The 121,896-nt window shown below is 46.5% G+C and overlaps 2 protein-coding genes and 1 non-coding gene across 4 annotated transcripts; 2 read left to right on the top strand and 1 right to left on the bottom strand.

The window, feature by feature from the left end:
* The first annotated feature begins 10,294 nt into the window (after window positions 1–10,294).
* On the top strand, window positions 10,295–99,766 carry ITGA2 (integrin subunit alpha 2). Of its 2 annotated transcripts, XM_066377848.1 has the most exons (30): window positions 10,295–10,468; window positions 30,686–30,806; window positions 45,550–45,659; window positions 48,380–48,471; window positions 52,282–52,396; window positions 52,568–52,695; window positions 54,937–55,085; window positions 58,302–58,452; window positions 58,708–58,873; window positions 60,728–60,804; window positions 62,565–62,703; window positions 63,573–63,718; window positions 65,346–65,489; window positions 67,150–67,353; window positions 68,067–68,203; window positions 71,418–71,557; window positions 75,121–75,272; window positions 77,955–78,065; window positions 78,616–78,698; window positions 79,130–79,271; window positions 80,710–80,802; window positions 81,322–81,398; window positions 81,479–81,562; window positions 85,058–85,160; window positions 86,597–86,707; window positions 87,586–87,690; window positions 89,085–89,198; window positions 92,547–92,636; window positions 94,948–95,064; window positions 96,049–99,766. In XM_066377848.1, exons 1-30 carry the CDS (start codon window positions 10,411–10,413, stop codon window positions 96,127–96,129), a joined length of 3,540 nt encoding a protein of 1,179 aa, XP_066233945.1. In that variant the 5' UTR covers window positions 10,295–10,410; the 3' UTR covers window positions 96,130–99,766. The 2 variants fall into 2 exon arrangements, with proteins under 2 accessions (XP_066233945.1, XP_066233953.1); XM_066377856.1 differs by lacking the exons at window positions 92,547–92,636; window positions 94,948–95,064; window positions 96,049–99,766 and adding an exon at window positions 89,521–89,646.
* LOC136389806 (small nucleolar RNA SNORA31) lies at window positions 38,357–38,488 on the top strand. Its single transcript, XR_010748376.1, has one exon. It is a non-coding gene; the product is annotated as a small nucleolar RNA SNORA31 (small nucleolar RNA).
* A 4,512-nt stretch (window positions 99,767–104,278) lies between the features above and the next one.
* On the bottom strand, window positions 104,279–114,230 carry MOCS2 (molybdenum cofactor synthesis 2). Its single transcript, XM_066377836.1, has 6 exons — window positions 114,109–114,230; window positions 111,930–112,074; window positions 108,836–108,963; window positions 108,100–108,250; window positions 106,838–106,961; window positions 104,279–104,785 (listed from the first exon to the last, which is right to left on the bottom strand). Exons 2-6 carry the CDS (start codon window positions 112,025–112,027, stop codon window positions 104,717–104,719), a joined length of 570 nt encoding a protein of 189 aa, XP_066233933.1. The 5' UTR covers window positions 112,028–112,074; window positions 114,109–114,230; the 3' UTR covers window positions 104,279–104,716.
* Between the last annotated feature and the right edge of the window lie 7,666 nt (window positions 114,231–121,896).

Below are 121,896 nucleotides of genomic sequence, written 5' to 3'. Positions count from 1 at the left end.
TTTCTGTCCCTTCTGTTTTGCTTTTTCAGAATGTCATGTCAACGGATTCATATAAAGTATGTAGCCTTCTGCCTGACCAGGCGGTGGCACAGTGGATAGAGCGTCAGACTGAGACACGGAAGACCCAGGTTCGAAACCCGGAGGTCGCCAACTTGAGCGTGGGCTCATCTGGTTTGAGCAAGGGATCACTGGCTCTGTTGTAGCCCCCTGGTCAAGGCACATATGAGAAAGCAATCAATGAACACTAAGGTGCTACAATGAAGAGCTGGTGCTTCTTATCTCTCTCTCTTCCTGTCTATCTGTCCCTATCTGTCCCTCTCTCTGTCCCTGTCTCCCCCACCAAAAAAAGTATGTAGACTTCTGTATCTGCTTTTTATCATTTAGCATAACATGCTTGTGATTCATTCATGTTGCTGTGCCCATCAATTGTTTATTCCTTTTCATGGTTGAGTACTGTTCCTTCATGTGGGTGGGATTTGACCATGATATCATTATTTTGTGTCTGTTTGTTTCTCCTGTCTTTGTAATGTGTGCTTGTGGCAAGTGGAATTGTGTTTCTATTAAAGTTGGTCGTGTATAGGGCAGGAAAAAACTTGTTCTCTCTACCTTCCTAGGTTCTCTGGAGGTGAATTCGTCTGACAAGGGAGAGAATAACAAGATAAAAACAAGCCGAAACTTATTAACATGTGCATCAAGCATATGCACAGGAAACTCACCGGCGAGTAACTCGAACGTGTTGATTTACAAACTGGCCTTCACACACAGAGGGCAAGAGGAGACCAAGGAAAGAGGCAGCGACTCCAGAGAGGCAGGTGGCAGGTTTGATAAGCAGGGGAACTTGTAGAAGGCTTGTCTTGGGCACCACAAGGCAGGTAGACCTTCATACCCACCTGCCGGCATCTGAGAAGCTTACACCGAGGCCTGGTGGCATTCAGTCACATGTCGTATCCGGGCGGCGTCAACAATACCTTACCCTCTCGAGGATGAGTCCTTACAAACAGCTTGGGCTGTGGGGACAGTGGGCAGGTCATGCATTCCAAGGGCCGGGGAGGGATGAGGAGCCTCCAAATGCCCAGGTCCACCTCAAGCGTCAGCTGGCAGCCACGTCCCCCGGATGACCTCTTCCAACAGGAGGAGTGGTTAAAATGTGGTGCTTATCAACACCAAGTCCTAACCAAGAACAACACTTTTGTAGAGAAATGACAAGACCAAGGGAAAGAGATTTAGATGTTTAAGGGTGGCCAGCTATGGAAAGGTAACTAAATATGGGGAAACTAACAAAAAGATAAGGGCTTAGTTAATGAGGTTGGTCAGAGATTTCTCAGGTGTCCTCCCTCTCGGCTGGTAACAGGAGTTGTCTCTTGTATTAAGAATTGTCCGGCCATCCTGGCAGCGAGGGGGAAGGGCAGAGAGGTTTTCTTCTGTGTGCTATTCTCCAATTGCCTGAAGTTTAAAATAATCCTAACATCAAAGAGCCGTATTTTGGGGTGGCGTACTGTGAACCCCTCCAGGGACTTCTAGCTTGCCCTCAGTCCTCTTCCGGTTCATGTTCCGGTAACATCTGCTGAAATAAGGAAATTGTCCACCACTTCACCTGTGTTATAATTTCACCAACCAACATGTTGCACCAACTTGTACACTACCCCTGGGATGACACTCCATTTTACCATTTTGCTCTGTAATTATTTTAATATACTGCTTTCTTCTTGGGATTTAGAGTTGAAGCCTTGCCTTCCTAAAATCAATCTTGCCCCTTGGAAACCTCTTGTTCCTTGGATTAAAATTTCACACCTGGATGGTCTGCTAGGAGTAATTCCGTCCCTACTAAAATTAATTTTGTCCCTGCGTGTTTCACAGCCAAGCTGGAGGTGTAGGTCAGCCAGACCAGCCCTGTAGCCTTTGTCTCCATCCTCAGATTACCTTGCCTCCTGTGAGTGCCTCTTCCCTGCCCTCCACCCCCATGCACACAGATTATGCATACGCAAACACACACATACACATACACACACACACACTCCTGGACAACACTATGTGCGTACTGTACCTTAAAAAATAAATTCATATTAAACACTTCTTCAAAGTATAGATATGAAATGTCAAGACATCAAACTGAATGACTTAAATATGTACAGGATATTATATGCCAATTATACATCCATGCTGCTGTTGAAGACAAAACCAACACAACCACTCTGAAAGTCCTTACTTAAACATCGTAGCTGTGCAGCGGGGCTGGAGCTGAGATTTAGTCATGTATGTCACGGGGAAGTAGGCATTTAGGGAAGCGGAAGGCGCAGCATGGAAAAGAACAGAAACCGAACTGCAAGGAAAAGGGTGGGAAAAATTCTGAGCCAAAGTTTGAAACAGAGCCAAAGGTCAGGAGGAAACAGTGTGTGGACACAGTGCTGTGACTTATTTGAATGCTCTGTGACCTCCAGCTTCTCTGGAGGCAGGAATTCCCCCTGAGGGCAGGGTGGGGAGGGAGGGACGGTGGCAGGTAAATCTCACTGGGTCAGAGAACACACTGGATGTAAGCAGGCCTTCTGGGGGGTCCCTCTAAGGCAGGGGTCCCTAAACTTTTTACACAGGGGACCAGTTCACTGTCCCTCAGACCATTGGAGGGCCGGACTATAAAAAAAAACTATGAACAAATCCCTATGCACACTGCACATATCCATTTTAAAGAAAAAAAACAAAACGGGAACAAATACAATATTTAAAATAAAGAACAAGTAAATTTAAATCAACAAATTGACCAGTATTTCAATGGGAACTATGGGCCTGCTTTTGGCTAATGAGGTAGTCAATGTTCGGTTCCATATTTGTCACTGCTAGCTGTAACAAGTGATATGACGCGCTTCCGGAACCGTGAGGTGTGCATCCCGCGTCACCGTAAGTAGTACTGTACGTGAGCAACGCTGCACTTTGCATCTGCATCCTGTACTCCTCTCACCGACCACCAATGAAAGAGGTGCCCCTTCCGGAAGTGCGACGGAGGGGCCGGATAAATGGCCTCAGGGAGCCGCATGTGGCCATGCTGTAGTTTGGGGACCCCTGCTCTAAGGGAATGCCACTCCAAGGGGAGGGGCGGTCAGCCCCCTGGCCATCAGGTGGACTCACAGGTGAACCCAGCAGCATGGTTGTCAGGAGCTGTGGAGATGGAAGGGACCTGCGCCCACTTGGTGAGGAGCAGGACCCCCAGCAGCGGAGGCCAGCAGCAGCCAGGACTGACCTTTGAGCTCAGGTGTGTAAGCTGCCCAGGGATACAAGAAGTCATTCTGGGCAGAGAGCCTTGCACATACAAGTGGGAACAATGCGGAGATTTGCACAAAACACGGGGGCATTTGCACAAATGGGGTCCTCATCTGTGCTCAGAGCCTGGCGAGGCTGACTAGTTTCTGTTCACACACGTGTGAAAGGCACTATGTCGATGGGCCACAGCTCTAACAAGGAAGTAGGCTGAACTACCAGGGCATCTCATGAGGAAATGTACAGTTTGAAGGGCTTAAAAAAAAATGTTAGTTTCCCTCTGATGTAATCCTTGAAGCATCTTGATTAACCTTTAGGGTTTTGATGGTATAAATTGCCTTCCATGTACTTTTCTCAAAGTTTGGACCACATCTCAAGAAATTGTGCCTAAATGATCTTTCATTCCCTTGAACGGCATAAATTAGACCAACTTCCGTATTCTCTGCCCTAATGCCTCATGATTTCAGCTAGACCAAGACGCCTAAGACAGCATTCGGTAACGATGCCAAGCTGAGTACAGCCAGTTAACACACTGGTTCTCACCGCAGAGCTTAACCGGTTTCTCTGCACATGGTAGATGCTAAATAGACATGTGTTCAGTGGATGGATGGATGAATGAATGACAAAAATGAAGTGATTGCAAGATTCTCAACTTAATTCAAGTGAAAGGGCATGTGAGAAATGATAAGAATCTGTGTGTGTGAGAGAGACAGGTAGGAAGTCTAAAGAGCATGATGCAGGAGACTTAGAGACAGATGGATGCTAGAAAGACCCTGAAATAGACTAATGTCTGTGAACCAGGAGGGGAAGCTCTGCCTCCTAGTGCACGACAATGGGAGCAGAAGAGATTCAGGTCACGATGAAGGCTGAGATTCCTGGCCAAGCTTAAGTTCAAAATCTTTGGAGGCCCTGCTATCTTCACCGACTGCATGCTTCTGATGGGTAAACAAAGCACAGCCCCTGCCAGTCAAATAAATCCTAATGGCAAAATTGGCTCAGGTGGACTTTTTGATGTTAAACACTTGAAATGCATTTCCATCTTATAGGACAGATCCAATTTAAATGGTGCAATGGAAATTACCTCAAATAAAGTAGGGGCTAGCGTCATTCATAGGAAGCACTGGAAGTTAAATTGCACAGCTGCTGAGAGAGGAGTGGAGGAGGGGATCCTGGATTCAGGGAAGAATAGGAGCGACCTAAAGAATCAAATAGCCGTGGCTGGCTGGCTCAGTGGTAGAGTGTCAGCCCACCGTGTGGAAGTCCCAGGTTCGATTCCTGGCCAGGACACACAGGAGGAGTGCCCATCTGCTTCTCCACCTTTCCCCCTCTCTTTTCTCACTCTCTCTCTCTTCTCCTCCAGCAGTCAAGGCTCCACTGGAGCAAAGTTGGCCCAGATGCTGAGAATGGCTCCATGACCTCCGCTTCAGGCACTAGAATGACTCTAGCCCCAACAGAGCGACGCCCCAGATGGGCAGAACATTGCCCCCTGGTGGGCATGCCAAGTGGATTCCGGTCAGGCGCATGCAGGAGTCTATCTCTCTGCCTCCCTTCTTCTCACCTCAGAAAAATACCAAAATATTAATAATAATAATAAAAGGAATCAAACAAAGACTGTTCTTGGCAGTGAACTTTCAGAAATAAACTCTCGTCCTGAGTGGTCTTACGAGTGTGTCAGACTGAAGAAGATGCTGCACTGAGTTAAAATGAGGTCTTGGAGAATCAGGACTAGAGGCAGGCCATGGAAAACCCAAGGTGCTTGGCAGGTTGAAATTCTGGGGCAGTGGAAATGGTGAGTGATCAGAGAGGAAGCCGGTCTGCGGAGAGGAGAACGAAGCAGGTGCATGCATGCAGGTGCACACAGGAAGGCAAAGCCAAGAACTGATGCCATCTCCACGATCCGATTTGTACATGGGAAACCGCGTTCTTGTCCTTCCTGCATCCCCTTCAGGTCCCTGACCTCAGGTTGTGTTTATGGGTTGGGGTTCTCTGAAATTTCCTCAGAGCCTTTCAATACACTATTCTTTGAGTTTGGCCAGTTGAAGTAACATTGATCTCCGCCTCTCCTCTTTGAGAAATAACTGATCTTCAGCAGAACCATAAAAGTTCTCCAGGGAAGGGAAGTAGCAGAGAACCACACAGCTGGCTTGTTCTGTCATACGGCATATTTTTTAAAACAAGAAAACGTCAAGTGCTTATGAACAATGCTTCCCCCTTCACTGAGCCTTTCGGTGTTGTAAGAGAGAAACTTCTTAACTTCTTCTGGTTCACCTTACTGAATTAAGGTGCTAGCCATTAGTCGCACAAAGGTGTTCATTTCTGCAACAAACACGGGTTGAGCATCTACTCTGTTGGACACTGCTTTAGGGACAGCGAGGGTACAGTTAATGAGACTTGTTCACTGTGCTCAAGGATCTCCCTTAGGAGAGACATATGTCTTAAAGATATCTAGTGTCAGGAATAAAAACCTACTTAAACTAGGTTAAAAGAGAAAGAGACAATATTAGGAGGGCACAGGGGCATTTCATGGACATAAATGTGGGCAGGGCAGCCTGAGTTCATGAATGGCCAGAACAAAACGTGGAGAAAGGTAAAAATGAAAGCAATCTCTCTCTCCCCACCCTCTCTCTCTGTCTCTCTCTCTACCACCCGTCCTTCTAGCTCTCCTTTCTACATGCATGACTCAGTTTCTTGGTCTCTTATCTCAGCGTCTTTGTTTTATATGAATAGTTGCAAATGCAAATTGGCATTTTTTATGCTCATTTAAGAGAATGGCCCCAGTGACGCGGACCCCTAGTCCAGGTGGCCAGCAAAGACTCTCTATTTCCTCTAGACCCTGAATGCCAATCCCTGGGAGAAAGCCTCATGGATCCAGCCTGGGTCAGAAGACCTCAGTCCCATTACTAGGAGGCAGGGCTCTAGGAGTTAGTGACTTCTGGAGGGGAACCCTGGCAAATGTGGCCTGACCTACAGGCAGAGCTGACACATTGTTGACATGTCTGCCACATGCTCACATCATGAGGACGATGGAAACCAGTAAGGACAGCACCCCGGCAGTGCTGGCTTACAAGAGAGAATAAAATGTGTAGGTGCATGGATGAGTCCTGGGAAGCTGGGGGACACACACTTTACTGTTGTTTATTTGTTTTTAGGTTGAGAGTTGCTTTTCTATTGTTGGATGTTATGCAACTCCACAGTGCCTGGAGACCTGTGGGTGAGTCAGGAACAAATGGAGTCTGAGAGGAACTTGGTCTTGTCATTGATTTACTGGGTAATATTTGAGGAGTCACTGATTACTTCATTTCAAAAATTCCAGGACTTATATGGAATTTCACATTCACTACCCTTTTCAGGTCTATGGAGAAGATGGTGGAACTGTTACAAGATGTATTTCCACTTAGAATCTATTTTTAAGAACTCATTTGCCAGGTATAGGATTAAACTCTTGTGATGGAAACATATACAATTTCAGAGATACGGCATTTAAGTGAGAGGCGGAGTGTCTACATATAATTCAGTTCAAGTCACACCATACTACATACAAAAAAAAAAAGTTTTTTTTTTAAACTGGGGTCGTCAGGAACCAAGAAAGAAGAAAACTTGGTTCTGAATAAAGGGGATAGGAAAGGCTGGTGGCTGATAGAAAATTCAATTGGAGTCTGAATGTGAACTTTTAAGAGATGAAGAAACAGGAGAAAGCCATTCTAGGCATAAAAACAGCTAAGAAATTAGCAAAGAAGGGTGAGGGAGATGTCATCAGTATATAGATGAATTTGGCCTGAGTGTAGTATACAGGAGGGATGAATGGAGAGAGAGAGATAGCCGAGTCAGGTTAGGGTTCAACTGGGAGTTTAAATGCTCAGATACTTAAACTTGATCCTGTTGACCCGGAATGATTTTCAGCAGATCAATTCTGCATTTTAGAAAGAAAACTGTGATGTATTTGACAGGCATGTGTCAAAAAAAGAGCAAAGTGGGCTTTTTATTTAAAACAAAACAACTGATAGCATGTGTTGCCAACGATAAAATTCAAGATTTCTTATGAAAATTAGAATTTGGGGAACTGTGTATCCACTTGACAGTTTCCCTGGATGGAAAGGCTGTTCTGATGAGATAGGTAGTGGTGTGGTTATAGATTTATAATGTTATGAAGTGTGTCAACAATTGGAGATCTGCGTAACTCAGTAAACCAGTATTTTCCAAATGACCACTATATGAAGGAACATATCTTGTATGGGTAAAGATCTATTCAAAGTGCTCAACAGGACAATGAATTTTAATGCACGAAATGTTGAAGGTAAATAAGAAGACGAAAAGACTGGTTGACCCAGGCAGTCAGAGGCTCTCTACCATCTCCCGTCTTTGGAATGTAACTTCTGCCTACTGTTCCCATACTAGGGGCTCATTCAAAGATTCAGCCTTGAGAGAGTGATACATTACTGAGACCACCTGATGGTATACGTGAATGACTGCACCCCATTAAGGATGCCATACAAATTCTTCAGATCCTGGCTCGTGGGTGCAGAGATCCACAATTAATCCTGTTTTTCCCAACTACATACCTGTGTGATACCAGATTCATTCCTATAATTTCACTGAAATTATATATCACAACAGACTGAATGCAGGAACAGCTATGAAAATCCAAGTATTTATTTTTAAGTAGACATAAAAAATATTGGCAAAAGTGTAAAACAATGCAATTCTCATGAATTTATTTTTATTTTGGGAAATAAAGTTATTTTACATAAAAAGTGTTTTAATGTTAGCACGCAATAAATAGCCTTCTTGTTATTTTAGAGAACACATAAATATTGGAAGATTTATCTGTTTCAATTTCTTGGTTGGTAAGCATTGGTAGAAATATTCCACATAAACAAAAGCTATTTGAGATCCTCAATATTTATTTCCAGCTGTATTGAGGTATAATTGATCAATAAATTTATATATCTAAAATGTACAGAGTTATAGACTGTATCCACATGAAATGGTTACCACAGTCAAGCTAATTAACTCACCCGCCATCTCACACAATTTATTCTGTGTATGTGTGTATGTGCATGTGTGTGATGAGAGCACTTAAGATTCACTCTCTTAACACGTTTTAAGTATATAATACCATATTATTAACTACAGTCACCGTGCTGTACATTAGATTCCCAGAACTTACTCATAACTGAAAGTTTGTACCCTTAGACCGACATCTCCCATTCTCCCCACCCTGTCTCTGGTAGCCACCATTTTATTGTCCTTACTAAGATAGACATTTCTAGACTCCGCATGAAAGTGAGATCATACATTATTTGTCTCTCTCTATTTGGCTTATCACAGATGGCAGGATTTCCTTCTAAATGGCTGAATAATATTTCATTACATATATATTAGAGTATAAAGAGCTCCTTTGACCAGAGAGGTGGAGAAACCCTTTCTTAATCTTTTTCCTGCTCAGAACGTGGGGTCCAGCACTGTTAGACCCAGGCAGCAGTGTTCCTAGGAATTTTCAAGCAGGCCTTCTAGAACTGTTTTGTCTCGGGAACCCTTCACACCCTTAAACTGAACGTGGAGCAGCAGTTGGAGCTTTGTTTCCTGAAATTTGAAATTTTTGTCTGATCTGGAAAAATATAACTCCGGATTTCTTTTGTACCTCATGCCAGCCTACTATTAATTTGTCCAGCTCTGAGCACAAATGCAAAAAAAGGGAGAAGGGGAGATTTTCCTCTTTGGCACCCAGAAACAAAGCACAAATTCCTGTCCCACAAGAAGGAATTACCCCACCTCCCTAGCAAGGTCTGTTCCAAATACTTACTCACTTTTCAGTGAGTCAAAAGGAAACAGACAAGTATCTCTCTAAAACCTGGCTGACTTCCTGCAAGAAGTCTGTGAAGAGAGTCTGGGTTGGTTGTTCGGTTACCCAGGGGCCACCTAAGAGCACCCCAGGTGATATCTAGAGTCTTAGTAAGCAGGTGAGTATCATAGACAGGTCAGAAAAAGAAGGCCTTCAGGTGTTTGTCAGAATTAGTAAGTAGTGTTAGTCACACAGATAAGAAAACAGGAACGCAACAGGGGCTACCCATTTTGGGTTCCAAGGTATTGAGTTTATGGCCATGAGATAAGCTGTAACATTTGACGAAGACCAGTTTAATACTTTAAAATTTAAGGAGGCATTTAAGGACTCCAGCCTCAGCAAGGGTAAAAGGGAGCATTTAATTTTCACCAACTAATTAAATTCTTTCCACCTTGAATCACTGTGCTTTCCAGTGACAAAGCCTAACGCATCCATCCCATCCTGTTCACAGTACCCACTCCACCATGGTGACAATAATTTCCCCGATATGCTGGGCATTTGTGGATGAACCTTTGGAGAAAAAAAAAAAAAAAAGTCAGGTTTAAAGAGAAGTGAATATCCTATTTCTTTGGTTGGTGAGTAAAAATGTCACACACGGTTATAGAATGTTCTCTTTCCAGATAGGAGGCTGACATGATGGAAGAAAGTGGTCACAGTGATGAACACACACACACACACACACACCACCCCCAGGTCTTGCAGCAAGCAGGTTTTTGCTTAAATGTCACCTCGGATAATCATAGCTTGGGAGCAGATTTAGTTTCCAACCTGGTCGTTCTGCTCTTATTTTTGTCAGCGTCCCCGCCCACTGGGAACGGCGGGGCTAGCCCCGCACCTCGCAGCCCCCGAGAGAGGGGCTCCGGGATCCCACCCGCGCCGAGGGCTGCAGGACAAGAACTGCAGAAGGGCCAGGGGGTCCTGGGGACCCAGGTCTCCGACGGTCGGTGGTGGGGCGAGGGGACAGGCTGGCTGTCGCCATCGGAGGCGCCCAGGCCGTGGCGTCCAGAGCAGGGAGGGTGCCATCCGCGCCGGCCGCGTCCCCACGGTTTCCGGGCGGCGCGGGGCTGGGCCCGGGTGGCCGAGCGCAGGTGCGGTTTCCGGGGGCGTGGGGCCCAGGTGCGGCCCCGGCGCGGGCGGGCGGGGTGGGGCGGGCACATCCGCGTTCACGGGGCGGAGGGGCGGGCGGGGGCGGGCCTTGGCGCCCCAGGAGCTGCTGGAGCTACTTCTCCCTGCTCCCTCCGCGCAGGGAGACCAGCCTCCGCACTGCTTGGCGCGTGTTGGGGTCTCGGGTCGCTCTGCAGTCCCCGAGCAGGCGCAGGATGCGGCGGGCACGCGCGAGGACCGCGCGGCTGAGGCTGGCGCTGCTGCTCCTGCAAGGTAAGCGGGGACGGTGCTCCGCAGGGGCAGCGGAGGGGCCCGCGGTCCCGGGTCAGGGGGTAGGGGGACGAGCCGTGGGGACTCGGGCGCAGTCAGCGCGCGCCCCCGCTCCGACACCACGTCGACCCAGGCGCCCCGCCATTCGGGCGAGATGGAGCGACTCCCCGCGCTGCCCCGCCTGGTGTCCGCACGATGGGGGCAGGACTCGCAGTCTGTTAAGCACCTTTCAAAGTCAGGTCAGTGCAAGCTCCGATTTCAGGCGCACGCGCACGTGCAGACTTGTGCACATTTGTGCACCGACAGTGGACATGAGTGGCAGTCCATCCCGGAGGGCGAGTCCAGCAGCCCGGCTCGGACAGGTGCGGCGCCAGACCCGGGCCAAGGGGAGATGTGGGTCCCGGGCGGGAGCCTGCCCCTCCTCAGTGCCATGCCTGGTGGCTTTTGCAGGAACCTGGGAACACCTAAATGCTGATTTTTCGGCCCAAGGGTGTGCTCTGCCCCCGTTTCTTCGGGACGCAGCACTGATGTTTCTTGCGATAGGGGACGTAGGAAAACCGAGCGCCTCGTAACTACTTGGCGGAGGGGAATTCTTCCTTCCCTTCTTTCTGCCTTCCTCTTATTGTTCCAACGTCGTCTGTTCAACGAATGTAAACTCCGGGCCAGGAAAAGTTCTTTCCACTGTCTTGATCTTGGCGCCACAACAGGAGAATTGATGGAGCAGCAGCTCCGACTGCAGGGCAGCTAGAGGGGGGCCCACCAGGCGCCTGACTTCTTTTACCCCCAGTGTGGAAATGAGGCTGGGGTGCCGGGCTGCTGCGCGACCACCGTGCAGCAGCTCTTCTGAGTTTAGTATGTGCTTACTTTAACTTGGGGAAAGGGGAGGGAGGGAGTCCCAGTCGTATTTTGTAGTTTGATCCCCCATCAAGACGAAAACATCTCTGATTTTCGAAGTTTTTTTTTTTTTTTTTACAAAGAAGATAACTATTTCTTAAACTCCTGCCTTGAGGCACCTAGCTAGTCACTGTTCTTTATCATGGAAGAAACCTAATCCATGTGACCCTGCAAAGCATTTCCCCCAGGTCAGAGAGAACTAAGAGCCTCACCACCTGCAAGACAATGTGGTTGGATTTCAGCCTCACCTGTGTCTGCTGCTCAAGATACTCTCTCTTGCCCTGCCTCCTCCCCAGAATGTTCCCAAGGGGAGGGGCCTGCAACCCTAATTTAGGGGTTTTACATAAAGTTGGATTCACGTGGAAGATCAGGCCCGGGCAAACCACAGGCTTCCCACGAGCTAATCGACATTTAACACTGAATTCTTCATCTCTCTTTTATTACCCATTATTAACGGAAGCTATGGAAACATAACATCATCTTCTAATGGTGGAAGTGTTGAGGCTTGTCTTTGAAAGAGCAGTGAGAGATGCTGGAGTGGAATGTGTGGCTTCAAGGCACGAAGTCAGGCACCAAGATTTTAACCCGGAGGTCATTTGAAAGGCCGGCTTCGTGCAAGCAATGATTTAAAATGATGTGCGAGTAAAGCATTTTGTATAATTACTTCTTCCTTCTGCTCCAGTGATTTGCATATTCAATGAACCAATTTTCCTCCCAATTCAGGGCAATCATAAGAAAGCTTTGCCCTTTTCCACATCAGTGGGGGTTCTTAGGGGAGCAAGGGCATTTTGGGGGGTTTACCATGAATATCCAAGACCAACATGAGGAATTGAAATCCCTAGGTGAGTGATGTCTGAAGTTTTATAGGGCGTGACCCTATCGGCCCAGGATTCATTGTTACTATAAGCACACAATTGTACACATGGACAAGTTATGTGATATACAGACATACCAAAAATGTAAACGTTAGTGTGTGCATATATGTGTTTAGACGTCTCACATTCTCTCCACCGTACCTGCCAACTACAGTAGAAACAAATCTCATGTTAACAGATTCAAATTCACTTTCCATAACGCTTCCTACAGGTACTTAAGGAAAAGCACTGCTCAAAATTAGTTCCTGTGATGGTAACAGGGAGTGGGGTGGAGGGGTGGGGAAGGGGCGAGGGAGGAGAGGGAGGGAGAGGGGGGAGGGGAGGGGCACAAAGAAAACCAGATAGAAGTTGAGGGAGGATGATTTGACTTTGAGTGAGGGGTATGCAGCATAATCAAAGGTCAAAATAATCTGGAGATGTTTTCTCGGAACATATGTACCCTGATTTATCAATGTCACTGCATTAAAATTAATAAAAATAAGATAAAAAAATTAGTTCCATATTAATCACGTTTCATTCATGTCTTTGTTGAAGTGCTTGCCCTTGTATGGGTAGTCGGCAGGTTGAGGTTGGAAACGAAAGACCATAAGAGGCCTGGAGAATGCGCCGTAACTGATAGGTCCAGAGAGGCAAGGGAAATGCAATTTGTGTGTGTGTATTTTTTGGAAGTTAGAAGCAGGGAGGCAGGCAGACTCCCACATGCGCCAGACTGGGATCCACCCGGCATGCCCACTAGGGGGCGGTGCTCTGCCCATTTGGGGTGTTGCTCCCTTGGGGCCAGAGCCAATCTCAGGCCCCAGCTGACTTTGCTCCAATGGAGCCTTGGCTGGGAGAGGGCGTGAGACAGAGAGGGGGAAGGGTGGAGAAGCAGATGGGCGCTTCTATGTGCCCTGGCTAGAAATCGAACCCAGGACTTCCACACGCTAGGCCGACGCTCTACCACTGAGCCAACTGGCCAGGGCTGGGAAATGCAATTTTTAAGTGCACGATTTTTAAGTCACTTATATTCTCTAGTGTGTCACCAGGCCAAGCAAGGGTAGTTATTCACGCCTCTTGGTTCTAGATTTCTTCTCTTTCTGGTACCCAGAATCTTTCACTTCTTAATGACTATTTTCAAATCCTCTCCCTCATTTCCCCTCAGGCTGTAAATAGTCTGGTATCTTTCTAGTTAGCAAGCCCTTTTACTCTGTGGGTTGGCAGGTCTTTCCTCCTGAAGCACCCGCGGCCCTGGCTTCTCCTCTCCCTGGTTCTCTTACCTTCCTGGCCGTTTGCGTTCAGTGCCCTCCGCAGGCGCTTGCGCTGGCCGGGTCCTGGCCAGTGTCCGCCCAGCTCCACCCCAGCTCCTCCTCTACACGCTGCTGGTCTCCTCTGGCAGCCACAGCCTGGGTCAGTGCCCCAGCCAGGCTGCCCCTGACCATGAGCAGTGTTCCCATCCAGGTGTTGTATGAGCAGGAGCTCAACTGGGGTCAGCAGCTGCCCTCTGAAACCTGCCCTTCTATTGTCAGCTGCTGTTTGATGGCGCATTCCGGGCGAACATGACCCCAGGAACCCTCTCCTTGTTCTCAGCCTCATGGCCAACGTCCTTCCAACCTCCGAGTTCTGTCCCTTCCCCCTAGCCCGTGCAGCCTGTGCTGTATCATCCACGTCACGCCTTGGGTGTTTTGTGTCCGGACTACTGGAGTGTATACACTGGTTTTCCTGTTTTTGACTCTGATCCCTCCCGTCCAGTGTGCTCATTGTCACCAGTGTTATCTGTCTGAAACCTTCTCTGTCTCTGATCTCTCCCTCGCTTCAAACGTTTGGTGGCTCCCCTTCTCACGTAGGGTCAAGTCCAAATTCCTTGGCAGATCGGAAAACGCCCTTTGCTGTCTGTCCGCTGGCTACCTGTTCAGCCTTTCCTCTAATACACCTGTCCTCGCTCAGGGGCACACACAGGCACTCACACTGCGCGAAATGCATGTGCGATACACGCACACACACAGCTCCATGCACCTCTGTGTCCCGACCGCCCCTGATCATACTGTCTTCAGTGTTGGCGTATTTTCCAGGCTGTTCTCTTTGTCTTCCCTGCCTGGATGCTTCCTACTTTTTGTCTCATCCCTTTGTAACTCACTATTGTCTTATGTTAGAACAGACGACCTCCAAAGTAGGCCAGGTTTTTCTTTTATAATGAAAAGAAACTTTTGAGGGGATCTCCCATTTCTGGGACCCACCCCCAGCCCCAGGCCACCCTCTGATCCAGGAATTCCCCTCCCCCTCGGGCTACCGCTGCCCAACCTCCTCGAAGCTTTGCTCTTTGAAATACTGGTTCACACCTCTCTTTGATTTAAATTAATGGATTGGAGCTCGGGATTTAGTATTCAAAACCAGTTACTCATATGCGTCTGATGTGCAGCCAGGTTAGGAAGTAACTGCTGAAATATTAGTGCCGCACCTCTTCCTAATGAATTAAAATTCCAGCGTGGCCTGTACCACCTTGCTGCGAGGTGACCACCAAGACAGGCTGATTTCAACACCAAGGGGTGGTGCATGTGCCAGGTTGAGCGAATTCCCTCTAAAGGGGGTGACGAAGGCTCCTGTCTTCATGTGCGGACAGTCTCGGGCAGAAAAGGGAGCAGTATGTGACTGCAAAGCAGTGAGCTTCTCATGATGGAATTTCAGACATCCCTCCAAATAAAGACACCTCCAGCCAGTGTGTCAGAAAAAAAGCATTGCAGGAGAAATGGGGAAGATGGATGGGACCCAGCGTATCCTCCTGACGCCATGGAAATGTTACCACTAAAGTCACAAGCCATAGTCTGGACTGTCGGCCATGCCTGAGACGTTGCTGAAAGGGTCAGCGTAAAACGGGAAGAAGCAGTCTAATCATCTCTGCAATGATGTGGAGGATTTTGTGGTTGATTGGTTGGTTTCATTTGTCATGGTAACTAATGACTTACCTGGAAAAAAATTAAAAAAGAAATGCACAGAAGAACAGCCCTATAAAGAGAAGACTCTTGAGACCATACCAGGTGCTCTGTGAGAAAGGGGTCCCCCCAGGTGACCCCCAGGGGTCTTGGTGATCTGGCCATACTGAAGTCCATAGCTAGGATCCGATCACATCTTTGTGTGATAACTGCTGCACGTCAGGCATCGTGCCAGGCCCGGTGCGGAAACATGGGACACTTGGTGTGTGGTCAAGGCGGCTTCCGTCCACTGGGAAACAAGTCTGAACAAGGGGAGGACATTGTCTCCGTCCCCGAAGGGTTCCTAACCAGTGTTGGGTCCCGCCATTGTATGCCCACTGGGTTAAACCCCTGCTCCATCTTGCTTGGAGGTCAGGGGACGCTCAAGGCATTGTGCTGAATAAGCACCGTGCTGTTTTCTGGGAGCAGAGTCTAGAACAGGGGTTCCCAAATTACAGCCCGCGGGCCTCATGCGGCCCCCTGAGGCCATTTATCCGGCCCCCGCCGCACTTCCGGAAGGGGCTCCTCGTTCATTGGTGGTCAGTGAGAGGAGCATAGTTCCCATTGAAATACTGGTCAGTTTGTTGATTTAAATTTACTTGTTCTTTATTTTAAATATTGTATTTGTTCCCGTTTTGTTTTTTTTCTTTAAAATAGATATGTGCAGTGTGCATAGGGATTTGTTCATAGTTTTTTTTTATAGTCCGGCCCTCCAATGGTCTGAGGGACAGTGAACTGGCCCCGTGTAAAAAGTTTGGGGACCCCTGGTCTAGAAGGCTGGTCCAGTCCTGGTGGGACAACAATATCAGTGCTTGGATCAGATTTTCAGGAAGCGCAGAGTTCTCTTGGAGCCATAGACTTATGTTTCTCTCGTTATGCTTTTCATTCTCAATTTCCATCCAGTATAATCAAGAGCCTCAAAATAATCTTTTTAGAAATCATAGTCCCCATTAAATTTAATTTCCTAAATAAAATTATATATTATATATATATATTATAATATATATATTATATATATATATTATAATATATATATATAATGGTCCCAGAGAGCACAGAGAATCAGTGTGGGCACCGAAGTTTCCGTTAGTGAACGAGGGAAGCCTGTGATTCTGTGTGACTCTGGGGTGTTTTGAAACATTTTCTGACACTTTTATTAATCATATAAATTAGCAAAGAAGTTAATGTCCATTCTTAATTTTGTTAAAGTTTAATTAGTTCAGAGTGCCTGTATTCAAGTGCTTTATCCGGCCACGGCCTGCCTACTCTTGCACGTTGTGAGTGACACTTACTCATCGGTACAAACGCAAACTGAAGGAGGGTCCACCGGTATTTTCTGGACATGGAATATTGGGGCTGTCAGTGATTTTCAGGTATGCTTCTTCCTTTGAGGGAGCTGCCTGTCCCGTTGCCCAGTGGTTTGTAGAAACTGCAGTTCTGCTGGCGATGAGTCCTGGACCCCTAGTGACTGGAGATGATTCTCTACGGAAGCCGCACGTAACCCCTGATCTCTGGATGACTTTCTATATAAAAATGAGGTTAATGTTCAGATGGAGCCATGAAGAGAAGAGAGGGATGGACGCTGTGCTGTGCATGTGAGAGAGCATTGCATTGTGTTTTGAAAAAAGCCCGAGCAAAGGTATTGCACCCGTGGGTGCCTTGGACGTTGGCAGTTGTCACTCCCCCACCCCTGATTTGTTGGAGGGTGGCCTTTGTCTGTTTCAGGGAGGCCTGATCTCATTTCCATGGGGACCATGCAAAAATGCAGACTGAAGAAGCCTTCTTCGGGGCAGGTCAGTCGGATAAGTCTCTCCGAAACTGTTTGCCAGCTCCCTCAGGTCCTCCATCCAAATTGCTTCTCAGATGCTTGTTAGAGTGTGGATGCTGCCTCTAGGCTGTGCAGCCTTTGAAAACCATATTTTCAGTGCTGGTGGGTAGAGTGACTATTTCAGAATAATTGACATGGTGTTCTGTACACTTTCTGACATCGTTCCCTGGGAGGAAAAGAAGGAAGAAGCTAGCCCTGGAAATTGGGATACTTGCTTGAGAGCTTCATGGATTTCCTCTCCGTGCAAAAATGCAGTAAACAACCTGAACAGTGTTCATGTAAAATCGAGATGTGACTACTAAGTCCTTTATGTAAATATGACAGTGCTCCTGCCCTCCGGGGCCACTATAACACAACATGAGACTGAGTGGCTCACAGACACCAGAACGTTGCTTCTCACAGCTCTGGGCACTGGAAAGTCCAAGATTAGGGCACCAGCATGGTGCCTCCTGGTGAGAGCCCTTTTCCTGGTTCCCAGCTGGGGGCGCCTTCATCCCCATGCAGTGGGAGGGGCTCTCTGGACCCTCTCTTGTAAGACACTAGTCCCTCCCATGGGGGCAAAGCCTGAGCGGCTCCCAGAGGCCCCATGTCCTCATCTCAGTATCTTTGGGAGTGAGCATTTCAGCAAAGGGGGGATTGCAAACTTTCAGACTATGGCACACAGTCATTAAGGAGTTCCTCTGTTATTGCAGTATTTGATTTCTGCCCCTGAGTAATCCAACCTGAATATTGCAGTGTTGTTTTATCATGATTGTGTTGTTGTGGTTCAAGGGAGATCTGACCTTAGCCTCTTAGAGAGTACAGCACTGTGCACAGGCTCATCTGGCTTGAGTGTGGGGTCGCCGGCTTAAGCATGGGATCATTGACATGACCCCATGGTCACTGGCTTGATCCCAAGGTCGCTGGCTTGAGCAAGGGGTCACTGGCTCTGCTGGGGCCCCCTGGTCAAGGCACATATGAGAAAACAATCAATGAACAACTAAGGAGGGGCAACGAAGAATTGATGCTTCTCATCTCTCTCCCTTCCTGTCTGTCTGTCTGCCTGCCTGCCTGTCTTTCTCTTTCATGCATGCAAAAAAGTAAAATAGAGTACAGCACTGTGGTTCTTTCTGAACTACAACTCAACCCCCAAGTCTGTACATCACACGTGTCTCAGTGTCACTGAGGCTCATGCACCCAGGAAGCCTTCTCAACCCACGGGACCTGCTCATAGGGACACTTTCATGGCAGTTGTCCCCTTCTCTTTTGATCACGTGGCTCCTCAGCTGTGAGTCCTACAGACTGCAACTCTGAGAAGACAGGGCCCATGTCTTCTGCGCTTGTGCCGGCTTGCGTTTTGCTGAACAAACAATGAAGGCATGAGGCATCATGGTGAACGTATGACAGCTCCTGGGACACGGATCAAAGGCACGCTTTCTGAGCTGATGCCAAGCTGACAACTTCCTGCTTTCTAATTAGTGCATGCAAAAAAAAACCCCTCTCTTGGCAAGTTCATCTACATCTGTGAACATGTTCTTTAGTTGATCATTTTCTTTCATTTGACAGAGTTTGTTTGCTTTTGAGAAACATTCTTCTTTGTCTAGGTATGAGAATTCTGTGGGCAGGTACCAAGATGAATGGATGTATTGGGACAGTATAGACATATTTTCCTCTGTCCTTGTAACTTTTTTGTTCCCATCAAGTAGCATCATAATTTATCTTCAGTGTGACTCTCCCACTGAATACTCTTTTTTTTTTTCTGTAGTGATAAGCGGGGAGGCAGAGACAGACTCCTTCATGCACTCAACCGGGATCCACCCAGCATGCCCACTAGGGGGCGATACTTGGCCCATCTGGGGTGTTGCTCCATTGCAACCGGAGCTATTCTAGGGCCAGAGGCAGAGGCTATGGAGCTGTCCTCAGTGCCCGGACCAACTTTGCTCCAGCGGAGCCTTGGCTGAAGGAGGGAAAGAGAAAGAGAAAGGAGAGGGGGAAGGGTGGAGAAGCAGATGGGCGCTTCTCCTGTGTGCCCTGGCTGGGAATCGATCCCGGGACTTCCACACACCGGCCAGCGCTCTACCACTGAGCCAAGTGGCTAAAGTTCTTTTTTTTTTTTTTGAGAGAGAGAGAGGAAGAAAAGCACCAACTCATGCCTCCACTTAGTTGTGCCCTTGTTCTCGCTTGCTGTCCTTTGTATACGTGTGTCCGTCTGGGCTTCCTAAAGTGTAGCTTTACATGACTGCATCCTGTCATGCTGTGGTTGGCTGTTGTCCCATTGTTAGATATTTAGATATTTAGGCTGTTTCCTGTGGGCTTTGACCTCCTCCTGTGGCTATAAATAGTCATTGTACAAAAAGCTTTTTTTCTTTTCCTCTCTTGGATCATTTCCAGATGGGGCATTACTGGGTCACAGGTGATGTGTGTACTTTCTAGCTCCCATTGTGTGCTGAACAGTGCAATCACCACTAATGTGTGCATTTGCCTATCTCACTGTTGGAATTTAGTTTACTCTCTGTAGTTTGTCTTAAGTTTTTTTGTAGTTTAAGGGCTGTAACATGGTGTATCTTATGTAATTTAATTCTTGTTCTTTCTATTCACTGGGCTACATATTTAATGTAACCATCTAAAAAAGCCTATCTTTTGAAAAAAAAATATAGATGGATTAGGCTGTTTTAGAATTTAGGCCCAGACAAAACCTTAAGGAATCATCTAGTAAATGCCTCATGTTTATAATAGCCAGCTTTTGAGAAGACTAAAGCCCAGGACTCCCACCTGCAGGGTGTCCTTCAGGATTTCTCCTTACAGTCTCTTGGACAGACTTCCCCTTGTCCTCTGTGGCCCCCAGACTGACTACACAATTCATTTTCCTTGAATGGCAGGCCTCTAGTTAAAATGTCCATCTTCCTGTGGACTAGAAGCCTTCAGGGAAGAGAGAAGATAGAAATTCTGTTTACCAGAAGATGGACTTCCAGTAACCGAATTTGGAGATTGTTCTGGCTAGCCACTGGCCATGCCACACATCACCCTAAAACTTAGTGGCCTCAAATGACAGCCGTTATTTGTTACATGTCATGGTTTCATAAGCAGGACTGTAAGACTGGCTTGACCGGGCGGTTCTCACACAAGGTCTCCCGTGTGGCTCCTCAGAGGGCAAGGCTGCCCTTTCTTTCCATGTGGTGCCATTGGGCGGCGTCTCCTGCATGGCCTCGCCTAACCCAGACTCAGAAATCATCCCGCCAGCTTCCGGGGAGGAGACATACTCTGCCTCTTGACCGGAAGACTGTCAGGTAATTCCCAGACATGGTTTAACTAACATCAACTTAATGGTACTTACAAGACGGCTCATCGCTTAGATCAGAGTTGTTCAACATCGGGATTGTTGACATTTGGGGCCAGATCATTCTTTCTGGAGATGGGGTGACAGGTGGGGCTGTTCTGTGCACTGCAGGACATTGAGGGACATCATTGTCTCCACACAGTAGATGCCAGTAGCCCCCTCCCCAACACACAGTGCGACAAACAAAAATGTGTCCAGATGATACCAAATGCCCCCTGAGGGACAAATTTGTCCCCAGCAGAGAACCACTACACTAAACAAACAAGTATTAAGCACATTTACTGCCGAGTCTGAAGACTAAGTTAAAGGCTATTTTTCTGGGTGACTTTAGATAAGTCATAGGAAAACTATTCCCTTTGGGAGGATCAAATGGAATTGTGAATGAAAAAGTATTTTGTGTATTGTGGAAGCATACGTCATGTTATTTTTTAATCCGTAACTTGGTACTCATTCGCTGTTATCATCATTCATTTTTCTGAGGGACCTCGTGGTGGGTGCCTGTCATTGGGCGGGGGAGTGTCAGACGCGGCAGGGGGACTTGCAGGAGTCCGGCAGCCCTGCCGGAGGTCTGCTTTCTATTCCTAAATGCACCTGTGGAGGAGCAGGGTAGCACTTAGGTCCTTACTGAATGTACAATTTGACACAGATTTTTAAAGAAAACGTGTTTTTCTTTCTTAATGAAAGAGGAGGAATGTTACACCACTGGGTTCCAGGGCAGTTGTGGGGGTCATCCTGTGCTCTTTTTTTTTTTTCATGCCAGGAAGCCAGATGTTTTAGAGCTGAGATCTGTACATATTGTGTGGTCATTCCCAGAGAGCCCATAATTTCTAAGTTTAGCTGCATATTATTCTTTTGAGAGGAGAGGGGAGGGCTTTCTCCATGGAGACAATGCTGCTGCCTCTGGGTTCCTGTGGTTGTGTATGTGTCCCAGCGATCTGCCCATGACCTGTGACTGTTTTCTGTGGTCATGCATATTCTGGATAATGATTAGTACACTTGTGAGTCTGAAGGCTATTTTCTTCATCTTGAAGTCAGGGTCTGAGTAACCCCCGCTTCCGGCTGCTGTGGCTTCCTAGGGGGTCTGCGGACTGATAATGTTTCCTTGGCTTTTGTGGTGTGCTTTGAGTGTGCCTCAGCAAAAAGTAGTACCAGCCATCCGCTCATCCATCACACAGGGCTCAGAAACTTCCGTGGGCATTGATTCAGGGTATATATTTGCGTGCACACACACACACACACACACACACACACACTTTATGTTAGAGGTAAAGTGCTATAAGCCCTACAATTTCTCAAGAATTATGCTCTCCTTGGTGACATAATGATATGAGTAGTAAAAGAAAAGAAAACCACAAAAAAGGGTTTTTATTAAGTCTTCACCGTTTGCTTGGCACTGGGCTGAGCCTGTTCTGTGCATTGTCTGCTCACAGGGAGGTAGGCAGATAGAGCTGTTTCACACACGACAGAGCAATGGCTCACATAGAATGAGGGGCTTGCCCGAGGTCTCAGCCCTGTTCTCTGGCACTGTGATGTACTTCTGTCTTGCCCACTGTGTGGAGTTTTTCGGTTTGAAAAAATGCTTATGCTTCAAGGGCTAGCTTGCTTCCACCACCCCACCACTCCAACACCCCAAAATATAGTCAGTCTGCTCTTCTAGTGTTCTTCTGTACTAGATAAAAAGCAAACTTACTGGTAAATGTTCTCTAAAATTCTAAATAGAAACTAACATGTCTGCATATTTGTAGATAGATGTATGTACGTATAACATACATATTTTCTAATCTGTCATTTAATCCATCCACCAGTGTGTCTTCTTGGTAGTCCACATTTAAGCATCTTCCTTTGAACCAGGCTAGAACTCTGAGAATTATACACTAAGTAAACCAGTGTTATTCACTTCTCTCTCTCTCTCTCTCTCTCTCTCGTGTGTGTGTGTGTGTGTGTGTGTGTGTGTGTGTGTGTGTTTCTGAAGTTAGAAGCGGGAGGCAGAGAGACAGACTGCTGCATGTGCCTGACCAGGATCCACCTGGCATGCCCACCAGGGGGTGATGCTCTGCCCATCTGGGGCGTTGCTGCATTGCAACCAGAGCCATTCTAGCGTCTGAAGCAGAAGCCATGGAGCCATCCTCAGCGCCAGGCCAACTTTGCTCTAATGGAGCCTTGGCTGCCGGAAAGGAAAGAGAGAGACAGAGAGGAAGGAGAGGGGGAAGGGTAGAGAAGCAGATGGGTGCTTCTCCTGTGTGCTCTGACTGGGAATTGAACCTGGGACTTCCACACACCGGGCTGACGCTCTACCACTGAGCAAACTGGCTAGGGCCATATGTACTTTTTAATCTGTCTTTTAACTCATCCACTGGTGTGTCTTCTTGGTAGCCTGCATTGAAGCATCTTCCTTTGAACCAGGCAAGAACTTAAGAATTATACACTAACTAAACAGGTGTTCACTGCTCTCTCATCGTGTGTGTGTGTGTGTGTGTGTGTGTGTGTGTGTGTGTGTTGCAAGCCATTGGCTGCTGTGATTCTTAGCAGCTCTACGAGTGAGGGACATCCACTGGCTTCTGTCCTCACAGTCCTGCTCAGCCCTACAGATGCGTACCTATGGCTTCTCTTATGGACTCACTCTGGCTCCGAGGGGCCTTCCTCTTTTCCTGCTGCCTTCTGTCTTTCCCCGGCATCCTTGTCTTTCCCAGGGAACCCCACCTTCTCCTGACCTGCCCAAAGGGGGCCAACTTCAGGTTTGTCATTATTGCCTCTGGCACTCTCCCATTCCTGGCACGACACCCCGTCAAGTGGAGGGGAAGCGGTCGGCAGTCTCTGCGAATTCTGATGATGATCGATCCACTGCCATGTGTTGGAGGCGGTTCTGAGGACTGGGGATGGGGTTGGGGTACAGCCATGACCACAATAGAGCCTCGCGCTCCAAGATGCAGGCAGATTTACCTCAGAACACGCGAGGCTTACGCTTCGGGGACCCTCACTATGCAGGTCCCTCCCATGCGTGTATCTGGCCCGATATCTTTATTAAATGTGCACATGTTAAGGTCACTGTCTCTTTTGTCCCTAACATGATATGTTTCAGCAAAGACCTCAACATAAACTGGTTAATCAATATCAACTTCCAAGAGTTTCTGAATTAGTCCCTGTAAAAGAAAACTTGAGTGGCCTTAAAATATATTGTAGCTCCTGCCTGATGATGGAAAACAGTCCTAAACACTTACATGGCATCAGAAATAAGTTATAAAAATGACAGAAACTTTCCTATCTATAAATAATAAAAATGAAAAAAAAACCTCAATGTACCACGCCAGAAGAAAAATTGAATATTTTTAGAGAATAACTCATAAAACAGTCAAGTGAAGATGTGATCAAAGCTACAGAGCCAAAGACCATAGGAAAAATGTGTAACAGAAGTGTGTCACTGTGTTTACTTTTTTTTTTTTCAGCTTTGAAAAATCTTGCTAGGACCGCTCTTCTCATCTTAAGTGACTATTATATTTTATACCTGAATTTGTTTCACAATTCTTGTAATATTTTCCTTTTAAAGAGCCTCTCTCCCTACAAAACTTAGATCTCCCAGGCTGATGCTCGTTGGGGAGGCCGATGAAACTATGCATTTGTTATCTGGTGATTTCTGTGGGTGGACGTGGGCCTCGCTGGGGTCCTCTGCTTTGGGGTCTCTCATGAAGTTGTAGTCAAGGTGTGGGCCAGGGCTGCAGGGTCATCCGCATGCTTGGCTGAGGAAGGACCCACTCCCGTTCACTTTGGTGGCAGAATTCATTTTCTCCCGGGCTGTTGGACTGAGGGCCTCGGCTCAGCACTGGCTCTCAGTTGGGGCTGCCCTCAGTCCCCGCGCCGTGTGGACCCTGTGGCTTCTTCAAAGCCAACCAAGAAGAACTCTGCCAGTGAGATGGACCTTATGGTACTGTGTGATGTAATTGCAAGGGGGACATCTTATGGCCCTGGATTCGGTGTGTTGAGTCTTCAGCTCTGCTGGTCCACAGTCACAGGTGCTCCCAGTCTGGGAGAAGAGGTTCAGGCAAAGGCACGAGTGACCGGAGATGGGGACCACGGGCAGCCTGGCCACCACCAGCCACTATGGGAACCATGGGCAGCCTGGCCACGACCGGCAGTGAGGGAAACAGCTCTGACGGACATGTTTCTGAGGCAGAGTGAGAGAGAGAAGGCAGTGAGGATGCGCGTGATGTTCTTCGGACAAAGCACTCCATGCAGAGGGAGCAGGGAACAAATGTAAAACACCTGAGGTCAGCATGTTGACGGAAGAGCCAGGAATCCAGCTGAATGAGTTAAAGGGACAGGGAAGGGGAGAGGGGTGACCATGCAGCTCTGGAGGCAGAACTTGCCCATGAGAGCAGCCGAGTCCCCTTTGGAGGGAGTGTTCCCTAATCAGACGTGCAGATGGTGAGTACAGAAGGAGGGACAAGAAGGTGGGTGCAGGCGAGGATGTCGGGGCAGTCCCCAACCGCAAGTCCGTGCCGAAGTGTCCCCGGAACCGAGAGGTGTAAAGTGGGAGAAATACTGGCTTCAGTTAGGCCCGTGAGGCAGGTCCTGTTACTCAGCAAGTCATCGAACAGGCGCTGCCTTGCTAAATGAACAAAAGTGCTATTGAGTTTCTGCCCTCACATGGAAGGAGACGAAGAATGTTGTCAGTAGAAGGTGCATTAAGGAGCTGGGGTTCCTAGTGGACCTCCCAGGCCCCTCTACCGTTGGGACATAATAGGTCTGCCCAATGGTGAAACACTTCAACATCCTTATTAAAAAAAAGAGAGAGAAATCTATTGAGTTTTATGAAGCACTTAACAAATGGACTCCAGAAGCCATCACAGTGGACTTTTGTAAAAGTTCATCACCTGCAAAATCAAAAATGGGAAAGGGCCGCAGGTCACCTGACTCTGTGCCATCATTCTCTAGGCTTGATGCACTTCCTTTGTCACACAAAAAATTAAAACCTACTCCACACAAAATATGCACTATAAATGGTATAACTGGCATGAGTATCTCTCCTGTGTTCATACATGTGCATTTATGCCTTGATAGAATGATCTTTCAAAACTCAGAGGTGTAAATTGAAGTTTTCTGGTATCATCTCATCGCTCCCTGTCTCATTGGCTGGGGCTGCCTTCACTAAACCCCACAGGCCAGGTGGCTGCGTTAACAACAGCAATTTATTTTCTCGCAGTTCTGGAAACTATCGTCCTGAATGAGGGGCCCTCAGGTTGGTTTCCGGTGGGACCTCCCTTCCCGGAGTGCAGACTGCTGACCTATTGCCCTGCTCACCTGTGTGGCTTTGGGATGCCCCTCGCCTTATATGGACACCGGTGCTATCAGATTCAGGTCCTGCCTTTTGACCTCTTTTAACCTTAATGACCTCCTTTCTGTCCCTGTCTTCAAGTAGAGTTGCATCGGGAGTCAGAATGTCAGCGTATGAATTTGGGAGGGATGCTGTTCCTCCGTTACACCCCCGCACACTTAACAACATATGAATGGGTTTCTTTCTGGCAGCGGAAGTGAAGTGCGTGTTTCTCTGATATGAACAAAGAGTCATTGTCAGATGAATGACACATGCCTCGCCTGTAAAAAAAAATGGTGGCAACAAATCAACGAAGCAGCAAATTATTCATTAGATGTCAATTGGTGTGTCTCTGCTTCTGAAAATGTAAATAAGATTTGTTCAAATCCCTATTCCAACCTTGTAGGAAAATTTTTCTTGTAGGAAATCTAAAAATTTCTCTAAACCCTCAGAAAGTGTCCATTTTCGTTGTCGTTCAGTCCTGAGCTTCCCGACATCAGAATTTTTTTGTTCTCTGCTCTGCCAGGCCTGGTGTTTGGTGTCAGGCTCGGACGTTAGCCCAGCATCATTTCATGGATGCTGACAGACGGCATGGGCTTCCTGAGTCAGAGACGGGGACTTTGTCACTCAGAGCATTACAGTCTGCGTGAGCACGAGCGTGTGGACATCAGTTCCCTCTGTGCCTCCCGTGAGGTCCCCCAGGGGCTGCGCGAACGGGTCCCAATGCATGCGGGCACACGCAGTAGGTGCTGTGCAGGGTGGGGGCCCAAGGCGGGGCACACCTGCTATTTTACCAACAGGAAGTTGGCCAGCCTGCCCTTTGTCCCCCAGGGAGCCAGGCCATCAACTGTAAACACACCCTGAGAGGCGGCCCAGGTGGACAGGTGTCAGGACTGTACCTTCTCCACATTCCCATTGTATAGAATTTAGTGGTGCCCCTCACAAAACATATGTCTGTGTCCTGTCTCCCCAAAATCTGTGCATCTGACCTTATTTGGATGAAGGGTCTTTGGAGGCTGCCTCGTGGAGACGGTCGCTGGGAATGTGGATGTTGAAGCCACTTCTGGTCAGAGCACAGAAGGAAGTAAGGAAAGCGTTGTCAGAAACTGGAGGGAAGGTGACACAGTGGCAAGGACCTTGGCCCAATGGTGACCCGCCGATGTGTAGAAAGTGGGACTTTGAAGCGTGAACGTAGACACTTAGCTGAGGAGACTTCCAAAGCAGAGCATGGAAGGTGCAGCTGGCTGTTTCCCTGTGGAGTAGGGTGAGTGTCAGAGTGGAGAGAGAGAAGAACAGACGCTGATGATTTGAGAACGTCTCAGTTGAGCCTGTCCAGATGACAAAAAAATATTTTTTTAAAGCTAATAGAAAAGCTAAAAAAAAAAAAAATAGAAGAGAGAGAGAAACTCACTGTTAGGAAAGTGCGCTGCGAAGAGCCGAGTGCCACTTGGGCATGCGCTCCCTAGATCTGAGCCCCCTGAGCAGAGGCCAGCGGGAGGTGCAGGGACCAGAACAACCGTCCGGGCAGTGCTCTCCTGTCTGGTGGCCAGGAGCCCAGCGCCTGCACGGAGACCGGCAGCGACTGCAGGGATGTTGTTTCAGCAGAAGTGCTGCCCTCTGGGACCAAAGAGGACAGAGACACAGAGGCCAGCAGGCCTGGCACAGGCTCCGGGGACAGAGCCCCGAGCCGCAGAGGACTGCTGTCAGGTCTGACGCCTAAAGGAATCTCACCTGCTGGATTAAACGTTCATGGTCCCGGGACCCCTTAATTCCTTTGCATTTCTCCCTTGAGACATAGCAAGGTTTGTGACATGCCCGTTGAACCACTGTGTCTGAGAAAGAGCTTGTTTGCTGGGTTCACAGACCCTCAGCTGGAGAGAGCATCTTGTCTCAGGACAGATCATTCCTAGTCACTCCATTACTGATTTAGGTGAGATGGTTTCTCTTGGACTCAGGGCACCTTTCTCCTGGGAGTCTCTGCTGCTCCCTACGAGTGTTCCCTGCCCTGCTGTCTTGGTGACTGCTGCCCTGGGATGTCCAGCTCACTGTCCTGCGTCCCTGCTCCTGCCAGTGCCCTGCAACTTCTGAGGCCCGGTTTCTATGAGACACGGGAGAAATGCATTTCACCTTTAGACAGTGACACCCTGTGCCTGCTCTGTCATTGAGATTCAGGCCTTCAAGTGTGTATGTGTGTGTATGTGTGTACACGGGTGTGCAAAAGAAAGTTTACAGTTGTGAGTACACAATACACAGAGTTTATCTTTGTATTATCGTAATCATAACTTGTATGTCATTTTCCTTATGGATAACTGCAAATCTACTTATATAATAAAATTTATATATAAACCTACACATATATATATTTAATAAAATTTAACTGCTAGATGAGAAAATGAACTCCATCGTGATTTCATGTCGTTATATGATCTGCCAGGGTCTAATTAACGGGGGAAAATGAGGTCATTATATACACAGTCACATGTGGCCTTCCCAGCATTAGATAGCTTGAAAGTCGGAGCAGCTTGACATCACCTCCCCAAGCATTTACCGGTGTCTTAGATAATTGGTAATGTCTCAGTAGCACCTCTGAGTTCTGCACAGTGGGGTGATGTTAAACTGGGATGAGAGACGCCATCTTTCTCAATGTTTATTCTAACTCTCTGCTTCATTTGCTCCTTTATTTTCTTCTGCATTTCATTTCCTCAAAAGTAAAGATGTGCAGCAGTACATCTGCAGTATGGGTGTTCAGGAGAACAGTGGCAGGTGTAGACCAATGTGGGTTGGTGCATCTGCACTGTGGGTGTTCAGGAGAAGAGTCGCAGGTGTAGACCTGTGTGGATTGATGCATCTGCACCGTGGGTGTTCAGGAGAAGAGTTGCAGGTGTAGACCTGTGTGGATTGGTGCATCTGCACCGTGGGTGTTCAGGAGAACAGTCGCAGGTGTAGACCTGTGTGGATTGGTGCATCTGCACCGTGGGTGTTCAGGAGAAGAGTCGCAGGTGTAGACCTGTGTGGATTGGTGCATCTGCACTGTGGGTGTTCAGGAGAACAGTCGCAGGTGTAGACCTGTGTGGATTGGTGCATCTGCACCGTGGGTGTTCAGGAGAAGAGTCGCAGGTGTAGACCTGTGTGGATTGGTGCATCTGCACCGTGGGTGTTCAGGAGAAGAGTTGCAGGTGTAGACCTGTGTGGATTGGTGCATCTGCACCGTGGGTGTTCAGGAGAAGAGTTGCAGGTGTAGACCTGTGTGGTTTGGTGTATCTGCACTGTGGGTGTTCAGGAGAACAGTGGCAGGTGTAGACTGGTGTGGATTGGTGCATCTGCACTGTGGGTGTTCAGGAGAACAGTGGCAGGTGTAGACTGGTGTGGATTGGTGCATCTGCACCGTGGGTGTTCAGGAGAAGAGTTGTAGGTGTAGACCGGTGTGGATTGGTGCATCTGCACCGTGAGTGTTCAGGAGAACAGTCGCAGGTGTAGACCTGTGTGGATTGGTGCATCTGCACCGTGGGTGTTCAGGAGAACAGTTGCAGGTATAGACCGGTGTGGATTGATTCATCTGCACTGTGGGTGTTCAGAACAGTCGCAGGTGTAGACCAATGTGGGTTTTGCTCCAGAGTATTCAAAAGGATTATTTTTTCTCTTCCTGGTAGCATGCATTTCTGGAAAATAATGCGCTGCGCTCTCTAGAGGGAACAGGTCCATGGGAGAGTGATTTTGGCACACAGAGAGGAAACTACTTTTTTGTCAAAGCGTCACCAGTGAGGCTTTGGTTCCTTTGGAGCCCTTGGAGGCATTTGTGCCCAGAAGGACGCGGGCACCAGTTGGGGGAGCAGGCCTTTCCTCCATCCTTTCTGTGTCTGAAATGACAGACCTACAGAACACTTGCCCAGAAAGCGGGATATTCCTTCCTGAAAGCACACATTAATGGAACTTCGATGGTGGTGTTAAGGAGTGCACCCTGCCTTCGTGTCTGCACACGTGAGTGCTGACCTCAGACAGCAGGAAGCAAACCACGAGTGGCAGGATCCGGGCACCCTTCTCTCTCCCAATGTGGTACGGGTTAGAGGACAGACAGCCGGAGTTAATGCTCTGTTTTTTCTGAACATGATTATCATTCAGAAAGCAGCATACAGGAGCAAAATAGCTTTGACAGCTCCCGCAAGAATCAGAGACAAATGACCCCTTTCCCTACATGTTCATCCTTGGACAGGATCACTTCCGAAGGGACACAACCCAGTTTTCCAGGAGCCGTGGTTTCCCTGCCGCCTTTGAAGACACCAGCTGCGCCCTTTCAGTCGACATTTCCTGGGGAGCCCACTACAGGTCTTCAATCTTCGACCTTCTAGGCAGTGGCCGGCAAACTCATTAGTCAACAGAGCCAAATATCAACAGTACAACGACTGAAATTTTTTTGAGAGCCAAATTTTTTAAACTTAAACTATATATACATTCCTTATCGAGGTAACACCCGCACGTGGTATTTTGTAGAAGAGCTACACCTGGGGCCGAAGAGCCGCATGTAGCTCGTGAGCCACAGTTTGCCGACCAGGACTCTAGGGGGCTCAGCAGCAGAGGATGCCACTTTCAGACCCTGCCTTGGAGACACAGAGTCCTCTGCTATCAGAAAGGACACATGGAGCTGAAGTGGCTTTAGTATCCCCAGAGGTGACATGTGGTTTGACAGGTCATGCTCGTGAGTCACACTGCCCTGTGCTCAAGTCCTGCCCTTGCCCTTGTCACCGTCCACCTGTGAGACACACTCACCTGGGGAATCTTGGGAGTCTCTGGAGGACAGTTACAATGCGAGCAGCCCCATCTCAGGGCTGCGCAGGAGGATGAACAAGACAGTGCACCATGCATCTGAAGGACCAAGCGTGGTGGTCCCCTGGCCCTGGAGAAGCACCTAAAAAAGCAGTAGCTACTGTCCCTTGGTAAACCGAGAAGGAAAAGAATTTCGTCCGATGAGTTATTTGCAAAGGGGCCCTAGATAATTCTGTGACAGATCTATAGCCTCAAATTGTAAATGTGGGCTCTGTTTTTATCTTTCTCAATAGGCGTTTTGAATTGCTGCATGGCGTATAATGTTGGGCTCCTGGAGGCGAAGATATTTCCCGGTCCTTCAAGTGAGCAGTTTGGTTACGCGGTGCAGCAGTTTATAAATCCAAAAGGCAACTGGTAAGGTGGTCTCTTCTTTGTGATCTCTGTAGAAACAACTATGTGTGTTTAATATGTGACACCAGGTGCTTTGTGCTCGTTCAGGTTGGTGCATGACTGTATTATTGACGAGTAGGTGTCAACTATTTTTAAATGAACCTCTCTTTGAGCAGTGGTAACTCTAAGACTGGTAATTAATGGGATGATATAATGCTACTTTATAAAACCACGGATAGAAAATTCTCTTTATGTAGTCTTTAGCAAATTCCTAATACTGGTTTTGACCATAGAAGACAGACAGACAGACAGACAGATATAGAGATATTTATAGTTTGATTTATTTATCTTCATTTCTTTTTCTGTACTAATCTGGTTTCTGTCGAGCTTTGTAAATCTTCATGTAGCTGATGCTGTTGCCCCTGAGCCATTTCTAGACTGTAGAATTGCTTCCTAAATTTTCTCCTTCATCGAGGCTCTGCCTACATTCCCTCAGCCTTCCTACCTCGGGTGGGAAGGGTCCTCACGAGCGTCCAGGCGAAAGTTACAAAGGTGCCTTTCTCTAGTGCATTTAGCATCTTTTATTTTTTTCCCAAAAGTGCCCCGAGTTTTTTAATGCTGTGTAATGGTTGCATTTATCAACAATCAATACATTTATATACAACCACTTTCATGGTTATGGAGCTGTACCCCCCATTGCTGCTCTAAGTTCCCCATGGTAATTGTAAAGATAAGCTCAGGTGATTCTGAACGTTGTTTAGGCAGAAGAGCTGTAGGTCTCCTTCTGCCAGAGCTGATGTGCGCTGGTGGACCAGAGTCCTGCCGTGGACCACCCCCATCTCCCTAACAGTGGCAGCAGAAGACTGCAGACAGTCCCCCAAGCTACAGAGCCTGGGTCCTCCAGAGCCCTTTGCAGTGATTAAACAGGCTGTTGTGGGCTTGCCAGATAAGAGCGGTCACTTATAACCTTTTTTTTTTCTTTCCGTGTGAACTTGGGTTTGATGCTCTAAAAAATGGATTCCAAGAAACATTTAAAATCCAAATTATTCACATCTTGGACCTTGGCCGTCTGTGATGGGGAGTGAAATGAAATAATCACTGGAGAGGGTACTGTGTCTCCCAGGGCGGCTTGGAAGAGGTGGATCAGGGGTTGGTCTTAGGGGACGGAGAGGAATAGGCTGCAGAGGAGGGTTAACCAGCACAGGAGACCTGGGAGGCAGTGTGTGCATTGCAGAAGGTTTGTCAGTCAGCCCGAAGGATGAGCACAGTCGTCGGAAACCCAGAGAGTAGCAGTTACTGTCATCCTTTGGGGTACAAGAGAGAGAGAGAAAAGAGAAAGAGAGAGAGACAGAGAGAGAGAATCTCTAACAAGTATCTAATTACGCTTTGAGAACCATAAAGCATAAGAAGATTACGAAGATGTTATGGCTGGTGTAGTCCGGCCTTGGAATCCAGCAGATAAACTTTCTAATGACCCCCAATTTTACATATCCATCCCCGATTCCTTCCTGAAGTGCAGACACTCGTATCACACATCTCCACTTTAATGCCCGATACACAGACATGTCAAACTCAGCTGAGAAGTAACGCATATCAGATGGTCCGTACCAGCGGAGGAGGCCAGAGCTCCTTGACTCCTCTCTCTCTCGCCTCCTCCACATAGCCGGTCCCTGTTGACATACCACCACAATACACACGATAACAGCCCACCTCTCACCACCAGCACTTCCCAGCCACCCCCTGCTGCCCTTCTAACCCCTCTTTACTCTCCTCACTGGCGCCAGAGTGAACTTTTTAAAATATGATCCAAATAATGTCACTCCCTAGCCTGGCCTGTGGTGGCTCAGTGGATAGAGCATCGACCTGGAATGCTAAGGTCGCTGGTTTGAAACCCCGGGCTTGCCCAGTCAAGGCACAAACGAGAAGCAAGCAATAAACAACTAAAGTAAAGCAACTCTGATTTGATAGTTCTCATTCCTTCCCTCCTCTCTCCTCTTTCTGTGAAAGTCAGTAAATAATGTGTGTGTTTTTTCAAAATGAAAATGTCACCCCCTATTAAAACCTCTGTGGCCGTCCACTGCAATTAAAATTCTCTAAAAGTTGCTTCATGGTCTGGCCTCCGGCGGCCGCGCCCACGTCCTATTTTATTCCTTCACCTTTGTCCGCTGTGCTCCAGAATTTGGGCTTCCGTCTGCCCCTCAGGTGCACCCAAGCCGTTCCTGCCTCGAAGGTTCCGCACCTGCCTTTGTCCTGGAAGGAGCAGTCTTCCCAGGGCCTTCCCTTGGCTGGCTGGTTCTCCCAAGTCTCGGACCCCCTGTGTCCCCTCGTCTGTCTAAACTAGCACTCACAGCACCTGCTGTCCCTCTCCAGCCCGGTGTGCTGACTGATGTTCTGTATGGCATTTATCACTATCTGAAGTGGTCTTTATGTGTTCTATGGTCATTATCTGTCTCCTTCCTTGCCTCTGGGTGTAGGGATGTTGTTCTGATCACTTGGATGTCCTCAGAACCCAGAGTGCTATCTAGCACAGACCAGAGGATCCATTATCATTTGTGGAAGGACTGAACGAAAGTCCTATTTCCGAATGATTCACCCAAGGAACTCTACCAAGGGAACTAGAGTAGACTGACTTAAGTATGAACTGAACGAGACCTGAGACTCTCTCTGATGTCCTGCTTCATGAGCATGGCCTTGCCAAGGCCAACTGGCCATTATGCTTGAGGCTATTCTTTGAAGTGACAGTTTTTCTGGGACAGGGCCTGCCTCTAAGAGAAAGGGTCACCAACAGTAAAGATGTATTAGAGGTGATGGGCCTGGCCAGGATTGTAAGGAGACTCAGTCGCTGGCCACATTGCAGGTTGGAAGTTGGGTAAGACCCAAAGGGACAAAAAGTTGACAGGAGCCCAGTGGGCCGAGGCCTGGGGCAAGTGAGAGGCAGCCATGTTCCTTTTCTCTCTTCAGCATTCCCTGTGAGCACACACATGCTGGAAACAGTCAAGTGTGCTAGCGTTCATGGTGACGTTCTGGTGCGGAAAGGTTATGTGAGGACCAGGGACACCATGCTTCTAAATCCGGCCTTGGCCTTCACGTGTCTTTCCTGGAAGATGTCTAAACACAAAAACAATGACTGTTAGGACACAGGGTACCCCTCTATCATTGTCTGGGCTGGTGCTTTTAACCCTGGTGCAGAGCCTTCCGGTGGGTGTTGTGCTGGGTGGGTTTTCCCAGGCCTAACCTCCCCCCCCCCAGCCCGTATGTGACCACCAGCAGGTGTGAGTGCCCATCTGACCTGAGGGCGAGCCCACGGAGCCGTGCCAGGCAGGGACGGATGAAGGCCGGCCTGGCATGCTGGTCCTCCCCCGGTGTGGCTTGTGCAGCACAGGGCAGCGTATCCGAGCCGGGGCCTGACCGTGTGATGTGTCGCAGGCCGGGCACGTGGGAGGCGCAGAGTGCGAGGCGCAGACCTTGCAGGTTAGGTGCTGCCTGGGTGGCTATGGACACCACAGTTGTCAGCCACTTCCTTGCGTGTGCATTTTTGTGTCACTCACATACTCATTGTTACGAGCCATTCTCTCTTTTTAAGGCTTGGGAGGGACCCCAGAGGGGCAGGTCCCCTCCTTACATCTCTCTCTCTGGCCTGGCCCCACCTGGGTGACTGCTGCAGAGGGTAGGGCTGTGACAGGACCAGGCGGCCGGGTGTCCCCACGACAGGGCTGAAGCAGCCAGGGGTGAGGGTAGCTGCCCTCACAGTCCGCGGGCTCCGGGATGTCACGTGACACCTGCAATCCAGAGCTGCCTGTTCGTGTGACCATTGGCACCGTGCCTTCTCCTCTGCTGATTTACGACAGCTCTATGGACGTTGCAGGGGCCGGCAGGTGTGGGGAGGACTGTTTAAATGTTAACCTGCCTTCTGATACCAATCACGTTCATCTTAGGCACAGGAAGGGCTATTGCTATGAAGTCTTTTAATAACTGAGTTTTTCCCCTTTAGCTCTAAAATCTATAATACACACACACACACACACACACACACACACACCTTTGATTTTGCTCCTCCCTACTGCTTGTCCGTCTGGAAGCTGCTGTTGAGGGGCTATCTCTGCTCACGTGGATATTCTTTGCCACCTGTCTTGTGATCCCCAACTGCATCCGCAGCCCGCTCATTCTTCCCGACAGCTTGGTTTAGTCTGAGTTTTCTTACCTCGCTCTCCACTCTCTTGAAAGTAACAATTTTGCTGTTCCCTATGGCCCCTGTGTCTAAGAATTTACAGGCATGGTTTACATGGGGATCGATGAGATTTTAACACAATCTTTTACTGGTTTTATGTATTATGCTATTGTTGCACCGAGGAATTTACTCTAAAAATAGTGGTGGCATGGCTTTGAGAAGTCTAGAGGCTTTGTCATGGTCTTAAATGAGCTGGGTGATTTTCAGAGCTGGTTACTCCCCCCCCCCCAAGCGTAGCCCAGAGCACCCCTCAGTCCGGAAGCAAAGTTCCCAGGCTGAGTGAGGGTTGTCTGCTTGGGCGTGTCCTCATTTTACACACAGATTGTTCGGCTGCAGATGATGCAATCCTTATCACACAGTTGCAAAAAGGATGGGACGTGTTTAAAATCATTTCCTGGAGGCTTGTGGTTTGCACACTGGCCAGTCTGTTTGTCTTACCGAAGGCCCAGCCCAAGAATAATCTGAGCTCATTTTATGACTCAAACACCTTAGAGCTTGTGTGACGAGGACTGTCTGTGAATTGGGGGTACTGCTAGGTGCAGAAATGTGTTGTTTTGCTCCAGCAATGGCGGGTGCCTGCTTACGACTCCCTCAGGAAAGAGGGGACTGGGATGAGCACGTGTCATGGCCAACAAAGTAATGTCATCAGTACGTGAGCTTAAATTAATTTTAACGTTTTAGTAAAGAAATTATTTAACAAAGCTCTATGTCTGTTGTAAATACAACAGATTGTAAGAGAATTTTAGATAACAGAGAAAATGTTCAATTCTATAACAGACATCAAAGATAGTCCTATGGAATGTTGGTGTTAACAATACCTGGTATTTATTGAGTAGGCCTTCTTTGCTGAACACACGCTACTCCTAATGCTTCTAAGAGCATTGTGAAATCATCACCCCTTTTACCAATGAGGGGACTGAGGCTTAGGTGAAATAGTTTGCCTCAGATTACAGAACTAATAAGTAATAAACCTAGGGTAGATTAATGCAAAACAGAGATGAAATGCCCTACAGGCACATTTTTATAAATATCCAAGGAAGAGAGTGACATAATGTAGTTGACATATATAAAATAATATTTCAGTATAACTTTTGTATAAACCTTATAACACATCAACTCCAGTATTTTGAATGGGAAGTTCTGTCACACAAAAAGTGTTGCCTGGGCAGGGATGACAGTGTCTGTCTTCTCGTTCCTTCGTGCAGAGGGCTTTGTCAAGAGCCCGAGCCTGAGGGGTCTCACTGTCAGCTCCAACACCAGGAGCAGAATGACCTTGGGGAAGTCGCACCACCTCTCTGGAACCCAAAGAGAGTGTCATTTCTGCCAGATGGGAGGGCATTGAGCACCTTGAGAGAGAACAGAAGTAAAGCCCTTCAAAACCTAAGCCACTGCGCGGTCTCTCATGAGCTCCATGTGTAGGTCACCAGGAAAGAAGTCAGGGGTTTTGGTCATTGGCTCTGCCTGCCTTCCTTCCCTCCCTCCGCCCAGCTCCTCAGTCCCCCTCTCATCCATCGTGGGTTCGCTTCCAAGCCTACTGGTGCACTGTGGTCCATTTCTTCTCCGTCTTGGCCATGTGTGCTATTCCAATCCCCTTCCCAGAATCACCATGCCTTTGTTTTTCATTATGGCCTTGCAGTATAAGCCAGTATCATCCTTTATGTTTCTTTCTGAATCGGAAATTGTCTTGCCATTGGGTTGTCCAGGCAGTGCCATGTCACACGCTCACTCTGTTTATTCCCAGGGTTTGTGTTTAAATCCAGGACATAGACATTCCCTTTTGTTCTTCCATTTCACTTTCATTATTGTCACTCTAATTTGTTGTTCTGTAAGGGCATTAGACATTTGCCTATAATAGATTCTTGCCCTTTTATCCTGAGTCTGAAAAACTCAATGTACTTTTTTCTTCTTTTTTCAAGTGAGAGGAAGGGAGATGGGGAGACAGACTCCCTGATGAGCCCTGACTGGGATCCACCCAGCAACCCCCATCTGGGGCTGATGCTCTGTTCATCTGGGGCTGCTTGCAACAGAGCTACTTTTAGCACCTGAGGAGGAGGAAGTTAACATCCTCAGTGCCTGGGGCCGATGCACTCAGATCAATTGAGCCCTGGCTGTGGAAGGAGAAGGAAGAGAAGAGGGAGGGGGAGGGGTAGAGAAGCAGATGGTCGCTTCTCCTGTGTGTCTTGACCAGGAATTGAACCTGGGACATCCATATGCTGGGCAGATGCTCTACCACTGAGACAAACAGCCAGGGCCAAAAACTCCATACAAGTATTTTTATAAATAATCACTATGCTATTGGCATGGAATTCACTATTAATATAGGCACACAATGTGGCGTGTCTCCTGTCAACAATGACTTTCTCCAGGCCAGCAGTAAGGACTGGCTAAATTGGGTCCCAAGTGTCTTCTAGAACTCTATGGACCACCTTGGTGTTGATTCAGTTACATTTGTACCCCATAGTTGTTCACTTTTTCCCACTAAGTAAAAATCATCTTTATGGCTACCCTGTTTGCATGGTTGGTGTTATTATCACAAATAAAAGTCTGTCATAGAAAAAGCACTCTTAGTATCCCCTGCTCTGACTTGCTTCGCCCTTCCGCACTCTGAGCGCAAATTTGTGTGGACACCTGCAAGCACACACGCACCTGTCTTTTGTGACTAGCGTGTGGAGGAGGCCTGCTGCCACAGAGTGTCTGAAGGCGGATTTTCAATGACCTTCAGAACCCTGCAGGCCTCACTATTTGTCTGATCACACTGAGCACCCCTCTTTGTGAACACATGGATGTCCACTTCTGGGACAACGCTCTGTACAGCAGCGAACACACACACACACACACACACACACACACACACACACACACACACACACTGGGACAATGCTCTGTACAGCAGCGAACACACACACACACACACACACACACACACACACACACCTACCTTCCTGGTGGCTCGTTGTCTGAAACATGTCCATCCATCTAACTCCATCGGAGAAGGGATCTAGAGAACACTGCAAGGCACAGGTGGAACCTCTTGGCCATTTTGTTTATGGCCCATGTGGCGGGAAAACAATGGGTACCTCTCCTCTCGCAGAGTTCTGTGTGAACTCAATGTGAGGGGAAGGCTCAAGGGTTTGGAACCAAAGATCTAGGCTTCATCGCCAGGCGGGTACTTCCAAACAGCTCCTTAATAAGATAACGGGAATAGCTACAACACTTGACCTCATGGGGAATTTATGAGTGTCAAAGGGGTTAATAATGCCTGTAGAGAAGCGTTTATGAACTGAAAGCAGTTTATACACGTTGTTGCTCCTCCAATCCTTATTCTTGTTAAAACCACCACCTGCCAATGCATCTAGTTGACAGACCTGGAGCAGTTACTGTCTGCTGCTGGGGCTCCAGTGCAGATGCAAGAAAAAGGGTCCTTGCGCTTTCTGTCTGTCTGACTGTGGCAGCCAAGATTGAATGGGGGAATACAATAAAAGAAACAAACAAACAAAAAATCACCTGCCAAAAAACCTAGTTGAAAGGTACCACTCATGGGCTTTGATTTATTTATACAAGTGGGTGTCTTGAAATCACTTCTTCTCTCCCCACTAGGGCCCAAGAATGCAGAATTTATACCATCATAGAGTTTTAAAACTGAGTATCCTGGCTTTTGAGTTTAACTCCAGGTCAACGGTTGCATGTTGGATGAGTCAGCGTAACAGAATCTGTTTTTATTGATTCCCTTGCTTCCAGTGCAGAAGTGAATTCCCAGGGTTTTCAGGAGACAGAGCAGTAAACTTAAGGTGTTTCAGGCAGTAATGAGGTTGGTGGACTCTGCACCCAGGGTTTCCCCGTCCTGTTGTTGGAGGAAACAATCTGGTAGCCAGAGAAGTCTGAGGCAGTATAATGAGGCTTATATACTCAAACTGCCTTTCAACAGACACCAAAGAGTTTAAGTATTAAATTCATAATAGCCATATTTGCCAACCGAGAGCAAAAAAATGACCTCTATCTACCTGTCTTCCTCCTTCCAGAGACACACGGTCTTCTCAGGAGAGTTCTTTCTGTCCTAAGTTCCTTGAAGGTTACAGTCAGGAAACACGTGGCCCTGTGGAACGGGCCGACACCTTGTGTTGTCAGTGGCTCGGGACTAAGTGATATAAGGAACGATATTTCTATACCATAGGCTCTGAAATGTCTCGTGTTGATGTGGTTATTATGTACAATAGGCTTCTAATTCCAAGTAAGATATCCTGTTGGGTTTCTGAGATACACCCCTGATGTCCTTTTACCTCAATAGCTTGCTGCACTGATAGTACTCCCTTATCTGATGTGGAGCACTTACTGCCCTTCAGGTTCTTAGCCAAAACCCTGCAGTCATGCATGACTCCTTTCTTTCTTTCTTTCTTTCTTTCTTTCTTTCTTTCTTTCTTTCTTTCTTTCTTTCTTTCTTTCTTTCTTCTCTTTTCTTTTCTTTTCTTTTCTTTTCTTTTCTTTAAATTCTCAAGAAATACTGGTGGGGTGGCCCTTTCTTCAAAATGTACCTAACATAGGACATCCTCGCCATCTGCCCTCCCACCGTCCCTGTGGGAGTCCCCTACTCCCCCCTCTCCCCAAATGATGGCGATTGTCTCCTAACTGCCTCACCTTTGCTCCAACACCGTCATTCTCAAGAGGGCAGCCTTTGAAAGCCTCCTAAAATATGTCAGATCACATCACGACTCCACTCGAAGCCCTCCAGTGGCCTCTCGTTTCACTCAGGGAAGCTGAATCTGTACACTTCCATCCACGTGGGTCTGGGACCCGGCCCCATCCCCAGCCTGACCTCACCGCCTTTCTCTTCCCTGTTCCCATGGTCTGGTCCAGCCACAGGGCTTTTGTACTTGCTGTTCCCACAGACTGGACTCCTCTTCCACCAGAGTCTTATGGTTTACTCCTTTAGTTTCCTTCAAGGCCTTGCTGAAATGTCACCTCCTCAGGGAGGCCTTCCCTGACCATCCTAATAAGCACCTCAGTCCCCTCCACACCTAGCTCTGTCCTGTTCATTTTTCCACAGAGCACTGATCACCATCATCATGTGTCTCACTAACTTATTAAATGTATTGTCTTCCCCCCATCCCAGAATGTAAGCTCCATCAGGCCAGAAAGATTTGACTGACTTATTCATTAATGTATCGTCACTGCCTTGAATCAAGTCTGGCCCGTAGTACATTTGGCCGCCTTCACAGCTACAGCGTCCCAGGTCGGCCACTGCACACGGCCAGGGCTCACTATCCATATGAGAATGGCTCCCCCTGGAGTTGTGCAAAATGTCAGCTCCTAGGATCTCCATACGTGTTAGATAAATTAAAGAAAACATGTTTTGCCTGACTATTTTCAGTATGTCTGTCAGTAATCCTGAGAAAAGTCACTGGTACTGAAAGAATACTTGGGAGAGGTTAGAGACTCAAGACCAAAGGAAGGTATTTATCACAGCCCCAGGTTGTGGGTTTAAAACGACCCACACCACCATAAATACTGTTTACCAGCTTGGCAAAGAACTTGACATTCCCGTGGAGGTGGGCAGATTGACTCTGTTTGGGAACTCTACATAATCACTATTTTCCCACAAGGTTGTTGAGCAGGAAGGGTTATTTTAAGCAGTCTGGAAAACGCCCAGATGTCACCGTGGGGAAGAGGGGACATGTGTATCTCGGATTCCGTTTGGTTGGAGACAGGGCACACACACTGTCCGTGTGGCCTGTCCATGTGCTGGCGCCGAGGTGGCGTCCACGACCTTGCAGGGGCTCTGCCCCATTTTGCAGGGTTCCCTGCTCGCTCTTCCTGTCCCCCGCCTTCATGACATTCTCTCTCCACGTGAGTCCTTCTGCTACTGCTGGCTACATAAAATTTTATGCCTAAATATACCAGCCTCCCCTCTTCTTCCTGTCTGATCATTGAAGGATGTTCCAGTTCCTTCGGAACAGTCACTGTGATGTCATGGCCTTTCCCTACAAGGATGCGTTATCAGGAACCAGGGTGTCACCCAGACCCTTGGGTGGGAGGGACAAGGGCATCTGCTGGGAGCAGCCCCAGCAAAGGACACATCCTCCATAGTCACTGGCATGACCAGGCGGCTGCTTACCAGTGTGGCTCATGATATTTGGAGGATGTGTCACATAGGGCAAGCACTCCCTTGCTGTTCTTCCCCAGTTACCAGAACAGTCTGGTTTTCCACTGTTCACTGTTTTCTAGTGTTCAGAGCTTAAATGGGACAAAACTGTTAGATCCATGTGGCTACTCTGAGAGACTGTTGAGAACTGTCCCATCTTTCTTGTGAAGTGGCGCACACAGTGCAGAGCCTTGCCTTTCCTCCTTCCGGCCGGATGGATGGGGGCCGTGCTCCCCCAGGGCTGGTGGGAATGCCGGAACCCCTCCTGAGCTGCTGCTTGTCAATCCTGACTTCCTCCTTGCGGTGGAGGAGGTGTCCCGGAGACGATGAGTCAGCAGGAAACGGCCAGTAGCCCTGTGAGCTTTGTCATCGAGGAGGCCGGCAGCTAGTGGTATGGCTTTGCTGCTGAAACCTTCGGGGGAGAACTGGTTCCATTTAGCTGAGATGCAGTTTCTGCCCTACAGTGCCTTTTTCTGGGTGGGTGGGGGCTGGGACAGGATACTGTCTGAACACATCCTGTGCTCACCTGCATGTAGACAGGAGAGCCTGGCCCCGCAGCAGCGTGGGTGCAGGTCTGCATCCCCTCCTACACCCCACGGTCACAGCCCCCATCGCAGTGAGCAGGGCCTGGCTCTCCGTTTCCAGGTTCTGCTCCTTGGTGGTTCTGCAGCTGAGCCCCGATGCTCAGATAGGCTGCCCAGCCTGGGCCCATGCCAGGCCTTGTTGCCACTCAGAGGAGGGAGGAAGGACTGAGGGTGAAGAGTTTGGGCCTCAGGGCCCGCTGCCCTTGGCTCTCAGTAGGGCTGTGGACACGAGTCCGTTGCTCGTCTGTCTCAGTGGTTCCGTCTGGAAAACGGACACAAACTCCTCCCAGGCTTCTTTTTCTCATGAAATTCGATCATGTTTGGAAAACCTCACATGTGGGCCCAGCTATCTTAAGATTTGCTGGATTAATGTCTCTCCCCAGCATGCTGGAGAGGAGATCCATCCGTCCTATCATCGTTTCCTGCTAGAAGGTGCCCTCTTGGTCCCTTCAGGCCCCACATCAGCTTCTGCTGGGACCACACAGGTCGCTGAGCTGCCGGCATGGGGGGCTGGCTCAGGAGCAGTGGCCACATGGCCAGTACGTGGACGCTTCCTCTCGACTCCGCGAAGTTCTCTTTTATTCTTTTTTTTTTTTTAACTTTAACTGGGATAATAAGAAGAGAATTAACCATTTTCATTTCTCTGCTTAACTTCTTTTCAACCAGGAGAATTCTTTTAAATAATAACGTAGAATCATCTATTCATTGGCTTGTTCGTTTGTCTTTCCATCCATTAGGTCAACTAGCTGTTTCTCGGAGCTCCAGCACCGGGCCCAGTCCTCACGGACCTTTCTTCTCTCACTGGGGACTTAGTCAGTGGGCGAGCAGTTACAGGGTCATGTGATAAAAAACTGGTCCAGAGAAAAGTCAGAGGCTAGGGTAGCACTCAGCAAAGCCACCTCGCTCAGATTCAGAAGTGCCTGAGGACTTCCTGGAGGAGGTGGTTTCTAATGGGAGACTTATGTAAGTATTAGAACTACGCCAGACAGGACACAGACTGCATGAAGGTTTAGAAGCAAGAGAGACTCTGGTTCAGTGGAGGAGCTGAGTTTACCAGGGCGGAAATGGGGAATTTGGGGAAGGTGCACCGAGAGAAACAGAACTGGAGGGGTGCGTGAGAGCCCTGTATCTCTTTATGTCTTTCTCGTACTTTATGACGCGTCCTACCCACAAACGGCAGAGGTGGTGCATGCCGCCCCACATGGGGGATGAGGACAAGGACTTGCACAGACGAGGCAGAAAGGCAATTCTCACAGTACAGAGTCTTCGAGACTTTCCTCATGTCCTCTGAGTTGTCGTGGATCTGACCAGTCTGAGATGTACTCAGATCCACGTTTCCCATCCTGGGACCGATTCTCTCCCTCTGTTAAAAAGAATGTGGATACCTTACTAATATTCATCACTCAGATTTCTTTTTCCAACACCTTAATTCCACATGCCAGATATTATTGTAATCCTGTCTGCATTTAATATGTTAATAGGCAAACTAAACTAAATTATACACTTATAAGAGGAAAACTCTTTCAACTCTAACTTTAATCAAAGTTAATTGAATTGAAGTACTCAAGAAGGCTTTATAAAATATTAGCTTGAGTCTGACCCGTGGTGGTGCTGTGGATAGAGTGCCGACCTGGAACTCTGAGGTCGCTGGTTCAAATCCCCAGGCTTGCCTGGTCAAAGCAGATAGAAGCAACTACTACGACTTGATACTTCTCTCTTCTCTATCCATCTCTCTCCCTTTCTCCCCTGTCTCTCAAAGTCAATAAATAAAATCTAAAAAGAAGTGTGTGTGTGTGTATATATATATATATATATATATATATATATATATATATATATATATATATATTAGTTTGAGACTAATTATGTGAGATGAATAAGGGGAGAAACTTAGTACTGAACCATTAACCATCTCTCAGAGTCATCCTTGTTCTCCTGTTCTGGAATATTCTCGTTGGTCCCTCTGCTGAGAAGGGTGACTGCTACCTCTGTCCTTTGACCATTTTAATATTGGTTCCAGAGGGGAACTTACTCATACCTTTTCATTCATTTGTATCATTATGGTATTAGTTGTCACGTGTTTTCAATAGTTTCACTAGATTTACTCAACAGACGTGGGCCTTAGACTTTTAAAAGTCTTCCTGTAGCGCTTAGCATGTAGCACATGCTGTTTAATTGACAACGATAAACTTTTGATACAAATGGCTTGTGAAGAAATTTAAGTTTCATTAAAGAGATAAACTAATCCTTCCTAGCAGTGACAAAGGAAAATTGCTAAGACAAGTATCCTTTCTTCATAACTGGCTGTCACTGAGCAATTGACCTGTGACAGTTTCTACCAGACTGCCACGTAGACTTTCTCTGTCCGCTCTTCCGTGGTCAGAGATGTTGGCTGAGTGATTCTGCGGGGAAGCCCACGGTCTCTGGTTGCAGAAGCGCAAACGGAAGTGACTCTCCCCGAAGGGGCAGTGTGAGCAGCAGCCTCTGACCTCCACATCCTGTGTTCTGGCCGTAAACATAGCACTCTGTACTGTTTGCGAAGGTCTGACCCCATTATAGAAATGATAAACGTAAAGCCAGTGAGCTGTCTCATCTGCTCCCTAGGCCTAGACAACCTGGAAGTTCTTAACGCGTAGAAAGCACTCGACTAACATGAGTTTTTGCTTTTTGCTCCTGTTCCCTTCTTTATGGGGAGGCTGACCACTGCGATAGCCACTGGCCATCCGTGGCTACTAGTGCTTGAAATGTTACTTGTCCACAGTGGTTTGTGCTCTAAGTAGGAAGTACACACTGAGTTTCTTTTTTTATTTACTTATTCATTTTTTAGAGAGGAGAGGGAGAGACAGAGAGAGAGAGAGGAGAGACAGAGAGAGAAGGGGGGAGGAGCTGGAAGCATCAACTCCCATATGTGCCTTGACCAGGCAAGCCCAGGGTTTTGAACCGGCGACCTCAGCATTTCCAGGTTGATGCTTTATCCACTGCGCCACCACAGGTCAGGCCACACTGAGTTTCAAAGACTTAATTTGGAAAAAAAAAATAAAGAATGTCAAATAGCTCATTAAAATACACTGCATGGTAGTTTCTATATACTGAGTTAAATAAAGTATGTTATTTAAATTAATTTCAACATGTGGCTTTACTATTATTATTATTAATATTAGGGAGAGAGAGAGACAAACAAACAGGAAGGGAGAAAGATGAGAAGCATCAACTTGTAGTTGTGGCACCTTAGTTGTTCATTGTTTCTCATATGTACCTTGACCTAGGGGCTCCAGCTGAGCCAGTGACCTCTTGCTCAAGCCACCGACCTTGGGCTTCAAGCCAGTGACCTTTGGTCTCAAGCCAGCGACTACGGGGTCATGTCTATAATCCCATACTGAAGCTGGTGAGCCCGCGCTCAAGCCAGCAACCTCGGGGTTTCCAACCTAGGTCCTCAGCGTCCTAGGTTGGCGCTCTATTCACTGTGCCACCACCTGGCTGACAACATAAGGTTTTCATATTATTAATGTAACTACTAGAAGATTGTAAATGACATAGGTATCTGATGCTGGTGGTTTGCATTAGGTTTCCATTGGTCAGCTGTGCTTTCAAGAGACCTCCCATGTGCTGGAACAGGACCGCTGTATGTCAGACATCCAGCCAGACATCGATCAGCAAAGAGGAAAGGAAAAATGATCAAATTGTAGCCATACAAACGTGAGCTATTCACTAGTTAAAAATCGAAACTAGATGTGTGTCTCCACTGCTCTGTGATCTGGTCTATCTTTAAGACACATTAGCTAACATTTCACATTGAATAAAATAAACCCCTATTTCTAGGTTACTGGTTGGCTCACCATGGAGCGGCTTTCCGGAGAACCGAATGGGAGACGTGTACAAATGTCCTGTTGACCTACCCACTACCACATGTGAAAAACTCAATTTGCAAAGTAAGTTGTAATTAGCAATGTGATAATTTTTTTTTTTTACAAATAACAAAACCTGGTTTGTTGTATACACGATTGAAAAGTAACAAAACCAATCACAGTTCTGTTTTAAAAAAATACCAGCTTTTATTGCCCCTGCCCAGTTAATGGGACCCAATTGTATCTAAATTTCCAACACAGTTTGAAGGCCTGATGTAATAAGATGTGTCAACAATGTACTGTCTCCTGGGCCATCTACCTCCAGATAGGAACCAGTTTGCACCAACATTTAGGATGATTTTGGATTATTTACAGAAATCTGAGTTTACCCACATCTCTCTCTCTCTCTCTCTCCCCCTCCCCCTTTTTCTCTCTCTCTCTCTCACCCTTCAAAACAAGCCATGAAGTCTAGACATGTCAGTCTTTGGACAGATCTCAGAGGTACTATATCTAAATGATGTCCTTTTAGTAAAAACAGTCACGATTTGGAGTTATCTGTAGTTGTTTGGAATTGCTGTTGTAATTGCCCACATCTCAAAGACTCTCTATGAATGTAAAAAATTACAAAATGCCACTGGAAACCTAAGTGAGTCATATTTCCACACAGCGCTTCCTGATGCAGGCAAAAAAATAAAAAATTACTCAATTCGATCATCATCCTCATTCAAAAGAGCCAGCACTGAGGAGTCCCAGAGTCCTGAGGAATTGAGGGGTGTATTAGGAAAGTATAGTGATGTGGAAGTCGAAGGAAAGAAGAGATTCAAAAACAGTGACTAAGACTTAGAAACAAGGGCGAGAGTGTTGCTGACACGCCTGTGTCTCCCTGACCTCCAGAGTCATTGCTGACGTACAGCAGGGACTCAGTAACCTGTCTTCAGTGAAATGGGCCAGCTGTCAATCATGTTAAAGGCTGGAGGTGGAGGGTACTGTGACTGAGGGCAGAGGCTCGTCTTGTTTAAGGAGGGTGCATGTGATTGAGATTCGTATTCTTGAAACATTGTCAATACTCATCATACACATAGAATACATATAAATTCTAAACATAATAAAAATATATACAGGCCCTAGCTGGCTACCCCCAGGTTTGAATTCTGGTCAGGGCATGCAAGAGAAGTGACCATCTGTTTCTCTAGCCCTCCCTCTTCTCTCTCTCTTTCTCTCTCTCTCTCTCTCTCTCTCTCTCTCTCTCTCTCTCTCTCCTCCTCCCGCAGCCTTGGCTCTATTGGTTTGAATGCATCGGCCCCAGGTGCTGAGGATGGCTCCATGGAACCTCTGCCTCAGGTGCTAAAAATAGCTTGATTATGAGTATGGCCCAAGATGGGCAGAACATCAGACCCAGATGGGGGTTGCCAGGTGGATCCCAGTTGGGGTGCATGCAGGAGTCTGTCTCTCTATCTTCCCTCTTTTCACTTGGAAAAGGAAAAAAAATACACACACACACACACACACACACACACACACCCCTAATGTTTCATATTACCTCTCGCTTTTGAACACCCATCCCTAATGTATTCATTTTATTTTTTTAAAATGACATACATGTACTGACATATTATCTTCCTAACCAAAAATAATACATTTAGCAGAATAAAAACACACCTAGATGTTCTATTGTTTTCCTCTCTGCACCCCATATCATCGCATCCAGAGGATAGACCCGACATTGTGGATGGGAGAACGTAGACAAGGAATTTAGGGGCCGTGAGTAGAGAGCAGGTGCATGGAGGAAGGCCGGCCTCTATTTCAGGAGGCGGAGTAGTGAGGAGAATCAGGAAAACGGCTCGGTGGGGTCGCGGGGCCCAGGGAAGATTTTTCTCATAAAAGGGAGGTGATCCTGTTGGCTGGGAGAGAGGACGGAGGAGGTAAACGGGAGTTGACAGCTTGTCAAGAGCTGCACTGTCCGAATGGGATCCCCAGCACCTGAGGCATCTGAGAAAGGGTGTTCTCTTCTCTAAGAAGCGAAGGAAGGATTCCTACGGCGATCCTCGGGCAGATGTGCGGAGAGGCTGAGCTCACACTTCCAGGGTGACACGCTGTTCACAGACAGCGAGGGGACCTGGGTTGCACTTGGAGGCCTGGAAAGAAGGATAAGGTTTTAGAACGGTCGTCCTGGGATGTGACCAGATAAATGAACATGGCAGAGATTGGGGAGCGTGAGGTCATGGTGTCACTGAGGAGAACGGCAGTGTTCAGCAGCTCAGGGACAGGCACAGCGGATGGTGCTGGGTCAGAGGCAGAGACGGGGTTGGAGAGATTTATTTATTGCTGGATGGGCCTAGCCTCAGGATTTCCTTATAAAATCTTCTCACTGTTGCTTTGAGCTGGATTCCACCATGTGGCATCCTACAATTACACCGTAAGGATACTTTTTTCTGATACATAATGAAGCATTAGATAGTTGTCATGACCTTGGAAAGGACAAGGATGTCAAACTGGAGACCAAATGGTGTCCTCAGGTGTGTTTTGTGGCCCGGCACTTTGAACATTTAACATGTAAATGCCTGTAAGTTATGCCCTCTCTGGACCCCACCCCCAGTAACTTACACCTTCAGCGTCACACAGATGAGGGAACCATTGGGTCACGGAAGTCCTCTCGCAGCCTTATGCTTGGTCAACTGAGCTTCCGGGTGTTTGGCACTAAATTCAGGGCTTCAAATAAATGTGTGTGTGCAAGGGAAGTTTTTAAACAGCTTTAAATAAGTGGAGAACATTTTAAAACTTTTTTTTTTATTTCCCTTTGAAAGCTTCCGTCAGCATTCCCAACGTTACCGAGATGAAAACCAACATGAGCCTGGGCTTGACTCTGACAAGGAACGTGGGAACCGGAGGATTTCTTGTGAGTATTTGCTTTTCAGATCTCAGTCCTCCTCAAGGATGTATGAAGTCAGTCTTTTTCGGCCTCCCTCCTATGACAACAGATCGTGAGGTTTAAATGTTAGAGTTTGCTTTATGACCAGCCGTGGGCTATCCACTGTGAACTAACAACCTGGAGATGGGCAGGCTTCTTAAGACACTCAGCAAAGCCATTGCCCCGGAATGTTTGGAGAAGGACGAGCAAAAGGAACACCATATTTTTTTTTTATTTTTGCATTTGAAAAGTAATGCGTGGTCTTTTCTGATAACAGTGGAACTCTGGGTCTCATTTCTCCTTTTTTTTTTTTTGTATTTTTCTGAAGTTGGAAACCGGGAGGCAGTCAGACAGACTCCCACATGCGCCCGACTGGGATCCACCCGGCATGGCCACCAGGGGGCGATGCTCTGCCGCAATCAGAGCCATTCTAGCGCCAGAGGCAGAGGCCACAGAGCCATCCTCAGCACCCGGGCAAACTTTGCTCCATGGAGCCTTGGCTGCGGGAGGGGAAGCGAGAGACAGAGAGGAAGGAGAGGGGGAGGGGTGGAGAAGCAGATGGGCGCTTCTCCTGTGTGCCCTGGCCGGGAATTGAACCCAGGACTCCTGCACGCCAGGCCGACGCTCTACCACTGAGCCAACTGGCCAGGGCTCATTTCTCCTTTCTATAGCAACACTCAAGAGAGGTCCTGCTGATTCCAAAAGCAGGTCTCAAGGCTGAAACGTACTTTTGTTTTTAATCATTTCCCCTAACCTTTGGCTAACCTGATACTAGTGAAGGCATGGCTCAGTCTCTCATCTACTTTCTCGAATGCTGTGAAGAGATATCACAGATCAATGAGATAGAATACCTTCCTGACCAAGTGGTCTGGCCACTCCATGGGTTAATAACTTGCATATCCAAGTGCGCTTTCAAGGGAATTAGAGAGTTGATGTATGCAAGTAGAAGAAAGTGGAAATTTTCCAAAAGAGGGGAGCATTTCTGAGCTTAGCACTAACCAAAGAGATAATATAGGAAATCGTTGAAAAGATTTGATGATATGAAAAGATTAAAATCATTGCACACACACAAAAGAAGTTGAAAGGCAAACAGAATTCCAGTTTGAAATCACCCATCTCCAGCAGCTTTTACAGCTGTACCCTACTTGTACTATTGTCGTATTAAAATAGTCCGAGAAAGCTTAACTTGACATTGATTACACCTAGGACATGCTAACCTAAAAGCCTATGTGTATAACAGGAGTCTTCTAAAAATGAATCAATTTTGAGCTACGTCATTCTACTTGCAAGAATAGATACTTAGTATTCAGACAGACTTTGTACTGCTAAGTAAATCAAGTGTTGCTTTTATGTATTGCATCAGTGCATAGATGAATGTTGTCATGAATCTTCCTTCATGCTTTAGGATATCTCTAAATCCTTATAATAGGATTGCTTTCATCTTTTTTTTTTTTTGACTTATTTGTTTTTAAAATTGAGTAAATTCAGAAAGAGAAATATATTGAGACTTATGGATGACAGAATGTGCTTCAAAGTTTTTCACCTGTAATTTCAGATAAAGTAAAATAAAATCCCAAGAGAATTTGAGAGATTAACCATGTAGCGAGCAGAGAGGGAGGGAAGAAAAGAGAGAGAGATGTATGGGAGAGAGAGAAAACAGAGGAAGGAGGAGGAGGAGGAAGGGGAAGGAGAAAAAGAGGAGGAAGAGGACGAGGAGGAAGAGGAGGAAGAAAAAGAAGGGGAAGAAGAGGAAGAGGAAGAAGAAGAAGGAGAAGAAAGCCAGTTTTTTTTTTTACATGCCTAAGAGACCAACATCTTAAGATACTCAAGAATTATGTGGAAAAGACGAACAATCATCACATTTTTTTTGAAACTCCTTAAATTCTGGGCTTAAAGCGGGAATGTATTTCTGGCAGTAACAATTGGCATATTCTAATTTCAACTTCTTAATGCTGTTTTCCATCGCTTTAAAAAATTTTTTTTGAATACTTCATGAGTTATTATTTTGCAAGGTGATTAGGAAAAATACCGACTTGGGATTGAGGATATAGAAATTAATCATTGGTATCTGTTCTTTGGAAAAACTACCAAAGGCATCAGTAATGATTTCGCCCTAACTGGCAGAGTGAACCAGTTTTTTAGGGGGAAGCCCAGCCTGTTCACCAAGCGTGAAAATGGAACGCAGCCGCTGCCTTCTCTTCCGAGACGCCAGCAATTAAACTGGGTCAGATAAATTTCCTTTTATGCTTCCAACTGATTTTTGCAAGTCCACACTTTCTGTTCGGTTTTAATCTTTGGTCTGCAGCTTAAAGGTAAACTTGTAGCTGCTTTTTTAAGATCTTGACTAGATTTCTTCTTTCCCATTGTTTTCTTTTATATATTTAATATTATTTAATCTAGTCATTCCTGTGGGGTTGAGTCCGTTCTTGGCATTGCGGGCGTGCCGAGAAGGGGAGTTTGGGATTGGGCGCAGAAGGGGAGCACACACGATGTGGGCGAGAAGACAGGTGTCAGCCTTTATGACCGAAGGCTTCAGAGAGTGGAAATGAGGGGCTCTGAAATCCTCTAAGACATTTCTCTCTAGCAAAGCTAAAAACTAGCAGTTCATGAAACTCATCTGTTTGTAAAGCACAGAACACTTTTTTTAACTGCATTTTAACACAAAATTTGTCCTTTCTGACTGTCCTTGAGAATGTGGGCAATCTGGCTGTCCTGCATATAGGGTGTGAATTCCTCACTCACCTGGGTGTCTACAACTGGCCCTGAGCTCTCTTCTGGGTTTCCAGCCTGGCCCTGGGGGGACATGTGGGTTCATGATTTCTGCAGAATAGTACAAATGGAAGGGGCAGGAAGAGCCCTGTGTTCAAGAATTACAACGAGAATGATGCTGGCTAACAATTCCATACCACATGCCTTTTACCCAGCACTGTTCTAAGTGTTTTATACCTAGAGACCCATTTAATCTTTGCAACAACATTAAAAGCATAGGAGGCATGCCGTGGCCGGTTGGCTCAGTGGTAGAGTGTCAACCTGGCATGTGGAAGTTCTGGGTTCAATTCCCAGTCAGGGCACACAGGAGAAGCAACCACCTGCTTCCCCCTCACCTTCCCTTTTCTCTCTCTCTCTCTCTCTCTCTCTCTCTCCACACACACACACAGACACACACACATACACACACAAAGCCATGGTTCAGTTGATTTGAGTGTGTTGGCCCTGGGAGCTGAGGATGGCTCCCTGAAGCCTCTGACTCAGGCACTAAAAATAGCTCAGTTGCAAACATCATCCCTGTATAGACAGAGCATCAACCCCAGATGGTGTTGCCAGGTGGATCCCAGTTGGGGCACATGTGGGAATCTGTCTATCTCCCCTTCTTTTACTTAAAAAAAAAGACACAGGAGGCATGATTATCTTCATTTTGCACATGAAGCACCCGACACCCAGGTAATGGAAAGACAGGATATGAACTTTGTACTCCTTCCTGGGTGTTCCCGGAATGAAAGCACCCCTCTTCTCTACTTTGGTGAGTGACATGAAGGGCTGGCCCCTACACTGACACCGCCCCTGACAGTCCAAGGACCCCTATCCCAGAAGCCTGCCATGGGCACAACACATGGCCACCTCTCCCTCGCTCCTCTTTGCCTGTCTCACGCTCGCTCAAAGGCACTGTTGACTTGTTCATGCTGAGGGTTGATGACTCCTATGTCTGGTGGAAAAATGGAAATGAGTTTTAGGTGACCTAGGTGGGGAGGCAGAGGTCTGACATTCTCGTGTCTTGTCACTGTGCTCATGGCCTGGAAGACGTGTGGTCCCCTGTGGGCGCAGCAGTGTGGAAGCCAGTATTACGCGACCGGGGTCTGCTCGGACGTCAGTCCCGACTTTCAGCTCTCAGCCAGCTTCTCACCTGCAGTGCAGGGTAAGTGCGGGGTGCGCGGAGGGTCTGGGCAGCACCTGGCGGTAAAGGGAGGGCAGACCACGGCCACGTGCCGCCCTGTCCCATAGCTCTGTCTGCCCACTCCCCATTTTGCTGGTGTGTGCAGCCTGACTCACCTATGGCCATCTCTCTCTTTCGTCCTCCCCTGTGTAGCCTGTCCTTCCTTCATAGATGTTGTGGTGGTGTGTGACGAATCCAACAGTATCTACCCCTGGGAGGCAGTAAAGAACTTTCTGGAAAAATTTGTACAAGGCCTGGATATTGGCCCCATGAAGACACAGGTATGAACGTCAGCAATACAGACGTCCAACCCACAGCTTGTTTTCTGGGAAAACAGTGTTAGATAGGCGCTTGTAATTTTTGCATTCGTCAGAATCCGATATCAATTGTGTTTGACCGTGATCTTGAGAGGTAAATGAAACTTGTAGTCTCTTGAATTACTCTATCTATGCTGGTCTTTGAGCTTGGATTTCTGTTTCTGACATAGGCATCAGGTACACAAGATAGCATTTTAATCTTCTTTTGTTGCTTATTTCTTCCTCCTCTGATGAATTTATTAATATATTTTAAAATCCAATATAGTGTATTTTCTTTGTACCCACTTGGACTAATAGGGAATTTCTCTCATTTATTCTGAGCTGGTAAACAATTACCCTTGAATTCTGGATTTTTATAAATCAGTCTGTAGACAATGTAATTCCACTGTTTATTATTTTATAGTCTTTTGTCATATTCTAGTCTGCCCTCCCTTTTTCAGTAGTTTTGTTTAGTTCTCTGCATTTGAAGGAGTCTTTCATTTGTTTTTCTATCTTCTTGAGATAGGCAACCAGCACTCAGGAGCAGAAGCGTCATGCTTCTTTAAAACTGAATAGCACTATGTTTAGTCCTGGGTTTCTTTTTCTTTATTTTTTATTGGATTGCCATTCCTTCAGTCATTCTGGTTGTAGCAGCACATAGACACTGGGGACCGGTTCCCAGAGTGACAGTGTGTGTTCTTGGGCTGTGTCAGATGCTCCAGTGCCTGCCATCAGCTAACATGTGTCAGAACGTCTCCCCCTATATGCTGGTCGGTTATCTATACTGAAATTTGCTTTTCATCTTTGCTACGCAGTAGTATTAAAAAATTGTTATACTTTTTCCCATTGACCTTAGTTCCTAATACCCAGAGCAGGTTAAATTGCCAAAACTGTGAAGGTTTCACTGTGGACTCTTACCAGAACGTTCTGTTAAGTAAGACTGGGTATAGCCTGGGCTTCTGTAGAAACCACTGTCAAAGCCCCTCGTAAGAGGAGTTTCATATGGACCTGCTGTTTTCTCCATCTCTAAATGGATTACCCCACCAACAACAACATGACTTAATCAATAGTTTCCTGTATAGAATGCGTGGCCTTTCTCTTCTTGTCTTCTTAACCCATGCACCTTCTTTCCTCTGGAGGTGGTTTTACTCAGCCTCATTGCCTGTGATGTAGATGTGACTTTTCTGGGAGTCCTGGTGGACCACCTTTCCTTAAGCGTCTGTCCGGCCTGTCCCTGTCCCATACAGAGGTTCCAGGGTTGCATCCTGGGAGATGCTACCGTCTTCCTCTCATATGAGACTCTGAAAGCCTCAGAATTATTTTTGGCCCTGTCCTCTCTCTCTCAAGTCTTACAATCTCTCCTAAAAATGGGAGGGGGAGGGTGCAGTAATACATTTCTGCCATCTAGTGAAAGTCACAACTGAAACTCAGAAATCCAGGCCCCCTGGGGTCCCCGACTCCCAGGCAGACAGGCTGATTTCTGTGCAGAGAGGAAGGTCAGTAAAGGAACTATCTGACCCTCTGGATCTAAGAAGAGTTAGGTTACATGCCCAGACATCCTGTCCAGGAGGGGTTCTGTCTCTCAGCTCCCTCAGACCAGACTCTCTTGGGTGCATTTTCTCTGATGCCTGGAATCTCTTGCACCGTGGGCACAGGCAGTGTCTTTGCCCTGAGGTATGTGATGAGTGGAACCAGGGCACAATAAATTTATCCAGACTGACTGCCTTGAAGAGCAGCAGTAATCAATTGTTTTGAGCTCTCCTCCTCTTCTTATTATGGAATTATCCCCAATGGATGAGATGTTACCTTCCATTGATGGCTGCTCATAAATATTTACATGTTGATATCTACTGTTCATTAGAAAATTTATATCATTTTTCTTTATCTTTCTGTTATGAATGTTTTTCTGATCATGATCCACATTAGAATACTATAGGGCAGTGCTTAAACATTTACAACTATTACTCTAGGGAACCAAGTTGTACACAATGACACCTTGTCTTGCTTATCAGTAAGTGCTGAGCCCTGTTGCTCTACCCTCACAACCCCTAACAAAGAAGTCATTTCATTGGAAGAAAAGGAACTGCTCTTAAGAACAAATTTGAAAGTGATTCCCTGAAGCTACCTGCCATGTCTAAAGGCATGTTTGATGTTGATTCTGTTGGTCAAATGAGAATGATTTATAACTTAGTGACAATCTCCTAATCAACTTCTGTTCTCCTGCAGGTGGGGTTAATTCAGTATGCCAATAATCCGAGGGTTGTGTTCAACTTGAACACTTTTAAGACCAAGGCTGAAATGATCACCGCAACCTCTCAGACATTCCAACATGGGGGCGACCTCACCAATACGTTCAAAGCGATCAAGTACGCAAGGTAAGTCGTGAGGCAGATAGCCCTGGGGTCTGACCAAGTCCAAGTGCTTACAAGTGAGAAAAAGAAAAGAGAGAGGAACATAACATCCCTGCTATCCACACCTAAGTCAGAAATAATAATGAAGAAAAAGTTGAATTGTTCTGTAACTTAACAACACTTGGAGAAGACAGTGGGAAATGAAGTGTAAATGATCCTAGGACTTGTGTGAGATAGTCACCGACTCTCTGAAAGATTTTATTTGATGTAATGAAACGAGGAGAGCTTAGGCTGAAACAGGAGGACACGGAGCCATCTGAAATTATTCATTGATGTGTGTCAAGGCCCCCGACAACTTAAACTAAGGGAGCGCTTTATGAAGATGCAGAAGGGCTATGGCCTCTCACCCCTAGACCACTCTGCAGTGGCCTAGGGTCTGCAGCACGTGGAGCGGGCTGCTGACGCTGGTGACAACCTGGGCGGGTGGTCTGACAGTGTGCTGTCACCCTCCTCACTCTGAGCCCCGCCCCTCTCGTTTCCCCCGCCCCGCCCCTCTCGTTCCCCCCGCCTCTCTTGTCCCCCCCCTGTCCCCCCCCCCCCGTCCCCTTCAATCTGTTTTAATCAAACACCTTGACAAAAATGCTAATCACTTGCTCTCCTGTTGTGAAAAAATAAATGAGACTGATAAGGTCCCCTTCTCTTAAACCCACTCCCTGCCTTTTGCATCTTATATATTCCTTCCTTCTATCATGATTGATCCCTCAAGCGTCTATACCCGCCTCCCCCACACGTCCTTGAAACACTTGGCTCTGCCACCAGGCCAGTGGACGTGGTCCCCTCCATCCCCCACCGCATGGAGACCTCATCCTTGAGCTTCCTGAGCCTTGGGTAGTGATGAGAACACACTGTTCTCCCACCTCTGCTGCCAGGACTCCAGAGACTTCTAGAACCCCTGCCAAGGTTTTGCCAACAATTTTGCCTCTTCGCTGCCTTCTTTTCCTGTTTTCTTTTCGCTCTACAGAGCTGTCTTTCTTTGTAGCCCTCTTCCCGTGGGCATCCCGTGGGCACCGTGTCCATGCTCACTGCCTCGGCACCAGCCCTGTAGGCTTCCCACAGCTGCATCATCAGTTCTGAATGCTCCCGAAATGCACACAGGACCCAGCAGACACTGAATCTCTCCATGCAGAGCATCGGGTCTCTTTTCAAAATCGGTGCATCCTAAACTACTGCCCTGCTACTACCCCAGCTCACAATTTTGTCGTTTTTACTCATGCTACCACCGCCTCCTCCAGGAAGGAGACCAAGAATGTGACGGTTTTCTTCACTCTCCTGCACCTCCTTAGGTCCCACATCTGAGAGATCTCCACATCCTGTCATTGCTATTTCTGATGTCCTCAGCTCTGCTCCTTCCTTTCGCTGCACACATACTCTATTTTAGCTGCTGCTTCTATCAGCTGGTGACTCTCCCTGGATGTCTCAGGACTGCGAGAGACGTGGGGGATGTAAAAGGGCTGATAGATAAGAGGTCTTTTTAAAATACTGTGTCAAATATAAAAGACCCACAAAAAAAATTAGTAGGTTTGATTATATCAAACTATAAAATTTCTGAACAGAAGTAATATCATTAAAACTCAAAAGGTGATAAATGAGTTTAAGACATATGTTAGATATATATAAACAAGGATAAATTTCTTGATTGACAAAAGATCTGACTAATCAGTAAGAAAATGATGAACATGCCAAACAGGCTAGGTGGGAAAGATGAATGGATTAAGCAAAGAAAAAATAGCTCATGGACACAGCAGCGTGGGGTTATGAGAGGAAGAAGGGAAGGGTCAGGGAGGCAGAAGAGGGTAAAGGGGGGATAAATGGGAATGAAAAGAGATGTGACTTGAGGTGGTGAGCACACAATACAATACATAGATGATATGTTATGGAATAGTACGTCTGAAACCTTATGTAATTTTATTAACCAACTTAATCCCAATAAATTCAATTCCAAAATTTATAGAGAAATACAAATGGCTCGTGAACATATGAAATGCTCATCATCCCTTTGTAATGAAAAATGCATGTTAAAACTCCAATTATGTATTATTTGTCACTTCTCAGAAAGCCCTGAATTAAAGGGTTTAACAACCCTCATTAGGGAAAAGACAGAAATGTATTCTTGTACCCTGTTGGGAATAGAAATGGAAAGTTCTGAAGGTTGGTTTGGCATCAGCAATCAAAATTTGAAATGTATCTATTCTTTGTTCCAGTTATTGTATGGTACATATACCAAGGTAGAAGGACATTTATTATAGCATTCATTGCAAAACTCAAAATTGCCTTAATGCCCAATAGGGGGGAATTGGTTAAATAACCATGGTGCCTCCACACACTGTTAAAAAAGGAACAAGAGCACCCTGTGTGCCGACATGGAAAGTCCCCTATCAAAATGAAAAGCAGCTCTATAGACTGTGCCCCATTTTGTAAAGTTGTATGGAGTAAGACTATGTTTATACATCTAGGAAGACATTTTCTAGGAAGACACATAAAATGATCACCGTGAGTACCTTTGGAACAGGGGCTTGGTGTCACATTTCTGTTTCATAACTTCCAAATGCTTTTTTATTGAATATATCTATTTTTTTAAAACTTATTTATTTATTTATTGTGTTTACATAGATTCTAGTGTCTCCCCAAAAGCATCCCCCTCCCCTGTATTCCCCTCAACATCTCTCTTACCCCCTTCCCAACAGCTCCCTCTCCCCTTCCCTTCAGGTTTAATTCCATTCCTCAGTTCACATTGTTTCTTGTATTCCTCAAATGAGTGAGGCCATATTACTTTTTTAACAAAACAATTTGTATCAAAAAAAGTGAGTGCAGATTCAGTGGCTATAATTTATGATGGAAGTCTTTTTGACCTGTTGATTAGTAGTAATGAATTTGATTTTCTTGTCAGAAGGTAATTCTAAGGGCTCCTGATCCTGAGATGCTTATACACACGCACACACAGCACCCACTGTGGAACTCATGGACATTATTGTCAAATGCCCAGCAAGAGTGATATGTGTATGTTTCTCTACAAGCTACAAGAGGAGCATACTTAAAATACGTCTCCAGACTGACATGAAGAGAAATTTCAAGTCATGATTGGTCATGCCCAAGGTGGTTCCAGTGCCTCTTTCTAAGAAGAGGTCCACATTGTAAGTTTGTTGTTGTTTAGTCATAAGTCTTTAATTTTATCTGCCACAGAGATTTCGCCTATGCAACAGCTGCTGGTGGCCGGCCAGGCGCTACCAAAGTCATGGTGGTTGTCACCGATGGTGAATCTCACGATGGTTCGATGCTGAAAGCCGTGATTGATCAGTGTAACGATGACAATATTCTGAGGTTTGGCATAGCAGTAAGTGCATTTTCTTTTAATTACCTTTCATTGGATGGGTCAGCGTTCCTCTATAACATCACTTCCCAAGACTGCCCTTCTCATCGGCCGTCAAGCCTTGATATAAAAGTTTTCCTCTGCAGTCCTGTCGATGAGGGGGATGTGGTTGTACTTCTGTGGAGGAACTATTATGTCCAGAAATTGCCTAGAGTGTACTAACAGGGAGACTGATTTACAACAGTAATGACTGTTTTCCTTCCTCTTCCTGTTTCCAAGGTTCTTGGGTACTTAAACAGAAATGCCCTTGATACTAAAAATTTAATCAAAGAAATTAAAGCAATTGCCAGCATTCCAACCGAAAGATACTTTTTCAACGTGTCTGATGAAGCCGCCCTGCTGGAAAAGGCTGGCACCATCGGAGAGCACATTTTCAGCATCGAAGGTAAAGGAACTTCCCACAGTTTTCTTTTCAAAAACCTTTGTCAAGATTTCTTGATTTTATTACTGCAAATTTGCTCCATGGATGTTAAATTAAGTTGTACACCTAGTAGGAAAAGAACTCTTATAAATCAGTAAGAAAAATAGGCAAAGAACATGAACAAGTATTTTATAAAAGATGAAATACAAGTCACCAATAAACATAAGAAAATATTCCCACTTTCAGTAATTATTTAAAAGTATAAATTAAAGCAATGTTACTTTGTGCTGAAAAGATAACAAGGACTGGTAATGTTTAATTTTGGAGAGATTATGGAGACAGGAAGCTCATAGACTGTCAATAAGATTATAAATTGTGTAGCATTTTGGGGGCCATGTAGTAATATCTGTTAAAATTGTAACTAGTTTTACCTTTCAGTACTATAGTTTTTAGAATTGTAAAAACGTTTACTTTTTTAGTGTTATATTTTCAATTTCTGAAATTCTTGAATTGGTTTACAAAAACCATGTATACTTTTAAAGTTAGAAAAACATAGTGAAGAGTTTGTGTAGTTCAGATCAGATCTACAGTAATTACTTATATGGCCTTGGTTAATCTAGCCAGTGTAAAAATGTTCCCTGTTCAGGAGCTCACTTGTAAGGAGGACTGGAACTCATCTCCAGTTGGTAAAAAGTCCCACGTGAACCCAAACCTGGTTCCTGATGGTTAACCCACACAACTAGTATCAGTTAAGAGCATATTCTATTGAGCACCTACTATGTATCAGGTATTGCTTCTGAAACTAGGTCCAAGGGGATTGCATAAATTAAGCATTCATTCCTAAGTCATAACTTAATCTTCTGATTATCCACTGGAAAGTTCTATACACAAAGATCGTATTGCTTCTTCAACATCCCACGGTGCTGTTAAGTTATTTAAATCATTTTCAAAATCTAATGTGCCCTGAACTAATACTAAATTATTCGGCTACCTGTCGCAGTGATTTTTTATTTCACAGTGGCATGAATTTGAACAATCGTGATGTGGTCTAAATGCTAACTAAAATTGATTTTATGTATTATCTGGTACTACGGATTTTGGGGGAACACTGAGCTACTTTAAAAGTTATCTCTACTCATCCTGTGTAAGGGATTACATCTTTTAAACAAGGGACTGCGTCATGGGGAACAGTTTGTCTTCTCTAGAATCAAGTGACACTCCAGTGAATCGGGCTTCGTTCGTGCAAAGATGGTGAAGCCACCATTTCGGCCTCTGTGAATGGAAAGGAGCATGGATTGGGTCTCATGGTGCCAACTGAGTCAGAGGCACTCCGTATGTTGAACTAGGGACAGCCTTCCCAGTTGGTTAGGTTCCTACTCAGTCCTGAATCCTGCTCCCTGACGCCTGACCCCAGTCCCTGTCAGCGTTGTCCTCCCCACAGGTCAGCTGCCGAGTTGCTCCCACTGCGTCTGAGATGTGCGGGCATCTGTTAGCACCAATACTGAAAAGCTAAAAGTTCGGATAGTTTCTTAGCTAGCAATCATCATTTGTTTTTGTTGTTTTTGTTTTTTAAAAAGACTATTACCTCAGTTTTCATCTTACCTCATCCTCTATATTGAGTGTTCTTTGATATCAGAAACTTCACATCAATCAATATATTAAAAAGTAATCAAGATTAATGACAACTTGAATCTCTACCTTGGAAACACTGTGGGTTTCCCCAGCTGTTGGGATACTTAGTGAAACCTTCAGTCTGCCAGCTCCATATTTTTGAGTGACCATCAGCACATTGTGTGTGTGCATGCACACGCGTGAGACGAAAAGAATTGATTTAAAATTGATGACAGGGATATAATTCTTGTAACTGCCGTTTCCCAGGCACCGTTCAAGGAGGAGATAAGTTCCAGATGGAAATGTCACAAGTGGGATTCAGCGCTGATTACTCTCCTGAAAACGTGTGTATATCAGATAACTTCTAGCCATACTGTCACCGGGCTTAACACATGTGGGTGTGGTGGCTGCCTGGACCACCAGATGGGAAAAACAGCCATCTAGTGATCAGCAGTTTGGATTCCTAGTCCTAGCCGTTGAGTCTCTTCACACTGCTGACTTGCCGTCCAAAGCAACGCAGGTCATTGCCTTCCCTTCCCTGTTCCATGGGGATTTTGTATGGAAAAAAAGGATAATGGACAAGAAAGCCTTTGAGCGCTACAGGGGACAGGCACTATGTTAATGCAAGGTATTATCATGGCAGGAATTTCCCTTGAGCCTATTGACTAATGGAAAAGTTTGTTAGACACACAGACGCCTGTCATCACTGTCCTTGTAGAACTCCAAATTGCTGGGGTATCTCTTTTCTAAAAGCAGAGACAGAAAAGAGTTGGAAAAGTAAGAAGTTAGGAAAAATGCGAGAGGGGGAGTCTCCTTAGCTCAGGGAGGTCCACTCTTCTACAAAGCATCCGTCACTCAAGCGTCTGATTCTAACTCTGCTCGGGATGTGAGTGGGACAGTTCAAGGACAAAGAGGGGACCCTGAGGAATCCTCGGGGAACAGCCTGAGCTCAGGGGATTGGATCAGCAGACACAGCTCGTTTTCTCTCTAGAATTAAAGGTGCTCGCTTTTTCCGGGTCACCAGTCATCAGAGATGTTCAGAAAAGTTATAGGTCTTCCCCTCAGAAAAAAATGTAAATGAACCCTGACAGAGAGAATTTGGGACACAAAGTCCTGAGGCATTTTTCTCCTCTGAAGCTCCTCGCTGTACCTCATTTTCAGAACCCAGATATATGAGTTATTCGCATAAATCTCAACAGTCTTTTATTCCCAAATACATCATTTCCCTATTTGCTACTTATTAATTAATGGCTTGTATTTTCCAACCCAAAATCATATGTTTGATGTTTCCTAATATCTGAGGTCAAAAGTTCAAAAATGATAAATCCCATCCTGACCCGCCTTGCGTTCTGTGAGGATTCCTGGGTTTGAGCATTCGGATGGGGTGTGGCGTCTGTCCATCCACAGTAGCTGTCTCCTGTGTCGCCCCTGCCCCGCCCCTGACCAGGGCTGACCTATGACAGTTTCCTTACATTAGACTATGGGCGCCCTTCATAGCTGTGCTATTTTCAACTCGACGGGACCGGCTAGAGGTGATGAAGGAACATTTGAGGAGGAGTCAAGGAGAAAGTTGACAACAGAAGTGTGTGCACAGGGCCTCCCACAACCCCGACCAGGGGCTTAGCCACACCCTACAGCCCCCAACCTCCGTTCCTCTGTCAGCCATGCTCTCCTGTCTCTCAGGCGGCCTCGTCCCCAACCTGAGCTCCTCTCATGAATCATGAGACCAGAGGCTCCCTTCTCACCCCTCCCCAAAGGTTCACTACTATTCAGCATTTGCAAATGTGCACCTTTGAGTGGGTATGGCTATGGGATCCCCCTGATTATAGCTTATTATAAAGATTTCTCTATGTAATGTGTCATACCACCTAAAGCCCGAGGTAGCATAGCCCATGGGAAGGCTTGTTTTTCGGCACAAATACATACGTTACAATGATTCTGAGATAGATCGACATACATTTGTATACTCTTCATCATGCTTGGTTGTTGATTTATTTCCCCTAAACCAAGACAATTTATTTCAGCATTTTGCCTACCCTGAATTCTTATGCTTTACAGGTGATTTTTTTTTTCTTTATTAATCTTCATTTCTTGATTATTTTAGGATATTCTGATGCTGGGGGCAGTGGGAGCTTATGACTGGAGTGGGACGATTGTCCAGAAGACATCTCATGGACATTTGATCTTTCCTCAACAAGCCTTTGACCAAATTCTGCAAGACAGAAACCACAGTTCATATTTGGGTAAGGCGAGCCCCTTGCGGGATCTCAGGATCAGTTCAGTGCAGCCCAACAACTATCATCTCCATACTGCATTCATTGCACAGTATTTACAGTCCCTCTTGGCTTATCCGGCCGTCATCCATAACTACTTAATGAAACCTGTATTATACTCACAAATGTCTTCTGGCTGTTCAAGTGGTTGTTATTTATCTGACATGATTGTGTTTCTGCAAAATGGAAATGGTACCTGAAAGCCAGTTCAGCAAGCGCTGGCCTGATAGAAATTCAGAGTTCTTAGTCTTTTTTTCTCTCTAAGAAGCAGCCACCAATTTTTTTGATCATTTACCATGGCTTAGTTCCTGAGTTGCCTACTTGGTGGAGGTGAACATTTACGTCCTCCCAACAGCCCTTTGAGGGAAGTGTTGTTATCCCACTGTACCTTTGAGAGCCAGTGACGTAAATAATTTGCCTAAAGGTCAATGATGCAGTAACTGGCTGATCTAGAATTCAATGCAGGGACCATCTGAGTCCAAGGACCATCTGTGTTCTCTCCATTAGGCAGGATTACCTTGTAAAATCCATTTAGGACCCGATTAGAGAAGTAGTTGTTGAGGGCCAGGTTCGTGAGTGGCTGATGGGGACAACCCGGAATCTAGGGTCAGCCTTGCAGGTAGATGTCCCACCTACGCAGGACAGTGCTGCAGGTCAGAGGGCAGCAGGAGCAGTCCGTCCTAGCAACGGGAGGATGTGCCCTCAGCAGCACGCTCAGGACTGGAAGAGCTTTGTATCGCACCTAACAGGAAAGAGCCTCTAACCACCTGGGCCAGCTCTGCACGCCTGCCTGGCTGCGACTCTCCACTGTACCTACTCTGTAACCCTTTCTCTCCTAGGTTATTCTGTGGCAGCGATTTCTACCGGAAAGTGGGTCCATTTTGTTGCGGGTGCTCCTCGGGCCAATTATACTGGCCAGATCGTGCTGTACCGGGTTGATGAGAATGGCAACGTCACAGTTATTCAGGCCCACAGAGGCGACCAGGTAAAGTCCATTGTTGAGCAGGTGACATTAATTTTAGGGACAGCTGGGGCAGGTGGGGGAGTTGGTGGAAGTGGACACGACCATTGATCGCGTGCGCATCCTGTGGCTGGCTCTGTCATCTGCGTTTACTTCGGTAGTCCTTAAACCTTCACCACACTACTGAGACCCGCCATCCCCTTTTGATGGGTCCCTGAGAAACGGACCAGCTTTCTAGGTCACTTAGGTTTCATGGGGTTGAGCTGTCATTCAGACCCAATCCTGGGCAGCCTCCCAGCCTATGCTGTTTGCCTACTTCCTGTGCCGTATTTTTGACTCCCAGATTAATAATACCTAGGCCTTCTTTAGCCATGATGATGGGCACCAAACCACTGCTTCATAGGCAAGCCCCTACTCGGAGCCTAGGGTTTGGAGGAGAAATAATGGGAAGAGGGGAGTGATGTTCTGTCGCGTTGACCTTGCTGAAAGCAAAGCAATTTTCTTCTCTGCCACTTTCTTCCAAGGTGTGACAGTTTCATAGGCAGTAACGGCCATGATGCCAAGCCATGGCCCATTAGAGCAGAGGTCAGCTGATAGACTCCTGTTTTCTTACTAAGCAGTTTGGACCCATGGGCTGGGTGCGTATCGGAAACGAGTATCAGCTCTCTGACAGCCAATGGAAATATTTCTCCCTGGAGTCAGAGAAGCTGCCTCTCCACAGCTTTCTCTTCTCTGGGATTTGACCTGACCCACTGTCTCTATGGATTTCCAGGAGGAAGAAGACCCACGGCTTTGACTTCCTTGACCACCAACCAGCTCTGGTCACATACTTTTCTCTTTAATATATTTTTTTAAAGGGTGCTTTTAGTTTGAGGAGGAAAAAGAAGGAAACAATGGAAGTGTAACAGAAGGAATTATTTCTTACTCATTCCCAAATCCTTAGGACGTCTTCACAGAGGCACACCTGGAGCATCAATTGAATGGGACGGACAGTCCAGTTCCCAGCCGCTCTCATTTCACGTTATCTGCCCCTGTCCCTCCCCGCCCAGCAGCTACTCTTGTCCCAGCTCAGGCCATGGACACTGACACCACCCATGGGTCCCCACTCCTCTTCCCTGAGCAATCTCCTTGGTGCTTTTATGATGCAGTTCCCGTAACACTCAGTCTGTTTGAGGTTCCTTCCTCCCTGCGCTCTGACCACACGCTGTTGGGTGCTCTCCTCTATTATCACATAGTTCCCCATGGAAGCACAACATCTGTTCCACCTCTCCCTCCTTCTTCTCCCCCCTTTCTCAATTACCCATTCCTTAGACCTTATCTGCACCAGCCTCAGAAACACCTGTAGTGTTTATAAAAGTACCCTGGATCACATTCTAGGCACTGCACCGAAATCTCTGGAAATGGGTCTCAGGAACCTGTATTTGTAAAACTATTTTATCAGTGATTTTTTGGGCACCCTGCAATTTAAGAGCCAAATATTAGAAGGTGATACAACCTGAGAGAAAGGGACTCTGTTATCCATCTTTATGTTCCTAGCACTTTACAGGTAGAAACCACTCCCTTTTTCCTTGTTGAGTACACAGAGGTTCAGTGTAATACTAAGGGTATGTGAACGCCAGGACTCAGAGTTAAATATGCCTTGTCACTGCAGATTGGCTCCTATTTCGGAAGCGTGCTGTGTTCAGTTGACGTGGACAGAGACACCGTTACAGATGTGCTCTTGGTCGGTGCGCCAATGTACATGAATGACCTAAAGAAAGAGGAAGGGAGAGTCTACCTGTTTACTATCACAAAGGTAAAAACAAACTGTGACTCTGACTTCGTTTAATCTGTATTAGCATTTGGTAAATAAAAGTTAATCTGCACTTTTGCATTTGATTAAAGAAAATCTAGTATTATTGAATGCTGATGACCCAAAATTAGTATGGTATATATTTCATCATTTTGGGGATGTCACCATACAGTTACAATTTTAAAAATCACATGAACTAGAGCTTACTGTATCATGCTCTGACATTTTCCTTGAGAGGTCTTTGAAGTTATATTCCCTTAATACAAATGAAGTCATTAAAAATGCATGTCATTTTTTTTTAAATACACCCATGTGCAGACTCACAAACATCTGTATGTTTCCCAAGTATTTTATCTAATTAGTCTTTGCTGTAGAGACAGAACAAGAACAGCTCAAAACTATCTTGTTAACTCTCTACAGTGAAATGGGCAGATCGGACCAGGCACTTGGGAAACGTCCATGTAATCCTGGATGCTTTCTACCTTAGTTTGCCAGGAAATTCCGTTGCTTAGTGTAACATTTAGGTGTCTAACCAACTCCTGAACTTTCCAGTTCTTGCATATAAAACTCAGCACACTCTAACATGGAAACACAGTTTTTTCCAACTAGTAGCCTGAACTCTGACTCTGTATCGTAAGTACGGTGACGTAGAACATTTGATGACCACAGAGGGGAAAAAGGTGGAAAAGTGAAGCTGATATTATATAATAAATACTATGTTTAGCTGTTGTAAACTTTGTCCTACCTTATCTATTTAAGTTAATGTAGAAATCAGCCCTTGAAAGAAAGCAATGCAACAATTCTAAAGCATATAAATGATGTATAACTGAGCATCCAGTAAGGATGGGGCATATCTACTTGGCTGAAAATGGCCCAAATCCCAGTTTCTTGAATGTCTCTTGCTTGTCAACTCTTCTAGATTACCATTATTAGTTCCTGAAGGGGAGAAGACCTACTATTTTATCAAACTTAGGGACAGGGTGGTTTGTTTCTGGAAGATGGTTGTCAAGGAGGCAGAATCAACACTGACCGGGTTACATGGTTGAGAAGCAGCACTTTCCTGAGAAGTCACGCAGTGTTTCCATTCTGGATTTCAGATGTTGAAAAAACAGCTGCGTCTTTTACGAGGAAATGTCTTTTCTTTGGGTGGAATTATTGAGTGTTTCTTACAATGGGCTAGTAACAGTCTCATTTTTCACTTAATATATATATACCATTATAAACATGCCCCACTGTTCAGTAAGTTTTATGTAAAGGTCTAAGTTAAGATGTTACATTTTATTTTGTCTCTACCTTAATTTTATTCAACATGTTTGTAGCTTTTCACCAGAATTTATTTTTTTTTTAATCAAAAGGTTTAGGAATAGGTGAAGATCTTGATATTGAGGAAAAGGGGAGCCATAGGAATAGATACTTTCATTTAGGTTGTGTCACTAAAGTAAAGACAGTATCTCTTTTCACCTTGTTCTGTGAGCATATATCCTGTGGCCTTCCTTATGAAAATTCTTATTTATAATGATCATAACTGAAGAAATTTGGATTCTAGGTGTACAACCCTATCCACTTTAACCAGTTGGCAAATTGATAATGGCCATCATTTGCTGTGAATTTTAATTATAAAATCTATAAGGTTTGCTTTACTATCCTCTCCCCACTTTTTAAGGGCATTTTGAATTGGCACCAATTTCTTGAAGGCCCCGGGGGTGTTGAAAACGCTCGGTTTGGCTCAGCGATTGCAGCTCTCTCGGACGTCAACATGGACGGCTTTAATGATGTCATAGTGGGGTCACCTTTGGAAAACCAGAACTCCGGTGCTGTGTACATCTACAACGGTCATGAGGGCACCATCCGCACAAAGTACTCCCAGGTAACCCATGAGGTTCACGGAGATGTGTTCACACACGGTGACATCGTGTCTGAGTGAGAATACCACACAGGCTGTCCACTCCACCCTTCTCACCTTATAACTTTTTTCACTTATGCAATCAAGAGTTAGTGAGCTGCTACTACAGTTTGTCAAGGACTGTCCTAGCCTTTGAGGAGGCTGCAAAAAGCAGAACAGACAGAACCCTGCTCTTCACGGGTCTTACGTCCTGGTGAAGGAGACGGAGGAAAAAATAAGATGAATAATCTAGTGTGTTGCAGATAGGAATAAACAATAAGGAACTTCTATAATGAAATAGGGAATAAGTTATCAGGGACAGGAGGTATCCATTGTTTGAAAGGGCGACAAGAAGTCCTTCCCGGGAAGGTGAGTTTGAGGAGAGGCTTGAAGGAAGTGAGGTAGGATTAGAATCGGGACCTGAACTTGGACCAGCTCCTTCCCAGGCCACCCATCCTTCACTGCTTTCTGCTGGTTTGGGACTTTATGGTAGAAGATTAATGCTGTTTCTTTGATGGGAATGTGGCTGCAAGAAAAACACATAGATAAGATGAGGTTGAAGGTCCATGGTGTGCCATGGAGAACAGGCGTGTGGGAAGTGGCTCTGGAGAGGACGGGACAGTGCTGGGTAGCAGCTGCTTCTCTCTGTTTCCATGGTCACACTACCCTCTAATTTCACATCAAATGTGTCCTTTCAGAAAATCTTGGGGTCTGATGGAGCCTTTCAGAGCCGCCTCCAGTACTTCGGGAGGTCCCTGGACGGCTTTGGGGATCTGAACAGGGATTCCATTACCGATGTGTCTGTTGGTGCCTTTGGACAGGTCGTCCAGCTCTGGTGAGTCAGCAGGGGCCGGACATGGACCAGCTAACTCAGGTGGCCTGCAACGTGGGCAGACTACTATGCTGGCCCTGTGGCTGTCACGGGCAGCATCTGAGACTCTGGGGCACTGACGAGGTGTGGTTTGCACAGAGGAAGGGATGTGTTCTCCATGGTGGGAGAAGAAAAATATTTTCTTGGGCCCTGGCCAGTTGGGTTAGTGGCAGAGCATTGGCCCGATGTGTGGATGTTCCAGGTTTAATTCCCAGTCAGGGCAAATAGAAGAAGCACGCATCTGCTTCTCTGCCTCTCCCTCTCCCCCTTCCCCTCCTCACTCTCTCTCTTCTCCTCCCACAGCCATTGGTTCAAGGAAGTTGGCCCCAGGCACTGAAGATAGCTCCATGGAGCCTCTGCTTCATGTGCTAAAAATAGCTTGGTTGCCAAGCAATGGCCACAGATGAGCAGAGCATTGCCTAGTAGGGGGCCGGCCAGGTGGATCCTGGTTGGGAGACATGTGGGCATCTGTCTCTCTGTCTGCTCTCCTCTCACTTAAAAAAAAAAAAAAAATATATATATATATATATATATATTTGCTTCTCTCTGTGGTGAGCAGAAGTGCATTGAAAAGATGGGGCCCTGGAGAAAATGGCATTTGGAATATTTCAGAATATTATCTTCCAGAGGGCCTCAGCTCCCTCCGCCCGCAGAAAGGAAGCTCTCTCAGAACACCCTGAACACCCTGCGCACGCAGACCACACGTGTGAAGGGCAACTTCGCATGTGGTTGGGAGGCACTCTTTGCAGTATCAGTCATGAACAAGAAGCCATTATGTGGGCTGGGTGACCTTCCGTTGACCTCAGTGGGGATCCAAGAGCAGGGGGAACAATGAGGGATTCAAGGGCCACGTGACTCGAGGACAAAAATAAGTGTCTGGGGCCGGGGAGGGAATGGAGTCGGGAAGAAACCAAGAATCTGATCAAGAGTCCCGAAGGAAACACAGTTCGGCCATTCATTCACTTGTTCCCATTGGAAGAATGTGCTTTCCACATCCAGCTACATCAGGAACAGAAAAACTACACATGGATGTCGCATCGTTTCTGAGTGTGATGATACTGTTTACTGTGTCTCACTGTGCTTTTAAAGGACAAAGTGCGGCGTTTTATTGAAAACTTTAAGTGGAAAAATAAAACTCCAAGATCATGTTTAAGACTTTAAAAATGAGGAAACATCTTCACGTGATTTAAAATCGGTAAAGAGAAGCCTACCAGTGGAAGAACACAAGGTGTGAAAGCAGAGTTATGTGACTGATGTGTACAGAATGAGAAATTGCACCTTTCGGGAGAATGACCCTGAAGCCATCTTGGTAGGCATCATCCTAGGAGGCTGTATTCCTACAAGGCCATGGCATTCTCTGTAATAGAGTCAATGGCGGCCTAACATTTTTCTTGGAAGGTGAATTTGATTCTTCAAAAGAGTCAAGACACATGAAATCAATTTATCGAAGTTTAGTCAAGCTAGGTTAATCCAGTTTTGTGGTTACATTCCTGTAATGTGCTGAGACTGGTTTTCCTGGATGATTTTCTGAGAAAAACTTTTATTTATTTTAGTGAGAGAGAGAGAGACAGACAGACGGACAGGGACAGATAGACAGGATGGGGGAGAGATGAGAAACATCAATTCTTTCTTGCGGCTCCATAGTCTCCTTAGTTGTTCATTGATTGCATTTTCATATGTGCCTTGACCGGGGGGCTACAGCAGAGCGAGTGACCCCTTGCTCAAGCCAGTGACCTTGGGCTCAAGCCAGCGATCTTGGGCTCAAGCCAGCGACCATGGAGTCCAGTGGCATAGCGAACATAACTGGCGCCGGGGGCACGACACTTTATTGGTGCCCCCCTCCCCCCTAACTATGCTTCTACTACGCTTTTCTTGTTTGTCTTGGAGACCATTTGGCGCCCCTCTGCGAGTGGTGCCTGGGGCATGATAAACCCCCTTGTCCCCCCTCGCTATGCCACTGATGGGGTCATGTCTGTGATCCCATGCTCAAGCTGGTCAGCCCACGCTCAAGCCGGTAACCTCAGCGTTTCCATCCCGGGTCCTCTGCATCCCAGGCCGATGCTCTATCCACTGTGCCACCGCCTGGTCAGGCGAGAATAATTTTTGAGAAACAAGTTTACAGAATACTGTAAATCAATGCCATCTCTATTGGAATAAGTGCTCAGCTTCTCAGGGAGACTGACTTAAAGAAAACCTCCATGTAGATTTTGTAGAGCTTGTAAGTTTGTGGACATGTAGCATTTATACAAGATGCTTTATGACTGCTTATCAGGGGGTCTGATAGATACACGATTAACTATAGAAATAATTTTTCAACAGAATCAAGTCTTGACATTAAAAGCAAATGGGTTTTTATACCTCCTTGCAGTACTCTTCAAAACAGGGAAATTATTAATTTTTAATTGCGGCCTTGTAAATATATAGTTAAGTCTGTGCACAAGGGGTCATTATGATGAGGTACAAACTCCCCTGGCCAAGTAATGAGGAGACCCTGGGCTCTGATTTCTCACTTAGTAAACTGGGAAGTTCCTGAACATCTTTCCGTCTCAGGCTTTTGCACTGATAGACAGAGTGATATTTGTCCTGCCCATTTCTCACAAGTGTTGTATGAGCAAATGAGGCCCTGTGTGGAGGAGAGCCCTTCAGCTGTCTAAACAGCTGAGCCGGAGTCAGAAGCCCGTAGCACCCCACCTGGGGTGGCCTCCTCACCACTTTCTGGCCTCAGACTCATTGCCACCATCTTGGTCACATGCCTCACCTCCAGGAATCACCACCAGCTGCCGAGACAACAGGGAACAACCCCAGGTGCATTCCTGAGCCCTGCACACACACACACACGCATGCACACACCCCACTGCCACCTGCAGCCTCCCCTTCCTTTGTGAGAAAAGTGAATGTCACTGTGTCCAACTGGCACACCACGTCAGGGACCGTGCCTTGCAGACAGACACCCTGTGCTCACGCATGCCTTCATGAGACAAAGATTAGTAAACATGGACCGTGCTGGGATATAGTTACCAACAAACAAATTACACCTTAGATGAGCCACCTGAGAGCTCTCTGATGCAAAGCACTGCTATGTGCTCAGACGGGTGGGTAGGGTAACGGTGACAACTGTGATGTGTACACCCGGCAGACGTGCATTCATCCATTCATCTGTCCCCACTGTGTCTCTCAGGGCGCAGAGCATCGCGGATGTGTCTGTAGACGCTTCTTTCACACCAGAAAAAATCACCCTGTCCAACAAGAATGCTGAGGTACGCCTCAAACTCTGCTTCAGCGCCAAGTTCAGACCCCCCAAGCAGAACAGCCGAGTGGGTAAGTGGGCCTGGCATGGTCTGAGCAGAGACGGGTTGGCTGAGAGGGTTTTCGTCCTGCATAGAGCTTGTACTTTGAGTTTGTAGCCCAAAAGGAATAGGGGTTTTATTTGCAGACATTGAAATTGCCACCCAGTGAGGTGCCCGGGGAAGGGCTAGTTAGGCATGTGTTTAGGAAGGTGACACTGTGCTGCACAGAGCTGTCATCTCTGTGACACAATCTTGGGCTCTCCCAAGCCTGTCCCTCAAGTGCCTCCTGCCACAGGTCCCTTCCACACAACCTCGGGCTTGCACATTCACACGGGGGACAGTGGCCCAGTTTCAATGACAGCATCTGCTGTAAGGTGGCCACACTGGGACCCAGAAAGAGCTGTTCAGGACGAGCAGCAAATATCACCCCTATTCCCAAGAAATGAGTAAGCATGAAAAGGACAGAAAATAGGAAAGACTAGATAATGTATGCCCGGTGTATTCAATTTTCTAAGTAACCCAGAGAGGCGAGTGCAAGTCTGAGACGTGTCCCATCAGCAGGATACTGAGGGGACGGTGGGCACCTGTCAGCAGGAGCTGTCGCCATCCCACACAGACCTATCACGTCGTTTCCAACCACACATCTCACCTTGATCTCAGCTGCCGTGGCGTCTCAGCACATGCCCAGCGTAGTGACTGACTTGTCACTTGACTGACTAGATGACCTCTTTTCCTTTGTTGGTGTTTCAATCCTAACCCCCCTCCCCCTATGTCAGTTTCTGACTAAACATGAGAGACCCGTAGTGCCCACAGGTGTATGGGTGAGCGGCAAACGTGTAAACAAACTCAGAGGCTGAGGATACGGAGGCGGGTTATTTGTCCTGATTCACCCCAGGAAATAAATAGGTTAAGGACACAAAGTGGAAGTTAGGGTCACTTCCCAGCACGCTTTCCGTCGTCCCCTCCTCTTCGTGTCTGTTTGGCAGGTTCCTTTCCAGGGCTCAAACCCCGGCCCCCATCTGCACAGCACCTCCCGCAGACCTGCTGTGTAGCCTGTCCATCCATCCATCCGTTCGAGTACACGTGATGGTCAAGTTGCAGACCATTCCTCGGTAAACCCTGGGTGGACAGATGTAACAGACAGCAGTGTTTTTCCACCGGCCAGTCTGCAGACTGGTCCAGAAAAGAGTAAACCTCCCTGATGTTGTCTGAAGATTATAGACCCAGTGATCTGAGTCGAATTCACGTATGCTCAGGGTGATTCCTGCCTTAGCGGTCCCTAAAATAATTCTCCTTTCTTCACCAGTCCCCAAGGGTAACAAGGTTGAAAACCACTGACATACAGAGTATAAATACTGTATTTATTGTATATAGAAAAGCTGCTAAAAAAGGTAGATTTTTAAAATTCTCACATCAGAAGCGTTGGCACTGGGAGGTGACAGATGAGTTAGCTGACCTTACTGTAGGGGTCATTTTGCAATGTACAGCGTCTGTAAAATCACCACACTTCACGCCTGACGCTTACACAGCGTTCCATGTCAATGATACCTCCATAAAGCCATGGGAGGTGGGGGGAAAGTCTGTCTAAAAGATTAATTTGGAAAAGATAGTCATTGGCAGACATGCCTGGTTGGCCACCTGTGCTGGCATGGAAGCATGGGTTTGTCGTGTGCACCCCCCTTCCAACCGCAGGGACCGCACTTAACCCCTTCTGTCGCCACGCTCTTGGAAGCGGGTCCCTGCTTTCTGAGAATTTCCTCCCCTTCTGCTCACTGTCCAGCACCTCTGGGTTTCTGGTGGTTTATTAGGCACCTTCTTCTCCCCAATGCCTGCAGGGGCACACAGACAGGCGGTGATTGTATGTGAGGCGAGAGTCCCGTCCTTACAACCATAAGCATGTGAACCTGCAAAGTCCGTCTCTGTTATTTCCTGTGTCAGGTTCACACTCCAGGTTAAACTTAGGAACATAAGTGTTACTATATTGCCAACTAGGCTCTGTACTTTTTTGTTGTTGTTGATGATGGAGACAGAGAGAGAGGGACAGATAGAGATAGACAGGGAGAGAAATGAGAAGCATCAGTTCTTTGTTGCAGCTCTTTAGTTGTTCATTTATTGCTTTCTCATATGTGCCTTGACTGGGGTGGGGGGCTACAGCAGAGTGAGTGACCCCTTGCTCAAGCCAGTGACCTTGGGCTTCAAGCCCCAGCTACCATAGGGTCACGTCTATGATCCCACACTCAAGCCAGCGACCCCACGCTCAAGCTGGTGAACCCTCACACAAGCCTGATGAGCCTATGCTCAAGCCAGCAACCTCGGGGTTTCGAACCTGGATCCTCTGTGTCCCTGTCCAATGCTCTATCCACTGTGCCACTGCTTAGTCAGGCCTCTGTACCATTTTTACCATGCTGCTTGAAACAAGTAAAACAGTATCTTCATGTGTACTGACTTTGTCTGTGCTATGGCCACCATCCCATCATATTTTTCCTTTGTGGTATTTTTAATTCATTTGATTCTCTTACATTTTATCTATCTTTGTTAACCTCCTTTATGTCATCAAAGCAAGAAAAATTATACAGTATTTCTAATAGATATTTTCAAGGTAACAGGTATAATTAATGTTAAAGAAAGTCTATTCAATCTTTAAACTATCAAAAGTAATAAAATAAGCTAGAGTGACCCCAAATAAGGCAATAGATTCTGTGAAAAGTATCAGATCTCTATTAGTGTTAGACATATGGTCGCAGACTTTAGCTGAAGTTTTCTTATGACATTGGCTATTAATGTCAGCTTTTAGCACATTGGTTTTCCATTTCCTCTTCCCTGGGTCAGTAGTATTATCTCTGTTCTATAGGTGAGGAAATGGAGGTTCAATGAGGTTTAACAAATTGCATAAAGCCACACAGCTCATTAATAAGCAGAATTAGGATTCAAACCAAGTCTGAGCAAAGAAAGAGATGGCGCTGTGGGGTTGCATGCCTTTGCCCACGGAAGCGTCTGGAACACGCCAGGCTCTATGTGTGTTCTTCTGGAGTGTCTCAGTTAATCCTCACAACAGCACAGAACTGGGGCTCTGGTTTCAGAATTTCCTGAACTATATCTGTGGCCGGGCTCTGGCTATGGGGATGCAGGTGAACAACTTTGCGTCTTTTATCCTGTTCCTTGTCTGATAAAATAGAATGACCACATCTGCTTTCTCGAATTATTGTAAAACATGGCTAAGGTAACACAGAAGAACGGGTGTAGTTGTGGGCACTCGGTAACTTTTGTTTTATTTTTGTATCAATGGCTATGAATGAAGTTTGAAAACCCAAGTGGGAGGGAGGGATTTTATTTCCAACTTTGTTTGGTAGATTTCCTGCTGACAAGCCTATTTTTCATTCCCCTGCTTCAAGCCCCGTCTCTTTGAACCACAGTTCTCTGTATCCACTGTCACAAGTGCCATGGGCTCTCCACGGTTCACAGTCAGTCAATGTAAAGACCAGGTTTGTATTTCGCAAAGTCAGAGACTTCACCCAGTAACACCCAATAAGACAGGGATGCTTTTTCCTTAAAATAAAGATTCTAGAAATTTATTTTTATGATTTCTTCTCATAGCCATTATGTATAACATGACCATTGACGCGGACCTGTATTCATCCCGAGTCACCTCCAGGGGGTTGTTTAGGGACAATAATGAGAGGGCCCTGCAGAAGAACGCAGTCGTCAGCCAGGCGCAGACCTGCTCGGAGTTCCTCATCCACATACAGGTGAGGCACCCTGCCTCTCTCCTTTTCCCCACGTCTGGACTGGAAATGTCTGAGTCAGAACATGCTTGTCTTTCTGATCCGTGCTTTCCTGTGAGCAGAAAGTACATTTCCTTGGCTCATATCTATGGTCACATGCCCTTATTCACAAGTTAGAAGCGTTGCATTTTATTTGAGATTGCAGCAAACAAGGCTGACAGTAAGATTCCTAAGTATACCGAGGACACCTGTGTTTTGTTAGATGTTTGTCAGGGAGAACTTGCAGCAGACAATACATTTTCATCTTGACATTTTCCTAGCATAGAGCATTGTGCTAATTTTTAAGGCACTGAAGAGAACAACCACAATTGTTTTTGCTGTTGGGTTTCCTTAACTCTGTGAAGGATGGGAGAGTATCGGGTCAGAATGGTTTGGTCCAATCTTAAGCCACAATGACTCTGGTTCAGATGGACTTCTAAAAAAAATCTCCCAGCCCTGGCTGGTTGTCTCAGCGATAGAATGTCAGCCCAGCGTGTGGAAGTCCTGGGTTGGATTCCTGGGCAGGGCACACAGAAGTGCCCGTCTGCTTCTCCACCCTTACCCCCTCTTTCCTCTCTCTATCTTCCCCTCCCACAGCCAAAGCTCCATTGGAGCAAAGTTGGTCCAAGCACTGAGAATGGCTCCATAGCCTCCACCTCAGGCGCTAGAATGGCTCTGGTTGCAACGGAGCATCGCTCCAGATGGGCAGAGCATCTCCCAAGTTGAAAAAATATTTCTCAAGAGATACTTCCAATAGGAAATTTATTTTATGAATTATATGACTGTTTCCACCTAGAAACCACATAATGGTACTTGACAATGTCATTGAGCCAGGAAACCATTTTTGAAAGAGCTGTTTGAGAACTTTTCTAGAATGGGGCTCTCAGTGTTGAAGATGCATGAGAATTGCCAAGGAAACTCTCACAAGGTCCCTCACCATGACCAGAAACATGGGGGCTTGAAGCTCCAAGAAATATGCAGATAGAAGGGGCACCCCCAGGTATTCCCAGTACAAATGGATAATGCAGAGATCACATCTCAAGAAACGCAAAGTATAGAAGTTGAAAAAGCATGACATTGGTGCTTAGATGCATTAAAACCAGTTGTGTATTGTTCAAGTTAAATTTTTCTTTTTTATTTTTGGGACAGAGGCAGAGAGAGGGATAGATAGGGACAGACAGATAGGAACGGAGAGAAATGAGAGGCATCAGTTCTTGGTTGCGGAACCTTAGTTGTTCATTGATTGCTCTCTCATATGTGCCTTAACTGGGAGGCTACAGCAGAGCCAGTGACCCCTTGCTCAAGCTGGTGAGCCTTGCTCAAACCAGATGAGCCCGCGCTCAAGCTGGCGACGTTGGGGGTTTTGAACCTGGGTCCTCTGCGTCCCCGTCCAATGCTCTATCCACTGCACCACTGCCTGGTCAGACCGAGTTAAATTTTCTTAACTGCAAAAGTCTGGTCTGTTTTTTTGCTGGTCAGGAAATGGACACTGGTTTCTGTTCTCTCCTATTGCTGAGCTAAGTGATGGAGCCCATGAAAGATGCAGTCCACGGTGGGGGAATGCTCACGTATAGATCCTGTCCATGCTCTTGTGTCCTTGGGAGGTTCTCAGAGGGCATGCACCATTGTGGCCAGCTAGGCGCTATTGTTTCAGCTAACACACCCTATTTGATACCAGCACTGAAGTGTGTCCCCTGTGCCAGCCCAGAGCCAGCCGGGGAAGCGTCTCCTTGGAGGCAGGAAGCCAGCCCGGTAGCCTGGCCCCTGGAAGGGCTGGAGACAGGAGCCGTGCCTGCTTGTGAATGAACAGAGTCACAACACCAGCTCACTTCTCAGGAAAAGGCACATTCGATTGTGTTAATCCATTTTTTTTTCTGCATCGTCCTTTCCCAACAAGAAGTTGGGAAGATGTTTTGGCAAGAGGATTGCCAGATGACACTCGCAACCCCGTTCTGGAGTTTTCACGGGTTTCGTTAGGAAGCCCCACAAAACCAAAAGGCCCATGAAACACTGCAAGTCTTTCCTCTCTGCGCTAAGCGCAAAGTGGAGGGGGTGTCCTGGGTAGATGGTCTCCGCCCCTCCACAGTGAGATGTGCGTCCCCTCGGCTGTGCAAGGAGCGGACTGGGACAGCTCCTGACAGTCAGTGGAGCCAGAAGTTGGGGCTTGGTTTCAGATGCACCCCCTGGTCCGGTTTTGAAGAGCAGGGTTAGGGCTGACTAAGGAAAAGAACCCTCTCGTCCATCACCTGACAGCCAGCCCTGGGTCCCTTCCTCTCGAGGTCACAGTATTCCCTCCCAGAGACTGGGTCAGGATACCTAAAGACTCCTTGGTCTTGTTAACAGGAATTCAAAGGACACAGCCAACAACCCAAGAGCCAGGTCCTGATATAGGAGACTTTTAAGCATTAAAACTGGACATGTTGTCTAAATATTTGCAGTCCCTTATGGTTGCACAATGAGATTACTGATGAGCTTAGGAAAGCAAAGTGGCTCCTGATTGTTACGGATACCAGTCTTTATGTTTCTTAGTAGTGGAGGGGCGGGGAAGCGAGAGCTTTGGAATTTCTGAACAAGACTGTGGGCGTTTTCTTGTTTCAAAGCTTCTGTGTGCTAACAAACTGACTCTGTTCGTGCGTGCATGCGTGTGCGTGCACGTGTGCTTATTAGGAGCCCTCGGATGTTGTCAGTCCCTTGGATCTGTGTGTGAACATCAGCCTGGTGAACCCTGGCACTAGCCCTGCCCTTGAAGCCTACTCTGAGACTACCAAGGTCTTCACTGTAAGTACGTTTGCTCTGCCCAGAATTCAGACCTGCTAGCACAGCCCCTGCTGTTGGAAAGATACTTAAGACATAGCCTTTAAGTTGTTAATTCTGGAAATGAAACACAATGACTTATTCATACAGTTCATTAGCATGTAATTTCCACAAAGGCAGAAATTTTTTTTTGTCCCCTGCTCTGTTCCCAGCCCTGTGAGCCATGCCACAGTAGGTGATCAAGGGATTTTTGTTGAGGAAATAATTTAAGAATAAAGCAAAACACCTGTGTGCTCACCACCCACTTAGAGAAAATAAAATGTTCTCAGTCCCCATGCAGTTCTCTGGGTCTCTCCCCAACCCCAGCAGACCCACAGTCCTCTGGCTCCCCGGGCAGGTCGTCACCCTGAACGCTGCATTGACCTGTGCTTTTGTCTCTGATGTTGGTAAACGTGTATCTATTCCGAAAACACTGTTTGGTGTGGCGTGGTCCCGAGCTTCATGGAAATGGAATGATACGGCATGTATCTTCTTTGTTAAATGCAAACGGGTGGGTTGTTTGTCCCATTTGCAGATCCCTTTCCATAAGGACTGTGGCGACGACGGGGAATGCATCTCTGACCTGGTTCTCGACGTCCAGCAGCTGCCGGCCGCCCAGTAAGTCTGCCCTGACTGCGCATAGTAAAACACGGCAGTCGGAGAGCCTTCTGACAGTGTTACTCATGTGAATGTGGATGGAGATTTTTCTTTTCTACAAAAGATATATCCACAACTAATAAAGACGGTTGCATCCAAATTTCAGTTTCTCCCATCTGTCTAGGTGTAAAACAATAAGAAATAGAAAACCATTAATATTTGGGTGGTTCCTTCGCCTGCAATGTGATTAAAAGCAATGAAGAAGACCCATGTACTTACTTACTGTCAAAATCACTTTGCAATGAAGATAGTTTCTCGTTAAGCAATTTCTCAGTATTCCAAATCTAAAGAGTTTATTTTAAAAGTGAGTGATACATTTTGAATACTGACTAGTCTTCCCCCCCTTAAGGACTTTCTTTTCTCTTTTTTCCTTTTTTTTTTTTTTTTAACAGAGAAAAACCCTTCATTGTCAGCAACCAAAACAAAAGGCTAACGTTTTCGGTAACACTGAAAAACAGACAGGAGAGTGCCTACAACACTGGAATTGTTGTGGATTTCTCCGAAAACTTGTTCTTTGCTTCCTGGTCCATGCCGGTAAGTGAGGGCACCCTGTGCTCATCGGGGCTCCACCACAGTCACTCAGACCTCCCTGCCCTCCGTGTTGTAAGAAGCACTTGGTCCTAACTGTGCGGCTCCCAAATAGCTAAACTGCATGAGAGCATTGCCTGGCCCTGTGTAGAGGCCATTCCCAGTCTGGGTCAGCTTTTTCCTTAGCCCCAACACTCGGCCACGGTGGCCAGGTCCTCAGCCAACTCCTCAGCCACCTGTGCGGTGAGCCGCTGTGCCCAGCGCTCAGCTGCTCCGAGCTGCACTTGCTCTGAGAAATCCGAGTCTCACGGCTCAGCCGCAGGGGCTGCGGCTGCCAACATGCGGATTCCAGCGAGGTCAGTCCATCATGCCAACTTGATGGCTATACCAGGCGCACACTTGACCGAGAATGCCCCTAGGTCCCTCCTCAGTCACCGGGCAGTGGAGAGGAGAGAGCAGGGAAAGGCTATGATTTCCAAAGCAGCTTACCTGTCTGATGAAAGCATTCTAAAATGATTTCAGCCAGTTGAAAGTCAATGTGAACTCCATAGCTTTAGTGTTCTTAAACCTCTTTTGACTTTGGTGTTTAAACTTCCTGTGCAAAATGACAAAGTATTTTAAAGAGGAGTAAAAAAAAAAATAATGGAAACTATAAAAGATTCTTTTTTTTTTTTTTTTTTGGATTTTTCTGAAGCTAGAAACGGGGAGAGACAGACTCCCGCATGCGTCCGTCCGGGATCCACCCGGCACGCCCACCAGGGGGCGATGCTCTGCCCCTCCGGAGCGTCGCTCTGTCGTGACCAGAGCCACTCTAGCGCCTGGGGCAGAGGCCAAGGAGCCATCCCCAGCACCCGGGCCATCTTTGCTCCAATGGAGCCTCGGCTGCGGGAGGGGAAGAGAGAGACAGGAAGGAGAGGGGGAGGGGTGGAGAAGCAGATGGGCGCTTCTCCTGTGTGCCCTGGCCGGGAATCGAACCCGGGACTTCTGCACGCCAGGCCGACGCTCTACCACTGAGCCAACCGGCCAGGGCCTAAAAGATTCTTTAAATGATTTAAAATACAAAGAATCACTGACATAGGATTTTTTGTTTTTATCTCATGAAAACTATACAGTTCAGATATATTAAGAGAAAAGGTATATATTAAAGACAGTATTTCCAAATATTGATTTAAAGTCATTTTGTGCTTATGAAATAGAAGAGCAGTGATTTACTTCTGGGGAAACATTCAAGCATTGGAGCTCTCCTTTGGCTTGTGGGGTGTCCTGCTCAGCGATGAAAAGGGCGTATGGGCCACCCGGACAGGGTGCGGTTTCCGAGTGCTGGGACAGGAGAGGACTCCAGGGTGAAGCCACCTCACAGCTGGGGTGCCCACACGCTTGCACACCCTCCAGCATGGGCACATGGCCATGTGCCAACCACTCATTGTTTCCTGGTCTCCTTCAGGTGGACGGGACGGAAGTAAGATGCCAGGTTGCTTCTTCGCAGAAGTCCGTTACCTGCAATGTAGGCTACCCTGCTTTAAAGAGGGGACAACAGGTACGACCCATGCAAGCCCCCACCCCCCCGCACAAGTGTTCGTTCATCTTCCTCATTGGGTGTCACCCTTAAAGAAAAAATCTGCATGTTTTCTTTAAGTTCCTAATAAAAATCAGATTCCCCCCCACCCTACCCCCACCCCATGCAGTCCATTCCAAAAAGCACGTACAATATGAGAAGTTCTTTTACTCTGAACACATTGGCCAGCACTGGTCAAAGTGTCAGCACAGAGTCCCTGATAAGTAGGTCTCATACCAGCACGCAGCGTCCACATTCAGACGAGCGTACGTGCTCGTGATGGGATGACTCACTTCTGTTGGTTGAAAGTTAAGCCCTTCTAATCCTCAAGGGGAGGTCTACTAAGCCAAGTGGACAAATAATGTGTGGTCTACCCATTCGGAAGCTGACGGCATATAACATTCAGCAGTCAACAGGGGCAGGTTCCCGTGGATGGGAAACTTCACCTCAGCCCCTGAGCACGGGGCGTCGTCGACTGATGGATGTTAATTCTGTGTACAGGTGACGTTTACTATTAACTTCGACTTCAATCTTCAAAACCTTCAGAATCAGGCCTCTGTCAGTTTCCAAGCCATAAGGTAAAAAACCATAATGCGCTTACACATGGCTGGCTCTTCTGGTGTTGCTGTGAGTGATTTCCTAATGCTTGCTTCCACAGCGAAAGCCACGAAGAAAACGAGGCAGATAATACAGCCAGCTTCAAAATCCCTCTGCTGTATGACGCCGAAATCCATATAACAAGGTAGGAGGAACGGCGGGCCGCCGGTGACCACTGACATCTCTCCGGTTTGTAACGCGCAGGGCTCATGACTGCACACTTCTCTGTGCTCATTCTTAACATGAAAACGCTTCCCCCTTGTCAACAAAGACAGAAGTCCAGGGGCAAACTGGTCCCTAGGGAGCCTTGAGAGATTGCAGGTTTTCTAGGAATAACTCTCCAAAGGCAGAGGACTAGCCCTCCTGGCACAAGCCCACGGGAAGTCCCCACAGGCCCTCTCATGGGCTGCAAACCGTCCCAAGATGTCAGAGTGGGGCTTGGGGTGCCAAAGGTTACCTCCACCTTCTCCTCTCTGCCCTGCCCTTTGTCCACACAAGATCACCATCTATCCTGTTCCTGCACGTTGGATCCCCAAGTACAGTGCTTAACGCACGGTAGGCCCACCACAAAGATGGAATCTAGTCGCCAAAAATTAATCCCCAGGTGGAAAATTCCTGACATAGCTGGTTGTGAGTTTCTTCTAACCAAGAGGGAATGAGGCGTTTTCCAAAGGAGGTCACCCATGAAGAGATGCTTTTATTCCATCTCCTGCCCACCCAAAGCAAGTAAAGCCGAGCACTGGCTGGAATGGTGCCAGGTGACACCGGTTCTCTTGAATTGTTCAGGGAGACAGGTGTCAAGGCTGCAGGTGCCAATGGGTTGATACCGTCACCTTCCCTCTCACTTATAAGTGAGGTGGTTTCATAGACATGGACATGCTGGGTCACGGGCCACAGGTGACACCCACCTGCTCGCCTTGGAACCAGAGTTCTCTGCCTGGTGGGGCAGTTGGGCCACCTCCCAGCGCAGATGAGTGAGCCGGGGACAAGACGCAGCAGTGTGTTCCCAAGAAGCCATGTTAGAAGGTGTCCAGAGACAGCAGAACTCTCACCTCCCACCACATCGATCCAGCCCCTAAAAGCCAGCAACATGGAGAACACCCAACAGACTGCTGAGCAAAAACTAAAAGGAAAATATGGCTAGTGCTCGGGACACATGAGCGAGGAAGAAAAGAATGCTTCTGTATCGAGCGCATTGCGAACAGCCAAAGCAGAAACAGAGTACAGTCCAAGTCCCCCGTCCCTGAAAAAGTCATCAGCGACTGCAGACTTCACTCAGTGGCTGAGTAACTGGAGACAAATGCAGCTAGCTGCAGAGGTGGCCACGACCACATGGCCCAGGGTTTTCTCTTCCTACCTATATTGATTCCTTCTCATCCTAAATGCCTTTTCTTAATACAGACTTTCTGTGATGCTATGGGCATATTTTTTTTTTTTTTTGGTTTCAGATATATTTACCCTCAAATAAATATAAGATCAGGTGGCCCTTCCCTTTACTAACCACTCAGCTGTGTATATTGGGGAGGGTATGTTGGTCTCTAAGACACTCTGATGTTCTTTTTTAAAAAATGCTGTACAATGTAAAAAGTTTATATGAAGAATTATGATGAAGAAAGGTAAAGTAGCCCCCAAATCGACCACTGGATAATCCCTTTTAATTTTGCTTTTTAAAGAAAGACATTCAGTGCACATGGGTAGACAATCCAAACATTAGAGAAAGATACACACAGAAAATGGAATCATCCCTTCCCACCTCCTCGGCTCACTGCTTAGATGACTAACCCGACTCTTTTAAGAATACCTTCCATATGCAGGGTTTGCTTTTGTACAGGGACATACACATAACTCTCTCTCTCTCTCTCTCTCCTCTCTCTTTCTCTCTCTCACCCTCACCCTCACCCAAATGGAATGATCAAACTTTTCTATGCTTTACTTTTTAATGTAATCCTAGACAAATTCCTATCAGGACACGTATATATACAGATCTATCTCATTCTCTTCCTGGCTAGATTGTAATTTACGTAACTAATTTATAGTAATGAGATGTTTGGAGGTTTGACATTTTTATTTTGTTTAATCATCTACAAGCAATGCTGTGGGGAGGGGAAAAAAAACAACTTTTAAAAGAAACACCTTTGCAAGCTTTTTGGAAAAACATCCTTCCCGGTTCTGAAACGTCACCCTTCGCAACTGCTCTGATACTTATTGTACATGTTTGTCTATGTAGTGCAGACGTGGTGGGCGGGACTGAGTGATGGGCCCCCCTCCCCCCACCGAGTACTGCTAGCTGCTATGACAGATATATGGACCAACACTTCAGTGACTTGAGGAACACGAACACGGGGGTAACAAATGGGAAAAAAAAGGTTTCCTCTCTTTAAAATGCAAAAGCAGAACCTGTGAACCAGCTTAGAAGCTGGCTGTCCTCGGGGACGCACGCAGGCCTCCTGGAAGGCCAGGGAACAGCCCCCCACACGGGCAGGCTTTCTCTTCCAAAGCTCATCGGTTTCCACGTAATGCTCACAGAGCACTGCTTCCCCTCATATGTGTAACCTTGACAAACCACACATCAATTGAAGACTTCCTATGACATAGTTTTCTTTTGAAAATTTGGAAAAGTGTTTGTGTGTTTTTTTAAAGGAGGCATTTAAAAAAGAGAAAGGCAATATTTTTTGTAAAATTTTAAAAACTCTATCTCAGGAAATGTCCACTATAATTTTTATTTTTTTCTTTAGGCAATGTAATCAACATCCTATCATTAGGGTAGACTAGCTGGTGGGAGTAAATACTGCTTCTCAGTCTTCTTCCCCTCCTCCCCGTCCCCAGCCCCAGTGAAGCTGCCTGGGTTGGAACCCAGCCTCAGAGTCCCAGAAGTGAGAGCAGGTGCCCAGTTACATTCGTCTGACTGGTTCTGCGGGGTGCCCCTGACCTGGTCACCTCTGGTCATGTGAACTCCAGAGGGCAAGCCCAAGCAGAGAGGTCCTATCAGTCCAGTGCCTACAGCTCGCATCTGATAAAACTTCTGGGTCAGCCATTTAAGGGTGGTCTCTTCCCTACTGAGGGAAACAGACTGACCAACCCAGTTCAGACCAAAAGCAAGGAGAATTTCTATGGACCTAGAGAAGGCACGGAAGGAGGAGCAGCGGAGACAGGTGCATGTCCTGTCTCCCGGGATCTGTGTGACCAGTGCTGGTGCTAACGCCTGATGCCCTATCACTGTGTTGCAGCCACACCCCGTGACAAGCTCTCCAGCTGATAGACTCATTCGTCCACTCAACAAGGACTAAGTGTCCGCTATAGTAGCACCCCAGTCAGTATTATTACAATCTTGACCAGAGTTCCATGATCAGTTCTAAAGTAGTGCATTTTGTTATTTTAGAAATGTTACAGTACAGAGGTGCCCAGCAGGGGGATCATGAAGGCAGGGGCCCCGAACAGAGTCTGTGTTAGCCTGAGAGATGTACCCTGGGCCAGTAGCCCCGTAGCAAGCACTTGTTTTCATTTGGTGTTTTCGTGCCTAAATACAAACTGCTTTCACTTGTAACATAAGCCAGAGGATACTGAAGTGAGAAGAGAAATTGTAAGCATCAAGAAGAACAGCAACACTAACATGTCTGGCTTTACAAATCTCATCCCACAGATCTACCAACATAAATTTTTATGAGATCTCCTCGGATGGCCATGTTCCGTCTACTGTGCACAGTTTTGAAGACATTGGTCCAAAATTCGTCTTCTCCATTAAGGTTGGTGATGGGAGCTCAGGGGGAAGGGGACAGAAAGTGAGCCCAGGAAAGAGAGGAAGAAAGTCAAAAGAAGTTGAGAGAGACTAGCAGGTCTCAAACTTGAGATCACCTGGGGGACTGGTTAAAAGCCAGGTCCCTGGGCTCCATCCCAGAGCCTCTGATTGAGGGTGGGTCTGAGGATATACTGTATATGCCTACCACGTCCCCAGGTGACACTGAGGCTACTGGTCCAGCTGCCGTGCTTTGAAAACCACTAAGATGGACCACAAATAAGTAAACAGCTAGGCACTGTGCCGTTGTGTGTCCTGGGTAAGAGAGAATTGATACAGTCTGAAATCCCCAGAACATTTAACAATGGTGTTAATGTGGGCAAAAGTCTCTGGAATATAATTAGCATGCCAATTTATCCTTAGAGAATATTTCTATTTGAGAAGCTTACCATTTGTGGACAACTATGCACTTGGTAGCCATGCTGGGTAGTATCTAGAAATATTTTTAAATCGGGTTCTATTGTCTATTAGTATAAGCAATTATTAGTCTAAAGATGGTTATCAATTATGTAAAGAGAAAGTAATTTGTAAAAGTAACTATTTCATAACATTACAGAAACTTTGGAAAGTAAGGAGAAAATTCATCCAACCACCCTGAGTCCATACAATTTTCTTTTGTCCATTTCTTACTAGTATGTTTCATCGTAGCAACCCTACAATTTGTTGATTTTTTCTTTTAAAGATCTTTAAGAAAACCTTGCTTTGTGATTCAGATACTGGAGTTTATAAAATAGGCATGGTACTTGGCAACTATCTCTTTAAGGAAACCTTTAGTCGATTAGTAGCAGCAATAAAATAACATGCATAGAGAGTGTAATAAGTGTCAGCCTTTGTATCCAGTGCCTCAGCTACCTTGACCCATTTAATCCCAGGTCAGTTATAAGGTTGGTAAGGTTACTATCCCTATGGGTGTGACTTACAATGTTAGCAGCCAGCAGGGGATGTGCACTGGCCATTGTTGAGCAGACTCCCTATCTGTGGGGTCAGGTGCTATACCTGTGCACCCAGACAGAACTGATGATTGTCCTGATGAGGAAAAGGAACCCTATAGAGACTCCCACACTTTGCCCACGCCACTCTGCCAGTCAGGGTGGGACATCATGCCCTGGTGGCCCAACTCCACATGTCCTTCACCACCTCCTAGGTCACAAATTATTTGATGGTTACAACTGTAAATGTAGCGGTTTTTCCAAGAGGTGAAAGTATTATAGAGCCCGCAAGTGTCGCGATACAGCGCGGATGTGGTTTCTTCCGGACTCAGCTGTGCCGCTAACTAGTTAGTTGCCCTTCATCCACACAGAGGTTATTGCAGCGTGTGCGTGGTGTGGCGTTAGAAAAACAAAACAAAAATACTAAAACCAGAACGTTTCCTCTCGTTCTGCGCAGGTGACAACAGGGAGTATTCCAGTCAGCATGGTGACCATCCTCATCCACGTCCCCCAGTACACCAAAGAGAAGAACCCGCTGATGTACCTGACGGGCGTGCACACTGACCAGGTCAGGGCAACCGGACTGGCTGTGACAGTGTGCACGTTCAACGTGGAAACCCCTCCCCCATGAGGTGGGGGCTGTCACGTCTGACAGGGATAGACAGGACGCGGAGAAGACAGCCTCTGTGCATCCTGGGAGCCAATGAACTGAAGTGGGATGTCTGAGTCTAGGGGGCAGAGATTATTCCTGAAGCCCCGGGTGGCCAGGTGGAGACCGACTTTGCCGGAGCCCTGCCCCCGGAGAAGTTGGTCGGCTGGGAAGTGCGAGGTCGCACCCACACCAGAGACGACTTGTTTACAGGCTGCCGTTGGCTGGTCTTCAGCCTGTCAGCCTGGACGTGTGGTCCTCACCCCTGGCTGTCATGCCAGTCACTGTGGCCCCTTTTTGAATAAAGGGATGCCCTCGGTCACCGCAGGCCAGGCTGTAGCACCTGTGTTTGTTTTTATAGTAACCTCCCCTCACCCACAACGTTGGTGGCTCTAACATGCCTGGGTTGAGAAGCACTGACTTCCAAACCCCTGACATCGGCCCCACCATTACCTGGCATTTACTTAGCTGGTTCTAATGTCATTGCTGTGGTGTGTGGAGGCTACTGCAGGAACCCCTGAAATGGTCCCTGGAAGAGAACCCTGAATTGAATCATGCACAGTCTCTTGCTATTGCAAACCTGTCTCATCACAGACGGGCTCTAAGTCGCGCTCGGAGCATTTGAGTACTTCCAGGTGAACGTAGTCAATGGCGAGAGGTGTGGCCAGGCCAGCAGGGAAGCAAGCCCAGCATCCCGCCCCTGCCCCGACCTGTGGCAGTGAGGTGGCCTAACAGGGTGGAAGGGGCATTGTAAACTACTTTGCTTCCTAAGACTGATATGATGTCCCTTTTTGTAGGCTGGTGACATCAGCTGCAATGCCGAAATAAACCCACTGAGAATAGGACAGACATCGTCTTCCGTGTCTTTCAAGAGTGAAAATTTCCGGCACATGAAAGAATTGGTGAGGACAGGTTAATGTGGTGACGGTTTCCTGTGGGCATTCAGTTGTTGACTTACCTGGAAATGAAGGCTCTTCCCAGCTACCCGCATAGCATAGATTCTGTTTTGCCTTTGATGACCAGGATGAATTAAGGTTTAGAAATACCTACTTGGGTCTGGATTAAATTGTTTTTACTTCATGATGGGTGGGGAAAATAGGAAGAAAGAGGGGTGAAATTATTTCTGGTTGCTTTTTTAAAAAGTAATTATGGTATAATGACAGTATAAATGTAGTTGCAATCTAGTATGTAAAAATTCCCAGTAGAAATTCTTCTTAGGGTATGCCAAAATAATATACCTCTCAGCATTTTCCTAGTTTTTTTGTGAAAATGTTTTGATATTTTAAAAATGGCAATTGGTAAGTGGAAACAACCTAAAGCAAACATGACAACACACGCACACACAAAAAACTATAAAGAAACTAAAGTTCCCCAGAAATGTAACGGCTCCCCACTAGACATTTAACCAACAGCCTCCTCTCTGCCTCTCAGCGATCCTTCACAAATAGATACAGGTGCATACTGTTACATAAGTGGACCATGCTACCTTTTTGGATAGGCCAAAATGTCATAGACTTTTAAAAATTAGACTTTATTTTTTAGAGCAGTTTTAGGTTCTCAGCAAAAATGAGTGCAAAGTACAGAGATTTCCCATGTGCCCCCTTGCTCCCACATAGCCACCGCCTACCCCATTATCGGCCTGCTCCCACACACATGCTGGAGTGGTACATGGTTTCAACTGATGGACTTGCATGGACACATAATCACCCCGACCCCATAGTGTGCACTAGGTTCATTCCTGCTGCTGTAGATTCTGTGGGTTTAGGAAAAGGTCTGACGACAGGTTCTGGGCATTATACAGAGCTGTTTCACTGCCCTGAAACTACCCACCCTGCCCTCCCTCAGTCTGATTCTTTTGCCGTCAACTTTGTTCCTTAACCTATGGCAGGTGTCTTTATCAATTATGTGCAAGGACTAAGTTGTACTGCTTTTTTGCAGACATATATTCAGTTATCTGCCTAACTAGTGCATTGTTGATAAACACAAATGAAGTTATTTTTTTAATTGTTTTTCACTGTCAGAAGTAGTGGGCGGACAGGGTTGGAGTGCTCTCCTCCACACAGTTATGACTACCTCCCGATGCCTTCCACACTGACGGGGAGTGCCAGGGCCAAGAGTGTGTGCACAGCCATTTGGAGGCACAGTGAAGAGTTAGGGCTGCTCGTGGTCCCTGGGACGGCCTGCCCCCCAACCCCGTGTTCTTACTGTCCACTCTGTCTTTGTAAATTGTGACGTTTCCTTTGTAAACCCCACACTAAGCCTCTCTCTCTCCCTTCCCGGCCATGCCACCATGAAGAACTGCAAAACCGCCTCGTGCCGGAATGTCACCTGCTGGCTGAGGGACCCGCAGGTGAAAGGCGAGTACTTCCTCAACGTGTCCACCAGGATTTGGAACGGGACTTTTGCGGCAGTGAGTACCAGCTTCGCTTGCCGGGTTATGGCGAGCACAGAGTCGGGAGGACTTTGTTGTCGGGGAGTTCACGCCCTCTGGCAGAAGTGGCTCTGTCCCCTTCCTTGAACTCTAAGCTGCCTGACTGTCTGAGTGATCCCAGAGCAGCCGGTCAATGAGTCTAACAGGACTCCTCTGCGTGCCGGAGCCGGGGACCCAGTCTGCCCCCCATTTCACCCGTTCTCTGGTCAGAGCGGCGTGTCTCCAGCTGCGGTCATGTCAGCCTCATGAGAAATGCCAGACAAGTGCCAGGGTGGCGTCAGCCTGCTTTTCCACTTGGCAGGTGTGACCGCAGCCGTATCTGCTTTCAGCAGGGGTGTTCGGAGCCAGGGCTTCGGTCTGGAATGAAAAGCGTAGGGAAGATGGGCTCCTCCCTTCTGACAGCACGAGCGGCTCTGATGGAGGCGGCAGAATAATTCATCTGAAACTTCTGGGGAGGGGTTGGGGGAGGGGCTTCTGACTCCTGTGGGTTTTATTTTTTAAACAAATCAAGCAGTCCTTACGGTGCTCCCCTGCCTGAGCCCCGTTTCCTATCCATGCCCTGCTGTGCACTTCTGTGGCAGATTAGAGAGCTAAGCTCCCAGCAAACTTGTCACTGGGGCCAAAATATAAGGCCTATTCTTGGATAAAGACATGCTAGAATGAGGGAACTCCTGGGAGGCAGGGGAAAAAGAGAAGTGGGGGTGGAGAAGAAGGAACTCCACACACACTGAGGGTTCCTTCTTGCTCCCTTTTCTGCTTTCTCGTTCGTTGCACATGCTCTCGCGCCTTGAGGACCCCCAGGTCCCGCACGATGTGAAGTGTGCTCTCAGTCACACGACCTTCCCAGATGTGGAGTCTGGTGCCCTCTCTCACTGGCTGGCTCTGGGCTCCCTGGGTCTGGGGAACAAACGTCTCCATAGCAGCAGCCCTGCCCGCCCAGGCGCCGAGTCCTGCAGCTCTGTGAAAAGCATTGGGTGTCTCGAGTCTGTTTAAAGATACATCACTTAGTAACTGTCAGACTTTCTAAAGGACCTGCCCAAATGTGTTCAGGGAAAAAACAGCTTCATTTCTGGGAACAGAGTTCTGAAGAAGTGTAATATTGAGGCTTTTTCAGCATAGTTACGATGGTTAACCCGAGAAAGCCACCTGACAGCATCAGGGCCCACAGCCCACACATCTCCCTCCATGGTGGAAGGTCAGGAGTTCATCACCTTGTTTCGGCAAGCACAGTGGAAGCTCTCTGGCCACCTGGGAGGTCTAGTCTACACAGGGCCTCACTTCCTGTGTCAGAACCCACTGCCTTCCACCCTCTTCCTGATGCTCTGCCAATTAACATTACACGTAATTTCATCACCAAGTGTGGCTTGGGCCTCCAAACTGATAGATGGCGTTGCTGGTGGCCATTTGTAAAAAGCCCTTGTTGAATGCCAGTTCCTGCACCCTCTCAGGTACGCGCAGTCTGTGCACCTGCCACAGCCTGCGACCCTGCCGAAGAACGTCATGGTCAGTGTTGTAAGGAAGTTTTTTCCTCTTTAGTCTACAGGGACTATGAAACCAGCATTCACATAACTGATAGGATTTTTTAAATTAAACCATTATCAATAACTCTTCATGTTGCACCAGTGAGATATGCTTTACAGACCGGAGGTCACGGTCAATGTCTGACGCAATCGTCCATGTCGAGAAAATGAGGAAAAGTGATCGGAAACTGCCAGGGGAAGGAAAGCCCCATGCCCACTTTCTGAGTATGCAGCCTGGTTCTGACTCCCAGACGGAGTTTAGCAAATGGCCTCATGGAGCACGCAGCGCCCTGTGCCCCGGTGACCGGGGACACCGAGTCCAGCAGCCAGAGCACGTGGAGACAGTTCTCAAATCTGCAGACTGTATCCTATTTCAGTGTAAACATCAGGCCCAATGTTAGCATTATAGAGAAGAGAATACACACATCAGTGATGTAGCCATTGAAAAATAGATTCTTTTTTTTAATTATTATTATTTTTATTTTAATGAGAAGCAGAGAGGCAGAGATAGACTCCCTCAAGCTCCTGACTGGAATCCACCCGGCACGCCCACCAGGAGGTGATGCTCTGCCCATCTGGGCCATTGTTCCGTTGCAGCTGGAGCCATTCTCAGCACCCGGGCCAACTTTACTCCAATGGAGTCTCGGCTGCGGGAAGGGAAGAGAGAGACAGAGACGAAGGAGAGGGGGAGGGGTGGAGAAGCAGCTGGGCGCTTCTCCTGTGTGGCCTGGCCGGGAATTGAACCCGGGACTTCCACATGCCAGGCCGATGCTCTACCACTGAGCCAACCGGCCAGGGCTGATTTATTTTCCTATAATGGATCCAGGAATGCATGTAAAGTTTTTTTCATATTAGGTTACTAGAAAGATCAGCATAAAATATATGTGCTTTCTATATGCCTGCCCTAAATCCAGTATTTTTTATACAAATGCGTAGATTAGGAAATCTGATTCAGATGAGTCATGTTACACAGCGTGACAAAGGTTCAGGGTGTCTGCTGTGGACGGATATGCACAGTTGAGCTCAAGTGTACTTCTAAGCAATATTGTTTTACATATATGTTCCCAAGAAGAAAAATTCTCTCTCCACTTATCTGATACCCCATCCCATTATATCAGTTAGGTCAGTAGATAAATATCGTTTGCTCTAATTTTTCCATTGTAGTCTACATTCAGTATTATTTTGTATTGGTCCCAGCTCTACAGCACAGTGGTGAGACAGTCATAAACTTTACCAAGTGTCCCCCGATATTTCTAGTACCCACCTGGCACCCCAAACAGTTAATACAGTATTATTGACTATAATACATTCCCTGTGCTGTACTGTACACCCCCATGACTGTGTTCCAACTATCAATCTGTACTTCTCAGTCCCTTCCCCTCTTACCCAGTCTCCCCCAAATCCCCTCTCCTCTGTCAAGCATCTGTGCTCTCGGAGTCTGTTTCCATAGAAAATATCGAGTTTGCAATTTTGCCCCGTGTCGCAAACGTAAGTTTCTAGAACTCTGCACCATGGTTGTTCCCAGTTAACGTCATTGCTACACCCTTTCCTGCCCGCCTGTTCTCAGTGACCATCACCCTGAGAGGAGCCTGGACCTGTGACCCCACCCCCTACCCTGGCAGCTCCCAGGCACTTGCTGTGGGGGCCGGTGACCAGTCACTGGTTTTGGGACAGTTTCTGGAGTCTTCAGATTGGCTGGCATTGGCTCTGGTTACTGTCCACAGGGAAATGAACTGATAAGAAAGACGTCAAGCGTCACGCGTGAATTCTGCCAGGAGAAAACCTCTCCTTTCTTCTTCTCTTCCAGTCTACATTCCAGACCGTGCAGCTGACTGCCTCCGCAGAAGTCGACACCTACAACCCGCAGGTCTATGTGATTGAAGATAACACCATCATGGTGAGCGCTTCCCGTCCCTGCCCCCAGGTCTCAGAGGCAGGGTGGGCCAGCCTGCCACCTCCGAAGACATAGCGTAGGGACACAGAAGCAGCTTACTGACACTCGGAACATCGCAGGCTTATTAGGCTGAGCTTTTGGAGGGGGTGTCTGCTCCTGGCCCTTCGCACTGCCCCCACGTGGGCCAAGCTGGATCAGCAGCAATCCCACACAGGGCACCACACGGGGCACCCCGTCGCACTGTGCCCCGTTCTCCATGGTGGACCAACACCCCAGGCCTCCTCCCACCTCGAGCCAGCACAGAGCAGTCCAGCTCTTAGCCCGTGAAACCCACGCCATGCTTATTTGAATCAGCTGTTACGGTCTTTTTAAAGAGCAGTGCTGAAGTATGCTCAATAAATAAGGCATTTATTAGAGGGCTTTTTTAGTGGTAGTCCTTAGCTAGACACTGACGCTGAGTGAAATGTCCATTCATGGGATCTGACAGTCTAGAACACTGTAAATGCTCCCCTTGATTAAAAAAGAAAAAAAGTTTGCAAAGAAACGTGCTTTCGGAGAAAACAAAGGCTGCCTGTTCTCAGAACTGGCACGGCCCCTGGCCCCTCTGTCCCAAAGCTCTGGTGAGCATGGTTTCCGTGCCCAGCTATCTGCTCGCAGCCCTGAGCAGTTTCCTCCCGAAGCTTTTGTTACTGCAGCCAGCGGCCTGTGAACTGTGGACCTCTTCTCTGGCCCAGAGTACAGCTCACCGGGCAGCTGCCCCACCCGTCCCTGGGGGAAGGGACTCCACACCAGAGGGGATGCTTCTCTGTCTCTGGACCCTCCACCGAGGAGGACCACACCCGCTCAGCAGAGGCTGGGGCGTGGGAAATCAGGAACAGAACCGAGGGAAATGCAGTCTACAGTGTCAAAGTGCTGTGACCATAGGCTGGGGGGCAAAGCACTATGGGTATTGTTTAAAAGTTCATTTTAAAAGGAATATGGTGCTCAGAGAATACCTGGACCTTTGCTTAAGTTTGCAGGGTGTTTTTTTTTTTTAACCTTCTTTTGTTTTTAGAAAGATGTATTAAATAAATAGTATTAATTGAAAATTCAAATGAACAATTTTAATGAACCTTTCAGGAGATTTTTCTCTGCCTGGTTTTCTCTAAGCAGTACGGATCAACAACAGAGGTCAGCTATTCCTCCATTGTGACTGTGAAAGTAGTTATTGAATCCAAAGAAAAATTAGGTAATTTTTGAATATTTGGAATCCAAAATAATGAAGTGACATATCCCTATAGGTAAATATGTGACTTAAATTTATTTGAATCCCAGGCCCATTTGAAAATCAGATACAAAAATTTTATACTCATGGGTCCCTACAGGTCCACGGACCTCAGATTAGGAAGTTGTGGAATAGAGGGAAGTCAGTTAAGCAGTGAACTATACGAATTCATAGTTACTGTATTCCTAATTTATAAAGCCTTATTTTAGCTCCTGAAGATACCAATGAAAAGAAAATACAGTTGCCAAAAGGCCAGGTTCAAGTTTAGCCCAACTCATACATTCTGTGATGAAAAGTGGCTCATCTGTCACTTGTAATTCACTGTTAAACCAAGTAAATGAATTAGGCTTTGTCCCCTGGTAACTCTTTAAGAATATACTTTGTAGAGGAAATGGTCTTAATTCTTTCTACAATTACAAAAAACAAACCCATACAGTTCTACTGTTAAACCTCAAAGACTAGTCACTCTATTACCAAGTCACAAGGTTGCAGGAAGTGGACACAAAGAACTGTAGGTACCTACAGGACAGTTTTATCACTGAAAGGACAACTCACACCCTGAGATATGACTTCTACTTTTTAACAATCCTTATCAAACAACCTTGAGTTGGGAGTTAACTGGAACCAGCATTTTAGGAGCCCACTTGTTGTTTCTGTTGTTCAATCACAAGGGATGTGTGGGTTGTTGATTTGGCCTTTGACTCCCCATCCCCAAGCCGGGGCTCCGAATGCTTTCACTTGATGACGCCACAGAAATTGCTGTCTCATACATAACTGACGCACCTGAGACCGTCCGAGGTGACTTATCTGCTGAGTACCGATGCAGTTAAAAGGGGGAGACCAGAAAACTTGTCTTCCTTGCCTGCACTTTGCGGGAGCATTTCCTTTAGAAATCGTACTGCACAATGTTCGAGGAACACGATCCTGAGCAAGTCACATCACCTTTCTGGATCCTCATTTATAAAAGTAGAGAATTGGAACATCTTTTTTTTTTTTTTTTTTCCGATGCTAAAAGTTGTTTCACTGCATGTCGTGTCTGTATGTTTACAGATTCCCATTACGATCATGAAACCCCACGAGAAAGCCGAAGTGCCCACTGGAGTCATCGTAGGCAGTGTGATGGCTGGAATCCTTTTGCTGTTAGCTCTGGTGGCAATTTTATGGAAGGTAAGAGAAGTTTCGTATTTAGAAATATGGGCGGGGCTCACAAGGACCTGTCCTGCATTTTCTGATCAAACAGCAGTGCTGAGAACCAGCACGACTAGTAATTCCAGATCCTGAGGGAGAACGATGCAGAATGAAGAAAATAAAGAGAAATAGGATGGGATTGGGAGGCCTCTGCAAGCTGATGGCAAAAACAGAGCGCTCTCTGCTCTCCATCCTCAACCCGGCTTTAATTATAGGGGAAAGTGAAGTCATTAGCAAATCAAAGAGACCATTAAAACAAAGTCACATTTCCAAGGCAACCCAAGAATTCTCCCTAGTGCAGAAAACCCCACCATACATAACATCTTAACTTCACAAAACAAAGAACTGCCTCCAGTGTCTCTGAAAGACATGGAGGATAGGAGGAGTACAAACAATCCAGCATCACAGCTAACGTGGAGCTGTGGAGAAAAACAGCCTTTAGTAACTTTACTAAGCAAGTGGGGGGGGGGGGCAGATTGTCAGCTTGCTGCCAGTTCCCCACACCTCTGACCCCCAAAAATCTAAACCGCAAAGACTCTATTGGCTTGCGGTCCCCAAGACAGCCGCCTTAAGTGTCACATGGCAGCTGCTCCCTCAGCGCAGGTGTGTTTGCAGTCTCAGTCCTGCCCTGAGGACAGTCAGGAGGGGAGGCTGTCTCCTTGGGCTCGTCCCTGTCCTGTTTCTACCCCAACTTCCCTTCCTCTCATCAAGACCCCTGAATGTTTCGTTCAGCTGCAAATAACTCAAACCTGAAAAAATTGGAACTGGATGCCACTCAGTTCAGCTCTCTGGGGACGAATTTCCTCCCGGACGGGGATGACACCAGGCTGGTCTGCCCACCACCCCGTCCAGAGCCTCAGGGACCCCAGGGGTGCTTTCAGGAATGTGGCAGCGGAGGGAGTCGAAGGGCTCGTACAAAATCAGCCACAGAGGGTGACATTTTTACGTCATCATCCTATACAGCTCGGCTTCTTCAAAAGAAAATATGAAAAAATGGCCAAGAATCCAGATGAGGCGGACGAGACCATGGAACTGAACAACTGAGCCCCCAGCCCGACACGGCGGTGGGACCGACCGGGCGGCAGCCCACCAGGGTTTGCCGTGGGCACGGGTTTTCTTCTTCAGTCCCAGCGCTGTGCAGTGTAACAGGTGGACTAGCCCAGCATTTTAAGAGAAACTGCAGGTCAGTTTGGAAAAAAACAGAAACCGGGGGTGGGGTTGGGGTAGGACTATACAAGGGTAAGGGGCTTGTTTTATATGGAAACGTGATCTTCACGCTGGCTGGCCCAGGATTTACGTCAGAATGTGCACCCTGTCAGAAAGGGGAAATCCTGACCAACACAGCACATCTTAAAGGAAAATAGAACCTTTCTTAGATTTTGTTTTTGGGGGGGGGGGGTCAGGGGGGAGCCAGTTGTGTATAACGGTTATTTTTAAATAGCAACAAAAAAAGTGGAAAGTGTTTGGTATAGCGAGATAATTAGCTTGCATATTGAGGTTGGGGGGGGGGGGGGGAGCACACAGGTCTTTTGCTTACGCTGTTCCTACGAAGCTGACATAGTTGATGTGATAATTCTGTTATGACCTAAAATCTGCTGTTGTCACCGCTGCTGCCTCTGCTCGACCCCTGGGTAATGGGGGGGGGGGGGGGGTAATGCCTTCTGTGGAGTAGATCTCAGTTCCAGTGCGCGGATGGAGCTGGGGGCCAGAGCACAACATCTGTGACAACTTCATGGGAAAATCCTGTCCCAGGAGGAAATAGGAAGCTTCCCTTCTCCTGCAGGGCTCACCCTAGCTGCCAGTGGGCGGGCAAGGAGGGACCTAGTGAATGTCTGAGCAATGAAGACAGCCTCTGGCTACTTGCACACTGGAGCCCTGTCCGGCCCCCGGGAGCCCTGTCCCATCCCAGGAACCCCCGACTCCTGGAAGCGCCCTGAAGCCTGCCCCCTGCCCGGTGGTCCGACTTCCCCACCTTCCTTTACCGTGTCCCACAAGTGGCGGCTCTGTCTGCAGCAGTGGTGAGGGGCGACACCATATGTTCCTCTCACCCACGCACGTGACCGTCAGGGGGCCCCCTTCCTGTACTGCTGAGCAAGTAGCAACAACAGGCCTGTGGGAGTCTCTCGTTGTTGGGATTCCAGGTAGTGCAAACAAGGCCAAGGAAGCCAACCCTCGTCTCAGGAATCTGTGAGACGATGCAGGGAGGTGCTGGAAATCCCCAAATTAGCAGCAGTGCCCTCTGTGCTTGTCTGTCTCTGGACTTGACCTCCAGAATGACTCGCACTCAGGCAGGTGGGTTCACAGGCTAGAGTCTCAGGTCCCACTCCTGAGAGTTGCCCGGTTGGAGGGGGACAAGGCCCAGTAATTCCCATTTTGACAGGCACCCATGCTTCACGGTGGAGGTGGCCACCTTGAGGAAACACCCCCATTTCTCCTCTGTGCCTCCTTTTCTGTTTCCACGCCCACAGCTTCTCGAGGGGTGGGGGCCATGCCATGTCACAGTACCGAGCTGGGGCCTCAGAGAGGTCACTCGGCCTCTCCAGACATCAGTGTCCCCTCTGTGGAGTGACGGGAAGGTGGGGTTGGGGCCCTTCGCTTTAAAGTCTAGGATCTAGCTTCCTTGTAACACAGGCAATCCTCCAAGCACCTGACTGCAAGAAGTCAGAGGGCCATAGGCACGTGCCCGTGTGTCTGACCCCAGCGCCCACCGGGCCTGGCCCCTGCAATGGCCATCTGGAGCTGTGCACACACAGGAATGATTCCATTTGTATTTATATTTGGTAAAACAATGAAGGAGGAGAAAGGAAAAAAAAGAAAAGCCATAAAATGTCAGGGCTTTGCAATAAAAACAGCCTGATAGTCTCTAGTTAGAAGTGCTGGAGTCCAAGCCTTACAACAGCAGTTTAGATTTAACCTGTTTTGTTCCAGTGAATCTTTTATTTAAAAAAAAGGAAAAAAAAAGACTGGATGAGAAACTGGTCATTAGGTTGCTGTAGAATATTCAGTAACCCACGAGAGTGTGCTGCATCCACACACAGACCAGTTCCTGAGGTGCTGTGGGTAGCGCTGCCTCTCCCTGCCTCACTGTCCTTACCTAAGCGCCACACTGCATCCCGGGCACAGCCCGCCGGGGCTCAGGAAACCTGCCTTCACGGTGGCGTGTCCATGCCGCAGCAGCAGGGCTCCTGTAACCCAAATAAACTAGCCCCCCGCCTCTACACAGCTTACCACGCAAGGACAGGGTCTCCCAGCCTTGGCACCACTGACCCCTGGGGTCACTTTCCTGTGGAGGGCTGCCCTGTGCATTGTAGGACGTTTAGCAGCATCACTGGCCTCTGCTGCCCACATGCAGGGGAGCACGCTCTCCCCCCGTCGTGATGAAAATGGTCACCAGACACTCTATGTGCCTCCTGGTTGAGGGGGGGCAGCGTCACCCTGATTGAGACCCACCACGCTAACACGTGGCCTGAGGACACAACTGTTACCAGAGCAATGATTTGAGGCAGAGGCTATCTTTATCAAGAGAGGAGTATTTCTCAAGCACTTTTAAGCAAAGAAATTATTTTTTTTTTTTTAAAAAAGAGATGTTTGTAAAGAAGCTTTATATTCCTGTTCAGCCATACTTTTGTTTTTGAAACTAAGTAGAGTGTGGGGCTTCAACAATGTCATTTGGAAGTTTCCGTTTCACAAATGGTAGACGGATAAGATCTGCAGAACGTGACAAGAGCTGAGCTTCTCTGTGTGTGGCCGCCCTGGGCCTCACAGAACAGCAACAGGGTAAAAGTTTGTGAAGAAACTGCAGAGACCCGAAATTCTGCATTGTTAATTTTAGTAGCAAGACAAGAACTTCTAGCTAGACAGAATTTTCTTTTTTTTCCTAGCTGGTAGTGCTATTTTTATAAAATAGTAAAAGTGATCTATGAACTGTGAAGAGTAAAGAAAAAAACCAAATTTATCATAATCACACAAGTGGTTATGCTGAACGTTATTACGAAAGGTATTTTATAGTGTATTTATTGTGATCTACAGCTTTAACTTAAGGTAGGGCAATCTCATAAATTAAGATATCATTCAACAGAAAGCCAAACTAAACTCTGCCAATCTTTACTGTTTCAGTTTGCACATAGAAATAATTATATCCACATTTTAGGACTATGCCCTTCAATTGGAAGGACTAACACATCTAGAGGTAAGGGTGAGGCTGGAAATAAAGATGTAAACTACTTTGAACCTTAAAGAATGAAAATGTAGCCATTATGTAAATATAAAACGATGCTTTCATATGTACCTGATGTATTTTGGCAGATAAAGAGTCAAAATATAAATGTATATATTGCACAACTCTATTTGAATTGTATATTTTTTTACAGACATGTTGTCTGAATATTTTCCTTCATACACAATGTATAAATCTGTTAAGATGTAAAGTTGTTTTTGATTAACTAATTTTTTACTTTTCTCTCGACCAAAAAATATGGAAACGAATGTATGTGAGTCTATCCACAAAGTTGCAGAATCCCTTTGCTTTCTGAGAAACAGAAATCAAACTGGGAGGTTATCAACATTAATGACTTCAGAGCCTTTCTCCTATTCAAGTGGGATAATTGGACAAGTATTATTTAATTGTAAACTGCTGTTTCCACAACACAACTGAATACCATTAAAATTATTTTGAAAATAATGCTCTTTACTTGGGACTTTGAGGTTTACGGCTAATACTATATATTTCACTTTGTTTCTCTTGTGCACTCACTGGGCTTCGCACACATTCACGGCTCCCAGACGAGAGAGGCTATGTCTAATCTCTCCCACCGGGGCAGGGACCAGAGAGGTGGGAACCTTAAGCTGCCCCAAAGCTAAGGGTCTAGCTGCCCAGCTTTGCTCCTCACAGCGGTCCACAGGTGTTGGACCCTGTTACAAAGTGCAGCTCTCAGCAGCCATTGGAACTACTGGGTTTACATCGCAAGGTTAACACGATCCTCCAGTAATTCGTATTGCGTGCAAGTTTGAGAAACACCGCTCTAAGGCACGGCTTATCCCCTGGATAGAGCAGAGAAGAGAAAGCATCAGCCAAGCTGCTGCAGCTACACAGTCTTCTGCATAGTTGCGTTTTTAAATCTCAGTACCAAGCAGGAGGGATTAAATACAGTGCTCACAAAAATGAGGGGTCAGGGAACGTGCAGACACTCCAGGACTTTCAGCTTTTTGTCTAGCGCATTTTCACCAATGAAATAAAAGTTGGTTTTGCATCTCATCTGCATAATCAAACTTTCTTTGACTTGTCATTTGCTTTTCTGATGCTCTTGTTTAATAATAAAAAAAGTTTTTTATTGCTTCATATTCATTTTTAAATATCCCCTAATTTTTGTGAGCAGTCTGTGTGTGTGTGTAAGGATTAAATGCGCTGAACTTACATTGCACCTCAGACGCACAGACTGACCGTCACCGTACAGACACCACGCTCTTGCCAAGGTTGGGTGGTCAGGGCTGCCACTTACGTCAATGCACAAGCATCCCCGGGTCAGGTAGTGTCTCCCCTTCCCATCCTGGTAAACTGAGTCATAAGGGAGCTTTCTGCACAACACCCCCCAGGAAGTGTGCGGTGTGCACCACATGCTGACACACAGATCTGGAGAAAAAAACATTTGTTTCTGTTGTCACAGCGCAGGTTACAAGTGTGGCCAAACACCTGTATTAAAGCTACAACTGGAAACTAATTTTCTATTTATTCATTTTTTAAAAATAGCTCCTTCTTTTTATTACACATCACCCTTTAAAATGACAAACAGCGTTTTTAACAACTCCTTCACGCTACCATAACCCTTTCATAAACTAAGATACCAATGAAAGATTAAAAATCATCTTTTTCAAAAACTCACTGAAGGCCCACTCCAACCTAACTTCCTTTTTAAGTAAAAAGGGCTACTAAACAAACTGCACCCTTTGATTTTGTGCGAAATAAAAGTAACCAACTAAAACCTAAAACTCAAAAGATAAATTAAAATTTTTTTAATCTAAGACTCAAATTGCTCTTACTATATAGCTCGAGCTCTACTGCCCCCTGCTGGGAGAGCTGACTAACTACACACAAATCTTGACTGGCTGGGCCTGGGTACCATCCATCACTATACCAAGGTATTTTGACATTATTGCAATATTGTATTTTACATCTCCATGACCCTTATTTTATAACTGGAAACCTGTACTTCTTGATCCCTTGATTTACTCCACCCACCCCCTAGCCCCTCTCTGCTCTGGTAATCACTAGTTTGTTTACTGTATTTTTGAGTCGGGTTGTTTTTTTTGAGATTCCACCTATAAGTGAAATCATACTGTATTTGTTTTTCTCTGACTTTAATTTAGATAAAATCATACATCTGATAAGAGGTTAGTATCCAAAGTATATAAAGAACTTAGACATCTTAATATCAACAAAATCTGATCTAAAAACGGGCAGAGGACCTGAACATTTATCCAAAGAGGACATACAGATAGGCGACAGGCGAAGGGAGAGATGCTCACCTCACTAATTGTCAGGGAAGTGCAAATTCAAGCCGCAGTGAGAGATCACCTCATGCCTGTCAGAACAGCTATTTTGAATTAATCCACAAACAAGTGCTGGCGAGGGTGTGGAGAAAAGGGAACCCCCCTGCACTGCTGGTGGGAATGCAGACTGGTGCAGCCACTGTGGAAAACAGTCCGGAGGGTCCTCAAAAAGCTGAAGAACCAAACTGTCATATAATCCAGCGATTCCACGTCTGAGTATTTACCTCAAGAAAGTGAAAGCACTAACCCAAAAAGATACCTGCAACCCTCTGCTCACTTGCAGCTTCGAGTATACTAGCCAGACATGCAGACACCTGGTGTGTCCATCGAAAGGATGGGGACATTCCCTGTACCCAGGGACTTGCAGGGGTCACCAGATGGAGTAAAGCTACACCAACCCGCTCATTCATTTGCCAGATGCAGGTATGCATCTGTAAGCGGCACGACAACTACAGGGCACATCTCGGGTGTGTAGTGTGGGTGCTTCTGGTGCATGTGTGGGCGAGACACAGGTGACAGAGACAGAAGTCCCCAACCTGGGGAAGTTCACAGGCTCATGTTGGAGATGAACTGACGGACACGGCACGCCAGGCAGCAGGAAGCACCACAGCACGATGAGAAGTGGAGTAAGGGGCCAGGGTCCCAGAGAAGGCTCACCAGGGACTGACAGGAAGCGAGGGAGCAGGCCGTGGGAACATAGAGGAACAGCCTGCTGCACAAAGGCTGGGTGAAGGCCTTCAGGCAGAAGAGGACTCCACACAGCGCTGGGAGCCAGGACGAGAGGAGGAGAGGGCAGGCGGCTGTGCTGAGGACTCCGCGGTCCAGAGTGTGATTAGCTATCAGCAGGGCCCTAGGATGCTGACAGGACCTAAGTGGGGGACGGGGCAGGGGACAGGGCCAGCAGGGTCACCGGGGAACGAGGGAGAAGTGGCTGTACCCAAAAGTCCCCCGGGAACCCGTTCCCCCCATTCTCCAGTGGCTTCACGCGAGGATCTGGGGTCAAGACTCCAACTGCTGGCTTCTGAGCCACGGTTTCTCACAGCATCCTGGGCATACCTCAACGTCTAAAAGACCAACACACCCACAAAGTCAGAAAACACTTCACTCACTGATCCCCCGCTCACCTCAAAGAATATAAAATTCTCTTCATTTTTCCACCTATTGAAAAGTTCTTAAAATTTAATTTGCACTCCCTACTTGTAAAGTGACCGTACCTACTAGCCATCACGCAAAGCCACGGTTCCAAAGTGACACTGACACCTTGCAGGCAATCTGCTTAAGACCTAAATTCTTTTCAACTTACTCTCGTCATCACTGGAGCCACCAAGTTACAGATGATCTGTCAGAGTGACCGTAGTCCCCAAGTGTCTCCACCACCCATGACCCCCGCCACCTCTAAGAAAGTGGGATGAGCTGAGACCCTGCTCCAGTCCAGAGCGGCACCCTGGACATTCCCAGCACGCCCCCGATGGACCCCTGAACCTCTGCCCGGGAGATGGAAAAGCGTATTTGTGTTCCAGACTTAAAGTCCAGTTGTTTAAAAACACATTTAAAGAATGTTTTGTTCTTTAAGAAGGTAATTACCATCAACAAAGACCCTCTAAAGAAATATCTGAGTAGAAAAATCCTGAAATCTGCACATACCTCATTTACAACACACACATATTAACAAAAGGGGCGCAAAATCCTAGGAGTGTCAACAGTGGGCCCACAGTTGTGCTTTCAGAATGAATAACAAACAGTGGCAGGCTAAAGCGTGGCCAAAGGGACAAGGAAGCAGCAGTTCGGTTCGGACGGGGCATGGCTGAGACGGGCAGCCCCCCTCAGGAAGGGCGTGGGAGGCGGGGGCTGTGTCTGCCTTCCCAGGATCCTCCCAGCCCAGTCTCGCTGCACGGGCGACAAAGCCCCACGGACCAGAGGATTCCTGCTGGCACTGTGGCTGTCCTGGAGGTCCCAGGACAGGATGAATACAGAGTCTTCCCCACAGTAGGTGAGGTGGGTGGGCAAGAACCACCAGGTGGGTGCCTGGCACCAAACAGGTTGAAAAAAAATGAATTCCTTATGTGAAAAAATGTTTTACTAGAGTTAACAAGATGACCAAAAATACCATCCATTTAAGGGTCTGAAAGTCTAATCTTTGTCCCCAATACACACAATGCAAATTTTGTGATGCCAGAAATTATGTCAACATTTTCATACTTTACGACTTAATGGAGCTTACACACTCTGATCTGTGAGACCACAGCACATAGGTGACCAAGCCAAGACTGGACCTTCATTTAGGATAAAGATCTCGCAGAAAAATTTATTCATGACTCCCCTAATGATCATGGTGCATAAGCAGCCAAAAAGGATATGACCTGAAAATGCTTTAGTAACCATATAGTTTTCCTTTTTAATTGATTGTACGTCAAATTTTAAACAATCAGCTCACATTATAAGACAAACAAACCTTGCTACTAGTCAGTGTGTCTGATTTTATAACAGTTTCATGCTGATTTATATACTGATGCCATTCTACTAATAAAATACAGTAAGTAATGATAAGATGATAGATTCTGAAATACTAGACATCTCCAGATTCTGAGATACCGGTTTTAGGTATTATCACTGATTTAAAAAAAAAAAAAAAAAGGAAAAATATGGCTTTTTAATGTTTTTAATCGTGTTTATTCGGCTGATTTTTAAATATATAAACTCTAAAAATATATCAGATCAAGACTTTCCAATAATGGCTCTCTGCCAACATTCCCAAACCATGTCCTGCTAACAAGGACCCCACTGGGGGTGGAGGTGGGGGCGGGGCGGCTCTGAGACACAGACAGTGAGGAGGGGCCACACACAGCTCAGCGAGTCCAGTTCTGATCGGAATGCAGCCATGGAATGATTGTCCCCCACGGACACCTTCCCTCCCGTTTAAATTATTCTTCCATTCCCCCCCCACCCCAAAAGCCCTTCCTCCATCTCTAGCTCCAGTGTAAGACCTCACCCTCAACTGGCTCAGCTTCTGGAGAAGAAAAATCAAAATGCGATCAAAGGTAAGTTTACCACATCTCAATGTTAGCACTCTAACCACGTCAGTGACTTAATCACCAGTTGCCCAAAAGCATTCTTTGTTTCTTTTCCAAGAGGATGATGACTCTTCATACATTTCCTAAAAACAGAAGCATAACAGGTATTTAAAACAAAGCATTTTAATAAATGCAAATATATCTGAATAATGAAGGTCAATGAGTAGTGCAACTATTTAACTCGGCTTCTGTCTTAAGGCTCCAATAAACACTGAAGGAAGGCACTGAGAGCAGAAAAATAAGTGGGCACGTTCCCTGCCCTTTAGGACTCCCAGGCGCAGAAACAGGAGAGAAGCCATCACGAGACCCGGGCCACCCAGGGAAGAACGAACAATGACTCCCCCTTGGGACCAGGATAGGAGACAGCCTGGGCAAGGGCACGTGGGAAGGGTGGACCGTCTAACCCAGTGGTGGTCAACCTGGTCCCTACCACCCACTAGTGAGCATTCCAGCTTTCATGGTGGGCGGTAGCGGAACAACCAAAGTATAAATAAAAAGATAGACTTAACTATAGTAAATTGTTTTATAAAGATTTATTCTGCCAAACTTAGCAAAATCCAACATAAAGTACTTGGAAAGTAATTGTTATATGCTTTAACTTGCTGTAACTCTGCTTTATAAATTTTATAAAGTAAAGTTACTTCCCTACTTTATAAACCACCATTACTGTGGAACCGGTGGGTGGTTAGAAAATTTTACTACTAAGAGATACAAAAGTGGGCGGTAGGTATAAAAAGGTTGACTACCCCTAGTCTACACTTTTCACCTTTCTTTTCTTTCCAAACACACATACTACTCTCACACTTCCAAATATGCTACGCAAAAAGAAAGGCAGAGGGATCTTCCCATCAATTGTGACATTAAGTGACCTCCAGCAGAAGTCCTCAAACAGGCGTGAATGGCATTGCAGGGACAGTGTCCCCACCTTCTGCCCGTCTCACAGGTGACGGGGCAGCACAGGCTGCAACCAGCACCAGACAAGCACGCAGACAATGTCTGGAAGGCTGGGGGGTAAGACGAAATCCCTGTCTCTTCTTCCCCTCCGGTCAGTTCTCCTCCCGAAGGAAACTGTCCTCTGAACACCTCTACCCTGGCATCCCCACCGCCCAGGCCCTTACTGGGGTCCAGGCTCCCCCGCTCACTGTGGGCTGGCTGTCCCCCCGCCCGCCCCAGGCTCACAACTCATTCTGGGAGTTTGCTCTCACTCCACAGCCCGGGGCAGCCTGGTTCATGGCCAGCGGCCACAGAGCTGAGCAGATAAGACAGTCTCCATTCACAGAGCACCTCCCCTTACCCCAGTTTCCCCTACGACAACAGGCTCCCTCTTTACTCAGAAATCACGGTCACTAAGTTCCACAGGCCCTGGATCAGAGCCCAGTCGGTGCATCCCGACCGCTCAGTGAGGCTCCTGGGACACACCCCCCGACCCGGTCCCCTGCTCGGGGGTCCCCTGCTTGGGGCTCTGCTCCACCGAGCGGGTCACGCACCCAGAGCACTGGCACCAGCTTTGACCCGGGGGGCAATGCCAGGCTGAGAGTGCAGAACGACCCCCCGTCCATGTTCCTTTACCAGGGGAGAGACGTGGGAGGTGAGCCTCTCCATTTCTTCAGCATGCTCCACGTAACCAGAGAACTGTTTGCTCTTATTTACGGATCAGACAGACAGAAAGCAAGGCAGCATTTCCTATTTATAGTTTTAAATTCACTCACTAGGCAATTTCTCAGAGGCAATGCCCCACCCTCTTCTTTATCTAAAAGGACGGAGCTCTCGGAGGGTCTTTTGCCTTAAAGAATTTCTATTTTGGCAAATGCTGACTAGCCACACACTACGCCCACTCTCCAAAGGAGAGTTTCTCTCGTTCCAGGGAACCCTGATCCAAGGGAAAGGCCCAGACCGGGAATTCTAAGGGTCACCAGTTATTGTGTTATGGGGGGGTATATTTTTCATGCTTCACAAACCTTGGAAACAAGATCCTACACAAACACCCTATTCCACAGATAGGGAGCGCAGATTTTACAAAAACAGGAAGGAAGACCCACGAATTCAAGCTCAGTATATACTCTTACGCCCCATCTCTGAAAAATCCCTGAGAAAAATCATGTCTAGAGGCAGACTTAGATATTGTCTTCACTTACCTTCTTCCATATGGGCACCCTGGCTTTTAAAGCATCAATGGCGTAGCTCACAGCTTCAAGGGACGCTGCCCTGTGGGCCGAGGACACTGCGATGACAACGCTTGCTTCTGACACAGGAACCAAGCTTTCACAACAGGAAGGGAGAAAGTTACCACCTTCTTCAAATCTACATGTTAAAGTATCTACTATGGGGGGGGGGGGGAGTTCCACAGAAGCACTCTTGGAACTAAACATCCACTTCTGTTTCACCTAAACATGCAGTTTCACTGGAAAAGGGAAAGAAAACAGAATGTTCCTGGTTGCATTCAGTGGCGGGAGCGCCAAAGTCATGGCTAATTTGTTAGCATCTACCTACCCACTCAACCTGTTCTATGCCACAGGGAAGAAAGGGACCTTTCACCTGTTCAACAAGTATCTGAATCAGAGTCAAACCAACAAGGCACAAGCCAGCTAATGCTTGTGAAAGAAACAAAGTTACCAAATGAAGAATGCAACATAGACTTTAAAATATTAACTAGTGATACATACTAAACAATAGACTCAATAACATTAATAAAATTACAGTCATTAATAACAAAGTAACAACTAACAGAATAGGATAGATACAATCTCAATTGTTGGGTTCTTTCGAAAGCCTGGAAGTTCACTCTTCTCAGTGGTACAGAGAGGCAAGCTGATATAACCACCTACAAAGGACTTTACAATAAAAAGTAATTTTTTATACGGGTTTTTATTTGTTTTTTTGCACTTTTTATTATTATTATTATTCATTTTAGAGAGGAGAGGGAGAGATAGAGAGAGAGGGAGAAGAGACAGAGAGAGAGAAGGGGGAGGAGTTGGAAGCATCAACTCCCATATGTGCCTTGACCCGGCAAGCCCAGGGTTTTGAACCGGCGACCTCAGCATTTCCAGGTTGACGCTTTATCCACTGCGCCACCACAGGTCAGGCTTAAAAAGTAGTTTTTAACAGCCTGCCATATAAACAGAGTCTAGCCTACACAAGTTGTAAAGGCCTCAAAGACGTCAGCACACAGCAGCACTAGCTCTCTGGCTCAGGGCCCGGGAATCCCGCACATCCGGGCCCCAAACGCTACCATGGGGCACACGGCCTTGGAGACATCGGGAGGTGTCCCCACTGTCTGCCGGCATGGGCACAGCCCCTCCCATCGACACAGAGGAGTTCCACACAACTGCACAACCAGATTCAGCTGATAGCAGGAAACAACCCCAGTTCACTGGTCAATTGACAAAGGAAGTCATACCCAAGTCTATGGAACACGGCTATGTGTCTGACGGCCCATTTCTGCCTAATGTCACTGCAGAGTCTTCTGACCTCGTTTTCTGCCATCGGTATGTAGGCTTCATACTCTAAGCTAATGACTTTTTTCCCTTCGAAGTTATTTCTTGTGGTCCCTTAAAAAAAAAAAAAACAATTAAAATAAGCTTTCTCCTTATAAATAGAAATTGCCTATTGATAGAACAAAAAAGGGGTTATTTTTGTATAGACAAGAAGCACACCAATCTGTCTAAAAATTACTTTTAAATACTCTAAAAATAAAAACGGTCAGAAAAATGAAAGATGATTATAACAAAGATAAGAAAATAAAATGCACCCACTAGGCAAGCCAACAGAAACACCAGCACGACAAACTAGGATATATTTGTTTTCCAGCAGTATTTGATACTTAAGAGGAAACCATTATGTTCCCAGGATTATCATTAAGTTATTATCATCACCATTTTCCCCTCAATATTTGGAAAATACAGAATTCTTTCTGCCCATAATGACCTTCATCCTGCTCGTATTATGCCATTCACATGTTCATTTAAAGATTCCTAAAACAACACAAGAGCTAAAAGAACTTCTACCCACCATCTTGGGTACTCTTGGCTTACTGCTTGGGATCTTAGAACCCTGTGTTAACACTGAACATGAGAAACACCCGCAAGTTCTATTGTCTTGGGCCATCAGCAGATGCTGGGAATGTCAAAACTCACCCACAAACAGGGATATTGCGCCACAGAGCGGAGAAGTAACCAACTGTGAGACTTCATCTACGGAAAGTTTCTCAGCAGTGAATTTTATTATGTCTTTAGATTTCTCTTCACCTTCATTCATGTCTTTCCTATAAATAAGATAGTAACAAATCTTAACAGCAGTACCGGAGGCAAAACTTACAAGGCTGTGTTTTCAATTCACATTTTTTTCTACACTAGATGTGTTAGGAGGAGGCATGATTTTATCTGAATGGTAAAAAATAAGCAAGTGTTAAATTTTAGCAAAACAATGTTAATGATAAATCTCCCTAATGACTCAAGCATGAGATATAAAGGAATTTACCATTCACATCATCACTTAGAACAGAAGCTATTTCATAGGCCAATATCTTCTAAATTCTGGAATTGCTACCCTGTCTCCTGTCACGGTATGGCTCAGACATGCACACCTCCATCCACGCGCACGCCACCCGTAACCACTATGTAACCCAGCAGCACACCTAGAGCTGCCTTGTCCTCCCTCATCCATAAAGGGGGAGCAGAGAAGGTGACTGCACAGAAACTGGGCTCATCTCACCCGGGCAGAGCCCCGGCGAAGTAACTGAGGGAGTACCAGAATGAACCGCACACCTAGGCCCCAGCGACGGTACGGCACTCGTCCATCGAGTACTTGGCACAGGCTCACTGAGGGCTGGGCTGGGGACCGACCCACACACTACATACAGACCGGGGAGCAGAAGACTCAGTTCCTACACTCAGGGGGCTGCCCCTGGAATGAGAGATGCAGTAAGAAGAATTACAAGCAGGGATGACTTGTTGAAACAAACAGGGCTCAGACAGAGCATGGGGGCTGGGAAGGGAGTTATTAAGATAAGAGGTTATATTTAGAGTAAAAACCTGGTAAGATAAGGCAGCCCTTTAAAGACACAGGGGACAGGCCCCCAGGCAGAGACAGAGAGAATGGCAAATGCAAGGCTGTGGGACAAGAAAGAGCATGACCTGCCCCAAAAACTATGGGGGGAGGGGGGGGGCTGAAAGCCAGGAAGTAAGCACTGGGTGAGGGGCAGAATGGATGGGCTGGGGCTGGGACTGGGGCTGGGGCTGGGGCTGGGGCTGGGTAGGCAGGCCGAACCACGCGGGCCACGAGGAGTCTGGAGAAAATCAGAAATCCTGTGGGGTTTCATCCACATGAACAGATGACAGAAAGAAGACTCAGAGAAGTGAAAGGACACATTCAAGGTGACTTCAACCAAGGAATCTCACTAAACCTCTGTCTTTCCCTGGTCCTCCAGCTACTGAAATGAGCAATTACTCCTATGCCGCTGGATTCCAGGACATTTCAACCTCTGGGACACGCCACCCAAGCTTCATCTCCATCCTTGTATAGTGCAGTAATTACACGTAACCCACACACAGTCCATGAACTTCGAACCATACCAAGTTCCCACTCCTTGATGCTATAAAGACAGATTCTAAACTACACGCTCTAAACCCTGTCAAACACACACACATGCTGCTGAGGAAACCTCATCTTTGCAAAGAACAGCTCTAACCATCACACACATATACCTAACCGTAATGAAAGCCCATATTTTCTGAATAAATTCCAAACTCCAAAACACAGCATTTTTCTAAAACCATAGACATGATAAGGTGACCACAGTTTCCAAATAAAATAGAAATTCATGTCTAACAATGAATTCTTCTATTATTTCTAAGTAGTAGGACTAAGAAAGATCCAATCTCTACAGACAAGTTGGGCAATGTGCTCTGCAACATTTACTCTCCATGTTTGGGTGAACAAAATAAACAGGCCTCCTTGGCGTGTGCCTTCCTTTAACAAAACCAAGGTTTCAGCACCGAATAGGATATTTACTCCTGATAGTGGAGAAAAACCTATCAAATTAAAGAAAGTTTCCTTTCATTCCTAACTTACTGAAGTTTTTCATTAGACATGATTGTTAATTTCTGTGTTATTTACTCTTCAGTTGACAATAAATTAAGCCTTGTTCTGCCTGTCTCTGTAGATTATACTGAAAACTGTTCTTATACATATGCCTGCTCAGATATGGTCTATGTCAGGGGTCAGGAACCTTTTTGGCTGAGAGAACCATGAACACCACATATTTTAAAATATAATTTCGTGAGAGCCATACAATGACCCCTGTACGTTAGGCATTATCCAATAAAAATTTGGTGTTGTCCCGGAGGACAGCTGTGATTGGCTCCAGCCACCCACAACCATGAACATGAGCAGTAGAAAATGGACTGTAATACATGAGAATGTTTTATATTTTTAACGTTATTATTTTTTTTTATTAAAAATTTGTCTGTGAGCCAGATGCAGCCATCAAAAGAGCCGTATCTGCCTTGCGAGCCATAGGTTCCCAACCCCTGGTCTGTGTTGTTTGGAAAGATGGAGTGATGACATGGGTCCTTGCCCCACCTGTAACACAGCTTTAATAATATTGTGCTCTCTCTCTCTCTCTCTCTCTCTCTATATATATATATATATATATATATGCACACACACACATACATTATATTACACACACACACGTATGTATATATAAATATACCTGGAAAATGGTAAGCTTTCTTTTTAGGCACAGTGATCTTTGTACTTTCTGGTTCTGTAATTCTTCCACATTTCTCTGTGCCCAGGAGAGCTGTTATCCAGTACTGATAAACATATTTGTGAAAAAGTACAGTGTCCAATAACCTGAGTTCTAATGCTGGCCCTGCATCTTATAGGTACGTGATCACTGACATGTCTTGAAACCTCTCTATGTCTCCTCTCCTGCAAAGTAGAGACATGAATGTTCCAGCATCCAACATTATGCCTGGCACATAATAAAATCTCAATAAACCATGTGAAGGGACTTCAGTTCACAGTGACATGAAATGAAGCCACTTACAACAGAACTGATGCAGACAGGACAGGTAGGTGTTTGTAAGTCCGCCTGCACTGGCGAAGGGCTGCTGCCTTCACAAGGAGCTGGGGTGGGCACACAGCCAAAGCACGCCGCATACCAGCAATCACCTGGAGGGTCCTTCCCCACAAGACTGGCTAAGAAAACTGTAGCTCACGTACTCGAGAGTCTCCACAGCACTACCCTCCACTAATGGGGGGGATGATGGCAATTTCATCGCCTGACCGAAGCAGGAGGAGTTGATCTCCAAGTTCGACATATTCTTGACGGACAGCCAGTATCACCTGACCTCTGACATCAGCCAATCTGAAGGGAAACAAGCCCAATGAGAAGTATCAATGCTGTAGTAAGACTTAAATGTCTTCAGCTGCAATGGAAATTATTACATGAATGTTACTTTGTGAAACACTGTCTGCAGAGTTACTAATTAAAGCAACAAATTCTTCAGAGAAAGGGCATAGCTATCCACTGAAGAATATGCTTGTCATAAAAAACACAGCAAACTGCTAACAGCTCTTTATTGGGTATCCTGTGTCTTGGAGAATTAAACAAACAAACCAAATAATAATAATAATGATAAAATTCAGACCAAGTTAAAAAGAAAACATTTCTAATCCCAGGAGCCTTCTAAGTATACCTTGGAAGTTCCTCACAAGACCAGGTGTCTGCTGACAGGTAAAATTAACTAAAGGTAAAGTGTGATACAAGCCCCACCAGGTGTCATTAATTATCAGGGGGCTTTAAGAGCAACTTAAAAGATACAAAAGAAAAAAGAAAAAAAGTAGTGGTTTTTCTTCTGCATACACACTGTACGGTATCTTTTATGTGTTAAACATCTGTATGGACTTAAATGACACTACTAATACTGCTAAATATAAGGTCTACCGGAAAGTTCTGTCTGTTTTTGGAATAAAAAAAAAATACAAATTTTTCTTACCGTCAATAAACTTTATTAAATAATATAATTGCCATTATTATTAATGATTTCTTGCCAGCGTGAGGGCAATTTGTATATCCCATTTTTGAAAAATGTTTTCTTTTGATGTGAAAAATTGAACCAGTGCTTGTTTGATATCTTCTTCATTTTTGAATTTTTTGCCCTTCAAAAAATTTTTGGACAAAACAAGTGATAGTCGGAGGCTGTTAAGTCTGGGAAATATGGTGGATGCGACAGACATGCTTCTGTAGCATTTCTTCCTTGTTGAAATTCATACAAATTACAGTGGCGTAAATGAACTTTATCAGTAGCCATGGGTACACTATCGCTTCACACATAAGACTAATGTGAATCAACTTTGTTTTAGTTAATTTGCTACGTCAGTATGTATACATTAAGTGATAAAAATAGAGAGGCACATACGCGCCAAATAAACATGTGCTTATGTGTCGAAACTTGTTGTGATAGAAATGAACAGAACTTTCCAGTAGACCTTATACCTTCAGAGAAACCATTTTTATAATTTGTTCCAAAAGAACTTGGGGTAGGAACCAGACTAGGAAAGTCACAGATTTTCAATACTACCAGAAAAAAAAAAATCAAAACGCCAATTCAGCAGCCCCAAGGGTTTATCTCACATTTTCCTTTTAACCTTAGAGATTTCTATTTCGACTTCTCTAAAGAAACAACAGGACATAAATGTTTAAAGTACATATTTTCAACCAGAACTTGTGACAATGTTCACTTAATGTTATAAAAAATGCAGAATTGCCTGACCAGGCGGTGGCGCAGTGGATAGAGCGTCGTACTGGGATGCGGAAGACCCAGGTTCAAGACCCCAAGGTCGCCAGCTTGAGCGCAGGCTCATCTAGTTTGAGCAAAAAGCTCACCAGCTTGGACCCAAGGTCGCTGGCTCGAGCAAAAAGGTTACTCGGTCTGCTGAAGGCCCGCGATCAAGGCACGTATGAGAAAGCAATCAATGAACAATTAAGGTGTTGCAATGTGCAACGAAAAACTAATGATTGATGCTTCTCATCTCTCTCCGTTCCTGTCTGTCTGTGTCTGTCTATCCCTCTCTCTGATTCTCTGTCTCTGTAAAAAAAAAAAAAAGCAGAATCTACATTTTCAATAGTTTGCAAATTACAAAAGCAAGTGTAATCATGCCCCTCTGGGTACTGTGTTTTTCCAATAAACCATCTTTAACCTTCCTTAAGGCATTGGGCATTTTAAAACATAGAATTTATCTTGTTAGTGTACACAGTTCCAGAAAAAATAGAACGAATGAACTCTTTTAACAATACAGAAATCAAAATTAATTTTTTTTTCTTTTTACTTTTATCACTTATTCATTTATACATTTTAACATTACAGTGTCAGGCACATGCATCCTGCACGTTAACTACCCTGGATGTCGCGTTTCTATCTCGTTCCACAGCTGCAGCGCTTTTATTTCTTGTGGCACAGAAATGGTCTCTGAACGAATTCCTGTGATTTCAGCACTTTTTGCAAAATACAACACTTCAACCTGAAAGGAGAGAAACTGTTAATACCAACACAGTCCTTTTCCGACTATCTACGCTGAGTTCTGTTTTCCAAATAGTAATTTTTTATCAAAGACGAAATTTCGTAAGTTGGAGGAAATTTAAACCACCCATAGAAATGTCGACATATCTACAAGTTCAAATTCTGAAAAAGATTTATGTTTGAAGCACAGCACAACACGCCCTAATTTCCGGATGCTCTTCAGTTTTCCAAATGTCAGTGTGCCACAGCCTAACACTGTCCCCTTAGAAACCATCACATTAAGTCAGTCTTGTTACCTGGCATAACATTCTAGCACCTTTTATAAACACTTAAGCAGGAAATGCATGTCTGAGGGAAGAGGTGAATTACGCAAATAAAATAAATGCTCCTTAAAAGTGAAAAACATGTCTTTCATGGTTGTCACCTGGCCTTGGAATCTAGTCTGTGCCACAGGAAACCCAGCTGCCCAGGGTGAAGTCACACAACCGACCCACCCTGACATTTCTACAGAAGCAGGCGGTCTGAAATACAGGGCAAACTGGTATTTCCTGGGGCACACCTGTGCGGTCAGCCTGGTGTCCTAAGGGATCCGACCAGGTCCTGGGGCCCACCCGCCCTCGGAGGACATTATTCTCCACCGCAAATCAGAGGTTTGCAAACCACAAGGTAAGCACAGGTCTTCTCATTAAAGCGCGGGTCTTTGGTAGGAAAACACTTTGCAAAGCACAGGACTGTCGGACCCCTAGCCGCCGTGCACCTGACACCGATACAAAGTAACATTTCCTGTAACGTGCAATTGCAAAAGATAATAATGGGCTAGGCTGAGGTTCTCTGAAAGCAAAAGGAGGTCGAGAGACTACGTATCTTCCTAAAGAAAACCTGTCTCCGTCAAAACGAATAAGCTGAGAACAGGGGCAAAGGTCGAGGGCGTCTCCGGGCACCGGCGGGTCCCGGGCGCCGGCCACAGGACGCGACCTGGGCAGGGGCACAGCCTCCGAGGCCGGGAGGGGCCGCAGCGCCCAGGTGCCCGTAGGGAGGGGCGCACGCGTCCGGGAGGGATCCCCACCCTGTACCTGGCACCGCTGCACCATCCCGTCCCAGCTCGCGGCTCCGGGGTCCCGGCCGCGGAGGCGGAGACGCAGGCTCCCCAACTGCGCAGGCGCACCTAGCGGCTCCGCCCGCCGCCCGCACAGGGCATGCGACCAACTAGCTCCGCCCATCCTCGCGGTGTCCCGGCAGCCCGCCCAGCGGGAAGGTCAGGTTCCACTGGCACGTGGGTTTCGGAGCGGCGAGAGCTGAAGCTGTCACCGTGGGAGCCGACCGGGCCATGCACGCGTCTCTGCAGACGAGAGGCGAGCCTGGGCCGCAACCCCCAGGACACGTGCCACCTGCGTTGGGAAGCGGGGCTTTTCCACCCGCGCACCTGTAGGCTGCTCTTTCATCGCACTTTCCCTCTGCCCCGCCGGCCGGGGCGCGGTTGCTGGTCCTTAAAGACTACGTGCATTCAGCGGATCGGATGTCCACGTTACCGGATTGCCGGCCGCCCGGTGATTTGTCCGCGCAAGACCCCATCCAGCCTTTCCAGCTGTTTACCAACAAGAAGTCTGTGTTTGCTCGCGGGTTGGTTGCGGTGGATTTGCACGGAGCGTGCCTTCCCCTGGACCTCGTCGGCCTGGGGGTGCGAGGCTGCCATGCAGCACTAACGGTGACTCGGGATACCGGGTGTCCTACAAGGGACAAGTGTCACATCCTGCAGGAGTAGCCGCAGATGGTGGAGTGGGGTGGGTGGTGGTTAGAGAATTTCACCTGCCTGAGCCAAGCGGGAGGGAGACAGGCGGCATAGTGAGCTCCCAGGAAGGGAAATAGTCTGCGAGGCAGGGTGTCCCCTGCAAGAGAGCAGCGCAGATGAGGCAGGTGGCGGTGACCCCGGGCAAGAAACATTGACAAGGGCTGATGAACACCAACTGTCTATGTTGGAACGTTGGCAGACATCAAGGATAAAGAATTATGTTCCTGTTCAGACAGATAAAGGGGAATGATGAAATGGCCCAAGATTCGTCCTGGGCGCCAAATGCCAGAACATGCTGGTGTGCAATTACCTCAAAAAGGCTGAGGACAAAAGAATGAACCCAAATGTTACATACAGCTAAGCAGGTGCAGGTGAACGCCAAAGCCCAACAGGCCTCAACTTTCCAACAACAATAAAAAAAATAGCCAGGGACCTTTCAAAAAAAAAAATCTCTTAGGTCAAAAATCCAGTAAATCAAGAGAATAAACCTACTAAAGAGCTAATGGTAAAAAATAAGTAAATAATGGAAATGAGGTCTTAATCTATTTAAATATAAAACAAAAACATCTATTGTGGGAATATGGATATCAGAATATTTTTAAAAAACATAATAGAAAGTGCCCAAGTTGGACCGTGTAGTACAAACATCGAGTCAAATCTCAGTATTTTTCATAATCTTGTTTTTATATTTTAGAAGGTGCTATCAGGGGCAACTATGTCTTATGAATAAAAATGTGATGATTTCTAATTCCTTCAGTTTCATCCCAGTTATTTTGTTGTTAAATTCAAGTAAAAATAAATTAAAATTTAAAAATTGATAAAGAGCATATAGTATCATTGCATTTAAAAAATTATATCCACATAACTTCAATGCCTAAGGATGCCACAGCGCTTACACATGGTAATAATTACTGTAAATGGGTAATAGAATGGAGGATGATTTTTAAAAACCCTTTTGCTTTCCTCTTAGTAAATTTCTGTGTTGCTTAATTTTTAAAAGTCATTTGTTTGTTCTATAAATATTTGTTTTGTGCTTATTGTTATTTAAGCACTGGGATACATCTGTGAGCTATAAAACCAAGGTCCTTGCCTCATGATGCTTACGATCTAGTTAGAAAGACAGATACATCCATATGGTAAGAAGAGGAATAAGGGCAGTGTGTGACAAGTGCTAAGGAGGAAATGAGACAGAGGCGACCTGGCTTCGGGGTTGGAAAGACTGGTTCAACATAAGCCTATCTGGAATTACTCTTGGAAGGGATCACCTAGAATCTCAAGCACTTTTCTATACAAGTGGCTGTAAGGACCTAGAGTACTGCAAGCGTGTACTAATAAACAGCCTAGAGAAACGCCTGGCATCTTGTAGGTGTGCAGAGTGTTGCTACTTTAGTTAGTTTTGTGACTGAATGGAATTCTTTACAAAATATCACGTTCTTCTTGTGTAAATTTATTCATTGGTTGTCTTGAATTAAAAAAAAAACAAAACAAAACCGCATATAGTTTATTCAGTCAAAAGAAACACTCCCCCTTGTGGTTAGTTTTTACAATTGCAAATCCTTCACCTCTCAAGTGGAAAGGAAATAGAACAGAGCTTTTTGGAAATATGCTTTGTTGACCATATTCTGAAACCAGTATACTACCTACCAGTATCAGATGGCAGGTAGACTTCAAAATTTTATTTCTGCAAAACTAAGGGACGCACAACAAATAGGTTTAAAAAAATGCATCACCCAATGGTTTATCCAGTGAAAAGCAAATCTCTTTTAAGGATCATGATGTGGGCTCTAGAAAGCTTCTAATCACCACTTTCCTGATACCAATTTTTTTTAATACTCATTAAGAGAAAGCTGAGAAAAAAAAAACCTGGAAATTTTTACCAAAAGGAGTTGTGAAGTATAGCCTTTCAGAAATAAGACATCGCCCTGAGGCAGCCACAGGAACAGGGCGAGGCTGAACCCAGAGCTGTGGTGGACAGCCCAGGAGAAGTCCTCCTTCTCTTTAAGGTGCTCAACCCCACCTTTCACCAACTGCCAGTGACCTGGGAACAGAAGTGACTGGCTTCTGAGTACAGGACAAGACCACAGCAGGGGGCCTCTCCTTAGAAATAGCCAGACTTCCGATGCCCAAATCTAACTAGATGCTGAAGATGACCTGAAGCCCAAGTGTACCCTGGATGTAGAGAGGATGCCCTGGGTATTAGGAGGTGGACTCAGGGCTAAGACCTTTCAAACAACCGAATAAGAGAGAGCAGAGCCCAGTTTGGCCAATGGAGGACCTTTCTGAGACAACTCTTTCGACCCTGTTCTCACCCACCCCATGTCCTCAGGCTACAGATAACTTTCCCTCTCCTCTACCTCTGCGGTAGGCAGACATTTCTGTGAAGGAGCAGAGAGTAAATATTTAGACATCTCAAGCCACATCATCTTTGTCATAGCTACTCAACTCTGTTGTCAAACCATGAGAGCAGTCAGTGTCAACATGGAAATGAAGGAGTGTGGATGTTTCAGTAAAATTACTTATAAAAATAGAAGAGAGGCCAATTTGTCCAATGGGCTGTGTTTGCGGACCCTTGCAGTGTTGCTCATAAAATAAGGGGGAAAAAGATTGAAATTGTTCCAAAGAAGAGTTCTACCACATTATAATCAGCGTAAATAGGTCTGGGGAAATCTTTCCACGTTAAGTAATAGTAAAATGAGAAACAAACAGAAAACAAAATATAAACAAACAAGAGAAAATTTATTTTAGTAAAAGTTAAATAAAACTAATACAAGAAAAGGAGTATGCAAGTAATAGCAAAAACTATGGGATTGTAGAAAGCAACCGCCCCCCTCTAACAAGGAGAAAATTCCCCCAGAGTGCTTTGCTATGAGAGAATTTATAAGGCACAAATTTGTCTAAGCCTCCAGGGATACGATAAAACCACAAAATAGAAATAAAGGTGCTAAGGAAATATTGAGGACAAGTATATGACCGTTACAGAATTGAGCAATAAGTATATGAGCAGCAGTGCACTGTTGGCAGAGCACAGCACTGCCCAGGAGAACTGCCCACAGTGGTTGGGACATCCTGTAACCGTGCTGGGCAGCAGAGTGGCCCCTGTGTCTACTGGGTACTTCAAATGTGGCTAGTGCAATCAGGGAACTGAGTGATACACTTAAAACCATTTTTAATTAACTGAGACTTAAATTGCCACATATGGCTAGTAGCTAAGCCTCGAACTGTGAGTCCAAAGACAACTCTGGACACGACGACCAATGGACTCAGAGAAAAAGAGAAGAGGTTAAACAGTCACAGAGAACACAATAAGTATAGAGTGGGTATAAAGACCATGGAACACAGAGATTATCTGTGTCCCTGAAAGAGAAAGCTAAACAAATGGAACATGACTTGAATTTTAAATCATAATATCGGATAAGTTTCCCAGATAAAGGAGCATACAGTGCAGAGTCTAAGGGCGCAGTGTATACCAATACAATCCTGAACATCATAATGGGCAAGCAAATATTTTCTGATCTTTATAGAATTCCAAGAATAAAATTCCTTTGGGTATCCAGGAAGAATAAAAACGTTACTTAAACATTGAGTTGCTTTTTTTATTTCTTCGTGGTAATGTTGTGCATCAGGAGACAGAGGTCAGTGTCTACAAGATGCTGAGGGAAGGAGCCACAGCCTAAAATGCTTCACATTCCAACATACTGGCATTCAATCATGAAGACAAATAGGAAAGAATTTAGAAAATATAATAAATACAGTATACACACCATATTACAAAACCTTTCCCATAGTAAAATCCAAACAGAAAACGACACAAAAGCCAGTGTAGAAAAGACTGGTGGAAAACACTGAGTCCATTTAAACATATAACCAAGTTTAAATAACCATGAAACTACAGTTAGGAAATATAAGTACATTTCTACTTAAGATGTCATGAGTGCAGGGTATAATTTATCTTAGAGACCTGGTTCCCCAGAAGCACCACCTGAAATGAGAAGTGATAAAAGAGTGACTTTGAAGGGAACTTTGGTTAGGACGTGGGGGAAGTAGATGGGCCATTTCAGGGAAAACTCCAGCAGAGCATAGGTGAGACTTCTGATGGGACATGGCAGATTGAACGTGGAAGTTTGCCTCTTCTCTCTCTCTCTCTCTACCTCTGAAAAATGATGGTTGAAGGAGAAAAAAACGCCTAAACCAACAGGATGAGAAAAACAGGAGAGACCAGAGAGAGGAAAATATTAGAAAGTAGCTGGGTCAATTTTGGTCCTGGTTTTGATGGAGTAGCCAGATTCAGGCTGACCTCACAACGAATATCAGAGCTGGAAGACCTGTCACACCCCTGTCAGCAGGTGCTGGGGTGCAGCGAGTGAGCCCCTTGAGGGGAGAAAAGCACATGCGGGGAGCCTCACCTTCATTCCAGCTTGTTCTTGAGAGAGCACCCAGGAAGACAGCACTCATATTAGAAGGAAAAGAATGAGAAAAGTTACTCTGAAAAAAACAAACAAAGCACAAAGTAGATTTTAAAGGCAAGAAGTATTGTAAGACATAAAGAATGATGTTATACCACAACAGTGTCAATTCAAGAGAAATGTAGGACCATCCCAAACTGCTATATACCAGATAACACAGCTTCAAAATACAGAAAGCAAATATCGACAGAACTAAAAGCCAAGGTAGATGAGCCCAAATCACATGTGAAAATCTGAGCACATGTTTATCAATAGCTGACAGACAAATTGAGCAGACAAAATCAGGAGGCAAAATCAAATTGAGCAGGCAAAATCATTGGACACAGCAATGAATCAATTTAGGCTGATTGACCCCTAGGATGCTGTACCCAACTACGGCCTCAGTCACGTTCCATGATTTCTGTTTGAGCAGCTGGAAAGCCGATCTCCAGCTGGCATGTGACCATGTGAGTTCTCGGATGTGAGTCCCGGGTGAACCTCTCCAAGGACCCGAGACTTCCAACTCCCCATTTCCTACCCAGAGAACACAGAGTGAGCCTCAGACCCCAGGGACACCAGAGATCTAGGAATCAGTCCAGCCTGAAGCCGGACCTTCCCACTAGAACTTTCCTAGTTAAGTGAGACCATATAATTTATCACTGACAGAGCCATTTTGGGCCAGTTCTCTGTCACTCGTTCCTGGAGGTGCCCACGCTGACTCAGCCAGTCAGTGACCGGTGGCGACCAGTGTAGAAGACACTGAATCGGGCTGTCCCAGACCTGGCATGCAGGAACAGCAGAGAAAACACTTGTGAAATCATGATGTGTCTGTCCTCTGAAGAGAGCAGCCATGGATGGACAGACACCTCCCTCGGGGCTTACAGGGAGCCCACAGAACCGAGCCTCCCACACGTGGCCACCACCCCCGCCTCCACGCTGACTGGCACAGGGCTGGGGAGAGGGCAAGGCGAGAACAGAATAGAGTCCTTGTCCTCGCGGAAACTGCTGGGTTTTTGATAAGAGATGATTCACTGCCTTTCCCAGAGAGAGAGAGGAGAGTACTCTGCCACCAAGGCAAGTGAGAGGGAGGCTCCAAGAGCAGATCCCCGAGGAGGGGCCGGAGGACTCGCCGTCTTAGTGGGATGGAGGGAAGCCCTAGAGAGATGTCTGCTGGGCGATGAGCCGGCTGGATCGACCCTGTGCCTACCTGGTGGGAGAGAATGCACCTAAGGACAGACATTGGGGGAGCGGGCACAGCCTCTTTCACCACTGTTGGGTGGCAAAGACGAGCAAGTTGACTGTGAGTCAGGCGGGGACCCCAGAAAGCCACCGGAGTTGTGTGAACCCTGACCTGCCCACAGTAGCGACCTCCTGGCACAGGGAGTCAGTGACAAGAAGCTGTGGGGTGTGGGCCTGGACAAAGGCAAGGTGTGGGC

Source organism: Saccopteryx leptura, chromosome 1 (assembly GCF_036850995.1).
Source record: "Saccopteryx leptura isolate mSacLep1 chromosome 1, mSacLep1_pri_phased_curated, whole genome shotgun sequence".
Lineage (NCBI taxonomy): Eukaryota > Metazoa > Chordata > Mammalia > Chiroptera > Emballonuridae > Saccopteryx > Saccopteryx leptura.
Note: the sequence above shows the minus strand (reverse complement) of the source record. Positions and strands in the feature narration are given on the sequence as shown.

Excerpts from the sequence above, each read along its gene's own strand:
- ITGA2 (XM_066377848.1), top strand. The coding sequence starts at position 10,411 with ATGCGGCGGGCACGCGCGAGGACCGCGCGGCTGAGGCTGGCGCTGCTG. Across the intron at positions 62,704-63,572 it reads AAACCACAGTTCATATTTGG|GTTATTCTGTGGCAGCGATT; the intron begins GTAAGGCGAGCC and ends TTTCTCTCCTAG. Across the intron at positions 71,558-75,120 it reads CAAGCAGAACAGCCGAGTGG|CCATTATGTATAACATGACC; the intron begins GTAAGTGGGCCT and ends TTCTTCTCATAG.
- MOCS2 (XM_066377836.1), bottom strand. The coding sequence starts at position 112,027 with ATGTCGAACTTGGAGATCAACTCCTCCTGCTTCGGTCAGGCGATGAAA. Across the intron at positions 108,964-111,929 it reads AGTGCTGTGGAGACTCTCGA|GAAAGACATGAATGAAGGTG; the intron begins GTACGTGAGCTA and ends TCTTATTTATAG. Across the intron at positions 104,786-106,837 it reads GGGTGCCCATATGGAAGAAG|GAAATGTATGAAGAGTCATC; the intron begins GTAAGTGAAGAC and ends TTCTGTTTTTAG.